Source organism: Lagopus leucura, unplaced genomic scaffold (genome assembly GCF_019238085.1).
Source record: "Lagopus leucura isolate 7727_CA_CO unplaced genomic scaffold, USGS_WTPT01 Super-Scaffold_73, whole genome shotgun sequence".
Lineage (NCBI taxonomy): Eukaryota > Metazoa > Chordata > Aves > Galliformes > Phasianidae > Lagopus > Lagopus leucura.
The window spans coordinates 12,769,092-12,913,270 of record NW_024962252.1 but is presented as its reverse complement, the minus strand read 5'-3'; the positions used below and the strand labels follow the sequence as shown (position 1 = coordinate 12,913,270).

General features: G+C 39.7%; 2 protein-coding genes and 1 long non-coding RNA gene across 9 annotated transcripts; 1 reads left to right on the top strand and 2 right to left on the bottom strand.

Moving 5' to 3' along the window:
• Positions 1-25,898: 25,898 nt before the first annotated feature.
• On the top strand, positions 25,899-53,776 carry LOC122194266 (testis development related protein). The gene is made up of 4 exons (XM_042895211.1): positions 25,899-26,009; positions 37,770-37,829; positions 47,797-47,900; positions 50,546-53,776. The coding sequence occupies exons 1-4, from the start codon at positions 25,899-25,901 to the stop codon at positions 50,889-50,891; spliced, it is 621 nt and encodes a 206-aa protein (XP_042751145.1). The 3' UTR covers positions 50,892-53,776.
• Positions 53,777-61,520: 7,744 nt separating this feature from the next.
• Positions 61,521-89,767, bottom strand: FBXO25 (F-box protein 25). 7 transcript variants are annotated; one of them, XM_042891373.1, is made up of 12 exons: positions 89,685-89,718; positions 85,900-85,959; positions 85,260-85,403; positions 80,037-80,143; positions 78,760-78,809; positions 77,588-77,680; positions 74,566-74,659; positions 73,784-73,968; positions 71,874-72,056; positions 69,941-70,084; positions 65,790-65,816; positions 61,522-62,693 (listed from the first exon to the last, which is right to left on the bottom strand). In XM_042891373.1, exons 3-12 carry the CDS (start codon positions 85,394-85,396, stop codon positions 62,604-62,606), a joined length of 1,110 nt encoding a protein of 369 aa, XP_042747307.1. In that variant the 5' UTR covers positions 85,397-85,403; positions 85,900-85,959; positions 89,685-89,718; the 3' UTR covers positions 61,522-62,603. The 7 variants fall into 7 exon arrangements, with proteins under 7 accessions (XP_042747330.1, XP_042747307.1, XP_042747299.1 ...); XM_042891365.1 differs by lacking the exon at positions 85,900-85,959 and having other exon boundaries at positions 89,685-89,767; XM_042891396.1 differs by lacking the exons at positions 80,037-80,143; positions 85,900-85,959 and having other exon boundaries at positions 61,521-62,693; positions 89,685-89,767.
• A 16,826-nt stretch (positions 89,768-106,593) lies between these two features.
• LOC122193579 lies at positions 106,594-113,819 on the bottom strand. The gene is made up of 4 exons (XR_006182937.1): positions 113,779-113,819; positions 110,216-110,326; positions 109,486-109,516; positions 106,594-107,436 (listed from the first exon to the last, which is right to left on the bottom strand). It is a non-coding gene; the product is annotated as an uncharacterized LOC122193579 (long non-coding RNA).
• Positions 113,820-144,179: the final 30,360 nt, after the last annotated feature.

Below are 144,179 nucleotides of genomic sequence, written 5' to 3'. Positions count from 1 at the left end.
CATCAATATCAGTGACACAGTGGGATCAAGCACACCCTCAGCAAGTTTTCTGATGACAACAAGATGAGTGGTGCAGTTGATACAACAGAAGGAAGAAATGCCATCCAAAGGGACCTGGACAGGGTTGAACAGTGGGCATACATGAACCTAATGAGACTCAACAAGGCCAAGTGCAAGGTGTTGCACTTGAATCAGGACAATCCCAGGTTGTTGTACAGACTGAGAGAAGAACTCATTAAGTGTGGCCCTGCAGAGCAGGAGTCCTGATGGATGAAAGGCTGCATGTGAGCCAGCAGTGTGCTCTTGCAGCCTGGGAGGCCATCTGTACCCTGGGCTGCATCAGAGGAAGGGTGGCCAGCAGGGAGAGGAAGATAATTGCCTCCTTGCTTTGCCCTTGTGAGGCTCTATCTGGAGTGCTGTGTCCAGGTCAGGAGACCCTAACACAAGAAGAACGCAAAGCCGTTGAAGTGGGTCCATAGGAGGGCCACAGAAGTGATCAGAGGGCTGTAGCAACAATATTATGAAAATAAGTTGAAGGAGCTGGGCTTGTTTAGCTTGGAGAATGGAAGATGCTGGTACACTGCTTGAAGGGAGCTTGTAAACAAGAGGATGACTGACTTTTTACACAGCCTAAAAGTGATAGGATGATGAGGAGTGGCTTTAAGTTAAAGAGGGAAGATTTAGATTAGATTCGAGGAAGAAATTCTTTCCTCAGAGAGCAGTGAGGCACTGGCACAAGCTGCCTGCAGAAGCTGTAGATGCCCCATCCCTTGAGGTGCTCAAGGCCAGGTTAGATGGGGCCCTGGGCAGCCTGATCAGGAGGGTGGCAATTCTGCCAATGGCTGAGGGTTGGAATGGGATGATCTTAAAGTCACTTCCAACGTAAGTCATCCTATGATTCTATGACTTGACTTGTTCATTCTTGTCAATAGGAGAAAACAATGAAAGTCTGCTATTCCTTGGATGCAGTCATGTTTATTGGTGAATAATGCCCCCATGAGCACAAAGATCACAGTTACATTTGACTTTTGATACTTCCAAACCTGTCCTTCAACTAGCATTCTGTTCAAAAGGTGGTCTCCTGTTTTTCTTTCTGACTTAACAAATGCAACTTTTCCTGTCTGTGCAGTTTTCTGCTGAAATTCTGCCTGCTCTTGCAGACACACACATACACAACCCCCGAACTAATTAATTCCCAGTGTTAATGTTTACATTCAGTCTAGCCTTTGGCAGCCACCATCATTGTTTTAGGTCAGACTGAACAGCAGGATATTTAATTGTTTGCTCATTTAATCTGAATAAAAAGCAGCCAAAACAGCCATAAAACGCAGGGATGATTGTATGTGACCAGCTCGAAAAACAAAGATAGATGTGCTGGATTGCACCCTCCTGCAAAGCAGTGCTTCAGCAGAGTATTGGGAACAGGGCCGCTGTTTTCCAGTACCACAGGAAGACTCAAGGAGTCTCCCATGCAGAGACCAAAGGTCCTCTGCACCACAGAGCCTACAGCAGCTGGAGGGAACAAGATGCTCCTAATTGTGTAATAACAAAAAAGTAAGATATTTTTTAAGCTGAGCATGGGAACGCATGAATGCATGCATTCTACCACCAGCAAAACTGGCACATGAAACTTCAGAAAAGGGAGGCCTGGAACCTCATATTTGCATCACCAGTTCTTTGCCTCATATTGTGCATCTATATACGTAGGTTGCTTTGAAAGTAATGTCTCCTATTTACTTTCATGGAAGTTACAACAGGTATAAAGAGCACAATGATACCGTTTGATAGAGCAAATTCTTGGTTATACAATACTGTTTTTCAACAGTTACAACCATTAACTACAAACATTTGCCAGCAATGAAAAAGAGCCTGCATGCTGTACTTGTAAAATTCTGCATGGTTGTCTGGATCATTACTTGTCTTTTACAACATCACCACTGCTGAAATGCACTACCCACCACCTCAGTGTGCTCACATCCACTGTTTGGTCTCCATAAATGTTCAGCAAGCCTCGATGAATGTCAACAGATTGTGATGTGCTAGAACAGGTTCCCCAAGGAGGTTGAGGATGCCCCATCCCTGGAGGCATTCGAGGCCAGGCTGGATGTGGCTCTGGGCAGCCTGGTTTAGTGGTTGGTGACTCTGCCCATGGCAAGGGGGCTGAAAGCAGATGGTGTTTGAGGTCCTTTTCAACCCAGGCCATTCTATGATTCTACGATTCTATACTTTTGGAGCTGCCTTCATACATGGATGGAGGTGTCCTCCAGATATTCCTTCCAACTTCAGCCATTCTGTGGCTATGACATTCCTATGGGGCCACCTTAAGAAGTTATTTAACAGTAGGAAAAGCTCTGAGGTTCCTGCAAGAAGGCTGGGTCATTTATAACAGAAGTTTGTTTACTTCTAGTGCTTGCAGGTTGTACATCAATAGGACAGTTCCTGCACCGTGTCCGTCTGCAAAGGTACTGTGTATGTGTTTCCACAGAATGAATGATCAGATGAAAGAATATAATTTGCATAATTATTTAATATCTATAATTTATTCATTTTCAACACCCGTTCACTTATAATTCATAACAGTAATTTATGCGCTGGTACTCATCCCGTATTTATCTCCTTGCTACAAATAGCGGAGGCTTATTTTTAGCCAGCACTACTAAGGGAGTTAACAGAAGGCCTCAGTGTTTGTCTGCTATGCGTTGGTCTTGTAGCAGTGACTGCTGGACACAATAGCCTGGCATCAGCCTACTGACAGGCACAACTGCTTCCCTTTCAGTCCTGAATACAAAGGTCTTCCCAGCTTTGCTGTATACTGTTCTTTATCACAGCCAGGGAAGTCCTGGTTAGCTTGAAGAAGGCTCTGGGGAGACCTTCAGGTGTTGAAGGGAGCTTATAAGCAGGAGGGTGACAGACTTTGTACACGGTCTGATATTGATAGGACAATGAGAAATGGCTTTGAACTAGAAGAGGGGAAATTTAGGTTGGATGTTAGGATTCAGTACTCAGAGGGTGGTGAGGCAGTAGCACAGGCTGCCCAGAGAGGTTGTGGGTGCCCCATCCTTGGAGGCTCTCAAAGCCAGGTTGGATGGGGCCCTGGGTAGACTGTGGGTGAGAACTCTGCTCGTGGCAGGGATGTTGAAACTAGATGATCTTTAAAGTCCCTTCTAGCCCAAGCCATGCCACGTTTCAATGACTCTGTGAAGTCAGGAGAGCCTTTAGCACCACAGAATGTGAGCCCACCTGAGAACAAGGCAATCTTCCCTGTTCCTGAAGGATTCTGGATGCAGAAGAAGCATTATCGCTGCTCAAAGCAGAAATCGCATTACCCTTGTGATTTCTGACACCCATCATTACATTTTATTACTAGAAGTAGTACTCAATTGACAGTGCTCCTTACTGTTATATAACTACAGCTCACTGGCTCCTTCAGCCCAGAGCCATTTCTGCTCCAGCTGGCACCTCCCTAGGCTGCACTCACTCATGCATATCCCCTGGGCAGCATCCTCCAGTCCTGAGGGCACAGGGCTGACTCTGCCCACCCTGCCCACCACTTGTAGTTGCTCAGTGAGCTCTGCTTCAGGATGAGTGGTGTGCTTTAAATTGCTTGTGCCCGTCCTGTTTGCTGGGGAGCCCAGGTTTGAGCCAGGCCCTGCCTGCTGCCTGTAGAGCAAATCAATACTTGTAAAGCCCAGCCTGAAATACAATGCCAAATAAATAAACAACTCTATTACTTCAGAATCCTAAGTGGCATTTCTATTCCTTGCAATTAAATGCCCATGAATCATCTTTATTCAAGCTTAAAGCAATGAGTAACTCAGTGACGCAACAGGAGCTACAGCTTCTGAATTCATGTCTTCAGGCACCAAAAATAAAGTGTGATACCTTTGACTGATTTGTTGTCAAAACAACTGCAGTCAAGAGCAGCTTTTTATTTTTCAGTGGTTTTCAGTTTATTTCCCAAGACTTTGGCTAAGGGATTTTTCCTCACTTGACTGAGGAAAACACAGATGGCAGAATGCTCAGGGCTCGTCTCCACATGGAAATACAATGGAAGAGGTATTCCTGGATGTTGGATGCAGAAATGAGCGTTCTAATTATTATTCCAGAGCAATTATTTTTGAACTGCTATTTTGATTTAAGCCTCTGTGCAGCCACGCTGTTACAGAATTACCTCTGAATATGTATTACAGCCCTCCTGTTCTGAAACAGCAGCATCCAGAGTGGACGCCTGCATAAAAAGCACTCTGCAATAGCTATTTCAGAGGCTCTCCAAGTGCTGAGCAGCCCCGAGGGCAGGCAGTCCGAGGTCTTCCAGCAGCACTGGGGTGGCCAAGTTTGCATCGTGGTGCTGACAGCCCAGAGAGGAGAAGAAGAACCCTGAAGGCACTCCTAGCTGTGTTATCTCATGGAGGTGGCAGCAGGAAGGGTGGGGAAGGTGCTTGTATCACTGCTATCCATTCAAGAGTCTTCTCATGTTTTAGATGTTTCTTCTGAAATTTCAGTAATGGGGATGTCCCACGCAGATCTGTAAATAGAAGTCACATCTCGGAGGAAATGTGGTTATCTTTTCCTGCTTTCTTTCCTCACCTGCCACTGAGATCTGAAGAAGAATTGAAATAAAACTTCATGAAACAATTTGCTAAGACTGAACAGTGAAACATTTGAACAGCATAATTAATTTATACATAAAGATACAAAACATTTGCATATTCATTTTCCTGGCTTCTTCTATAGAAATACACTTTTTTCCTCTATTGAAATGCTATCTATTTACATATGCAATCATGACTTTTGCCAGTGAATCAACAATAGCCATGCATTATTTTTATTGCTTCCATTATTTCCTACTGCAGACATATGTTAACAAGTACAGAATGTATGTAACTTCACATGCCTCATAGCTACAAATGCAGTTCAAGGTGTATTTGTCATAGTCCAAAATAAAAATATACATATTTCCTAAGGATGTGTAGAAACCTTTTTGACTCGCTAACACAATTATTCAATATATGATGTATCTATCATTCTTGAAAAAATTAAGTGTTGTTTTGGAAAGCTTGTAGCTACTTCAATTATTTTCCAACACTCAATAACTCTTACAGCACAAACAGGTACCTGTCATAAACCAGGCTAGAGGAATACTTTGGAAAACAGGCCATTAATGCAGGTGGTTGTGGTGTTGTCCTTTACCTGTTTCAGTTCCTTGTTCCACTTAGCACAGATGTGTGCAGAGCCATGTCAATGGAGTTAAAAGGAAGTAATGGGGCTGCAAGTCAATGTGGACAACAGTAATGGTACTGGTCAGAAATGCAAAACTGGGGGTTGCTGGAAAACAGCCGGAGAACAAATCAGAAAACATTATGTGTTACAGAAATTCATGATGCAGTTGCATCTTGAATACCAAATGCTATTTTCGGTTCCCACCTTAAAGGAACAGAGTCTGGTACAGGAGATGATGTGTCTCTGATGACAATATCTGACCGTGGTCATGATGATGTCATAACAAGCCAGCATTGAAAGCAAATTGTATGAAAAGACAATACCTGGTCACCTTCAAACAGGCACATCAGGTTTGACAGAAGTCTTTAAAACTGCAGGTAGCACAGACACAGGAATTAGGGAGCAGTCAACGCATTCAGTATTCAAAGTTTTGAAGCAAAAAAAAAGAGAAAAACTTTGTACACTGAAAAACTGAAATGTTAGCATGCACTGCTGCAAGGTGTGACAGTTAGGTGAACAACTACATTCAAGAAGCTATTGGACAAATTTGCAGGAGGATATTTTTTCAAGGATTATTAATTTCCCTGTGTTGGAGATTGCTGAAAGCTAAAGGAAAGTGTATTTAGAGAAACACCTCTCTCTCCTGTAATCCTTTTCCCCTGAGGAGCAGCTAACGTCTGCTCTTAGCACAAGGTCAGACCTCTTGTCTGAATCACTGCAGATACCACTATAGACAAAAAAAACCCTGCTTTTCAATGGCATCCATGTAAATCTCCCAGAGAAACATTTTTAAGATTTTTTGTCATATTCTGTAATCCAGAATCACTAAAGAGAAATATATTCAGAATAATTGTAAATAGAAACTTGAGGAATGCATAGAATGCTCCAACAGTAGAGTAGAGTAGAGTCTAATCAAATCACAGAATAGCATAGAATGGAATGGAATAGCTCAGTTGGAAGGGACCAACAGATCATCTGGTCCAACTGCCTGAGCTCTTCAGGGCTAACCAAAAGTTAAAGCATAAGTACAGTGGGGAAAAAATGTATTATTTTTCCTTTAGCCAGAGTGGCCCCAGGTGATTGATTCTATGGAGTACCATTTGCCCTGCTGCTGATATTATACAAATTATAATATCCTAAAAAGAGAACCTCGGAGCGTATGGTAAATCATCCAAATTTTGTTACAAGTTTCATACATTTCAAGTTTAATAAAAAAGTGTTTAATACACAAAGTTTTAGAATTCTTCAAAGTTTATGCTTACGTGCCCAAGTTGTCCAGGTCTCCACCTGATCTTGAGGGCTGCAGACAGTAAATACAGAAGGAAGGAAGGATGCACTGGCTAACAAAAAGATGTAAGCCCTCAAGCAGCCAACAATCTCACATCAGCAATCCGTGGCTCTCCTCCCCTCTCTGTTTTCTCCTCCACATTCTGCTGCTCTTGCAAACAGTTATCTTTTCACAGGGATTTTGCACTATATTTCACGTGAGGCATAACTAAGTGCTAATTTTGAAAACACAGGATGATAGCACAGTCATAGAGGTGGGGATTCCCTTGCATTAAATGTACCCACCAAAGCAATAGAGATAGCATAGAGATAAAATTGTGCAGAAACAATAAGAACTTTGATAAAGTGCTTTTCAGTGTGTATTTACGTGATGAAATATGACTCAATTACTGCTTGAAATTATGATGAGAGCCAACATGGTTCTTTATGCAGTCTGCCTTGGAAATGATGGATATGAAAGACTGCATGCATGTTTGCTTTATTAATCTTTTTTTTTTTTTTTTTTTTTCCCAGAAGAATAGAAGGTGTCTACCTGGTCACAAAAGCATGTTTTTTTTTATAAGGTGGGGGAGCGAGAGAGGAAAGAGTCCTGTAAGTGCCTGGGATGACTGCTACTTCCCTTCAGTGCAGGGCAAGGACTAAATCACTGGGTCATGGGTCCAACTCAGTGACCTTGGTTAGTCAAACCACATGCATCTGCTCCGTGAGCAGACAGCCACCCCTTCCTGGTCAGCGGTGCCCTTGGACATGGGACTGTTGTGCCTTTGGTTCTTGGTCTTGTCTGCTCAGAGCTGTGACCTCAGAGCCTTGCGTTTGCATTAGCACGGTGGGTGCTCTGTGCTGTATGCCCCTCTCCATGGGCCGAGGTGTCTGTTCCTTTGGGACATGTTCTGGTGATGGAGGGAAGCTGAGTGAGCTCTTCTACAACAACACGAACACAGATTGCATTTTATACCGCATAAATAAATCTGCTTCTGCTCTCTCCTGTTGAGCTCTAATGACCAGCATGCTCTAAATGTTTCCTTTTATCTTCCTGTTGTAAAACCACACGCACGCTCTGCACGCTCTGTTTTTTATTTTCTCTGGAGAATATCAGGTAGACCTTTACCAAAAAAAAAAAAAAAAACAAAAAAACCCACCAAAACTAAAAAAATAACAGCAGCAACAACAAAACGCAAGAAAAACACTTTAACTTCTAAAAAAAGTATTTTCTTTATTCCTGGATGTAACCAAACCCTTCATGCCGAAGCAGGGTGATCTTTCAAGCTTTAATGAAATTCAAGTAGAAATTACTTACATTCCTCTCCTGGAATTTTCAGTTGGTTCTTTTCCTGCAGCAGTGGCTGTACACAATTGGTCCATGTCACCAAGCATGTTCAGTTTGGAATTTGTATCCCCTGTCTGTACATCTTGAAATTCACTAGAACTGTTCTGGTGGTGGGTCCTGTGATGGGAAAGATATCCTTTTCCTGTAGGAATACCTCAGGTGGAGCAGTTGAAATGCCAGCATGCTTAAAGCCATTGTCATTTCTCAATTTAGCATTACAGAATGCTAAACCTGGGCCTGGAAAATGCAATACTATAGTAATGCTGGCCAAGAGTGCCATTTTTAAGATCTGCACAATTATACCACCAAATTATACTGACACAAAACATGGCACTTTTTTCTGTTTTCACCATTTCACAGCTGTGGAAAATGGCATGAGCTCTATCAACAAAACCGACAAGACCAGGGCCAGGCTAAAACCAGGGGGACCTGATGTCACACGAGTACATTTTAGTGGTGTTTGAGTGAATTTGGTGATCCGTTTGGCTTGGCTTACTTCTTGCTGTGGTATTTTAATCTACAGCAAATGCATACCATTTCCTCATCGAGCAGACAGGGAATGAATGCCTGTGATGTATTATCACTGCTGTTAATTCAGCGGTCTGCGAGCAGAGATACAACACACTCATTTGGGTGGTAATATCTACTTCAGACACCAGCCAGCAGGCACTGCAGAGGAAACATTTCACTGGCTCCCTAGTTTTCCACAAAATATTAAGCTTTGAAAGGAAGGCCCTAAGCTCAGACACTCACGCAAGGCGGGAGGATATTTTATGCTCACTGATGTATAAATCTCAAGGAGAGTCTGTTTTGCTCTCTGCACCTGCACAAAAGATTTGCTGCCAAGTAGCTCGAGTGCCTCTGCCTGCCCCAGCAGGGATGCATCCCTGAGCCTTTACTGTCCCTGGGCTGCAGGATTTCTTCAGAGTGGAAAAATCCCCACCTCCCATCAGTTAGTGAGCTTCATGCTCAACCCTGAGCAGCACGAGCAGGGATCTCACCGGGCTCCACTCCACACACCGCAGCTGAAGGAAAGCACCTTTGAAGCTCTTGGCAGCACAGCAAAAGACAGCACCTGCCCAGCTCCCCTTCCAACACTCCTTCAGAGCCTCCAGCAGCTTTCTGCTTCAAGTTCGAGAGCTCACAACTGTGCAAAAGGGCATAAAGCGGCTGGAAGTATGCAGAAGGGAGGAAAAGGTTACTCCCACGCTGCACTCCTTTCCACGAGCTTCAATATTTACAGTGTGCTATGGCTGCTGAATCAGCCCCAGCATTTTTACGCTGGCAGCGAGCAGTAACTCTGAGAAAGCATTGCCAACTGTTGGTCCAAAGGAATAAGATTTAGGGAGTTATTTCATCAGAAAGAAGAGACTGGTTTCCTCGTGTTTTTGCTAGTATTTATGGAAAGCTGTCCCATAGATCTTCCAGTGTTTGGAAAAGGCTAACTGCTGTTAACAGAGGATCTGGAATTTTTTTTTTTTTTTTTGGTTTTTCAAATATTCAGTTTTCAGACAGCATCTTCCGAGCTGAATGTCTGAGGTTACTTGAATGCATAGCTGAATATCAGACCAGTTCTCTGTTGGGGCTGAGGGGGCTGCAGTATTCCCAGTGCCTTTTGAAGGTGGTTACATCTGGAATTGCTCACCAGCTTTGAATTCCATCTATAAGTGCCCAAACATAGATTTAAAAGAAATATTTAAGTATTTAGATTTTAAGATACTTTTAATGCTTTCTTTCCCTCCTTAAATGTGCTAACACATTCCTCCCTTATGCTTACATTTATGGCAGAGCCCTGCAAGATTTCACTCAAGACTCTTCCCACATAAGAAAAACTGAATGTGATAGGAGCGGGTCACTGACATTATTTCCATTACATAAGGTCCTTAATACATGACCTCACTAAAGCTCAGAGTAATAACAACATTTTATAGATCTCCTATGCCTTTTACTCAGGAATCTCAGAAAACCCTTCTGAAACATTGAGCCAAGCAGAATCAGTGGTGAATCTTACCCACCTACAGTCAGAGAATGGGAAACCAGCGTGTCAAGTGGATGAACCAAGCGGCACAGAACAGAAACAAAATTTAAACTGGAGATAAACTGACTGCAGTGACAACAAACAAGTGAATGTTTTCCATCCTGTCTTTGTCATCTGAACTCTTCATTCTCTCATGTGTGTTTATTTGATCTGCTTTCTTCTGTCTGAAAGGCAAGGATTCTTGCAGACTGAGAAAACTGGTTGTACAAGCTTTGTCAGGTAGATCTGTGGAGACCAGAAGGAGGTGCTACGTAATACCCAGTTTTTTTGCCATGCTGCTTTTCCCTGTCTTTGACATTGATTACCTGGTCTTTTCAGCTCTTTCTCCTCTCCCCCCCCCCCCCCACTTGTCTTGCTTTTCTATTCTCCTAGTATTTATTAGAGGAAGGCAACAATCAGGCGAATGCAGCAGTTTCTACCACTGGAAAATGTATTTTTACTAATAGAGTAATCCTATTAAAAAACACATAGAAGAATGGCTCATCTAGGTGTTTTACAAAAAAAAAAACAACAACAACCATTTCTTTCTGTCCCTATAACTGCATCTAGTCCATACCCAGATCCACATTCCACTAAATATTGGGCCATACAAATCTGTCATTTCTGCTTTGCTTTGTTGCATTAAATTGGAATATGGCAAATACTGAGTTATGTTAAGCAACTTTGGATGTCACACTGTACATCACACACAGCAGTTTTGGACTGAATATAATATGTACCTTTCCACTTTTTTTTCCTTGCTTTCTGCAGCTTATGCCGTAACCTTAATAACACTTGCACAAATTTTTTGTGTTAATATACCCCAGGTTAAGTTATGATCAGCCAACACCTTTTCAGCAATGCCAGTTCAACCAGAACACACAAAGCTTCGCTGCAGTTTTGTTTCACAGCTTAATAGCTTCAAGACACAACTTGTCCCTAAAGGACTCGAATGTTATGTTTGCAGCAGCCTCATAACATCCCCACAGGCACTGGCAGTGCTAAGTTGCATGCTTCAGATTTCTGTACAATAGCTTAAAATGAAATAGCTACTGACCACTGTAACAAGCAAAAGAAATACATTTTACTATAGGGTCTTGGTTCATGGAACACCTCCAACCACACAAGATATTCATTAGCTGAAGAGCAAATGGCTTGTTTTCTGCTTGGGCTAAATTATAAGAGATTCTGTTGCTTCTGATGGCACAGCATATGCACTGAACTCTTCGTCTCTTTGTTGAGAGATAAGTGCAGTGTTACATTAAAGTTCTCTGTTTTAAATTTGAACTAATACAGAGGCATTACCAACCACATAAAAGTCAAAGCATGTGCAATAATGTTTTGAATGTCAGTGCTTGTCTCTGGTGAAGAGCATCTTCATTCTGTAAGGATCTGCATTATTTGTGCTGCAGTTCATTCTTCCAGGCCAAAATTAAAACAATCACTTCTATTTTATAGGAAACAAATATTACAGTAAGTTACAATACAAATAATCCATATTTTCTTGGAATATTTCTACACGTTATAACATTACCTTGTCAGAGACGTCTAATCACTCACAGATGGGAATTATAAGAGAGCAGATAAAACAGAAAGGATAATAGATACTACGAAACATGACAGATTTTGTACAGATTAATCAAATTTAGACAATCTACAAATTTACTGTACAATAGCACACAGTCACACCCTCCCCCCATGGCAGAGGGGCTAGAGTTCTTTAAGGTCCTAACCTAAGCCATTCCATGATTTTGACATATGAATAGAAAGGAAACAAATATATTCCATTAAACATAAAATGTACATTCTTTTTACTGTGTACAGTAGTTTTGTTCATTCTGATACTGGAATTATAGATGGTTGCCACAATGGCACTCCTTCGCTATCCTGCAGTTGCAGAAACGCACTAGCAAACAAAATTGGAGCGTCTCATCTTTGCACAAAACAAAGCTGCCATGTGCTGCTTTATCAATGTAAGCACATTTAGTGACAAAGCTACTGCTTTTCTTTTCCTATTGCACTTATCCTACAATAAAGATCTTCTCATTGCTGATTGAACTAGCGTTGCTTCAAGAGCAATGACTTCAAGTTATGAAACTTGTTGTGCTTGGTGTGATATAATTCCACTGGAAGAACAAGAAACAGCTCCATACAGACATCACACAGGCCCTGGGACCATGAGGAGCTAGTATTCATTTAGACCATACTGGCTTTCCAGAATGTACTTCAGCACATAATTTACCTCCCTAGTAGGCATGTCCAGCAATAACCCATTAGAAATGTCACTGCCCTGCCAACATGGGTGGGTAAGGAGTGGTACTGAGTCACCCTCCAGCTGCATTAGCACAATTTAGACACGATGCTAAGGCTGCAGAACATTATGAACTTATCCTGCCTTCAGAAAGAAAAATAAATAAATAAATAAATGAAAATTAAATTGGAATTAAAAATATAAATAAAAAATATATTAAAAATATGAATAAAAAATCAACCAAAACCAATAACTTTTAAGCATGAGGCCTCTGTCTATTCCCTGTCTCATGCCATCATGCATCATAACCCCTGCCTGGGCAGTACTGAAAAACAAAACCTAGGTTTTACTAATGCTATGTTAATTTTTCCACAGACCCGCAGGAGAAACACCAGTGACTTTTTTCATAGAGGGGGGTCAGCACTGGGATGGCTATTTTTATTGACTAGGTCTATTGATTTATATGCTAGCATAGTTCAGTTGTTTACTCAGGCATTTCCCCATGGGCTTGCTTAATGGAGAAAATGTCTGCATATACATATGACTAGCTGAGTTTCTTTGCACTTCTTTGTAATTAGGGTAAAAACTTCAGTTTTCTTTGCCTAGTTACTGTTCTACTCATTGTCATGCTCAATGTGATAGTGAAGTTTTCAAAAAATTCACAGTAAAGTGATGCATCTCTCTGCAGAACATAAGACTCAAGTAATTAAAGACAAATATGCAGCAATAAATGTTCAGGTACATGCCCTTTAAAACTTTTTTTTCTTTCCTGCAGCCGTGGCTAAGACAGAGGCTGCATTACCTCTGCTGAGCATCAGACAGAGCTTTATAGAAGAGTCATGGAAGGAATTCCCCACTTCGGTGGGCTCAGACCATGCTGCTGGGGGGCTTTCATCAGTAGCATAAGGAATACTGGCAGTGGGTTAACCGGTTGTTGAGCAAAGTGGGATCTGTGTAGCCCCATTGGGTATCTGCACTGAGCCACTCATCCACTCATCCCATGTCTGCACATGCTGCAGGAGACTTCTTGGAGGAGTGTTTTGGTAAACAATTTGAGCAAAGCATTTTTTTTTTACTGGCAAGTGCATGGATAAATAATCTCCCCATTGCTAACTGTGAGAATAGTTCTCCCTATAACAAATTGTATTCTATGGCAATAGTTCAAAAGATGTATACAGAGAAAACAGCATGTTCCTTTTGCACTTCTGCAAGAAAAATGCCTCAGTGATAATGAAGAGAATTAGGGTTCAAGACCCAGCTTTCTGGAACGCAGTTGCTCTTTACATGAATGAACAGCTGCAACAGTCCTGAAGGAGCATCCCTCAGGAATAATTCTTTAGGAAGCCTCCTGCTTCCTAAAGAATTTTTGTCCTTCAGCTATCCTCCTTCCAGCTGGTCTATGCCCTGCTTCAGCAAGAAGCCCATGGCAATCTGCAAACTGCTGCCAGGCCCAGGATCCCAGCCACAGCCCTCTGCTGTGGGCCACTTTGTAAACAGGAGATGCCATCACCCTTGCTGTATCACTGCAGCAACACTGAAAAAACCTACTGTATGCCAGACAACCAAAGCTTTTTTGAGGAAGCTTAGCAGAAATAAGGTGATTTCCTTCTCAGCACCCAGCTGCTGCGCCTCCTCTCATCTGGCAGCTGTCAAATCCAGGCAAGTGGGATGCCTGCAGCACAGGGAGCTTCCAGGTCTTGTGCATAGGGACTTTGGTGCTTAAAGTATATGCTTTAGTGATCTTTAGTTGATCTTCTGGGTAGTACACTAGGTTCCAGCTGTGCAACAGGTATGCAGCTTGCAAACTAGGTCAATGAGATATGCTTGATTCTCGCTGAAATGACCTCACCACTGGGCTTCATCAGCTTACACAAGAAGGATGTGGTGCAGTATTGCATTAAAGTGCCAAGCCCTTCTTTAAGAATAAATTAAAAGAAGAGTGCTATGTATAAATTGATTAATTTGGTGACTAGATAGCTGAGTTATCCTACAGCATCTGAAACAGTTCAATATTTGCCTTTAAAGGCAGTGGCAGAACAGATCAAGAGCAGGCTCCTGTGCTGCTGAACTCATCCTTGCACAGGATGACTAAACCAGATGTTATTTGCTTTGAAATTTAAAGGAAACTTTACTTACCGGATTTTTCGTAAGAGCAAAATGTAGGATGACTGATTGTGTTGCTTACCCTCAAAAGCAACAGACCAATTGCCAAATCTAGCATGAAGATTTAAAAGCATGCTTGCAGAAGCAGGATTATGAGATTATGGCACTATGCAGTAACACCACAGACAATGGGGAATTATTCAAAATGGCATTTGTACATAAAAACATTTGTCCTCAGAAGAAAGGTAAGCTTATCAGCTTTTATATTTATCTACAACACACTGAAGTATTCAAATGTCTCAGTCCCAAGTAACTGACAGGTCTTTTGCTTTTTGTTGCTAACAACAGATGAAAGATGTTGAGCAATTGAAAACTGTGGTAAATTATCATGATTTTAAAAGCAAAAGGTTGTATGCCAAATACACATTGGGACTGATAAAGCCAGGAGAAGAATACAGTGGGATTGCAAAGAATTAAGTGATTTTACATGAAAGTGTAACATGTGAATACATAGATTCATCAACATTCAAAAGAATGGGAAATCCATTAAAGAATTACATTATTTGAAATTTAATGAAAAATATGCGAATTTAAGTTTCAAAATTATTATGAGAAGAAAGTATGTGAATTTCTCCACAGAAGATAAAGTCTTCTAATTGAAGCATTCACTAAAGTCTATGAACTCTCTGAATTGAAATAGGCTTCTTACACATAAGCAAATTCTCAGCTGGTGTAAATCTCTCCAGCTTTAGCCTAAACTGAATTCGTAGATGGAATAAACCCTTGTGTCTGAAGCAAGCTTTATATCCCCTTACCTCTAAACATAAGGGATGCTGTCTGTTTTGCCTGACCTACATTCAGAAGAAGGCAGTCACACAAACCACTGTAATCCTTCACAGTGTAACTACAGCCCACCTGTATGCACCAGCCTTAGAGCAGACCTTTATTTTAACTATGACAGCACTTGGGGAAAAATTTATTTGGAGCTAATATTTTAGGTGACATAAAAAAGTGGAAGACAGAGATTTTGTAGATCTATGTCTCACTGGAGATATACTAAGAAAGGTGTAAGGAATCAGATTTCCAGTTTCCTTGGTGATCTGCACTTGATTTACATGCTGGTGCACTGCCAACAGTGATGGACAGCAACTGCTGAAAAACTGAAAGTTTTGGGAGCACCTTGAATTTGAGTCCAGGCTTCGGAAAAATTAAACTGTAAGAAAACTATTTTCAATGAAGATGAAGTTAGAGGCAGGCAAATCTGCTGGGATTAAACCACATAAACTGCCATCTAGATTTCCTAAGTGTAGATTATCTGCACAGTTGGATAAAGTATGTAGAAAATCCATTGAATTCCTTGTATAAGCTGGTCTGCAAGGACTAACTTTAATGAAAATGTCATGGCTAGAATGCTCCGCTTCAAACTTTGCACCTGACTACTTTTCACATCTACAGCAACAATGGAAAAACCAAATCTGCCAGCAGACTGGACCAGGACTTTTCAGAGGGCTGGAGCTCCAGCTGTGGGACTCAGCTTGAGATCAAGTAAGAGGCGCCTCAGAGCTTGGACAGGCTTTTTTTCAGTACCATTGGAGAGTTTTTTGAATTGTTCAGGTGGACATAAGTTCAAATAATCTGAATTTTAGAGTCATAGAATTTAGGCACCTGGCCTGACACCTGTTGAATTCAATGTCCTTCATTTCATTTATTCATTCAGAACCATTTTAGGTAAGACTCTGTCAGAAGAAATGGGACAAAAGCCATCTCTTCTTTCATATTATGCATCTGATATCACTGCTATGATTGAGAGAGAATGGAGAGGAAAAAAATCACTCATTTTAAGTAGTTTTTGAAGCAGATGAAGTGAATCTTCCCATTGTGAACTCTGAGAAAAAAAAAATAATCCTCATTTTTAATATTGATCTCAAAAGAATAGGGGACTATAAAAATACTTGTATCCATCATCAGTATTTTTATTAACAGGTTAGAAAACTTCAAATTAAACATGACTTGATCTATCCACAGAGAAATTTTTACCAAGAGTTAATCTGCTAAAATATCAGTTTAGATTAAATTGATGTTCCCGGACTGTAAAAATGTAGGGCTTTTTTTAGTCTCCCTTTTGTATCGTGTTATTGTGAATTAAAATACACCTCTGCTAAAGTCAGCGAAAACTTTTATCAGCCACTTCAACAAGGCCAAGATTTCAGTAAGTCGATCTAAGCACAGAAATCAAAATAAACTCCATCTGTGCATGGTAACATACATTCTCATGGAAGTGGAAAAAATTAATAGGAATGGCTCTTGCTCTAGGAAAATTTAGGTAAACGCCACCAGTTCCTGCATACTTTATTAGAAAAATAATTAATAATCAAAATTGAGTAATGACTTCTGTAGAAATATTTATAGCTCTCTTCCTTACTCTATCATTATCTAAAGCTGCACTTTCAGCACTTTCCCACATTTGGGTGTCAGTCCAGCCTTGATTATGTAGAAGCACTCAGGAAAGTGATCTGAATTAACTACAGGTGTGTCTCTGGAGTGCATTAAGAAAACTCCCTTTACTCCTGTGCTCTTACTCTTCAAGTACTCTTTAATTTAATTTTGCATATTTTTCTTTAGAAACAGAGAGAACTAAATAAAGTCAAATTAATAGTAAGCCTACGCATCTGTGAGCAAATATAATTTAATCTACTTTTCAAAGACTTTCAAAGTGTAGTAAGCAAAACTAATTTAAATGCTTGATTCAAAATAGGAGATTCACACGTGGTTTTACTGAGGTTATAATAACTTGCTTTAAAGCAATTTTGAATTTTGAACTGTTCTGAGTGACAAGTCTTATGTTACAGAATGGAGTGAAAATTATATGGGTATAATTTTATAAGCCATATCTGTAACTCCATCTGTCACGCAACTGCCTCAGTGTTGTTGCTTAGCTTGTATTTTGTACCATTTTCCAATGTATTTTTTTCTCTACATTTTTCACTGCATTGTTTTATTTAACAAAAGTTCTATACCTCCATATATGCCTCTGTACTGCGCATAATTCTGTACTGCCATAAATTAGAAACTGAGTGTTTATCTCCAATTCTGGACTTGATATTCCTCTGGCATTCTCATACTCGTAGCCTACTTACAGAGCATTTGAAGGAAAAGGGACTATATACCCCTATTTTACCAGGACAATAAAATGTGAAATGCTTAGTAGAGTTTGGGCTAGACTTTCATCCTCTGCCAGTGATAGGAAGTTAAATCTCCTCCTCTGAAAGCCTTGCTCTGAAGACAGAGCAAAGGCACACCTGAGCGCTGGGCACTCTGGCTACGTGTGCAGCTCAGAGGAATCTGACTGCAGCAACACAGTGGGACTTGTTACAGCAGATGGCATTACACCACCAGCAGGATTGTGACTAGATTTTTGTTAGATATTACTGTCCCATATTATCTTTCCCATCATTTTATTTGTTCTGTTGCTTAAATTTTTGCGTTATTACTTTTTTTTCTTCCCATTAATTAAAAAACAAACAAACAAAAACAAACAAAAAATTTCTTATACATTGCCGTATGAAGTCAAATACAACAATAGAAGAAAAGTCCATCAGATTTTATTAAAACTAAAGATGTTGGTATGGCCACTAGCATAGGAAGTTGATGCTCACAGGATATGCCAGGGGAAGTATCACCTTGAACTTGCTCTGTGCCTTGTTTATTTTCATAAACACAATTGTCAGAGACAGGATGCTGGGGCAAATGGACTTTTGTCCTCCTAATGAAAGTATCCCTTTACTGTTCAAGAAAGATGCTTGTCTTTCAGCAATATTGCTTCTAATTCTCTGGGTCTGCATCTATTCTATTTTGCTCATAATGTGTTTTTTCCTACAGATGCACCATAAACAGCCTTACACATTGCCTACTCTCCAGGGTGAGGAGATTCATGCTCTATCTTTCCTTCCAGACAGAAGCACAGTATTTAAGACTCTTCTCAATTTATGAGAGGCAATGTCCACAATGCCTGCCTGCCTGCAATCTGGGCTAGGACTGGAGAAAGTAAGGATTTCTCAAATATGAAGGTTTTGAATCACACTGATCCAAGGGGACAATTGCTTCAAAGGAACAGGACACTGTGGAACAGGGAGGCTGTTAGGATAAACATAAATGAGAAAACATCATGCTCCTCCTCTGCTGCACGTTGCATAAAAGCTTCTGTGACTGCAGGAGGTTGCACTGTGGGAATAATTTGTGTTCTCAGTCACTGAAATAAATGTATTTCCGGATTGGATATACAACCCATGACTTCTTATTGACAGTTTGGAAACAATACTTGCAAGTGTAGATGCAGTACTGAAAAATAAAGTAGGTTAGTAAATAAACAGCAAGAATGCAAAGTCAGGAAATTTATGTTTGTTTTGTAAATGATTTGACAAAGCTTGCTGGAAAAAAATCTGTGTGTTTTGCCTTCCAGCACATATAGAACTTCGTTATTAATTATGATTTGTTGTTTGATTCCAGTAATAGTAAACTATGCAAAAGAAGCAAAAAAGATAAGATGCAGTTTCCAGTTATGAAGATGCCGTTTGAGAAGTACATTGTCAGGATTAATTCACTAATATATGTGAGTACTTTCAGATCATTGCACTGAAGCTGCTCTATAAAGGAAGCATGCAATTTGTTTTCTCACATCAGAAGCCCATTATTACTACAGCAAATAAGGAACATTTTAAATGTCAGGATAGAATAGAAGTTAAAAGTAAACAAAATTCTGCATTAAATCACATTTGACAGAAAAAAGCAGGCCTTCTTGATGCACAACAGCATTTCAGTCCCTCCTAGATTAAAGAATACATACTCTTCAACCACATTTTCATTAATGATTACCTAAGATGTTTGTAATACAAGGGACAGTAAGCACATCAGTCTCCTCTCCAAAGTGGCCATTCAAGACACCAAGAGAAACAAGCACAGTCAAGGGGACTCTGAGAATTCTATCACTTGCTTCCAGTCCCCCATCTTCTCATGTCAAATGGGAGAGATCTTGTGAGCAGCACCCATAGCTTGCCCAAGCACATTCCAGGAATGATGATGGATGGTGAGAGGTGCCCTGCTCTGCTGCCCTGTCTCTTTTTGAGTCTGTAACCTTTCTTGTCCCTTGGAATAGCTTTTTATTCTCACACTTCTTTTTTTTCCCCTAGCCCTTTCTCTGCTTAGATGGCTTGAAAGTTTGGTTACGGTTGGGCTAGCACCTGGCTCTAAAAGGCAGAATGACAGCTACCAGAATTTAAGCAGGACTTAATTAAAAAAATTTAGCTCCTTCCTGCATGGTCTAGTGAAAACTTATATGCTTGCTGCATCACTGAGAAATATTTGCAGAATAATTGGCCCCAGGAGAGTCATATGCAGGTGCCTTGAGATTCTTCCTCTATAAAGAGTAGCTTCCTTTATTATCCACTGGCACAAGAAATGTTGAACTGCAATGTTTCTGGAGTATTATCCTTTGCCAATCACTTTTGTTCTGTCTGTCTTTTCAGATATTTTTTTAGAACTGTCCTCACAACGTTCCAAATGAAGAGAATAGGGAGGTGAGCTCTACATTCATCAGAAGCCTTATGCCTCTGATTTGGATTAACAGTGTAGCAAAAATTTAGCTCCCCAAAGAAAGCGGTGGTCGCCTCTGCCGTATGGATCATAACAACCCCAAGCAGCTGTATAGGAACATGAGCCAGCAGCATGCCCAGGTGGCTGAGAAGGCCAATGGAATACTGGCCTGCAGTGGAAATGGTGTGGCCAGCAGAATCAGTGAAGGGATCATCCCTTTGTATGTGGCACTCAAGGTGTTGTGCGGGGAGTTGGTGGAATCACCATGCATGGAAATATGTAAGAGACATGTGGATGCTAAGTGACATGGCTTAGTAACGGATTTGGTAGAGTCAGGTCAGTGGTTCAACTCAATGACCTTAAGATAATCATTCCAACCTGAATGATTCTATAGTTCCATGATTCTGGATCTTACCATAGCGTCATAATGTGGAGATGTCAATTGTGGCCAAAGCAGCTGCGTTGGTAAACAGCCGTGTGCAGGAAAATCAGAGCCCCTTTTTACCACAGTATGCCTTGTTTTGTCAGGTAATGGTTGGAAGCTCTATTTGTCAGAGAGCGCCTTGCCTGTTTAGATTGCTGGTATATCTACTCTATGATATTTCAGGTACAACAGGCTTAACTTTGCAACCAAAGTCTTACTGTCAACTAAATAATGTGCTGGGGAAGTTTCTTTAACTCTACTAATTCTATCGCAAACTTATTCGAGTCATTTAGAGGTTGATGATGTCTGACTATTTTTGCTATTCTGGTGTGAGTCTGGATATTATCTTTCATAAGTACTGCACTCTGTGGCTTCAGTATTTGAGAGTCAGTCTTATAACTTTCCATTCTCAACAGCTTTTGATAATTCAAAATTGTAAATGAACTAGATTTTTTGAAGAATTCTTTCTGAATGAAATAATACAAAAATACAAGATCTCAAAAATGATGAAATGCGCCCTTTTAATGTTATGACATTTGTTTCTTGTAGACAATGAAATTTTAGCACTTGCAGTCCTGTGAGTGTACTTTCCATCCGATGCACGTACTGCAGAGAACAGAACTATTTCAGGTTATTATATGCTATCTCTTTTGTGCTTAGGAAAACCTTTTGGAAATAATAACGGTGAGGTCAGGCAGCCATATACTTAATCAGTCTATTCCCTAATAGCTTATTTCCAATAGCCCAATAGAGGTTAATGTCAATTTGATTTACATTACAGCAGGAAATCCTGCAGTAGAAAATAATGGAGTATACTCTCATACGAAAACTCTCTTATTATCACATAGCTTCTTAAAAACAGCATCTTTCCTGAAATACAAAGTTTATGCATCGTGTTAGATATTTTGGTTTCTACTTGTGTTACCTGATGTTCTTGTTACCCTCATAAACTTCCTGTTTCTGGAAGGAATGATGTTCTTTGGAAATGAGTTCACAGTGTGCATTTACACAGTTGAAAAATATGTTTCCTTTTGTCAGTTATAAATGTGTTACCTTTTGATTAAATAAATGTTAGCTTCTGGTTTATTTCTGGTGAGAAAAGGCAATTCTATTTCAGTACCTTTTCAGTATTTTTCTGCATGCATTTATTCAATTTCCTCTTATTTGTTTCCATTTTGAAGTATTGTATTGATATACCTTCATAAGAATGTGTTTCCATGTCTAACAATCTTTGTCATCAATTCTAGTCTTCTGGTTTTGCTATTCCACCCCTGGAGACACAAAATCTCTGTAATAAATTGCAATGAAAGAGCATAAATTAATTTAGTATGCATTTCCATGCACTGAATCTGCTTCCTGTAAAACTTTTGGTGTTTCAACTAGCTGTCAATTTTTTTTTTTAATAAGTGGATTTTTCAGAAGCATTTGCTTTTTTCTCTCACACATTTTCTTTGGACAAAGGGCCAGACTGAATAAGTAATATGCCAAGCCAGAAACAGCTTTCGTTTACATGTCAGTGTTTTAAATTGAATTGGTTTTCTTTCCAAGCCTTATTTCTATCAGTAAGAACTGAGTTTGGCTAGAAACTGAAGACTTCTTCTTGCCCCTTGTAGGGTTGGAGCTCCCTTTCAAAATGAAAAGGCTTAAAATAGTCATCCAAGAGTGTAAAAATAAAGCTAGACCGTTTTAGGTGGTTTTCTGGCATGTATTTTACAATTTGCTTTAATTAGGAATTACACTTCAGTTCCAAAAAATTAAAAATGCAATCATCGGCAATCTGCTTTGGAACAGTTTTTGCATGATTAATGTGTGTACAGGAGAGTGCAACATAAATATTTTATTTCAGTAAGATTGGACACTGCGAAGACTTGCAGAACTCAAGTACTGTATTCATTCAGAAAACTGTATTGTATCACAATATGTATTCTCTCACACATATTACATGTGTTTTAGCTTAAAATATTGCTATGGAGCCACTAGAAAGTGTATGGGGGAAAGCATGAAGTAAGTCTTGCCATCCCTGAGCTGTTCCCACTAGTTGCTGAACTTACCTCCCCTACAGTTCTGAGCACGTAACAGTGGCAGTGCTTCACTTTTATGAGCTTTGCTGTAGTTATAGCTTGATGCCTACAGTAAACAGCTAGGAAAAGTAAGGTGAGAATTGAAAAAAAATGCAGGATTTCTCCACACTGATTAGAAATTGAGAATATCAGTTTACACATCTGGATGTTAAAAATTTCATGAGATGAACTCCAGCCTAGGACTCTGGCACAACCACCTTCCAGCAAAAAACACTTGCTGCTAAAGTGGAACGGGAATCCAGGAAAGGTTATATGGATGCTCTAGAGCCTGTGCTATGCACTGGCAGAGAGCTGTGAAGACAGCTTTCGCCATTAAATGGCCAAGTATGAGCCACTGCTGGAGGAGAAGGATGTTTCTGAGACTTATCATGCATACCTGACATTACTGGGAAATGGTGAAACTTAGCTTGGTGGCAATAATCTCCAACAGTTACCGTGGTATGGTCACCTCCCTGTTTCTTACCTTTCTTATTTTTGCTTTCTGTCTCCTGGGAGTCTGGTTCAGTCGGCAGCTCCACCCAGTCCTCCACTGGGTGAGAGCCTGGACGAAAAGAGCACAGGAGAAATGACATTTCCAGTGGCATAATATTTTGCCAGCTGATGAAATAGCTGCTAAAGCCATGTTGTCTGGCTTTTGCTTTCAAAACAGCTTGGCTTCTATGAGAGTCAGAGACAAAGGTTGCATTTTCTATTACTTCTCTTGTGTTGTTTTTTTTTTCTTTATTTTTTTTTCCTGCTTTATTTGTTTCCCCTAAGGAAGATGGGATCAGAGCTTAGAAGCAAAATAATCAAATCTTCCTTATAATTACATCAATAAAGATGTTTGTAGCATGTTAAATACTATTCAAGAAGATTCTCAAACAAGATTTCATAGCCCTCCTCTCCACACAGCTTAAGAAAACATGGCAAAGCAGCTGGTTAGAGGAAGAAACTTCCCATTTGAGTGGCTTCGTTTGTTGGGTTTTTTTTGTTTGTTTGTTTTTTGTTTGTTTTTCATCCTGGGCAGTTCTGTGGATGTCAACTTTTTACTCTGGAAAATTTGATTAGATGTGTAATTACTTTAAAAGGAAATAATAAATTTGTGAGCATGACGTCTGCAGAACAGATCAGCAGAAAAAAAGATAGAAGAGCATTTTAATGCTCAACTCTGCCTTGATGTCTCAAAAACAAATAGGAAAATCTGGACTAGTGCCCTCTCAAAGTCAACTGGGCCTATTTTTAGCGATCCAATTAAAGCCACAATTTCACACCAATGTCTAAGAGCTTAAAATAATTATAGAATCATAGAACCATAGAATGGCTTGAGTTGGAAGGGACCTCAAGGATCATCAAGCTCCAAGCCCCCTCTCACAGGCAGGGCTACCAACCTCCATATCTAATACTAGACCAGGCTATCCAGGGGAAAAAAGAAGAAAAAAAAAGAAACAAAAAAAAAAAAAGAAACATGAAACATCAGAAATTGAAAACAAGAACAAACACCTTTGCGAAAACTAAGAAAGACACCCGAGAAGGTACATAGTCAGTTTTGTATGCATACTTGTGTTGGGAATGCAGAGTGGATTTCTTCATGAGCCCATAACTGAGCACAGTCGTAAGTATTTGGAGGATTTAAGCTTAATGGTAGAGCTGATGTTTCAGATAAGGATAAGAAAAACAGCACACGGAAGACAATGGATTAAAATATTAGGGTCATGTGGTGACTGATAACTTATGTGATCTTTTTAAGAGTCTAAATGCAGAACTCAAATAAAAGGAATTGCTTTTTTACTACTTAAGCTTGCCCAAATATGAGTCAATGTAAATTAGAATTACTGCACTCTGCCTTCTAGGTATTTTCGTTTATGAATTTGAACAAGGAGTGAGAAGATAAAGAACTGGCCTTCTAGAGGAAACTCATGCTAAATCTGATCTGTCTTTAATCACTGGGAATGTGTTTTGTCTCCTACCCACATGAGATTTGGTTAATAATAACGCAAGATGGGCAATAGAATTCAGGGCTTTGTGTTTAAGAACTTTATGTCTTGCAAAATTAGGGACTGAAAATAAAATGATTTTGTTTAGAAATGCACTGTAAAACTTCCCAGTTTTCCCAGCCCTTCCAACATTTGTGCACTTGCTTTACAAATGCAACTATTGCTTTGCTAATTTCATTTTCAGTAGAGAGGGCTAGAGCAGCACTGGTGTAAGTTCTATGACATCAGGTTCAAGGGAAGCAAGTGTCTTTTGTGTGGTTAAGTAATAAATTAGAGTTAGCATTACAGCATTCCTAAGGCATTACAGGAATCCTTTGTCAGCACCATAAGCTCACTTGGGCATTGATCAAGGATGATGCTTCTGAGGTTACAGGGCTGGTAAGGATGCCTGTGGTGGAAGAAGCAACACTATTTCAATGCTTTATGAACTTTGGCTCTACAGGTGCAGGCACAGCTTTTGGATGAAGCACAGGTGTGCTTCCCTAGCACGCAGAGCATGTGGAGCAACCGGCCCGGTGCAGTCAGTGCTCCCCAGGGCTAGCCCTATTCCAGCCCAGCAGGTATGAGTGCATTGTGGCCCAAAATGCACTGCTGTTGCCCAATTGCTTTCACTTTGCCCCTCTTTGGGGCATGGACTAGAGCGCTCACAGGCACGGGGTGATGGTTGAACTGTATCACGTTAGCGGTCTCTGTGACCTTGATGATCATATGGTACTATGAAAAGCTCAGGCAGCCACAGGCAGACTTGCAGGTCTTTCCGTGATGCATAAGGAGCCCATGAGCATTACAGACTTCTGCTGGAGAAGCAGCAGAAAATAATATATCGTTTTAAAGCACTCTCATGGTTCTTCAGACATCTGACCCTCGCTCATAGTTCAGAACGATGGAAAAATGAATGCTCGGGCAGGGATTTTTACAGACAAGCACGTCTGTGTAAAAATAAAAAGAGGACTGTAGGAAACACCACAGCGTTACACGCACCAAGCAGAGCCGCCGGGGCTGCAGCTGCTCAGCTGGACACACCGGCCTCGCGCTCCGAGGGCAGCGGCATTCCCCGGGCAGCAGAGGCTTTGGCGGCGCGGGGACACGGCCACGGAGCAGCGGTAGGGGCGCTGCGACGGTGGGCCCGGCCGGGGCCCTACGCTCCCCCGGGCCGGGAGCCGCGGGCGCCGTCAGGGCCCGGCCGGCGCCGCGCCGGTTGCCGCGGTGACGGGAAAGCCCGCTCCCCCGCCCCCGCAAACATGGCAGCGGCGGCGCGGCCGGCTCCGGCGGGGAGCGGCGGCAGGTGAGGAGGGGCGGCGGGGAGGTGTCGCCCCGGCCGCAGCAGCCGTGCCGTGCGGGCGGCACGCCGCGCTCCGCACCCGGCTCCGCTCAGGCGGGGCGGCGGAGAGGCCGGGGCGGCGGCTCGGCTCGGGCCCCGCGGGCTGGGGCCGCCGCAGGCCGGCGGGAGAGGCGAGGCGAGGCGGGCGCGGGGGGCGGGCTCCCGGCCCCGGCAGGCAGCGCTCCTCCCTCCCGCCCCGGGAGCCCCCGGCGGGGTGACAGCCCAGCCGAGCCCAACGCAGCCGCCCTGCCCGGCCTCGGCCCGCTCGCCGCCAGCGAGGCGACAGCCGCCTCCCCGCGCCCGCCATGTGGAAGCTCAACAAGAGCAGCAAAGTTCTCCTGGACGACTCCCCCGAGGAGGAGGAGACGCGGCCCCGCGGCCCGCCGCCGCCCGCCGCCGCCTTCGCGGCCCCCCAGGTAAGAGCGGGGCCGGGGGCCGCGGGGCTCGGCCCCCTCCACTCCTGCCGGCGACATGAGTAATCAGTTTTCCACGCCGGGATGCGCGCCGCGATGGGCGAAGGTGCCGGTGTCGGTGCCGTGCGTGCGGCTGTCAGCGGGTTGGGGTCCTCGTTCGCCGTCTCTCTTCTTCCTGCCCGGCTCTCCCTTCCTTCCCGTGCCTCTGCCCCGGCCCTGGGCAGCGCTGCGCCCGGCGCGATGAATTACGCGACCATCCTTGGGCGAGCAGCCTGCGGATGGCCGCGTGTTTGTGTGCGGTGCTAAGTTCTGACAGGGTGGCTTCTGCTGGAGTTTTTGGTCGTAGCGGTTGGTTAGCTGTAGATAGCTGCAGTCTTATTGAAGGCTCTGACTGTTAAATGGTAAGTTGCGCTCCAGCAGCGACCTTCCCAATGAGCTGTCGTCAAACAAACACAATTGGAAAGGAAGGGCATCGGTCGAGCACTGGGCAAAACAACTACAAGAATGTTCGCTGACTGCTTTCAAGAACTCGATAGCGATTCGGCATCAGCCCAGTTCAGCAGCCTGTTCAGCTTTCTTGCAGATCTGATCTTCCGTTGCCACCAAGCTGGGATTAGGCACAGCCCAAGCAGGTGGCTGCCTAGGGCTGTGGGCTGGTGGGATTTGTATTCGAGGTTGGCTACAAACACCCACCCCATTGCCTGCCCGGTGTCTTGGACCTGTCTTACTGGAAGAGCTGGCATGTATCTGGACAGCCTATCTCTGGTTGAGTTTCTGGTTGGTAGCTGTGATGGGTGTCAACACGTGGCTACTGCTGATGAGCAGCCTCCCCTAGTCACAGCAGATATTCGCTCCCTCTCCCAGGAGCTAAAATCACTGCACTTATCTTCAGTGCAGCCTCATCTTGGCTATTCTTGTGCCCTGTGACCACAAGAGCCCTGTCTCCAGATGTGAAAATGCCTGTGGATAAATGGCACCTTCTTGTAAGAGGAGGAACAGATACTTATTTTGAAGAGTCTTTCAAGGGATGAAGAGGATTATGGGGTTGGATATGGGGTATGTCTCCTGCAGCTTCTCATGCCACATGTAGCGTTTACTTCCATGGTTCCTGTCCTCAGATGCTTGGAAACTTGTACTGCTTTCACTATGCTGCTGATTTGCTCTCTATAGCCCTCCTAGGCTTGCTTACCTCCTGAAACTCGCCACAAACATCCAGACTCACCATATGCTTTGCAGGGACCGTTCCCTGCTCTTCTTCTCTACACACAAGAACTCCCAGACCCCTCTGATGCTCCTGACCCTAGCGTTCCCCAGATCAGAAGGTGGTTCTTTGGTCTTTCATCCTTACAATTCTCATATTACTTTTTCCTCAACTTTAGCAACAGAGATCTGGTGTGTTGTTTTTTGTTTGTTTGTTTGTTGTTTTGTGTGTGTGCGTGTTTGTTTTTGTCCCATTCTTTGTCTTCACTACCATAAGCTTACATTTCCTTAGGAGGGGATCTCAAGTTAAAATGGTATTGACAACAATTTCAGGTGCATATAGTTTGCCATTTTCATCAATTTTAATAAACTTCCATTCTTGTTCTCAGAATATCTGTTACCTGTGGCACTAGGATAAAATGTACTTTTTGGTGTAGGAGATGGCAGGGGAAGAATAAATTATTCAAAACCCTAAATGAAATATTCTTGAAGACAAATGGTTTTGGAAAGTTAGCAGGGCTCTAGTATAGGTTAGCCCTGAAACTGCTTTGGAGACAGTTCATGTTGTTTGTTCTGCTTCAAGTCTTGATTTTTAAATTTGGGAAAAACTGTTTTTAAAGGAATAATTTAAGATTTTGTTTAAGCTTTAAGGAATGATAGATACATGGAGAACTATGATCATCTGATTAATGTTTCTTACGATCCATCAAAGGTAGCACCTAGATCAGCCATAGGTACAAGTGTTTCTGAGACGTGATTCAGGCGGGCCTCAAGAAGAAAGTGGGAGGTAATGTAATGCACTTGTTAGATCTGATAGAGCTCAAGGGCCTCACTTTTAGCCTTTGTGATTTCTCACATTTCATCAGAACCTACATTTGCTCCTAATAGTAGGGTCATGAGGGAGTGGAGGGCAGCAATGTACAGGGGGTTCAGCAGTGAGCTGTGCTATGTGGCTGTGTCCTGAGCTGCAGGAGGGCCATGGAATAGAGAAGATGTGGTTCTGGTATGGTAGCTGTGCAGGAGAAGCTCAGTTTGCCTCTGCTGTGTTGGAGTTGTCATGGGCAGAATGTCTGAACTGTGGATGAGGAATGTTCTTATCGAGAAGAAAAGAATCCAGAGCTCCCTCATTTTCTGTCTCGAGGGCTAAGCTCTAAATAATTGATTGGGATGATCTTTAGTAGATTAAAAAAGCCCATCATTGGATTTTGGGCAGAAGTTTGCTGTTAGACTTCATTTCCTCTAGGTTCTTTCCTGATACACCAGTTGCTAAAATGGAAGATTCACTGTCATCGTAGTGTTTGATTTATGCCGCTGTATGTAGTTTCTTCAAAGCTGGGAAAGATTGAAGGAGTTCTCGCTGTAGAACCTAGTAATTAGGACATTCAGGAGCAGACAGCAACGAAGAATTACGCTACTGGAATTAAAAAAGAAAAAAACCTTTGTGGCTCTACAGAAATTTTAATCATCCTATTTAGATATGGAAGGATGATCTGGGCTTACACAAGCAGACATTTGGATTTGCAGAGGTTCATGGTCTCACTCGCTTAAACCCAGAATTGTGATGGTTCTGTTTTTATGGTTTGATTTTTTTTTTTTTTGATTTTTTTTTTATTTTTTTTTTTTTCCCCAGGCAGAAGAAAAACAAATTGCAGAGCATGAGAATGGCAGTGGGAGGAACTGCTAGTCTCTAGCTACTTTTTAGCAAAAGTTTCTGCATACGTTGAAGTATATTGAATTGTTAACACTTATTTAAAATAGTAAGCTGTTTCCTGAGATAAGAAAGACAAGTAAATTCTGAAACGATTTGTGTACGTGTGCACAATTGTTGTATATTATTATTTTTTTTTTAGATCAGACAGTTTTAGGCTGAATCATGAAGGTTAATTTTTGTTTACTCTTCAAAGCATAAATATTTTACATTTATGCAATGAAGGTTCTTTATTGACTAGAGTTACAGTTAATGCATGAAGGCAACTTAATACGTGTGAATAGTGCAAGTGTGTAAAATGAAATTAATGTCTTGTGTTTCTCTCTCAAAATATGCTTGAAACATACAGTTATGCTTGCCAAACCTGCATTCAGTTTGTAATATACTCATTATGTTTCAAACTGGAGTTATATTTTTGGAATGGGAAAAATGTTTGGTTTTGACTTCTGCAAGGCAGTGTTTTGGCAGTCATGCTGTATTCTCCTTGATTAAAGTCTGCTGTAATCTAATCAGGCCTCAGAGATGTCAATGATGTGTCAATATTTCATGCTACTCTTACGTAAAATGGTGCTCAGCTTTGGAATCTGCCTATATATTAGGGCAGCTGATGAGTATCCAGCTAAATTGTATTACATTTTGCAACTTTGTCTTTCATGTTGAATGCTCCGGATCCCTCGTCTTTCTTGACCTGTTCCCTTCTGATAGTATTTTTGGTTATTTTCGCAGGGAATATGTGCAAAAACATGTTTAATGCTGAGTTTTGTTTAGACTTGCACACTGAAAGTGTTTAAAGTTGGGTATACAGATTTTTAGTTATCTATTTTAATTAAGATGTTTAAATCTCTGGTACAATTTTGGGACTAGCTTTCATCTTCAGCTGAGCCGAACTCAGACAGACCCTGAAGGAATGGGTGGGAGCTGCACAGCATTTTGTATGCTCTACTAATACACTGAATAAGATTCTTTTTTAATTAAAAAGAAGTAGTAAATGTTAATCAAGCTAATGTCTTTCCTTCACTTTCTAACCACTTAAATGTGTCTCAGGCTTTGCATGTGGTACTTTTACAATTTCTTTATACATACTCTTCTGTTGTAGCCTATTTTTTCATCAAAGTAATTCTTCTGACATTTTGTGGCATTTTCCTGGCTAACATCCATCACCTGTGTTCTGTTGTCGTTCCTGAACATCAGACTGGGAGGACTGACAACAAAAGCTCTCCTGAAGCTTTCCTTGACTTGCCTTTCCTGTTTTTTTTTTCGTCACATGCATCCTGCAGCAGTGGATCCTTTTTCTTTCTCAGCCTTCATGGAGCCCTGAAGAGAGCTGATGGTGTCTTGAGGTGTCTTTTTGCTGATACTACTGTTGTTGTTTATGACATAAGCTTAAGTTGTCCTTATCTTTCTGGTTCAGTTTCTTCAGCTGACTTCCCTTTGTTTCAGGACATTTACATTCAGATTTCTAGCCTTGCTTTCAAGATTTTTCTCAGTACATCCCCTTCCTCTTGCCCATTTGTCACTTCTAACACTTGTATTTTCTTTGGAGTCAATTCTGCTTCACTAGCTCAGACAGCCTCTGTTTATCCTCAGCCCTGTGTGTCTGCATCCCTGCAAGCACCATATGGAATTATTCCCTTTGGCTGATCCAAAAATCCCATCCTTCTCAAAATCATTTCTGGAGATCCATCATCCCTAATCTGTTTGCTATATCTTTGTAGAGGTAGACTGACTATTTACACAGGCATATAGTGATAAGATAGGAATGGTTTTAAACTAAAAGAGGGGAGATTTAGGTTAAATTTTAAGTGGAACTTCTTACTCAGAGTGTGGTGAGGCACTGGCACAGGCTGCTCAGATAAGCTGTGGGTGCTGCATCCCTGGAGGTGTTCAGGGCTGGGTTAGGAGGAGCCCTGGACAGCCTGGTCTGGTGGGTGGCAGCCCTGCCCACGGTACAGGGGTTGGAACTGAATGGTTCTGACCATTCTACCATTCTGTGATATGCTTTTGTAAAGTTAATAGAAGCATGCTTTCCTAGCAGAGTGGAGATTGCATGCAGTTAGTATATGAACAAACTACTACATAGTACTTCTTGAGAAAGAATTAATGTTTTTCGTGTGCTTAATTCTTTACTATTGAAATAAATATATAAAATGATTTCTTCCCTCACTTTTGTAGAAACTTTTTGTCTGATTGTATAAAAGCATCCATAAGATATGTAGAGTTATTAGCATTTAGATGGATCCCTTGCCAGGTAGAGCAGTTTTCAGTCCTGACATCATCAGGGAATGATTTAGTGGAGGGTTGTTAGAGTTATGGTGGTGTGATTAGGTTGAGGTTGGACTTGATGATCTTTAAGGTCTTTCCCAACCTGAGCAATGCTATGATTCTTCTAGCTCATTGCAAAGGGCCAGGCTAGAGTGTGAATGTAGCACTGCACGTGGAGATGAAAGCAGCATCTCAAAAGGAAGTGGTGTGTTTGCTGTTGAACACCGTAACCAAAAATAAAGTGTTCAACCTGTTTTGCAGAAGCTATTCTACAAGAATGTTACCATTACTCATGCAAGAGGTTTTTTCTGGGGGATGTGTAATTTAACTTCAAATGCCATGCGTGACTCCATAAAAAAAATCGAAAGTCAGATACTGTCTTTTGAACTATCATCATTTTCTGGTGTGGGTAAGTCATTACATCAGAGAAATTTTCAATCAGAAATATCATCAGAATCAAAAACTTCATAGGAATATTTACACTATTGAAGCAATTCAAGTCAAATTGATTATCCGACCATATTTTCAGTGTTGACATTGATAGTATTTCCCTCTTAATATAGTTGTTTCCAGTTCTTGGAGCATCCTTTAAATATTAAAAATTGGGCAAAAGCATATTCTTAATGAGCTCAGTTTTTAAAATTATTTTTAAGGTGTTAAGTAACATTCTTCCTAAAATATTATGTAAAGCAAAATCTGAGTAAGATGTCTTAGAATGACTTCTTATTACAGGCAGGTACAATAATGTGAGCAATTAATAAGATAACCTCCGTTAGTGATGAGAGAACGCAGAGCATCGGAATCTGCTGCTCTGAGATTTCTTTTTGTGATGCCAATAAAACGCAGAACTACGAAAGTATTTTTGTGTAAATACTTACATTTGGAAATTAATCTTTTCCAGTAACTCCTGCCGTTTGTATCGATTGACAGTAAAAATATGGAAATAATTCAGATATTCTATTTTGAAGTGTAAAAGAACGCAAAGCAATAACTGAAGAAGAAATGGTTGAATGAAACAGTTTGTCAAAATGCTAAACAAGTTTTTGACAGCTGTGAATGCTGATGGAAAAAACATCTTTGTTTTGATCTATTCAGCCTTAATAATATTTTAAACGGCGAAAAAATAGGAAAACTGTTTTTCATCATCCAGTCAATCTGGAGGATAATAGTTAATTGCAGAAGATGGGGACCTAGAATATGAAAGCAATTTTGAATACATTGGATGGGCTGTCGGCTGTATCTGAAATAGTCACCTGGATTTCTCAAAGGCAGCAGGGTACAGCAAGCTCTTCTGCACATGGTCTGGTGAATTGTAAGATGAAAGTATAAGGTTCAAAGAGGAAAGCACATTCTTTAACATAATTCATTTTTAAGCTTCCCTTTTCTTTGTGAACAAATTATTTTCCATTTTGCTGCAGAGCGGCAGAGGAGGCTGCCAGGGTAGCAGTCACTGTCACTGTTCAGTCACTGTGGCATCTGAACTGGGTTATAATGGAGATGCTTTTGTAATGCTGGAGAGTGATTTAGAGTACTAGAATGTTCTTTGTGTAGTTTTTGAGAAACCAGTTTAAAATGCCAAACAACTCTTGAGCGTGAAAAGACTTTGGGAGTACCTAGTTTAATATGTTTTATTGGCGATAATAATAAGTTTTCAGTGTACACCAGCTGTTCACATGGTTAGCTTGGTTTGTTCGCTTGTTTTGAACAAACATGGACATGGAAACAGCACTGAGCGACTGAGACCTAGCAGTAGATGAAGTATGGATGAGACTAAAATGGTCTTGGACTTAATCTTCTCTGTTATCAAGGAGAAGGGAAATTCGCAGTTCAACATGGCGTTCCATCTGTTGAACACCTGGCTTTGCATGAAAGCTTGGCTGTTCAGACTGCAGGCCTTGTGTCCTTGAAGGACATGTTCCATTTTGCATCAGCATTAGGTACAGGTCTGTTTTTTTTTTCCAGCCATGTCCATCTACCATCTACGTTTGATCACAGTTGCTTCAAGCTGATGATTTGAAAAGCATATGTATATCCACACATTGATTTTTCCAAGTGTATGTGCGTGTGATCAAGAATGTGAGGCTAAGACCAAAGTTACCTGCTGCTTTCTCCTTATTCCAGTGAGGAGTGTATTTTGTGCTAGTTTTGTTTCAGATCTAAAACCAGATAAGCGGAGTGACTTTTGCTTTATTAATCTGTTGTAGACTTTATTTCTTTCATTTGATGTTATAGCAAAATCCTGCTCAAACCGAAGGAAGCAGGTTCTTTTGTTAGCTATATTGAAGATAGTGATCTGACAGCGGGATCTCGTCTGAGCGTGAGCTGGCTGTCTCCGGTCAGGCTGTGTATCTAGAGTTGTTCTCCTGTTTGGTTTGTAATCAGTGTTTTGGGAATCTTTCCAGCTTTGGAGGTTAACTTTGAGGTCTATAATCTTCTGAGCAATTTTTATTTTTTCTCCTCCAGCTCCTATCTCTGGGTTACTTTGGGGCTTTGTGGAGGACTGGGAGTTGTTTTCAGTTTCTGCACGGCAAATATCTCCTCAGGTGGTGGTGGTTGTTTTTTTGTTCCACTTAAGTTATTCATCTGTGGTTCATAATCTAATTTGCACTTACAGGCATGATGACCTAGATGTTAAATTCCACTTAGTCCTTGATGAAGCATGGCAGTAGGCAGAAGAGATGTAACTCTTCCAGGTCAGTGAAAGGGCAGTAATTTGTACCAAAAAGACTTATTTCTAAAATAGCCAGTTTTTCTTAGGTGTGTTCTACTTTGACAACCAGTGTATGTGTGATAGGAAGGCTCCATAACTGAGTAGAGAAAATCGATAATATGCCATTTAATGTACTGGAGCAGGAAAAAGACACGGAGGGCAACTTGATGATAGCATTTGCCTTAACTCTTTGGTGTCCAGTGTTTCTCATCGTGGACTGAATGATCTAAAGGGACTAATTAATTACTTTACCACAAAGGAAGCTGAGGGAAGTAGATTACAGTTTTGATCTCTGTACAAAAAGGTTTATGTGCTAGTTGAATTAATCCCTTGAGTACCCTATGGTTTGCAGCATGTCCAACAAAAGGGCACTTGTTTCCTTACGAAAACACACTGTGCATACCAACATTCTCGTGCCAGAACTGAAAGGCTATTCATGTTGATCAGCATTTCCCACTTGCCTTAGTATTTAGGTGCCTGTTTCATTACTAAATGCTATAATGTACTCCATGTTTTTCTTTTAAGTTAAAGTAACTGTAAGCCTCTTAGACTAAAGTAAACTGGGATAATGTGTAAATGTTGGTGTTTCTTATGCAGCATGATAAAGCAAGTGTATCTTCACTTTTTACAAATAGCTGTGTTTGTCCCCTTAGAGGAGAATAAAAGAAAAAAATTGAAATTGTAGGTTCCTTGGTCCCTGATCAGTAATGAAAGGAGACTGTATTATAGAAGGGGGAAAAAAATGATTCCCCAGATAACAGATGAAGATGGGCTGTATGTGCCTTCCTGTCTCTTCTCAGACCTTCCTCATAGTGCTCCAGGCCCTGTCACTTTTCTTGTCACCCAGTGCGCAGGTTCCTCCCCGGCCATGTGAGTCAGTGAATGCTGTGGCTGCTGTGGAGCATGCTTTTTTCCTGCCTTGCTTTCCTCTACTTTCCCTAGCCACAAGTTTTCCAATAAATGTGTAGAAATCATGTCTGCCTGAGACTGATAAATTCAAACCTACTGGTGTTGGTTAGTTGAAACCTCCTTGGTGTCAGTCACAAATTACTGAAAGCACCTAGGACGTACGGATGGATGTCAGATATGCATCACAGTTGACCAACTCTTCATCTCTTAGATCTCTTAGAATCATAGAATGGCTTGGATTGGAAGGGGCCTTAAAGACCATGTAGTTCCAATCCTCCTGCCATGGGCTGGGTTGCCACCCACCAGCTCAGGCTGCCCAGGGTCCCATCCAACCTGGCCTTGAGTACCTGCAGGGATGGGGCATCCACAGCTTCTCTGGGCAGCTGTGCCAGTGCCTCACTGCCCTCTGAGTAATAATTTCTACCTAACATCTAAACTAAATGTCCCCTTTGGTAGTTTAAAACTGTTCTCCCTTGTCCTGTCACTAGAGATCTTCAGAGAGCCCTATCCTGCACAGGGGCTTTTGGCCTCTTGATGGGTCTTCCACTCCTGCAAAATGTGTTTTGAGCAATGGATTCTCCCCAGTTGCTTTTCTGAGGGATTAATATCCTTTTGTCTTCGTACTTTGTATCTTTTTACTCTGTGTTGCCTTTGAACTGTCAATCCCCCACTGTGTGAGTGCCCTCCTGAGAGCTACTGCCTGTTGGTTATGAGGATCACATTCTATGTCTGTGAGTAGTAACATGTGGATGCATTAACAACAACACAGCATTGCTTGTCACAGTTAGTAGAAAAGGTTCAGTTTTATTTTTTTAACTGTTCATTGTGAATGACATCTTTTGTCAGAGATGGTGTTCCTGTTTTCCTATGCCTGTTATCTGGCTCCCCAGCCCAGTGAGATGCTCACCGCATCCCTCAGCTTTTCCCTAAAACCTTGCACTGTGAAAGTCATTTTACATTTTTGTTTCTGTATGCTCTGGCTTGGTGGAGGCTGTATGCCTTTGCCCTTTCATCTTTTCTTTATGCATTGTCATATTTTTATAATCCCTCTTAATATATTTGGAAAGCTGAAAGAATGAAAGTGAGAGGTGTTGTTTCTCTGGGAGGTACCAATGGTGCCTTGTTTGTTCTGGAGATAGCATTGTGCTTTTGTACCTGGCGGCTCTGACAGCTCTGGATGGCTGAAATCACTTTTCCTCTTACCGTATTTTTCCTGGAGGCTTTTCTAGTACTTGACTTTTTCTTTGGGGTGAAAAATTTGGACAAATCGGATGAGAGTTCTCTAGCTCTAACTCTGGAATTTTGTGTGGCATTCCTGTTTAAAATACTGCCAGTGATTCCACAGTTCTCTCTTTAAACTGGGGATGAAAAAAGTAAGTAATTTTCATTCTGGAGTATTGTACAAACGTTAACTTTGTAATTTTTAGTGTCCCATCTACAGTGATATTCTTTATTAGGAAAATTGACTAAAATGCAGAAGTTCAGTAACTTATTGAGGTCACAGCGTGCAATAGTCTCATTTTTGGTGATGATAGAAGTTTCTGACTTTGTATTCTGCCCCAGCAGTCTGCAAATCACTGTTTCCAACATACAGTTGTTGTTGAAGTACAGTGGGATGGTCTTCATGCTGGTTCTAGAAATGTTCGTCAGCTCTTGTACAGTATGAAGGATTGCCTGTACTAGGAAACATTACTAGGAAATTACAATAAATATAATCAAAAAAGGATGTGTGGGATGAGAAGGTGACCTCTCCAAGAGGAGGCTGATACTTCTGGGGTCCCCCATGACTCAATACACCTAATACTTGTTTGTAAGCTTTCTCACCTCTTCCTAATGCTGTTAGCAAAGGGACAGGTCTTTGGGCATTTTGTGTAGAGATGTGTGGTTTTATTCATATGGAGTTACCTTAAAAAATAAACAAAAAAGCAAAAAAATAATAAAAAAAAAATCCTGAGCACATAAACTTGTTAATATTTCTTTTTAGTTGAAAAAGATAGGAGTGGACAAATTTGATTTTGAAGTGATAGTTGTCTGTCATAAGAAAAAAAGGGTCCAAAGTAGCTACTGGGAATTCTGTGAAATTGTCACTTCAGAGGGGCTTTCTGTAAATTGTTATCCTGTAATTTCTATGAGGGTTTTTTATTTTTGTTTTGTTTTTTAGAACTGCTCTTAAATTATGTGTTTAGATTTTTGTTCCTATTACAGACTAATGGTATTTGGAATTACGTGTAGAGCAAAAAATGTATACATATACCTTGTTAAAACATAGACAAAGATGAGAAAATCCCACCATTCTTTATATACTTTGATTCACTTCTCATATTGTTCTTTGACTTGTAAGATGAGTACCAGGAATAGTTTACTTGTCCTGTCTTGGGGAGCTTGTTGATAGCTGGCTTGAGTGCACAGAGATACCAACTTGATTCAAAGATGGACAGAAATGCTGCCCTATTAAATTACCTTTGCTGGCATTGTCAGTACTCTGGTTTTCATCAGAGATCTTGAAGATAGAAGAGAAAGGAATGCAGGCAAAAGTCTGTAATGAAGAGGAAATATAGTGCTTTTTGATGTGAAAGTGGAGAGAATCTTTGGACATTGCCTACTCCAGGCTATGGACACTGCATAGAGCAACATCTACAAAAAAACTGCAGCCATAACTATTAATTTAAGATTCAAGTTTAATTTTAAATTTCAGTTGTGTGGAAATCCTTCTGACATAAGGGTTTTGGGGCTCTCTTTTCGGTTGGTGTGGGACTTTTGGTTTTGTAGGGATTTGATTTTGTGTTTTTGCTCCTGGTGCAGCATTAGCTGTGATGTTTGCTTAGTTCTGTGGTACGACCATGTTTTGTCAGTTTTCTGTCATGATGTTTTGAATAGAATAAAAGCATTTATGAGTATTCTAAAATATTGCTGCTGATTGTCAAACTGAACTGACCACGAGCCTTTTTTTATCTTTATTCTTTTCTTTTTGGAGAATAAAGACCAGTTTCTTCATGATGAAGTTCCATCTTCAGTGTCTCAACTTGCAACAAAGGTAAATATCTGTTCTTTGGAAGTGTAGCACGTTGTATATCATGTATATACACTTCACTCTGTGTGTGTTAGGAGCTTTGCTTTTTATTGTGTGCAGTCTGAATTAAGGAGGATATTTATGTACTTTATTGTTGGTTTTATCATTATTTGTGGTCCTTCCTCATAGTGTCATGGATTTCTCATTGAAGTAATATTAGCAGCCTAGTAGTTGCAAGGAAATAAAGCAGTGTTCTAATTATTTTTTGGAAGAAAAGTTCCTGTATTTTTATTCTTTCATGTAGTATGTATTAAAGCATATATACATTGAAAAGAAAATAAGAATCCACAGGAATTAACTGAAGCGCAATCTAAAGTAAAGAAGAACTGAATATTACCTGTGCTGAAAATATGATCACTGGGAGAGATTTTTATATCTATTGCATTAAATGTGTAACTCAGCTGGCTCTGTGACCACAAGGACTTTATCTTGTATCTCTTTACAGAAAGTTGGCATTGAGTAATATATTTTTTTTACCTTGATATGTGTCCAAGAATATTTTTAATGTTCTTCAACTACAGTGCTGGAAAATGAAAGAACTGGAAGTCGCTGTGATATGCTAGAGCTTGTTTTGAAATTCCACAGGTATAGAGAAAAGCATTTAAAAACAGTGTCATTAGCGTAATAGGATACTTCACATTAACATGTATAAACTGAACATCTGCCTCTCTTACTTCTTTTTTGTTCTACTTCAGATGCAGCATGATTTTCACTGAAAATAGCAGTGCAGTTATGCTATATCTTTCTGCTTTTTAGAAAAAAAAATGTATTCCTCCTTCTGGATACCTAAACTGCTGTGTTTTTTATGTCAGATGATAAATGTTTAGGAAAAGAATCTTGACATCACTTTGTTTTATGTTGAAGCTTTTTTTGTGCATTTCTTAGTCATTCAGGAAGACTTACTAACTGTGTGTTTTGGTTTCAGGGGAAAAAAAGGCCCCAGGGCAAACCACTGAGCTGTGGTATTTTTCTGTTGTAAAATAAAATCCCCTTGTCTTAAAAAAGTTATTCACTAAAACCGCTCCTTATCCTTCTCATCTTATTTTTCTTTATTGTTGTTTCTGAAAGCACTTCTGAGTTTTATTTGGTTCTTCTGTCTTAGGAGCTGTCAGTAAAGTGGTATCCCATGAGTTCCAAAATCCTTAATATAGAAGGCTTTTTATATGTGTGGCCTTTTCAGTGGATGTGTTTCATGAATGAGTCTCCATGTAGAAACAGTATAATGAAGAACAATGGAGTTGTTCAAGAAAAGGGATCCTGATTTGGTATGCCTGCCCTTTAGGGAAGGACATAAGGACAGCCCTTAAAGCTGAAGTTTTAGGCCAATCCTCATTCCCAGTCTGACAGAAAAGCCTTTGACCTGGATCTGAAGGTGCACAAGCAGGAGCTCGTCCTAGTGGCTGAAGCTATAGGCTGCAAAATGAGCTTACATTGTGCTCATGCAAGAAGTTGCCCACCCTGCAGTGAGAACAAGCTGGCTTCAATGCTAGAGTTTTCCAGTTCCCTTTTCCTGTTTCACCTAGAAGGCAGGTACAGCTGGTCAGAAAGCCATGTGGCATCTCCATTGGAGGAGCTGTGAAATCCCTAGTGGTACACTGGGAGAGGCAGAAGCTGAAACCCATTGCACATCACTCTTTGGCTTCAGCTAAGCTCATCGCAGTGAACAGAGCTCAGCATTGAACTTGAGCATTAGAAGCACAGCGGAGGCATCACCTGCAATTGTTACCAGGCCACCTTTTGAAGAGACAAATAGTTTGGAGAAACAAGGTACATTATCTTAGCAGTGGTACTAGAGGTGTTGGGAAGTCCGGTAGGGCCAAATTCTGGAGTTTCTCTCCAAAAGTAATTGTTGGTCTGCACACCAAGAAAGTTGAGATCCTTCCCAAAAATGCTTTGATAGCTGGGAAACAAATTTGGAGGGGGCTTGGTTTTTTCATTTTGAATTCTTTGTTGTTTGGATTCTCGCGTGTTATGAATAGGCTTCCTATAATGTGGGAACAGCACTTCTTTAGTTAAAGCCGATTGACGTTTTTTATTATAAAACACTTAGTTGTAACTTTATTGACCTGTAAAGTACTTATATGGAAAATTCCTCCCTGGCTTTTTATTTTGACAGGGTGGCAGAGGAGGGAGGAAAGCTGCAGGACAAACAGTTGTTTCTCCTCAGTCATGTTGGAGGGAAAAATTTGTTTTTGTTTCCATTTAAAAAAGAAAATTGTGCACACTTTTTGTGGAGTGCTTTTATGTTGCTGGAGGATTTTGATTCACCAGTTGTGAATCCTGTGTGAAAATACTTGTGACGGTCTGCTCAAACTTGGCCAAAACATACATTTCTAGAAATCTCATTTCATACATGCTGAGTTGAGGCTTTTTAGGGATTAGCTGCTTAACTACACAACAGCACTGAACATGCTGATTCTCACTGCAGGTATACGGAGCACAAAATTGCTCTTTTTGGTTGCTAAGACTCTTGTTATGTGGTTTCTTGTAGCCCACAGAGAGTGACTTCTGTTCCCCGGAGCCCTGCTGGTTAGCAGTCAAGAAGTAGAAAACTCTAATGAGAATATATTGCAAGTGCTACTACCCATTCATGAAGCAGTAGTTTTAGTCAGAGTGATGTTCAAACGTACTTGAATCATTCACTTTGAAATGTTAACTATTTATCATATACCTCTAATGTATGTCCCAAGTCCTTACTGTTCTTCAACTTGATTGAGACTATGCTTATCTCCTCCCCACCATAATGCAGCATTCATGTACAATTAACTATTTTCAGTTAAGTGTAGTCATCTTCTTTAGTATGTGTTCATCTATATGTGCATATATATGTTTCTGCAACATACTGTTTACTTTTAGGAGTGTTCTACTTCTTTAGTATATAACTGTTAGTATTCCTCATTCGTCACTTTATAGCCTAATTTTTCATGAACCTTCTTAACATAATGTGGAGCTCTAATTATGAACTGCGTACCTGTGACAATAAAATCAACTGAAAAGTCATCTTAGCGATGCTTTACTGTTTCCCAGTAGACTCTGATGGCTCATTTATTACTCATTGCCTGTCTACTTAGTATGGGAAACAGAGGGTCATGTCAATCATCTGAATTTGTTGGTGTAGTGAAAACTGGTATATTTAAAGTAGTTTATTTGCAGTGATACTTCTCAAGTTTATAGGAGACTTCCAAATAAGGGGACCTGAACCTTTCTGGTGTACTTTACATACCAAGTTAACTACTGATAGATGTTTGTTCCCTTTTTTTTTTTTTTGTCTAATAACGGAACAAAATCAACGTATGTAGTTTATATGTAGCTAATTCACTTGGATCAATATGGGCAGCGAAACAGAAAAACCTTCCTAAAGGGTTGAGATTAGGGGGGTGAGTTCAGAGAAGCCACCTACAAGGCTCTGTGGAGGGAAGATGGCTGCAATTTTTACTGCTAGAATTCATATAGTAATTTCTGCTACAAAAAAATGTTCTGTTGCCCCTAACCTCTATGTTGTTTAGTGACTATCTGACTCTGACATCCTTTATTGAGCTGATTCTTATCGTTAACCAAAACAACGCAAAAAAACAAATGACTTAGTGTTCTGTTTACTTAGTAATTTCATCTGATCTTCCACAGTATCACAGGGGTACAAAACCATGGGATAAGGAAGGCGGTATAAATGTCAGTAGGTAATGAACTGGATCTGCCCTTTACAGCAGCAGTGTCTGATCTGCCATCATGTGAAAGTTCTCCCCAGGAATCTGTCTGACAGATGGGCACCAATACTAAAGGTTTGGCAAAGGCAGAGCGGAGGCAACAGCAGTGAGGGGGGAAAAAATTGCAGGCAGTTGGACTAGGGATGGACAGACTGTATCCTTTACATGATGTTCTGGAAGTGGCTGCTTGTACTCCCATGTCAGAAGATACACTAATTAAATGGCTGCTTTTTCAGCGTAGAGGGAGTTCTTCATAAACTGGAATTAACACTACGGAAGGCAGAGGAAGAAGATGATGGTTTTTCAGTAGTCTGCCTGTTGATAGATTAATCTACATTTCACTTCTACTGATCCTTTTAGGTGATTGCACAGAGCATTGTGATGCAGATTTTCAAGACCTAAAATGGATGTTAGGGGGAAAGTATGTAATGGCTGTTATGATGGGAGTACCCCATGCTCTCACAGTCAAGCTAGCATGAGAGCAGCCTGTGATCCTATTTCACACAGCGCTGAAATGACATCTTGAGATGTTTCTACTTTGCTTCTCATGGGCATTTTCGAAAAACAGTAGACTGTGGCATCCGACTTGGTTTACTAAAGGCTTGAAGTTACAAGACTAGCCGTTAGTTGTAATCTGTTTTTCTTAGCGGTCCCCTCTGGGTACTTCACTTATCTTTCGTTTTCAAGTTTTTGTTTTGTTTTAAACCTGGAGTTTTGACTGTATACTCAGTTCTTTTCCAGTGGTATCAGCTTTGATTTTCTGAAATCTTCTCCTATGAGCTTAAGAATAGTCTGTCCTGCCAACCAGGGAAGCAGGCAGAGGTGACGGGAGACCTGTGTGAATGAGCAAGATGTTTCTGGAAAAAAAACAAAAACAAAAACATACAGTAGAAACATATGGAAGGTGAATGCAAGGTCAAGAGATGGAAGGGGAACATTAAGACACTCTCTAAGCATGCAGGCATGAAGTTAGGAAAGCCAGAACCCACTTAGAGTTAAATCTGGTGACGAAAATAAAGAGCAACAATGAAAGGCTTCTGCAGGTACTTCAGAAGCACGGAGAATATTGAGAAGATGGAACCTGACTCTTATCAGTGGTGACCAGTGAATGGGCAGGAGGCAATGGGCTCAAAGTGAGAAGGAAGAAATTCCATTTAATGAGAACAAAATATGTTTTCACCATGAATGTGGTGAAGTCCTGAACAGGCTGTCCAGAAAGGCTGCAGAGTCTCCCCCTGTGGAGATGTTCTGGTTCCAACTGGATGCAGTCCTGGGTAAGCTGCTCTGAGCGTCCCTGCTTCGAGCAGTGTGAGTGGATAGATGCCTCCAAAGGTCTCTTCCAGACGCATGGACTCTGTGGTTCTTTGAACTTTGGATGCTGAATTATTTCTTTTTCCACTGATGCATGGAAAAAGTACTTTAAAAGTTTGTGAATATGAACTAGTCACTTATAAACGTGGACTTATTTGAAAACTTCAGGAGTAGTACTTTTGAGCTTTGTGTAGACTGTTATGTCATAAAAATGAAATACAGAACTTCCACAAGTGGCTTAGTGGCTCAAAGACCGTATCAGTAGTTTATTTTCATATATTGCATAACTTTGCAAAGTAGTTGAAACTGCTGCGTGTCAGACTCAAGGTTTTGGAGAGTGGTGACTTCAAGATCTCTTCACTGAATTGTACCTACTAGCAGATACAGTTGTAATGACTCCAGCTGCACTGGGAGTCATACTTACCTGTAGGTTAAGCAAACACATCTTGCTGTGTTAGGGAATCTTTTAAGTACATGGCAGATACATGACACTCATGATCAAAAAGAAAGATCACAGTCTCAGTAGTTCAGCGGCTAGAAATTAAGTGATGGAAGTATATCTTAAAAGTTAACTGTATAGGCATACTTCATTCTGGTGGCCTTAAAGAATGGAGTGACAGCTTTGGTGGAGGGGGAAGGGTGGTGGATGTCATCTGCCTGAAATTCTGCAAGGCCATTGGCATGGTCTCTCTGAATTGGAGAGGTGTGGATTTGAAGGATGGACTGTTTGATGGATTACGGACTGGCTGGCTGGATGCAGCCAAAGGGTTGTGATCAATGGTTCTGTGTCAGAGTGGAGGCCGGTCACAAGCGGTGTCCCTCAGGGGTTGGTCTTGGGACCGGTGCTCTACAGCATCTTCATCAATGACACAGACGATGGCATCGAGTGCATCCTCAGCAAGTTTGCAAACAACACCAAGCTGAGCCAGACAATACATTGGAGGGAAGCCATGCAGAGGGACCTGGGCAGGCTGTAGAAATGGGCACATGAAAACCTAACGAGGTTCAATAAGGCCAAGTGCAGGATGCAATCCCAGGTATTCATACAAACTAGGGGAAGAGCTCCTGGAGAGCAGCCCTGCGAAGAAGGACTTGGGGGTCCTGGTGGACAAGAAGCTGAACATGAGCCAGCAGTGTGTGCTCACAGCCCAGGAGGCCAACTGTGTTCTGGGCTGCATTAACAAAGGGGTGGCCAGGAGGGAAAGGGAGGTGATTGTCCCCCTCTACTCGGCTCTTGTGAGGCCCCATCTGCAGCACTGCGTCCAGGCCTGGGGCCCCCAGTACAAGAAGGATGTGGAACTCTTGGAACAGGTCCAGAGGAGGGCCACTAAGATGATCAGAGGGCTGGAGCACCTCTCCTATGAGGAAACATTGAGGGAACTGGGCTTGTGTAGCTTGGAGAAGAGAAGGCTCCAGGGAGACCTCATTGTGGCCTTCCAGAACTTGAAGGGAGTGTATAAACAGGAGGGGGAACGGCTGTTTATGAGGGTGGATAGTGATAGGATAAGGGGGAATGGTTTTAAACTGAGACAGGGGAGGTTTAGCTTAGATATTAGGAGGTTTTTCACATAGAGGGTGGTGATGCACTGGAACAGGTTGCCCAAGGAGGTTGTGGATGCCCCATCCCTGGAGGCATTCAAGGCCTGGCTGGATGTGGCTCTGGGCAGCCTGGTCTGGTGATTGGCGACCCTGCACATAGCAGGGGGTTGGAAGTGGATGAGCACTTTCGTCCTTTTCAACCCAGGCCACTCTATGATTCTGTGATACGATTCTATGCTGAAGGAATAGTACAATGTAGCATATGTAGTTACTGATTTACACACAGGTAGAACCAGCAGCCAGCCTTCTGTACATTTTTATCTAGAGACCTGCGTACGGCCTCTGCTGATATTGAATGGGTTTCTTCTAATAACTGTTCTTGAAGTCATCGGCAGATCTGCATCAGGCTTCATGAAATTAGATGTTAAAATATCCAAAGGTAAAAATGTGGAAAATATGTGTCTAGATATTGACAGGATTTTATTACAAAAAGGGTTTGGTCTTTTTTCTTTTTTAATTTTCTTTTAGACGTAGGATTACTTGAGTGTCCAAAATAATGCAGCAAAGGTTGGAGTTGTATCAGTGAGATATGCATAACTTTCTAGATTAAAAGAAGAGGTATGTGTGTAAAGGTATCCCCTTTCTACATTAAACATAGGCGTGCATAGCTGCTTCTCTCCAAATGGCCTTTTGTCAGCGCTGTTCTTTAAAGGCACATACAATTTAAGTTAGGCCAGTTGCCTCTCTGTATTAGATTTCTGTCTGAAAACTGTAATGAGATGGTTCTTTTATTTTCATTGTTTCATCTGCAGGTTATTATGTTTGATGAACCATTATTTTTGAAGATAGACAGGCATATGTCTAAGTTAGACCACTGAGAGCTATGGAGTCATTTATCAAGCCTAAAGGATTAAGGCAGTAAGAGTTGTTAGCAAAGGTTCCTGACCATAGAGGCTTGAAATGGGAGAGCCTGAGTAAGGTAGCAGAAGATAAAGGCTACTTCAAGATCTAACATCTTGGAGAGTCCCATTTTTAGGATATTTATTGTAGATGACCTGCATTGCAGTGACAGGAATCTAAAACACAGTAACAAAATCCTCGTGTTAAACTCGTTAATGCGTTTAACAGAACAACAGAAAAAGCTGACAGGGCTGGGCCTTTAAAGGCTAGGACTGAATATTAGATCTCTGTTTACATTCTACCATGGCATTTCCAAGCATTAAATATTGCTTGAGGCTCCTAGCTTTGGTGCAAGGACTAGGCATGGAGAGGTAAGGTATCTGAAGGCACCATCAGTGGCTTGCCTGGTTTTGTCTGATGCTATTGCCAGTACCAGTTGTTTGCAGCATACGTAAGGCTAGTCTGCCACAGGGATGGAAAGCTGAAGTTAGCTGTCTATGTATTTGTAACATAATTAAAATAGCATTTGTTTGTGTATGAGAGTTTTCTTATAATCTGTACACACTTTGTTCTAATGGTGGAAAAAATACATATATAGAAGCAATTGCTTTTCTTATGGAGCTATGAGGAAGCCTGTGGCTTTTGGTAAGATCAGGTGTTGGTTTGGGAAGAAGTGGGCAGAGCAGTAACAGAGCACTGGATTATGGTGAACACAGTCTTCTTGGTATGTGCCTGGTATGTTCATATCCCACAGGTGAGAGCAAGGAGAGCTATGGAATCCTTAGAGTTGAAAGGGACCTCTGAAGGCCATCTAGTCCAACTGCCCTGCAGTGAGCAGGGACACCACAACAAGATCAGGTTGCCCAGGGCCCGATCCAGCCTCATCTTGCAAGTTTCCAGGGATGGGGCATCCACCACATCTCTGGGCAACCTGTTCCAGTGCCTCACTGCCTTCACTGTAAAAGACTTTTTCCTTATATCTTACCTAAATCTATCATCTTTAAGCTTGAAAACATTTCCCCTTGTTCTTTCACCACAGACCTTGCTAAAGAATCTGTCCCCTTCTTGCTCAGCCTTCTCTCTTCAGAGGTCCCCAGAGCTGTGCTTAAATCTGGATCCCTGTTTGGATCCCAGCAAAATGAAATGGAGTGGACAGAAAGTCTAGGTAAGATCTTCCTGGTAGTTCTCAAGTGGCCTGCTCTGTCTGCTGGCCCTTAGTATCTGGGATTGTTCAGGAGTGAGTATGGAGGTGGGTAAGAAACACAGACAAGAGAGCAAGAGATGGAAATACTCCGTGGCTGACATATAGCGGGAAGAGCACCGACTCTCCTAAACTGTGGAAGTTGTGGGTTTCTGCAAACAGGGATGTTGGCAGTATTTGTGTTTTCCTACCTGATTTGCACTCAATTCATAGGGGATATCATCATGCATCTTTTAACACCTATGGGGGCATACCAGCTATCATCTGTAATTGCTTAAAATGTCAAATTTATACTAATTTGTACCAGTGAGTTCTGCAGAAAGAACAAAGTGTAATAATAGGTGATGAATTAGCCTTCACTTATGTTGACACTACAATTTTCTTTTGATTGTTTATGTATTTCATAATGCATTGTATTTTCAATGTAATCAGGTTATCAATAATAGACTGTGCCATCCTTGCTAGACTGCAAGAAATGACAAGCAACTTCTATGTTCTGTTAGGCATGTGTGTTTGCATTTTATAGTCACTAAACATATTACCAAAAGAAAAACAAGCAGTAACTTTTTCTTTGAGGGAGAGGGAGAGAAACCCTCAATACTGTTGGAAATCTTTTTGCTGGGATGGTTAAACTTATGGCCTAAATGTAGAGAGCAGACTGTAATGCACCCAGTGGTGCCTGTGTCCACATCTTGCTGCTGAACCAACGCACGTACCACCCCCTTCTGTTTGCAAGGCCGTAAGATGTACTCTGGGTGAGTTTAAAAACAGGAACAATTGTGCAAAGCAGGTAAAATCTAAGGAGTTTCATGATTCCACGTCCTGCCTGTTGTGGTCCCTTCTAGCAATGACTGGTCATTTCAGTTCTGTCTACTGAAACCCCTTAAAGTGTTTGCTCAGCTGCCTAGATTTCCCATGTCTCGCTGCCTAGATTCCCTATGTCACCCTTCTTATGTATGATAGATGAACATGCAGCCAGCAGCTCTTGGCTGCAGGAGAGCACCCAGGAGCCCAGCTGCACTCCTCGACATCATTTCTCAGCTCCTGCAGACCAGCAAGGTTTTGTGCTCTTTACTCAGCAGGAAACAGCTCTGTCTGCAGTCACCCAATGTAGTCTTTCTCAAAAGGAGAGAGCGAGCCTCCGTGCTCCCAGCTGCATGGCATGAGATAAGTGGGACTGTGGCTGCCCATCAGCCACCTAAGCAGTCAGAGCTGGCACGCACTCTGCTTAAATTCTGTAATGCACATTTATGAGTATGTTTACTTCTCTGCATAGGTTCAAGGTGCAAGTTTCCGGGGTTGGAAGGAAGTGACATCTATGTTCAATAAAGATGATGAACAGCAATTGCTGGCCGGATGCAAGTCTCCAAAATCCAAAGGGTGAGTTAATCTGATTGTTCTATCTGCTGTAAAAATACACAAACTGGAACAGAAAATAGCTCTGCAAAACATTGAAGGAAGAGGCTGAAAAGCAGTAGTGTTCAGCTCCTGGAAGTTAAATCACAGAGAAAGGTTTATGTGCATTTCAGAACTATTCATTGTAAGTTAAACACTCGTAAAGCATGCTGTGCTAGGAAAGGATGGTACTGTTGATAACCTATTTAGGCATGTCAGGAAGAAGAGGGAATTCAGCTGTGTAAAGGTTTCTGAGTAAGAGTCATCTGTGGCCTCTTTTCTCTTACCGATTTATTTACAGTTGAGCTTAGCTTCTTTAACATGCTTTACTTCCTTTTATGAAGTCTTGTCTGCACCTGTGAATGCCAAGTGATGTAGCTGTGTCAGGTTCTGCAGATCTTCCCTTTTGAAGCTGAAATGCTCACAGGGCAGTTCTGTACTGTGTTGTGGCTACGGCCCTTGTCTGAACGGAGAGACCTCTTCCCAGGGCTGACTGTTTTGCTATTACAGCAATGCGTAGAGTTTACGTCCATACATTGCCTGATTACATTGGTCATGAACAGGAGGAAATGTGCCATGCACCAGCTCCAGCCACGTAAAGGTTTTGCTAAGACCTGCCATCGTATGTTTTGTTTCCAGTTGGCATCAAAAAAGATGCATTTCAGTATGCTTGTGTATTTATGTGCATATAAATGCATATGTGTGTGTATGCATGTGCACATATTTAAAATACATATATTTCCATGTCATTTTGAGCCTCTTCAGTAAGAGTTCCCAGCTCTATGTGTTTCCGTACAGTTTTCTTGGTGTTAAGATGCTAAGGTTGCTTCAAGGATCCTATGCAATTTATGCAGAAAGTAGAAATGAAATAAACCAGTGAAGAGAATGGAGGCAGTATGAAGACTGTTACAGTAAATATGAAAGGAGGTTTGTAGTGCCCTGTGATTATTACTATATGCATGTATTTTATGTCTGGGGGTGTTTTCCTGTAACCACGTGCCACGACTTCTACGTAACTTTTAAGTAAGCACACAACTTTTCAAGTGCTGTAGGCACAAAATATAAGAATAGTGATTGGGGTCTGTGCCTGGCCTTAACAAGTTGACAATTCTACAAATGTTAGGTTCACTGAAGGAAAAGCCCTTTTAAAGGCATTGGTTCCGTTGCTTCCACTAAAATATGATAGCACTGAACTCCTTAAGCTAAGCTTTTGCTCATGGGAAAAAAATCTTTTAATAGAAATATTCATAGTATTTCAGTGGGTGTTTTATTTGTGGCTAATTTGTATGCTAGTAGTAGATAATGCTTTCAGTATTCTTCTTAGCTCACTGAACCATGAAGATTGTGTGTTTCACCACCAGTATTCAGTCTTTTGCGTTCTGTTTTTTGGTTATACCTATAACCTTGTACATAAACTTATTCATGAACATTTGACATTTTGTACGTTTTGTACTTCAAATGCTACTCACTGCATATACAAAATAATTCTTCTTAATATGAGAAATGTATTAGCATAATTAGCCTTTTAAATGTCTCTGAAAGAGAGATTATTTGTATGTATTACACACAAAGGGTTTTTTTTCTCATTTTTGGGAGGGTAATTTTGGAATTTCTTCTCAGAAAAATGAAACAACTGTTTTCAAACTACTGTGCATATCTTTGAGGGGAAAAAAAAAAGTACTGGTCTCTATGAAGTCCTAATACTGTATTTAAAATGTTTTAGGATATAATGTGTAACTGCAAAGGTGGTAACAGGAATATGAAACTGAGGAAAGTACTGAGTGGGTGTTTAAAGCTAATGGTAGACAAAATACCTTCATAATACTTCTGCTGTCCTAGTGCTGGGTTTGGGATTTGTTTTGATGAATGTCCTAAATTGTTGTAATGCAAGCTAAAATGCTCCATACATTTCCAGAGGCACTTCAAGTTCATAGAACCATAGAATCACCAAGGTTGGAAAAGACCTCCAAAACCATCCAGTCCAGCCATCCACCTACCCCCAGTATTTCCCTACTGAACCATGGCCCTCCGTACAACATCCAGGCGTTTCTTGAACACCTCATGGGATGGTGACTCACCCCTGGGCAGCCCATTCCAGCACCTGACCCTCTTTTCCTAATAACCAACCTGAATGCACCCGGCACAACCTGAGGCCATTCCCTCTAGTCCTATCACTAGTTTCAGGGGAGAAGAGGCCGAACCCCACCTCACCACCACCTCCTTGTAGGTGGTTCTGGAGAGTGATGAGGTCGCCACTGAGCCTCCTCATCTCCAGACTGAACAATCCCAGCTCCCTCAGTCGCTCCTCATAAGGCCTGTGCTCACGTGTTAAGAGCGGGGAGTTCTATTATCATAAATTGTGATACTCAGTCCAGATACCTACAGTCCTTATACCTACAGGAAGGTATTTTTCCTGAAGATGACAATGATGGATGTGCTGTCATAGAACAGCAACTGACTTCTTAGTGAAGATGCAGAGCTAGCTTTGGGTAAAATTCAAGGTGCTTTGGTTCTGTTGGATAAAAGCATTCGCTCCTATAAAACATAATTATTTAATTGAATGTTGTTAATAACTGTTAAGTGCCTTGTTAAATGAAGAAATTAATCACCTAATCGTTGTTATTTTCTAGAACAAACCTAAAATTAAAGGAAGAAATGAAGTCAGAAAAGAAGCCAGGTTTTTGGGACAGTTTGGTGATAAAGCAGAATGTCCAGTCTAGGAAACCAGATGAGATTGAGGGCTGGGAACCACCACAGATTACTGCTGCTGATTCTGCCAGTGATGCAGCAACTGCTTTAAGTGACTATTCAGCCTGGTCAGGCTGGGAAGATGAAACCAAAGGCTCCACAAAGTACACGAACCTGGCCAGCTCAGGAAACAGTTCCAGGTGGAGTATCAAATCAGCTGGAAAGCTGGTTAGTATTAGACGTCAGAGCAAAGGTAACCTTACTGACAACTGGGAAGAACTGGAATGATGCTGGTGATGTGAAATACTTTGTAGGTAAGAAGAGAAAGGTTCCATGATTTACTTGTGTGTTTAAACCAAAATCAAATCTGCTCAATATTGCACCTTTATACAGTACTTTGTTTTATTCCAATTGTTACAAATTTTTGCTCACCTGATAGTAAATTTTCTTATTACATTGTTAAATAGCTATGTTTTCCACACTAAAAAAAAAAAAGTAGAGAATCTATTTTGTGCCTATATTTCACATTCAGACTCTGTGGTTTGTTTGATTGTTGGTTTTACCAAAAAAAAAAAAAAGAAAAAAGAGTAATTCCTTAGTGAATGTATACACTGATTGTAAATTTGACTGCCTTACGTAGGAACTTCCACTAGCTTGAGGTCCTGTGTCTTTTTTTTCCTGGTATTTGAGGGTCACTCAAAATTTCAGTTTTGATGCTGTCCCTTTTAAAATAAGAATACTGATGTGTAGCTTGCAGGAAGAATGCTTATACTTAGTAGACTGTTTTCCAAATCTTCAGCCTCAGCATATGCTTCAGCTTGTGCACAGAAGATGCTCAACTGTCACAATGTGCTTTGTGTGAAATGGGAAAATATGACTCCAGTGTAATTTGTTCAGTCACGGGAACTTCACCAGTAGTCAGGTCGAATGGTCTTCCAGAGCTTTTTGTACCGAATGTTGTTTGACAAAGCTGAACTTGTCAGTTTTTAAGATGCATGCCATGCCAAAAATAGAAATGACTGTGAATTTGGAAAGTGGCAGTGGGTAGAGTGAAAGATCTCAGTGTTCAGTATGCAGAGTCCTGAATCTGTGGATAAGTCGCTTCTTATGGAAGGATACATTATTTCCTTTTTACAGTAGCTGGTCCCTGTTCTACAAGCAACTTTGTTTTGTACAATGTGTTGATTGCCCCTCATCCTTCCCTCCATAAGCAGTGATTGAAATGGACTGGCATTTTCAAGACAACTGAGCCATCACAAGGCTGTGCATGCATGCAGTTTCTGAAGCATTTTTGCTACAAAGCTCTGTCTTATTTGCTACTGATACTTTCAGTTTTGGTAAAAGAGGGCGAAGTGTTAATCTGGAGGTTTGAAATGTACATAGAATACTTAAAGTGCCTCTTTCTAGCATATTGTCTCTCATCAGCAGTGCAGCCAATGTCAGATCCAAAGTTGGTCTCCATTTCATTTCTATGACCTATATAAATACTACTTTTAACATCCATGGAAAACAAATCAAACCAAAAGTTTCATGGCAGACATGGACAGAAGCCTTTTCTGTCCTGTTTGTAAAACTGGTATAACTGAACTGAAAAGCGGTGTTGACTGTCTAGCAATGTGGCCAGTACAATAGGAAGGTCAGGTTAGTATTTGAGAGAAAATCAGCATTTTTACAAGGAAATGTATATCTTTATATTTAATAGATATCCTGTAAACATATTTTTGCAAGAAGCTTATGCTTGTGAAAAGGGATGCATGCAGTTTTCTTCTAAGCTTGTACCTTTTTTCTCTTACTGCCACATTATTCCTTTCTCAGTGCTCTCTTTCTCCTCACTCTTCCAATTCATGTAACATTTTCTGGCTTATGGTTCCTGCATAGGTATTCTTTGGAGTTTCCTGTTGAGGTGAGCCTGGAGAGACGTAACAAAATGGATTTTTGTCTTTTTTTTTGGTTGAGTTTAATAGGATGTTAAAAGATATTGTTCTTAATTTTGCATAGAAGAGCATCAGTGTTTTGTGCTACAAAACAGGATCTTGTAACTGGCAAATGTATTATAAATTGGCATTATATATTAAAAAATACAGAGGAGAAAGAGTTAGCATTTATATTGAGTTATTTAGTCTGTGAATAAGCTCTGTTATTTGCCTTTGGCAAGTGCATATGCTGAGGTTAATTATAGGAAAGCATTAGGGTTCTGGGGTAAAGTATGCTGCATTTTATAGTTAATGGAATACCCTCTAAGCCAAAGGCATGAGCTGATGTTGAGTTTGGTTGTTGGTGCTGACCTAAAAGACTAGAAGGAGATCTGCTGGCAGCCCTTGGGATTTTACTCTCCAAGGTGGGCTGAGAGCTTTTAATTTCCCTCCTGAAGAAACTGTTTATACTGTGACCAGTAAAGATTTTGCCTTGCACATTATACTGTCAAGTGCCTGTTTCTCACCTTGATGATGTGTTTGATGCACAGCTTAACTGCAAAATATTTTGATTTGTTTTTAAAGTTATGATAAGGACTATGCTCGTGAAGCTGAAGTCTGCAGAAAACAAAATTTATCTGAGTGGGAAATCGAGATGTGTAAACTTAAGGTATGATTTATTGATGGAAGGTTTGGTGTGCTTTCTAAGTGATATTTCCTCAGAAAAAAACAAAAGCGTTTTAAGGATGAACATTATTAAATTTAATATAATTTATTGTTATGATTTGATGTTATTTGTCTTGAGAACTCACTGGTGTGAGCTTTTCTTTTCTTGTGTTTTTAAACTTGTCTGAATTCTCAGAATGGGGTCCTCTTTTCTTTTACCTTCTTTAGATGCTTAACTACATTTACATTTATGGGCTCAAACTATACACGGCTCCATATGTGGAATAAGTGTAGAATATGTCCCTCAATATTTGCTTTGAAATTGCATTTCAATCTATGTGAAATGGTTTAGAAGAAGATAGCATTGAGATTGTATAATAAGATTGCACAAAATAAAATATAGTTTATATTGCTTTCTCGTAGCCAATCTGCATGATTGTTGGCGTGGTTTTAACGGGAATTAAAAGCTTTGTGTGGCTGTAAGTAGTCACTTAACTCTAAGCAAAGTTTTTGGAGTATTTTTATTTATTAGCATCATTTGCAGAAAGAAAAATAGTATTTTCCATATGAATAAAGATTTAGTTTGAACTGAAATGCCTTACTCTTTGATCTTTTGTTCCATTTTGTTGCCATCTGCGTGGATGTAAGTTACGTTGCTGTAGGATGTGACCAAGGAAGGAACAGCTACCTTTGTGTAAACCAGTGAGTCATAGCATTTTAAAAGCTACAGCATCCTGCATTTAAAGCGTCACCCATTGGTTTCACACTGGGAAGAATTCAGTAGTTCTGACAAAAAGAAAACATTCTGCTTAACTTTATTTATTGGTTTAAAAGACTCTTTTCTTTTTTTTTTTTTTTTTTTAGTTTACTGGTTGTTATGAAAGCCAGGGCAGAGCAGGATTTTTCCTAAATATTTCACTATCCACTTTTAAACCACAGGACCCAGAGTGCTTGTGCGTATGCTGGCTCTGTAATGAGGTGAAACCCAGACATCCTACACTGTGACAAAAGTTAAGTACAGCTGCTGATACCAGTAGATAGGTACAGAAAGCCTGTTGTCAACTTCTTGTTCTACCAGTCCAGTTTGAAAACTTTGGGTCATCTAAACTTAGCAGAGATTGTTGAAGCAAAGTGCTTATAGAGTTATAGAATCATTAAGGCTGGAAGAGTCCACCTAGTCCAACCACCAGCCCAATCCCTGGGCTGGGGCTGACAGTGGTTCCACCATCTCCATGGGCAGCCTGTGCCAATGCATCACCACTCTTTCTGAGAAGAAATCTTTCCTAAGCTCCAACCTGAACCTGCTCTGGTGCAACTTAAGGCTATCACCTCTTGTCCTGTCGCTTCTTACCAACGTGGATGAATTCCCTGAAAGAGATGATATTATTCATGCAGATTGCATTCTTGGGGAATAAAATTCTTCCATAGGGATACCTCAGTATTCAGGCAGGTCAACTGCCTGGGCAGGGAGAGGGAGGAGAAGGATCATAGAATCATAGAATGGCCTGGGTTGAAAAGAACCACAATGCTCATCCAATTCCAACCCCCTGCTATGTGCAGGTCGCCAAGCAGCAGACCAGGCTGCCCAGAGCCACATCCAGCCTGGCCTTGAATGCCTCCAGGGATGGGGCATCCACAGCCTCCTTGGACAACCTGTTCCAGTGTGTCACCACCATTACCCACTAGTACCTGCAGCTGCCTTCTTGTTGGAGCTCAGGAAAGGATGTATGTTTCCTGGCTGTGGTGGGATAAGGAAGCTGCCAAATTCTGTTAGCACAGCCGTGGTGAATTCTGCCTGGCAGCTTTCTCAGCTTCCAAAACATTCTGTAGTGCCTGTTCCTGTACATGAACATCAGCTGACAGTACTCTGTCCTATCTCTGTAAAGAAAGTCTGATGAGAACATGAATGGACTTGAGATTTACTTTTTTTACATCTAAATGATTCTCAATTTTATTTTTGCCCAAATGCCTGCTGGTTGGATTCTGATGTGCGTGCAAGTGCCTGGGAAACAAAACCAGCTCTGTCAAGATGAAAAATAAGTTCTTAAAAGGCTTAGTCATTGGTGGTAGTTTGCAAAGGCTTTTATTGTTTGTCTGTCTCTCTTAAAAAATATATTCTTGCAACGTGAGTGCTATGTGCCATACAAGACATGGAATGGAGCAGAGAGGCTGACCACGCGAAGATGTACAACTCAAAAAACAGAGTTGCATTTATTGTGGCCTCCATCAGCACAGTAACACTGAAAAAGAGGTGCTGCTTCATTGCAAAGCAATAAGAGTTTAAAGAAAAAAATGAAGTAGGGATGAAAACAGTATTAATAGAGAATGATATGAAATATACAACAAGAAATGAAGCATAAGGAAAGTTTTCCATAAGACATTTACAACTTTGTACTGCTGATACTGAGTAAAGGAATACTTGTGCTGTATTTAAGAAGAAAATTCTGTTTCCAGTGTTTACTATGAGCTGCTAGAAAGCTACTGTATGAGCTGCTAGAAAGCTGCTGTATTCTTTTCAAGTGCATTACATCTGGTGAAAGCTTGGTGAGCACTGAAATTCTTGAGCTGTACAGAACTAAATAACACTAATGAAAGCTTAATAATGCATTTTGAAATATGAGCTTTCAATTGGAGGGGAAGAAAAAAAAACAAAAGCATTACTCTTTGCAGAGAGAAATGAGTGTCTGTGTTCTGCAAGACTCGTTTGTCCACTGCTGAAAATAATGGTGGTGTTTTGCTTTCTGGTACCTCTAACACACCGTGTTGAGAAGGCTGACTGAGCAGCTGAGGTTGAATACTTTTCTCCAAGAATTGGCTGTTACAATTATTTGGGGTTGTATAGTAGAAAAGTTCAGATTTGAAACAGAATCGATCCTTTCAGCTTTCAGCTTCTCTTACCTTCCTGTGAAAACCTCCAGTGTATTATTTTGAACATCTTGTTTGCCTCAGGGGCTTCAAGTTCTCACCAGGATTACAATGCTAACTGCTCCTCGTATTGGAAGGACAGAGGAAAATGTCTTTTCTGGAGAAAGGAAGGGAGTCATGTTTATGCGGAGTCCAAATATATGTGCAGGATAATATTAACTATTCCTTGCTTTGTTTTTGTACTTGTTCCTTACTGGCAACTAAGGCAGCTAAGGCTTTCTTTGTCACACATGCCAAGACCCTGTGATTGTGCAAATCGCTGCTGCTTCTCTCCTGACAGACACCCATTTGTAGCAGACTTGCCCTCAAGTTGCATGCCTGTAAACAGTTTATCTTTTGAACATTTGGGCAGAAACTTGGCAGCCAACATTTGACAGGACAAACAAAGGAAAACAAATCAAGCATCACTTCCCATTAGGAAGTAAACTATTGTTTGATAGGATGAAGCACAAGATATCCAAAACTGCCAGAAGTCATACTGCAGTTACGCTTTACGTAGGATTCATTTGAAAATTAGTGATTTTAATTTTTATTCAATTTTTAAATGTACCATTGCTTGACTAAGGTACAACTAATCCTATTGTCTGCCATATTATATATATATATATATATTTATATATATATAAAGTCCTTTGTTAGTCACAGGCATTTACGGAGGTTTAGCAGGAGTTGGGCCCTGTGGTGCCTGTAATCCTTTAGTGTGTCTGTTGGTACAGCTGAAGAAATTCTCATAAATCACTGCTGGGTGGAGGGAAAAGAAAATATCACTGGTGGGTCTTTATAACAAGAAGATAAGCCACAGCTGTCTCATGTTTCCTGAGGTGTTCTGCCATGTCTGTGCAGCATGGCTGTCGTGCTGCTGCCTGCTGGGCCAAGTGCTGTGGCAAAGCAGCTGGCCATGAGGTTATGCCGCAGGAGCTGAGCTCCCAGTTCACACAGCTTTTCCCATTAAAACAGGTTTTCCCATTAAACAATACAATCCTTGGCTGTAGTGACCAGCTGGGAAGGAAGTCCCCTGTGCACAGGTACAAGATGTAGGTCTTGGTGTCTAGGCTATCTTTTCAGGGATGGAGATGCCTTGAAGATTAGTGCTGCATAACCCATGGCAAGACCTTCTCCAGATTCAATCTGCATTACCATTTCTATAGATGAGACTTAATTTGTCCAACAGGGTGCTACCAAGATGATCAGGGAACTGGAGTGCTATAGGGAGAGGCTGGGAGAGCTGGGACTGTTGAGCCTGGAGGAGAGGAGGCTCCAGGCATCCCATCGATGCCCATAGGGGAGAATGCAAAGAGGATGGAACCGAGCTCTTTATTGTTGTGTCCAGTGTCAAGGACAAAAGCAGTGGGCACAAACACAGGAGGAGAGCTTCAGAAACTGCCTGGATGTGGTGCTGGGCACCCTGCTCTGGGTGTCTGCTAGAGCAGGATTTGGGCCAGATGGATCCAGACAGCCCTGCCAACCTCAGCCAGTCTGTGACTCTGCTTTAGCTCTCAGTTATTAAATTCCCTTTGAATATCTCAGTAAGTGTGGGACGTTTTCTGATTCTTGTCTCTTTGTTGTTGTCCAAGTGAACTTTCCCCATAACTAATTTCTCATTAATTTAACTTTTAGTCAGTGTGTGCTTGTAATCTATTGATTAGGCTGGCTTTCAGCATTTGTCTTTTGTTTATGTTTTTTGGTATCTCACATGATTCTGATGATTCCTCGCTAATGTCTGGATATTTTTGTGTTTCTCTTAGTGGAAGAATTACAGGCTGGTGGCCACTTCACTGCTTTGTTTGTGTTTTACTGCCTTTCAACCTGTATACCTGACAATCTGGGAAGTGTTACTTGGGACTTGGCTTGTTTGGAATTGATGGCTCTGTGCCTGGCTTCCCATCCTGCTCCCAGCATGATGCTCTGCACAGTCAGAATCACAGAAATGGTTGAAAGGGTCCTCTGGAGATCATTGAGTCCAATCCCTGCTAAAGTAGGTTTCCTCCAGCAGGTTGTACAGGTGGGCATCCAAGCCAGTCTCGAATACCTCACGAGGAGGAGACTCCACCACCTCTGCGGGCAGTCTGTTCCAGTGCCCCGTCACCCTCACAGTAAAGGAGCTCTTTCTCATGTTCAGATGAAACTTCCTGTGTTCCAATTCATGGCCAGTGCCTTGTCTTCTTGCTTGGCACCATAAAAAAAGAGTCTGGCTTCATGCATTTGGCTCTGACCTTTCAGATATTTCTAAGTATTGATAAGCAGCTACACACAACTTTAGAACTTTGGCATTATATTGAAGCGTACCTTTGCCAAAATATTATTTTGATAAATTAAGAAAGTTTTAAAGGAATACTGTCAAGTTAGAAAACGGAATACAGATTTACAGCTTGAAAAGTATCTGGTTGTAAATGGTCTAAAGAGAACCTTGTCTGAGAGCAAATGGGGTCTGATACTGGAGGGAGGGAAGTACCTCAAGCTTTAGCAAGTGAAATTATTCTTCCTTTATTACTTGGTTATAAACTATAGAAAAACAGCCTTCAGGTGGAAAGCATATCTGAAAATTGAAGTATTTCAGTAAACTTAGAATTAAGTAGAAGCTCTTTGTGTTCACCCTGGAAATTGTAAGAAAGGCTTTGAGCTGAAGGCACAGTGACTACCCATCAAGTAGAGCAAGTAAAAAGCTGAGCGTGTTTTATTCATACTTGCAGAGGAATGGGCACATAAACCTGCAGGAAGTAAGCACTGTCAGCTTAGTGCCTGAAAGGGAGCGGGCCATGAGAATCGAAGGCAGCGCCGGCTTAGTGGTACTGACCTCTGCCACGTTCTGAACCCTTCCTGTCCTCAGGTACAGTGCTAAAAGCTGTGAAGGTCACCTTTCTCCTGCTGAAATTTGAAGAAGGGTAGGATTTACATCTTCTGAGGAGCAGGACCTGGACCTTGCAGCTGAAAGCACAGTGGGCAAAAGCAAATAGCAGAGCTAGCTCATACCTGAATATTCTGAGCTGTAATTTAGCAACTAGTTCCAAGCATTAGGTATTGTTTTCTTTATTTAATGCTGATATCTTTATATTAAATTGCCTACCTTAAGTAGATATAAAGGCCAGCACCCAGAAGGGAAAAGAGTGGTCCCTCAGCCCCCTCCCTTAGTGACACACACTCCCTTAGTGCACGCTTGGTCGCACTGGATCCTTCTGCATGTGTTGGTCATGGTGCTGTGACCCTTCCAATAATTGAGTGTGGGCTGGAAAAAATGAATGATTCTCTGTAAGTGGAGCAGGTTCAGCAGAAAAGGCTGAGGAAGGAGGGTTCCATGAACATTATCCTGAAAAGCAGTGATTTCTCACTGGCTCAGTGTCCCAAACTGGCTGGCTCTGCAGCTGTGTGGGTGCTGCCATGGGACAAGGCCAGGGAGGGTGAGTGACGCAGTTCAGGCCCAGGCGAGGTGGGGAGTGATCCCTGAAGAGCCCACCCTGCCTGGTGTTGAACAGGGCGATGTGGAACATGGCATTAATTTGTTCTGCTGGCACACCTCAAATGCAGCTTCCACGCCAAGGCATCTGGAAAAATAATGTTTCAGCCATGAAGAGTTGGGGTAAAATAGGAACTCTCATGTACTTAGAGAGAAATGAGCTTACCTCTTCAACTTTTTCATGTAAGCACGCAGGAGGCAAGCTCCCAGGTTTATATGCTTGGCCTTGCAGGAGAGAAGTCTCTCTCTGAACAAAATTGGAGTACCTGAGACAGTTTTCAGTTCATCTTGGTGCTGGACTTTGCATCCTGTTTGCTCCCTACCCTTCTGGAGTGCCTTCTTAGGCACTGAGTTTCCCTACCTGTTTAAGAAGCTGTGCAGAACTTGGTTTGTTACATGTGGGTTACAGAACTTCCAGGTACAGGATTGTGAATGATCTATTACCAATTGTGTGAAACTTGAAGGGTTGTGATAAACAAAGCTTTTGTGCCTAAGAAATAGCTCACTAAATATTTAAATAGATTGTAGGTCTACTTCCAAAGCTCAGTTTTGCTGTGTTAAAAGCTTTTAATGCTGCTGACAGCGTGACTCTGCCCTCAATACCTTCTTTGTATAATATTAGAAAATAAGAGTAATAGCCTTGCCCTTAAATGCTTCTTCTGAGATGTCTGCGCATCTCCAGTTTCTGAGGTTAGCAAATACATTAAAAAAAAAAAAGTTCAAAAAGCCATTTTATGGGCTTTTGGAGCTGAGGCACCTCATGGACAGCAGCATGCTTTTGCTTCCAAGGAGGCTAACGTGACCCAGGCTATATCAGGCTAAGTGGCAGGAGCATGGTGACCCTAACTGCTGGGGCTCCTCAGTACAAGAAGAACATGGACATACTGGAAAGAGCCCAACAAGGAGAGACAAAGATTATAGAGAGACTGAAGCATCTTCCTGTACATTGTTGTGTTATTTGTATGCAGAGATGAAGTCAAGCTCTTTCTGCAGTGATGCCCAGAGCAAGAGGTAAGAAGCACAAACTGGAGCACAGGAGTTTCTGTCTAAACACCAGGAGCACTTCTGTGCAGCAACAGAGCTCTGGCACAGGCTGCCCAGCAGCTGTGGAGTTTCATCCTTGGAGATCTCCCAAAGATCCTGGATGTGGTCTGGACAGCCTGCTCTGGGTGTCCCTGCTGGAGCAGGGCTGGGCCAGACGGACCCCTGTCAGCCTCAGCCAGTCAGCAATTCTCACACACTCCCGGCATCTTCAGCATCCCTGGAGGTAACATGCTGTTGGTGGTGGTCTTCAATTACAGATCATGAACAAGCATGCTAGAGGGAAAGCTCAGCACTAATTAGAACCTTTCTTGTGAGCAGGGAGTGGTTATATAGATTCTTACAGGAAAGTCCACAAACAGTAGTAAAACCTTAACCATCTTTAAGAAGTGATTGATGAATAGCAGTCACCAGCCACTGCAAGGGTACACATACTCCCTTAAGCAGGAAAGCAATTTGTAAGAACAAAGAGGAGCTGCAGCTTCCTTGGCAGGTTGAACAGCTGCAAGGCTAAGCATTCTTATGAATGAATGGCACAGCTCCACAATTGAAAGTTACAATAACCACAGCAAACAGCTTAATAGGAAGAAAATTAACTACAAATCCCTCTGTTGAAAATCTTATGATCAGCAAACTCAGTAGATAAGAGTAGTATATGACTGAAATTTTAGTGAATAAAACTATCTTCCAAGGAAATAAATACTCTCTTCTTCTTGCACAGCCTAATAACAATCTATCTGTCCCATTAGACAAACAAATGCTGATACGGTCTTTACTGGAAAGCAACAGTACTTGAACTACTTGCATTTTTCTCATTCCATTACCAATTACTACCAAGAGCAGGCTATAGAAAAGTCTTATTATAAAATTCAAATGGGTTCATTTCTATGCAAGACAGATTTGAAGGAGTAATAAAAAACATGATTTATTACACTGTGCAAAATTAGATTCAGAACAAGGAACTGCAGAATAGAGTAAGTTTTATTTTTCTGTACATTACCTTTTATTGATTAAATTTCATCAAGAAAACCAAAATTCCTGCAATTTTTTTCCTGTACCTCTTTAAGCTTGGCAATTCCTTTTGCACTACAGATTAGAATAAGATGCTTCCTGGGGAATTTATTTCCTGATTAACCTAGCAGAAGGTGCTCCTGCTCAGACCAGCTTCCAAGATTTCCACAGCTTGCAAAGTCAGGTTAGAGCCTCACTTTGTCCCACCGTGTCCTGCCGTAGTCTAGAAGCAGGCAACTCCACTGTCATTAAATTCCAGTAATGCTGTCTTCTTCTTAGAAGATGAATTGATGCAGTTGCATTTGTAGACATACTGAGCAGTATAAAGGAAAGCTGTAGCAACAAGTACAGAAGTCACTTCCAGTAGCCCCATCTCTGTTTTCAGTTATGGAATATGCTGAGATAGGTTACAGATTTAATAAAGTCCTCTTAGGAAAATAAATATTTTTTGCATAACATATATATAAAAATTGGTCAATTTCCTCTATTTGTATGTCCACCCACAGCTACACTTTATTCACTAGCTCACAATGATTAATGCCTTGTTGGTAACTGGTTTGACTCCAAGGGAATTATTAGCCTGCTTTTTATAACAGTGCAAGTTACGTGGAAATGTTTTGGAAACAGTGGCCTGAAGGAAGAACAATCAGCAACAACAAAAGTCATTTGGTCCTGAAAGCATAGTAGAAGTATAGTTTAACTTCATGAAATCTTCATAATTCCCTCACATAATTTTAACCAGTTATTAAGGCATCAAAATGGATTTAAAATTGAGATTAAAATTATCAACAGATTTTTCAAAGAGTTCTTAATGTCCTCTCCTCAGCTTTTCTCTGCTGAAAAACACCACTTCAAGTACACCTGCCTGATAAGCTCCCCATCTCATTTTGAGCCACAACAAAACAAATACACTGCATAAATAGCATGACACGTCCTGCCCAACTCCTCACAAAAAAAAGTGACCACAACACAGGAAAACAGCTACTGAGCATCTCAAAATTGGAAGAGATCAATGAAATGCTGAGGAGATACTGGAGTGAGGCAGGTGTTTGGGTCACTGGCTGTGCAGGGGTGTCCAGAATCCTGCAAAATGAAGGAGAATATGTAAGCTTCTCTTCATATCCACGATCCCTCTATTCTTTTAAATTAAAGAAGGAAAGCAAAAATTCACATACAGCAACATGCAACTGCTTACACTGTAAACAAAGCGATAGAGGCTTGCGTTTTCAGTAACAGGTTCTACACACATGCACAAACCTTTTACACTGAACTCTTATGAAAACAGGCCTTTCCCATTCGCCTGTTTTGTTAGACAGCTTCAGATCTCAGGAAAACCCACTCTCCTCCCTTCAAAAACAGTCTGAGTTGGAGCTCTTGGAGTTAAAAAATACAGTTTATTAAATGCAATTTGAAGAGCTAGTTACTTTTCTGAACTTAATTTGACTCTAACGAAAAACTGAAATCAACCACTACTTCAAGGCAAGTACAAGCTCCTTGATTTCCAAGTGAAGGGCAACAGGCTCCTTCTCCCAGTGAGCAGTATGTTTGATGGTCAGGCCAACAGAAGTTCTGTCATTTTCTTTCCAACATTTTTCTCCTCTTTCATTCCCATCTTTCCCCCAGCTGAAATCACTTTTCTACCTAGGCAGCTATAAGAAGATGGACAGGGTGTGCAAATTAGTGCAAAGTAAGGAACTGTCTCATGAAATTACACCAATGGGTCATGATGTGATAGAGAGCACAGAAATCAAACCCATTCAAAATGGATAAAGGAAAGATGTGGAATCTCATACAACAAAAAGGAACTGAGCTGCCCTATGGAAGGCAGAGTTCACAAGCAGCTGGGTCAGCTTCAACCCATGGTATGACAGTTTAAACCACAGCTTTCTAAAACAGCCTGGGAAAAGTGCAGCCATTACTTTAAGGCTAGAGATTGTGTTCTGTAGCACACTGAAAGGTCAATTTAATCTACTACCTTTTGAACTGGAAATGTCAAATCATAGAATGGCCTGGGTTGAAAAGGACCACAATGATCATCGAGTTCCAACCCCCTGCTATGTGCAGGGTCGCCAACCAGCAGACCAGGCTGCCCAGAGCCACATCCAGCCTGGCCCTCAATGCCTTCAGGGATGGGGCATCCACAACCTCCTGTGCAACCTGTTTCAGTGCGTCACCACCTCTGTGTGAGAGAACTTCCTCCTGACATGTAACCTAAACCTCCCTGTCTCAGTTTAAAACCATTCCCCCTTTTCCTATCACTATCCATCCTTGTGAACACTCTCAGTGAGGTTTTCTCATGACAGATTCACCAAACCTCGTGCTTCCTTTAACACTTTGGAAAGCTGAATCCAACACAATGAATTTTAAATAATCAGACAGTTATGAATTATGGTGAATTTCAATGTTTAATTTTGCACCTTACATGGACCCCTTTACAGGAATGAAATTGAGTTGTAATGAGATGGCTCCAGACAGTTCAAAGTTAGATAGAGATTAAACAAATTTCTTGATTAATCAACACTGTAAGGCTCAGAATTTGTCATTCCAGGTTTTAAGAGGCTTCTCTCCTTTTTCCAGTGTCAACAAATTTACCACATAGGGCAAGAAAGCTAGAGTGAGGAGATCAAAAACCACTTCATTCTTCTTCATTCCTTCTATTTCCATTGGGAAATGAAATTATACACAATTTATCTAATAGAAAAACCTGGAAATTGAACATTTCCTGTTTGGTATTTTCCTCACATAAGTTTGTTAATGATGTCATACTGCCTACCACAGACTTGCAATACTGAAGTGGAATAGGCCAAGTATATGTTTGAAATAACACTGCTTTTCCCAAAGTAAGTTACTCCATACATGCATTTATTATCTGTGTTTTTTCATTAAAAGTATAGATGACTACACAAAAATAACATGCAGTATCTCCTCGACCTTCCACACCTTTTAATACTTGCTTTAGTATCATTTAAGAGCCAGCTGCTCTCTCAATTAATGGGGAAAACAGAATGAAAGAAACAGGCAGTCCTACCTGAAGTCTAATCCATGTAGGGAAGGAACTGATGAGAAAGGAAGTACTACTTCTGCTCACCTTCCATGCAAATGTTATGCCAGAAAAACATTCTCTAAGGTAGTTGCTAATGTCTCCTCTAATAATGATACCTAATATCTTGTCATGGTTATGACTAGAAATTCCTGGTTTCCAGGAACAGAACATCATAAAAATGAGACTTCTGAGAAAGATGTTAGGATTTACCCTTCTTTAGAGCTTATTTATACTTCTATGGTTGGTTTTTTTTAGATCCAATAACAATCTCCATTAAAAAAAAGCAAGGAGCTGATTTAAGTTATTAAAAACGGAAACTAATTCTACAGTAACAAAGTGATGTGGATGGAAAAGAAGAATCACAAGCATCCTGTCTTCACATCCATTTCTTTCCAAAAAACTCTTTCCCTTGAAATTACGCTTACTAACACTAATGAAGAATAATTAAAGTCAGATTGATTTTCAATATATCTGCTTCATTTAGAATTCTGTTTTAGCTTTAACAGAAGAATTCACCAGGAAGAATGTTTACTGACAAGTGTAATTGTTTTCTTCCTCTGATTTTAATCATGACTGCAAATTATGGAGCTCCCATGACAACCTGAGAGCTAGTCCTTTTCTGAGTAATTATTTCCACCATCTCTTCATTGATAAAACATCATTAATTGCCTCCATTACCTTCCTCAGTCTTGTGTACCCTGTCTTGGGAACTGCTTTTCATAAGAGTATGTGTAACTACAGCATTCCACATGGATTTTATTCTATGTTAGTACCTTTGTTTAAATGTATGTTTGAGGATTGCATTACTGTTGTCAGATTTCAATACCAAATTAGATACATAAGTGTTTCACACAAAATAAATGAGACTATTTCTTAGTGTATTTCAGTAACACGTTACACTTTCATTAGATGCTGAATAACAGTCTCCAGTTTTAACAGCAATACAGCAAATACAGCAGTAATGAAAAATAAAGATTATGGAAAAAACAGAATGAAAGTCACCACTACTTTATCGAATAGGGACATGAAAAAAAATCATTCCTGCTAAACAAAAAAAAGAAACAAATAGAAATGAACGTGGTATTCACATTACAGACTAGTGAGCACTGAAAACAGATGAGACGTGAAAGAAATACCTTGAGTAACAAAGCAAGATGGTAGTCCTTTGAAATCGTGAACAAGGAAGCAGGAAGGAGAGCCATAAAGTAAAAGAAGCAGAGTTAAGGTTTACTGAAGCTAAGGTTTATGTGCCACTTCAGAATTGTCTTGTGGCAAATCACAAGCAGTTAAAGAACCAAAAGTCAGCACAAACCCTAAGAAGGACTAAAACCAAGCATGAAACAGCACTTACAGAACACAATTACAGTGTTACATAACGCTGAAGTATTTAAAAAGCAAGAGTTATTTCAACTTCTACAGCTACCCTAGAGATGGCTATAATAAACTGAGCTGGCTAAGAAGATAAATTACAATGGCAGTGTTACCTGGTGGAACCAAATAGCACAGTATGAAATAGTATATATAATAGCATTTATATAAATGCTGTACATAAAAGGCACTCAGAGGTATTACCAGCCATAAGTAGTTTGTTTGTAGTTCTACAGCACTGAAACCACACATTTGTTCACTTAGCTTTGAGAAGTGAGGGTTTGTCCACACTAACATGACACTTCTCAAAGCTTCCTACAGTCATTCCCTCCATTACAACAGATCCTTTTGTATGATGAATGTAGGAGTCGCCTTACAGTTTTAAGCATTACTATGGTCAGAAGTTTTAAAATACAGCAATTCAAATGCCTCAAATCCTGCTTTTTGAGCACTCTTGAAGATGACTGTAACACCCTGAAACATGGAAAAAAGGATTACTTCCCAAATCCAACTGCTTGCCAGTTCAGTTCACTAGTCTCCAGTCCTTTTTTTCCTGCAAAGCTTTCTTTCAAAGGACACAAAAGGAAGGACATCAATTTCTTAAACTGATGAAAATTATTCTCAGTAACAAAGCACAAGCCTACCCGTAGCTATCTCACAACCTTGCTGCTTTGGTTCTTAGAAACTTAACTCTCAAAAATAAGCTCACCCATGGCTAGTTTCTTCAACTTATGTCAATGCTGCCACTTAGCTTAAATTCCCCTATGTAGCAGTATTTATCCACCCCTTCTGTCTCTAGGACTTCATGGAGAACAGTTACATTCCTTCCTTGCTTTAATACATCCAAATTAAAAGAAATTCTAATCTTCATCCTGCAGAATTTTCCTCTGCAACTATTCCAATGTTTTACATTGTTCTTGACAGGGGGAGGGGGAGAAGCAACTGCAATCTAAGAAGCGTTCAGTTCATTGCCTAATGTTCTTCTGAATGCCCCTGAAAGCAAAAACTGTCTGATTTTTCAAGTGAAAGAAAGAAAAAGAAACTAAGTTTCTACATTATAAGCTATCTAAATAGTATTTTCATTTGTTTCAAGATTCAAAAGCTTGCTACTTTTCCCTTTCAAAAGGACTTGTTCTTCTAAGATTTTTTCTTTTGTTTTACATCCAATAGTATTTAAGAATAAAAGCTTCAGCTGAAAATAAGTGTGTACATTACCTCTGTGCATATGAGCAGCTGACAGTCCATTTTATAATCTGCATAATAAAGCAGGATACTGAAGCTTGAATGAATTGGTAAAGCCAGAAACAATTAAGAAATATTGTCACCTAGCACAGAGTTTTGCTACAACTGACAGAAGTCAGTCTATTCATGTCATCATCATGCCCCTGCACTCTGCTTCTCATCCTTGTTCAAAGAGCATGGGAAAAGAGACAGACAAGTGTCTGAAAAAGCAGAACTATTTTTCCTCTCCATGCAATTCAGTGCAACACTAGTGCTGCTTTGCTCACGTTGCCTTGCCACTGTAAACAGAGGATTTTTTTTCAGAGCAGTGATTTAACCTCCTCTCATCTCTGCCAATAAGTGCACCAACTGTGCAGAGATCAGTTCTTCTAACCATCTTTCAGCCTGATCAAGTATTTCTGGGCTGATCTGATCAAGTATTCAAGGCTTAGAATCTCAGACCTGGGGAAGCAAAAACTGAATGCAAGCTCAGAGAATAATTGAGCCTGAAGGTCTTCATTCCAGTCTTCTCAAAGCAGAGCCAGCTCTGCAATCAGTCCAGCTTGCTCAGAGCCTTTATACAGTCACGTCTCCAGAAAATTCCAGGATGGAAACTGCTCAACTTCTTTGGACAAATCATTCCCTTGCTTGGCTGTCCTTGTGGCAGGCTCCCACATTCTCCTGAAGTGGTGTTCTCCACCCTCTCCTGACATGGCACATCTCCCAAACTATTCGTCCCTCCCTTCTTCAATGCCTCCTCTAAGACACAATGAATCAGATCAATGAATCCCACAAAGAAAGCTATTTGCTTTGCTATTCTCAGGGTAATAATTCAGTTCCAAACCACCTGCTCCAGAATCATCTAAAAATCAATCTATAGCCACATGGTACCTAAGACCTACCCAGATCTCCAGCATGAGGCTGTCAGTATTGCAAAGGTAATCAATAATTAGATACTCCTCAAACCAAAATGCCTTTAACAGCTCACTCTCGTTTCATTAAAAATACAAATCCACAGAGAAGATGCTACTGTGCCAGCAATAAACTGAAACAGTCAAGGTGGCCATATCTGTCTGCAGAGATCCACTGCCTCTTACTATCACGTGGCCTCTGATGATAAATGATTTCAAGTACTTAGTCATCCCTAAACGTCCAACTGTATTAAAAACAGAATGAGACAGATGTACTGTAGAAAGCATTATACAGTAAAGGCAGACAACCCAAACAAGTCTGATACCAGAAATGCCCACTATTTGTGTATATACTATATGCTGACCTTGATATACTGGCTGAACACATTCCTATTCAGGGCAAAAATTATGCAGACCTATTTTCCATTGTGATAAAACAGTTTGAATATAGGTTTTGTTATTTTTGCCACTCCATTTTCAATCAACATAAATGTATAATCTGCAAATTTTCAAATGGAATATACACAGTTGTAATCAGATATTTAACTCAAAAAATCTGATTGTGTCTTTCTGATCAACATGTTTCTGTAAGCCCTATCTCAAAGAGACAAATATTCTTCACAGTCATTCATGTCACTGCTTTGTGGTAGTACATACATTTGTAAACAATTGTTTTTAAGGATGAAGCACAGGAAGAATTTCATCAAAAATCTGATTGGGATCTTGAGAACTTAAGAATTGAAACTACTGCCATCAAACCTAACTTTCAGAGTTACCTACATATACACAGCCTAAGACAATTCCTCTTCAATCAGGGCAGCCTAGGCAAACCAAAAGATTGGACACCCATGCCCTACATATTGGACAACATTAAGACTTACTGGGAGGGCTCCTGTGATGTCAAGAACGCTCAGATTTAAAACAACATTCTCTGTACCATGCTATTTCTGTGCTGCTCATCCTGTTCAGCAACCTCATTATTTATACAGAAAATGAAGCTTACCACTGATACGCAACAAAATTACAGAAAGAGGACAAGAGTAACTAATTTCTGTGAACCAGAAGATGAATATTTCAAGATTAAGATTCCTGAACTGTTTCTTACTTTTTTCTTGCACCACACGTATGTGGTTTTTGAGCTGCAAAATTAAAGACACCTGACTGAATAAAAGGCTAAATAATGGTACGTATACAGAAAGTAAAAGCAGAACTATCAGTTCATGCAAGAGCAAAATAGGAAAATGCTCTACAAAACAAAAACCATCCTGCAAGACAGAATGCTTCACAGTTATAATTGTACTTTGAATCAAGTTTCAAACATTCCTCAGGGTTACATGTGGGACAGAAGCAAGACTACAAAGATACTCAGTTTTATACCAATGTGGTAGGAATGCTACAGGAGTAAGTTATTACTTACATTGACTGCCATGCCATCATGAGGAAAGAGATGCCATAAACAGGATGTCACACCATAGAAGTTTTAAGCAGCTTTGCATAATATTAAGAAATACAGTGCAACACAGACTGCAGCTCTTTCCATGTAACAGTTTTCCTTGTAATTTTTAAGCATTAAGGTTATCAGATGTCAGGAGAAAAATGCTAAATAAAGAACAAGTCTGGAATTCAATACTAATTTCATATGAAAGCTTTGTACGTTACTTAAAGTTACATATGAATTGACTGATCACCTTTCACATGAAGTTGATAAGGTGATCTCATTTTCCTTTTCAGGTAATCATCAGTAACTGTTTGAACCAATTCCTGCTTATGTATTTCAAAGATCTTACCTTCCAAAACAGAATACTACAGTGCCGACAGAAATGCAAGGTGTCTCCATACTGTTCCTTTTTTGGGTAGTATTTCTGAAGTGCAAAGTACATCAGCTTCCAGTCAATGTGACCCTTCTCTGACAGAATCAGATGCCTACAAAACTGAACATGAAATTAATACATTCCTTTAAAATAGTGAAAGAACAGTCACATCAGGTAAAGGACTAAGAAAAGAAGCTGAAGTGTTATAATTGGAATTCTTTGAAGTCAATAATCTGACATCATACGTTTCTGAAAAGTAGCAAGATAACTAGCCACAAAAAAGTTGAATCTAAAAATAGGAAGAGATTTGCAAAGAAAAAATAGGTCATACACAGCTGTTCTAACTCAGTAATGATTCTAATTGTCAATAACTGCATAATAAAAACAATATTTAGAGGCATAAATTTCATACATTTAAAAAAAAAAAAAAACACCTCAGGAATGAGAATCAAAGAAGCATTAGGCTTAAAAAGGACTTCTAAGACCACTGAGTTCAACTGTCCACTTACCACCAATACTGCACACCAAACCATGTCCTTAAGGAAAGGGGTACTTAAATGCCCCAGGGACAGCAGCTATACCACATCCCTGGCAGCCTGTTCCAATGCTCCACCACCCTGAGAAGAAATTCTGCCTAGTATCCAATCTGAACCTGCCCTAACCCTAACCCTGGCACACCTTGAGGCCATTCCCTCCTGTTCCATCAGTGATTGTGGATTACTATTCATTTTTATTAAGATACTAAGTATTAATTTCAACAATTCCTTCATCTTTAAAAGGACATAAATGAGTATTTTCACATTCTATGAAATTTCTAGAAGCACAGCAATAGTCAGTGACTGATTAATTACTTGAAGGCATACCTACATGCAAAGAGTAAGTAATGCATAACAGCATTTGTTAAGACTTCACATTCCACTCAGTTTGGATTGTTGCTAATACATTATGTGCTTCCTTCACTCACAAGAACAGTGCCGTATGGCAAACAACAGAACTGCCTTTGTGATTTGTTATGCTTTGTTTCCTAATAGCTTCCCTGTGTGGAATTCTTATTCTTTTTTCCCCAAAAGTGCTCTTTAGATATCAAACAATTTATTGTAGTTGTTTCAAATGGTTCAACATATATACCATTTCTCCTCTCCTATGCAATCTAACACTACTCTGTAGCTATTAAGGTACCACACTCTTCACAGAAAGCAGCATTTGATATAAAGTTTGTTTCATTTTATCAGTAACCTAATTAAAATGTTAATATTTAGGAATGCACTGACAAAGCTGTGCAGAAGTGTTCATTATGCTCATAATGCTGAAATGGTTAAATTATTTTTTCCCAATGTTACCTTAGTGAAACAGGTTCCTCTCCAACTATTGTCACTGTTCAAACCACCTTACTTCATCTAACCTCAAAATACATTCAACTGTTACATACAGCTTGAACTTCCCCCCTCCCTTCTTACTAGGGTCATCCATAAGGGAGTTTGTACCTTTCCAACTATACTTGTAATTAATTTTTTTAAAATGTGTTTTTTTTAAATGGCAAAAAATGCCAGTCACTGACCACATAGTAACAAATCTGTTACACATAAAACAGAATATTTTCATGTCCAAGCAATTAATTCTGTCTGCCTACCTTGATTAAGACAAATTTTACTCTAGATACTGAAAATGGCAGATCATCACTTCTACTACATTTGTTGGGACTGTATAGAAAAAAAAAAAAAAAAAAGCTTAGGATAAAGGGAATAGCTACCCTAAATTCAGACCTGTCAAAAACAATTTTTCAGATGAATCACGTTAAAAAACCAACAGATAAAAAGCACCATTTTCACAAGCTGTCACACTTGTAAGTTCACACTTCATTTGTGTATCACACAGCAAGGGGGCTCACATTTATGCAAATGATTATTACCTGCTTTTCTGCAAAATGGTACTGGCAGAGTTTTTTCCACAACTGTCTGTCTTCACTGAGCATGTACAAAGTTGGGGTCACTTGACCCAATGTAATAATGTCCCAGCCATCAGAAAATCTGTGTAAGATGTTACTCAGCATATGCAGAGGAAGATCACTGAGCGTAAGACCATTGTTGACTTGCTGGAATGAAGAGTTGAAAACTTAGCTAAAAAAAGCTTGACAATAAAAGGTACAATAAAATCCTTAGAGATACCTCAGCTCTTATTTGTACAAAACCATTGAGCAAAAGCATTGAGGTTAGTCGTGTGATAATTTGAATACTAGATTAAAAAAGTTTGAAGTGATTACAGGATAAGTTTCTCAATTCTTATTAGGAAACAGCATGTGAATTTCTCTCACGAGGAGTACAGAATGCAGTACAAAATATAGGACTGAAGAGTAGAAAAAAATAAAGCTTTTTTTTTTTGCATCTGTCTTCATAATGTAAGTTCATCTCTCAAGTCTGGAAATAGCTCCCTTGATAACACACACAAGCAGTTCTGTAAGAAGAGACAGATCAGAGCACTGAGAAAGTCCTCCATAAGAGTCTACGCCTCTGCTGAAAGTTTTCTTCTATGGGGTAAGCGTAACTCACACGTGATTGAATCTAAAGGATGAGCTTGCTGAAAAGATGACAGAAAAGTTTTTCCCTGGAACCTGCAGTGCTACTGGAGAGCACTGGAGGCCCTGCTGCCAGGCAAAGGATGGAGGCTGCCGGCCCCACCTAGTGGAGCTGCCCTGCCAAGGAGTGCTGGTCCCACCGCAGCTGAACTCCGGCAGCCACTACTTCACATCTGTTTACTTCACCACCATTCATCTCTCTTACAGATGAAGTCTTCCACACTGTCATCTGTTACAAACACCCCTGGGACTATTGCTGTGCTCACTACAAACGCTAGATTTCTCATCAGTTATTTCAACCAATGTAGGACAGCAGAGATAGCAGTGGCCTGCTGGAAAGAAGTACCACAACTGTAGCATCTCTTAAACTCTGTTTTGGTTGGCTGGCATATAAGAACTGCTGAGATCAGGCTTCCAATTTTATTTTTTTTTTGTTCTAAAGTTGCTGACATATTCAGATGCCCAGCACATGCAGCAGTTTCAAAGATGAAAGCTGTTACACGCAACATCTTGGAGCATTTCTTTTGGAAGTGCCCCCGACAGGCTAAGCCTGAAAACACAAGTTCCCTGCTTATCTTCAGAAGTTTCCACTTAAAAAAAAAAAAAAAAAAAAAAAACTTGGAAGAGTTTATACCATATACTTTAAATCAAGTTCCATGATCACAGTGCAGATGCTAAAATCATTATCCTTTTTCACAAAAAGCAACTGTGCTAACGAATACAATTGTAGAATTGTTAGTCCTATGTTCTGCTTTTTCTCTTCCTGGTCCAAATAAAAAATTCACCTTAGGTTTGCATTTTTAGTACTAGAATATTTACTTCAGTATCAGAAATTTATGTTTTGTCAGCTCTACCTGAATACTTGGGGAAACATCTTTAAAGTTCTCTGGATGAGAAAAAGAATTACAGCTACACATCTGCCAGAAAACTGTAGTATAGCTATGATACCAGCCCTCATCAGAGAGAATCTATTAAAATATTAGGAACAATTTCCATTTCAGGAATCTCATTACTTCTCCAAAAACCAAGGAAAAAACAACAGTGATCTGAAGTGGGATTCTGTCTCAAGGTGTTAGTAACTCATATTACTTTATCACTTTAAGCTACTTGCTGGAGAAATCTCTGCTTTCTGCTGAGCTCTTCTATTTAGAACGCATTTGAAGTCTTGTTCAGTTAAATTCATAAACCCACATTTAGTGTACTCTCTCGTCTCTCCCCTCCTCCACAAGCATAATTTAACAACATACCTTGTTCATCTGAAGGTTTTTTAGTTGCTGTTGCCACAAGCGGATGGTTTCTAATCGGCACATCCAAATATTAATGTTCCCTACCAGAACGGATTTTCCTACTCCCCTGATCAGTATACAGAGAGTGGAACTCAAATCTTGTAGAAGATCTTTGATTAATCGTGGGTTATGATGGTCTTCCATGACTAGAAAAACAAAACCAGATACAATTTTTTGTTATCTCAGTTACCAAACCAATATAATCAGCTTAAATTAACTCAAGATAACTATTTGTGTGAAAATTGCTGCCCTGCCTCATCCTCTCTCTCACATTCATTAATGCTGTTCCATAAAAGGTAAATAATTTTAAAAAAAATCACAAGCAAGTTTGATTAAAGCATCATACTATGCATTCTGTGAACTCAACACCAACTAACTTATAAATTCAAATTCTTTCTATTCAGAGCTGACAGTACATTACCTCCACTTAGTGTGGTTACCACAAAAGCCTGATCAATATTGTGATAACTTTTTAAAATAAACTATACATAAATCATGCACATTGAAAACCAATCATGTTACTAAGCTTACCACAATTGTTTCATCTAACAGATAACACGTTTAATAACCACTATAATTTAACAGCAGACAATAGTTTGTTTCTGAACAGAATTTAGCTGGCATTTTACTTCACTCATCTGTTTCAACACACGATTCAATAACAGAAAAGCTACTTTTCTCAAACTGGATGGTAAGTATCTCTAGGGCATCTGAACAAGCAGATTATGAAAGCCTCAGTTTACCTTTCCGCACAATTTTGTCTAAAATGTTGAAGTAGTTCTTCTGTGCTGCGCCACTCAGTGATGTCAACTGGGATTTCGCAATTAGCTGCAAAAGCTGTGACAAAGAATTAAAAGTCAGAAGACAGAATAAAAGATCAGACTCATTCAGCTTACATACATTTGCTTACAACAACCTGGAGCACTGCAATTGTATTTCACAAAAATGGAACTACAGAATTGGGAAAACAAAGTAGGACAAATGCAGGAAGCTTTAAGCATTACTACTGGAATCCCATGACCACCTCACTGAGAGATATATTCTCAAAACACTATACAAATCAAGCACATATCTCAATCACAGAGCACATGAGATCTGATCTTCATAAATCGTAATGAAACAGAAAATTTGTGTTTGTGAAATTGCAATACAACACAGTAGTTGAGTCCTGATTCTCCTGACATATTCAGTGGCCAGAAACATCACTCTGAACTGATTCCAGGTACCTGACTTCCAGTTTGAGTGAACTGTCACACTGGCTGAACTCAGGCATGACGACCTAATATGCTACTTCCTTCTCATGAAGGGAAATGTGCCATTTTACATAAAGGGAAGCATGAGACTGCTGTACCCCTCCTACATTTAGTAGAGGAAACCACAGTAATTTAAGAAGGAACAGTATTCATTTCTGGCATTGGTATCTTTCCCATAACATATAGCAACCATCCACATGATTCTCTCTGGAAATGCTACAATCAGAACAGTATCAAGAACAGGAGGAATAGTCTGAGTGAAAGAAACCGAGAGGATGAAGTTCTTGCCATGCATGAATATCAAGCTCTAACTCCTCGAAGCAGGCCCTTCTCTATTCTTAAGATCTGTGCTGATTTGGTTTAAGAGCTGATAAGGATTGCCTCTTCAACAACAAAAAAGTCACTAAGGATCAATTATAAGGAAGGTCTCAATGTCAGGATGGTATTGCAAAGTTTGAAAATATAGCACCAAGTTCTGCAATTGCAATTCATAACATCGCTCAGAATAAAAGTTCCCAATGCATCAAAAATGGAAAGCAGGGAGCAGAAACTGCAATTCCCCACAGAGTACTCTAACCACAAGCTTGCACAGCTATGCTTTGTAGGAGGGCATCAACTACTGGCACAGAGGGTGCACAAAGGCTAAGCCTGCCAAAGAATACTTTGTATCTTCATTTGCAAAACACTGAGTTGACACTACATTCACCATTAATTTTCCTTTGGAAGAGGAGAATACACCTGTTCTCTCCCTGATTTAATAACACTCCTTCTGGCTTCTCTGCATGTTCCCTGACAAAACATTATGTGCTGTGAAAGGAAAAAATATCTCCTGATGTATTTAAAGACAATTAATCTATTTTTATAGCTTTTGAGACTAGATATCAGGACCTTTCTCAGTATTTTTAGGGGTTTTTAATTTGATTAACAGTTTAGAGAACACCTAGAAGTCTCAGGCAGTTTGCCAGTTCAAGTACACACATTTCTTATTTAAAGTCATATTACTTAAACTGCAGATCAAATCCAAGAAAAATTCCACCCAGCTGATTCTAATGAAGATGTTTTCAGTGAAGGTTAATATATAAGGAGTAAGACTGTTTTAGCAGGTGCATGAGTACAAGGATCTAACAAGTTCATCCTTGTGATACATGTATAGCTGCGTCTTATGTTGCCTCAAGATTATAATGTCAAATGGATCACCTGTTTATCCAAATGGAAACACCTTCTGATAAGGCCACCCATACCAATCATTGAAAAGCTAAAAAACTGTTACTACATTACAGCATAACAAGTATAGGAAAACCTCCTCTCTCCACTGAGACCACTAGGGTCTTGAACAGACACTGGTATTAACTTCTGACAATGGTTGAAGGTGATTACTTAGCTGGAGATTCAAAGTGGATCACCTTGGCAATCTGGGATTCAAGCAGAGATACTCAGTATGAGCTGATATATAAGAATAAACTAAAACAAAACTTTATCTTTCTATCCTTGAACGCAAGAAGCAGCCCACCACACAAAACTAGTCATTACTGTGTTCATGCATAACTAGCACGTTAATCCAGCAGTGAGCCCTGGTGGCCAACGTCAATGGGATCCTGGGGTGCAATAAATGGAACATGGCCAGCAGGTCAAGGGAGGTGCTCCTCCCAGTCTACTCTGCTTTGGTCAGGTCTCACCTGGAGTACTGCATCTAGTCCTGGGCTCCCTGGTACAAAAAAAGACAGGGATCTCCTGGAGAGTCCAGCAGAAGGCCACAAAGATGACAAAGGGCCTGGAGCATCATTTCAAGTAGGCAGACATCTTGAAAGTTAAGGGATGATAGGACTACCCTACACTCATGGTTTCAGACCCTTTGTCCTCAAGACTAGATCTGTCCCCACAAAAACCAGTTAAAACAGAGAAAGGGCCTTTGCAAGAAGAAAGAATCACGGTATTTACACAACATACTTTTCCTACAAACTTCAAGCCACTATATTATTGTTAAAAGACAACTTCAATAAAATTGCTGGAATACAATTAGGTTACATGGGATTTTAACGAAGATGAATTGTCTAACAAAAAACAGTAATACAGTTAATCACACTATTAAGAAGCTGTAGAATTGAAGAATATTTACACATCAAATATTGTTCTGACAAGTATTACGTCTAGTCCATGTACTTAAGAGTTACCTTGCTTTCCTATTTTTGTTTGTAGGGGAATTATTTTCCTTTAAAAAGATTTCATTACTGAGATAGAGCAACAACTGGATCTACCACTGTTTCACTGTAAATATATAGCAGAACACTGGCCATCACCATCCTTCCTAAGCTGAAGGCTTCCACAGAAGAATATAACTAGTTCTCACAATAGAAGAATTATTCTGTTTCAAGTAGAAGTCCAGCTGCTTCACACAGTATAAGTTACATATATATACAGGATATTTACACAGACCTATCAGTGCAACTTTTGTATGCGTGGGCATATCAGCAAACACATTTGTAAAGAAAAACATATAAAATAAAGAGCTTACTTTGACCACGTAATTGAACCTTCTGATGTCCTGAATTGCACTTGAAAAATCCAGGCGATTAAAAGCTTCTCCCAAAGTGCAATAGCCATGTCTCTGAGAAAAGGAATAAACACTGGAAGTAGGAAAAAAGCAAACAGGAGAACAACCTCACCCATCAAACAAAATGGTCTACAAAAAACACTGCCATGCAACAGAAGCATACCTATACCACATTCCCTGTAACTGTGATATATCTGACCTGAAGATTTTTTTATTATTATTTCTTGAAGAAGAAATGAAACCAGTTCCAAATAGCCTATCTATCAGGTACCTTGGCAATGTTACTTGGTAGCAAGGCCATAAATTCATAATCATTGTCCACTCTGGTATCAAGTGTTCTGAGAATCTATTCTGTTCCTGCATGGTCACAATGCTGATACTGTCTAGTGCTGTCATGCCAGCATAAGATACAAGAATGACTATAAGTAATCAACCCTGCTAAGAGAACCAAAGGAGAACTGGTAATGAGGATAGTCAATTATCAGAAGACAATAATAACTAAATTCAAACAATAAATTTTATGCAAAAGTAACCAAAAAAGTATTTTATATGCAAAAGTATTAAGGCATTACATGGCAAAAAATTGTATTAGTCTACTCTTACTCACAAAGTTTAAATTTTCAGCTTTGAACCATCTTTTAAGAAGGACTATCAAATACTGCACAAAAAGTTTAATTACACTAATCAGCTCAACTTGATATGTGAGTTTAGAAGACTCAAATAGGAATTTAATTCAAACAATAAAATATTTTGTCCACTTCAGGAACTGGCAAAAAACACAAGCAAATAGTCACGTCATCAGTACAGTAACTTCTGTACAAGTGGTAGGTAAAATCATCCCAACATACAGCTTATGAAGGATAGCAGTGAGTGGTTTTAGGCAGTGTGTTTTGGCATGGGTGACCCTAAACATACACTCAAGTTCCCACATCCTTACCAGAACTATCCACATAAAAGTCACACAAAAGTGACTTTGCTACCTGCCTTTGCCTCCCACAGTCATAATGCTATCAGTGAAGAAAGAATTAAGTACAACTAAGAAGATGCAGAACACATGTTTTTCTCTTATATGAGAGTTGCCATTTAAGCACAAAGACCGTAGAAATTGATGACCCAGAGCATACAGGACTTACTTCTCTGGTGCTTTCCTTATGAACATAAATCCAATTTTCACGATAAAAACCTGAAATAGAAACATAAGAACTTTTAGACTTCCGTTTGAGGTAGTATGTTCCAGGAAGGCTTTGAAGAAAATAGACCATCCTCAATAAAATGCTAAATAAGAGAGGAGATAGAACAATTTTGGTGAAGGAAGTTTTTCAGAGCTGAAAAGAACAGCTACAAATGTCAGAAGTTACACACTTTAAAACATACTAAAGTTAAACAACATAAATCAAACAGGAGTGGGGACCACTGGCAGATGTAGCACTATTATTTTTTTTACTGCATACCAAAAAACAATCTCTTATAAGCACCAATACTTTTCAGTACACAAGGCTCCTTAGCACACAAGGGAATAGAAATGCACAGCCTTTTTTCACTGAAGGCTCTACTTCTCTAACCTGTTTTTTTAAGAACCCTGCAGGAGAGCCAACTATGCAAGACACACAAAGGCAATTTCTACATTCAGCTTTCAGAAGTCTGGATACAGTGGCAAGTGAAAGTTCTCTTACATATTGCCATTCCAGTATATTGAAACACTTTCTAAACCAAGGCAAGCTGGAGAATGCTTTCAGCTTCCTCTATGGCAATCTGTTAATTTCAGAAGGTACAAATAATGAAAATCACTTCAAGATCAATGCACTAGAAGCCTCCACAGTTTGCTATAAACTTTTTTCTTCTACTACTCACTCTATCAAGTTCTCAATTTCAAGTACTTTTCTTGCTGTCATACGCTTGCAATCTAAAACACGGGTCCTCTTTTAAAACCAGCAATCAACAAAAATAGATTTGATATTTCAATGAAGATATTTTTCATGAAACTCAATACAGGCAAAATCTTTAACAAAAGCATTATGACAAAATATATTTACTCCTGAACTAATTCTAGAGGTATTTGTGTAAGCAAATATAGAAATAATTGAAAATAAAAGTGCTGCTTTGATAAGCAATGACTTCCCTAAGCAGCCAGAAGAATTTAATCTAAAACTAGACCACAAAGCAGAACAGCAGTTTGCATTTGATGCTTACTAATTAGAAACTGCTATTCTTAAATGAATTATCTTTGAATCTTTGTAAATCCCACAATAGATGACCAATGCCACAGCTCAATTAAGATGCATAACTTCTGGCACTAAACTTCTGGCCAGTACAAAGACAGACATAATTTAGAAAACTATCCTGTATATGAATATATATGAATGGCTGAATCTACGACAGTTTAAAATAAAGGAAAATAACTCAGCCTTACACTGTGAATCCGTGTTGTTTCTACAGTGATCTTTTTTCCTTTTCTTGGCTGCAAATTCACAGTCCTCAGAAGCATACATTTCATCATCATCACCGCCAGTTAAGATACTAAAATAAAGACATAATTAGAACAGCAGTAATTAAATACCTACGCTGCATACTGCTTATAATTCTCTACATCAAAAAACTTGGTAGAAAAATAAGTTGTTTTTTACCTGTTGGCTGTCTACTTGAAGGTAGGAAGCAACCTCTCTCAAGATATATGCTACTATGTTCTTTTCTTCCCAGAGTGTTGAATTTTGTGTGATTTAATCACTTTGATACAAGTATATTCTTAGTAGCTATTACCTCCTAAGTCATTAGTGATACTAAGAACAGACTACTGAGGAGACAGTAGTAGCTGAACAATTGCCTATCTGCTAAGTTTGAGGATACCAAAGTCACAATTTGAAATGGACTGAGCCATGAAATGGCAGCACACAGGTGAAGATCAGCACAAAATTACTGCACAACCACACAAGGGCAAGATGACAGCAAAAAGGCATCTCTCTTCTAACCACTCTCAATTTTGGTGAAAAATAAGGAAAACTTGTTAAATGTACAAATCACAACGCTGTCCATGATTTAGGAGTTACCATACCGTGCTACCAGATGTCACAGGGCATCAAGAACCATGCAGTGACCCCCAGCTCTTCCAGGGGACAATCAAAGCTAAACCTTTGTCACTTCTGAGAGCAAGTTACATAACTTGACACTGAGGACTGACTATAGCAATTCTATTTCTCACATAAGCTTATATTCTAATGTTCATATACATTAAAAAAATCTACCTGTGCTACATACAGTTAAGGTTTTTGTTTCAATTCTCACAGAAAATTATAAGGAACAGCAACCTAGATAATGAGCATGCATTTTACATAGAGACAGTAACCTTGTGTAGATAACTTGAGTAACTCAGGGTACAGCACATTGAAATTGAACTAAGACTTATTTCTTCATCAGCATTTTTGATAAGAAAGCAGTATACATCACTTTTCCCATACTTACTTCCCTTACTTTTCTTAAGATCTGGATTTACCTGTTGAATCTATTTATCAACATGTTTGAGGTTCAAATTCTAGCAGCAAAATGCAAATGCTAAAACTGAAGGTCACTGGTTTATGCAAAAGTAACCTGTAGTAAGGCATCACATGGTAAAAATTGTATTAGTCTACTACTGCTCACTTACAAAGTTGAAATTTTCAGGTTTGAACAATCTTTTAAGAACTATTAAATACTGCACAAAAAGTTTAATTGCACTAATCAGCTCAACTTAATGATATGTGAGTTTAGAAAACTCAGGAATTTTCATCTGACGTTTAACAACCCCCCCTCAAAAAGAAGCAACACCTCAGCATTCAAGTAGAGCTCAATTCAAGCTGAGGGCTTAGTTCATGTCTGAAGGCATTTAAAGCATAGACTTAGTACTTCCACATTTTCTAGTGCTGACTAGACATCACATCTAGTTAGACAGTGAAAGAGGAGAAAAGAAACTGGCAACCACTGAAAGTAGAATATGACACTGACAACTTATTTGGATTATGTAGTGTTCTAACCTTCCAGTTTTTGTTTGTTTTTAGTGCTCTGTGGTGTCCCCCCCTCCCACCCTCCACCTCCCCCCCCAAAAAAAGCTTTCATAAGAGAAATTCTTTTAGTGAACTTGGTGATTAAGTTTTAACATTGACTGTATCACCACATCACATGAAAAGTTGTTGCAGAATCCAAAAAAGAGCCCAGCACTCCTGGTAAAGCTTCTGGCTTTATCACCCTAACGTCAGCTACAAGCCATTGAGATCCAGGCTGATGTTCTGCTATATAGATCAGGCAGAACAGAAACACGCTCACTGACCCAGTGCACTGGGCCAGGCAGGGCAGGAAGCATTGAGAAAGGCCATCTTTAGAACAGGAAGGTTTATCTGGCACAATTCCTACTTTTGTTCCTGGAGAGAAAGAGCCCCTGGAAAGCAATGTAGAGCAGTAATCTATCTGCAGTTATTTAAAGCCTCTTTCCTTCCCAAACACTTCCTCTAGCATCAGACAAGCAAGCAAGGCAGCCTAATAAGACCAGTCAATTAACAAGAGGAATTGCAAAGAGGGCTATTTCAAATATGTTTGTCTGATATCCAAATTCAGCCATGACATTCCAGGAATTCATGTCATTTTAGAGATGAAACTTTGCCTGAGGATTTTCTCACATGAGACTTCACCTCCTTGTGAAAGAAGAATTCATTGTTCACTTTGTGTGTAGTCCTTTTCTATGTATCAGTAACCAATGTTATTCTTGGAAAAATATAAGAGGTTTGTGCGTTTCCAGACACTGAAAAGAAAGTAAGGGTCCCACAGCTATCAGAAAGAACAGGACAGAACCAAGAGCATGTCTACAGCAAATTTTTGCCTTTTTCTTTGCATTCTTTTAAGAAATTTGAAGAGCTGGCTGTTCAAAGCCACCACTCCAAATACCAACTCCTGCTCCTCCAACCACCGAAGTGCAGCTATACAAAGTTGCAGCTATACAAAGTCAAAGAACTGAATCATGTGCCACATACACTATTATATGTATCATAACTTCATGTTAACAGTTGTTACCATACCACCATTCCTAACATCTGACTGCACCTGACAGGATTTAAATGCATACTTAATACTGCCCATGTATAGCTGTTCTTAAGTTCAAGTCTTGACGATAGATTGATTGATGATACAGATTGCTCTGTAGCTTCTAAAAACAGAACATACTGTGTTCTACATATAGCTTAAACTATAATATTCCACACAAAAAGCATGCCAGAATTTCCACTCTTTCAGAAATGTAGTTTCATGACACTATTTTAACAACCTTCTGGAGTGGAAGACTTTGCAGGGCTATCTTAACAACAGCTATTCTTCTTCATTCCCTTGCTTCTTTTCTCATCAAAGAAATGCCTTCACATCATGCATTTACCTATGGAGACATAGTCCTAGTCTATCCAAATATGGAAAATTCCTAAGTTTAGTGCCTGTACCAAACAAAATTACAATATATTCGTCAAATGCTAAACTTACCTGAGACTGAGGACTCCTATCCGGTGCTCATAGAACTTCTGTGAACACCACAGATCATTTAGATAATCAGATGAGAGATACCACAGACAGAAATGACTACCCTGCCAGCCCAACCCAATGTCACTGTCCCTGCATTGAGTTGTGTCTTTGAACCAGATGGCTTCCAGAAGTCCTTTCCTACCTAAATTATCCTGTATTTTGTATAGACATTAATCAGTGTTGAGCAACAAAAGTTAACTCACAGATCCAGAGTTCTCAAGCTGTAATGAAATTACTCCAAGGTACTGCTATTATGCCAAGTACCACCAACTTGAACACCACAGTTTGGCTTTCCTCAATATACATTTAAAGCTGCATATACTGAAGCGACAAAGAAATAGTATTGGGGAATATGGTGTGGTTTGGCTATGTTAAGTAGGAGACACAGAAGATGGAAAACTGGGGAATTACTATAGATGAGACCATCTGTTGCAGAATAGGGTGATTCTCAAGTTTGGGATTCTGACAAGTTGGCAAGCCAGCCTAAGAAATTCAAATTGTGCAACATCGCCGATATCAAACTTTTATCCAGAGCATTTCATGACCAGTCCCTTCAAATTTATGGTTTTTTTAATCCTTAACTTCAATAATCTTGTATCTTCTCAAGCACTTGATTTAAATCCATTCCTAGCAATACAGTTCCCAGAAAGTTCAACAGTAAGATCCTTCAAAACTAAGAAAAAGCTGAGTATTTCAGCTTGAAGAAATAGTGAAAGCTAATTTAGTTCTTTAGTGAAAAGATTCTGCATATGTATATACACACACTAAATATACAGGCACACATTGACAAAAAAAAAAAAATTAATGTACTATTATGATGAGAAAAGCAGAAGTCTTCATTTACAATGATATTCACAAAAATGATTATTCTTGATGTCATACTTGCCAAATATTCATTAAAGCAAACTACAAAATACAAGACTTCATTGGCTGTGCAAGTAAACATCAAAAGTAGACTCCATCTGCCAATAAAAGATTTATGAAAAAAGAAAAAAATTTGCAAGTATATTGAAGGCAACTTTTTCTTCAGAGATTTACTGAAAGTTCTTCCAATATTTTTTGTATCCACAGCAGCCAGACTGTGGGAAAAAAGCCCAAATGGCATCAGTAACAGATGAACACAAGTAGTAAAGGCATAACGAAAGCCTGAGATGCTTCCCAGAGAGGTTGTGGTCTCATCTCCTGCTCTGGAGATATCCAAAGCCAATGGATGTGATCCTGGGCAATGTGCTCTCAATGACCTTGCCTGAAGCACTCATGGTTGGATTAGATGATCCCAGGTGGTCTCCTCAACCTCATCTCTGTGATTCTGCGAGACAAGCTCAATAGCAATTCTTCACCACTTGATTACACTTGAGGTTCAGTTCACAAATTTAGAAAACACAGGTGTATGAGTAGAGCAAGTTCCAGCTTGCCAGTAAATTCCCACTAGATCAGATTACTTTATCATTTACTGGACTAACAGTAAAACACTGAATGTTCCCTTTTCTCATTATGATGACATTAAGCAGGAATTTATAACCAAGAATGTTATCCCAAAGAAATACTTCGTGGCAAAGACACAAATCAGGAATTTGTTTGGACTAAGCCACTTCTATCACACCAGTGTGTGGGCATTCTGCCACCAATATTACTTTATTTCCTTCTCAGTCTGCCTAATATGGTTACCACTCATTCTGCAGAGGCATATATAGACAAATATAGTACTAGGTAACTGCCATAAAAATAGCACGAGTCACGCTTTTAGAACAAAGGCAATATATGACTACCATAAATGGGTCCAATCCAGTACACAATCAACAGAAGTGCTTCGTTCATTTCAAGGTAACATTTCACCACACTTGCTGCATTTGCAACTTACAGATATCACTTCAGTCTCAAGAGAAAAAAAAAACAATCCAACTACACAACATAGAATAAGATTCATCTGCCTAAAAAAGCAACTCATGAAGTAGCAACAAGAAGATGGACAGTCTACAGAACAGATAAAGCACACAGCTGCATCTGTATGCTTCACACACATGAAGAGATCACAAGTCAATTGCAGCTTTCCCACCTGCTGTTAAATAAAAATAACGTGGTTCTGCATGGGTCGATAACTTACACAGTGTGACTGATGTCATTAAGCTGACTGTTTCCACCCTGAAGCGCAGATCCAAAAGGTTCAAATCGTTTCCATCCATCTTCTGTTTTAACCCACCTCCATCCAGGAGACCTCCAGTCTTGGCCCAAAAATGGCATGGTTTCTCTATGAGGAGCAAGAAAATGTACTATTGCAGTTACCAAAACCTGCAGAGTTTGTTATGTCATTTCTCTAACTTTGAAAGTGTGCGATTACATTGTGAAAATAAAGTTCTGTTGAACAGATTCAATAGTTTAAGTACATTTTTGATTCCTTAACCTCATTTCTCCTGTACTTCAGCTTTTCTTAGATTGAAGTAGACTCCACAGTTTTTAAGAACAAGTAAAATAACTTCTGTAGTCCACGAGAAGAGGTGATAACCAAGCAAAATTAACCACGGTAGAGCAGGACTTGAACTACTAGTTTTTGAGATCTGACTATTAAATGGTTGTTCACATCTAATGAGCTCAAACTAATGATTCTCCACTTACTCTTTTTCTCTGTTAAGCCTTCTAAATATCAAGATGCACTACACTGTATACAATGATGATTCAGTACATAAATACCCACTTTCCAGAATACATATATATTTTTAGGGTCATCTCCCAAGTTAGGCTATTACCTGGATACTCAGGACAAACAGAGACCACAGAATAACATCAGTTGTCAATGACTGAATTTCCTAGAAACAGATACAAGTCAGCACAGGTATACCACAATACAGTGCTCCATCACTCTTTTCCAAATAGGAGAGCCACTTTTAACACGTAAATGCTATGAATTTGAAGAAAACATTTTTCTACACTTTAAAGAACCTGAGCTTACGATCTTTTGCCTCTTCGTCCCATTCATGGCATTCATACTGTTGTTTGTTTTGAGTAGAGATTCTACGTGCAGACTGCACAGGGCAAAAAGCATTGTGTGTTCAAGTTGAAAAAAATATTAGGCCAGATCAGTCAAACATCACTGTGTATTTATGTATCCATTCACACTTCACACACACACACTCATCTATCCAACACATTAATTAGAGTAAGAGAAGAAACAGAAGGATGAAAAACCTCATGAAATAGAAGCTGAGAAAAAGAAAACAAAGAAACATCCCACAACACACCACACAAAATGAGGCGCTGTCTAGCCCCTGACACTGATAAAAGTCCTCTTGCTATTTGTATCTCAGCCTTCCTCTGAACCTGTCAGGAATCATTTCCAAAGCTCACCACATCCTTCCCTCCAACCACCACAAATTTCATTCACGCCTGCATTCTTTTCCCTGACTTGTTGGTGATTTAGTAATCACAATAGGCATCATAAACTGCATTTCTTCCACTTGTTCAGAACACCTCTCTTTTAGGCTGAAATTAAGACCCTTTTGTCTCTACAATAAATGTTTGAATAGCAAGTGTTTATGAGCACATTTCCAAATAAGACAGCTTAAGGTATTTCAACTCCCAGCAACATCAGCAAATGTTTTCTACCTGAAAAATGTAGAAAACTATCAAAGATACTAAGAAAACAGCAGAAGAGCAAACAATTCTAAACTATGTCTAGAGATGCAGTGCTCACAAACTATTTCTAGTCAGCAGTTCTGATACAAATATTAAATGTTATTATAGGTACACCTCATCAGCCCCCAAAAGTTAAAAACTAGAGTGAATTCAGAACTATAGAGATAATAGATTGAAGAGGAAAGAAAAAAAAGATGTACAATTTTTAAGAATAGATAGAAATAACTGTTGGGAAAATGAATAAATGCTTGCAGCATGGTGGAATGCATATTCTTACAAGCTAATGGGGTAAGATACATAAAAAGGAAAAGCTTCCTGAAAACAATACAACACAGAAAACTTTGTTCTAGAGGACAGCAGCAGCAGGAATCCAAAGCCAATCAGAACAGAACAGGCTTGTAGGTAGGTTTTGAGAAGTCATGAATTTTGGAAAAAGGTAGTTTCAAGTTAGCACCCTTATCAATGGCACGATATGTGTAACTCCCTCCTGTGAAGCCATGCAGGCATTTAAAATAACACGCTTCAGCACACACATGCTCTAAACCAGTCTACTTCCCAGACCTTTAGGATGATTTGGAAAACTGATGGCCTTTTCTTGGAAGGTTTCAACACAGAATAGAATTTCTTTTTCATCTGTCTTTCAAATGATGACATTAAGCACTTTAAAGTAGTGGCAGCCACAAGCACACCCACAAAGAGCACTGACACTTGCTCCAGAAGTCTTGGAAAGCTGCACTTAAGATAGATTTCAAGGAGATAAGCATAACTCTTCCACATAAAATCATTAACAGTTGAAAAGACCACTAAGATCACCGAGTCCAACCATCCACCCATCATGATAACACCACTAAACCATGCCATTAAGTGCAACAACTACAACTTCCTCAAAAACCTCTAGCAATGGTGACCCCACCACTTCCATTCCCAGCCTGTTCCAATGCACTACCACTCATTGTAGAATTTTTTCCTCAATACTTAACTCGAACCTCCCCAGCACAAGTTATGGTTGTTATGCTGGAATGGGCTGCCCAGGGAGGTGGTGGAGTCACCGAGCCTGGGGGTGTTCAAGGAAAGGCTGGATGTTGTGTTGAGGGACATGGTTTAGTGGGAGCTATTGGTAACAGGTGAACGGTTGGACTGGATGATCTTTTAGGTCTTTCCCAACCTTGGTGATTCTGTGATTATCTCTTGTCTATCACTAGCATCTAGTATGTTGAGTACGTTACCTTTTTAAGATTCAAAAGTAAAAAAGCTATTAAAAAGATCAGATTACTTTAAACTTAAAAATTTGTGGAAGGTGACAGAAAGCCAGCAACTGTGTAAAGCCAATACACATTGACCTATTTATTTGTCCCTCCAAAACACAGATATTTTTAGCCCAAGACACAGTCTCACTATCACACAAACCAAGAGTGTATCCCTTCAGGAGCAATTTCCAAATGCTACTTGTATGGATATGGGTTTGGGGCTCTTTAACATTCAAAAGGATTTCTGTTCTTGATATTGAGCAATTTGCTCATCTTACCAAAACAACTACTGTGGAGAAAAAAAATCTGAGGCTGCATAAAGAAAAGAGTTAATGGAGCATAACCTGGTCTTAACCTGGGCACAGTTTAGTGATAGGACTCTGTAGGTCAGGCTAACAGTTGGACTTCATGATTCTGAAGATCTTTTCCAACCTAGATGATTCTATTGTCATTATCCAACAACAGGGGCTTAATGGAAGACATTACTTGCATTTTAACTTGCTCCTAAAAGCCAAACAGGAGCAAGAATTCTTCACAACATACAACTTTTCCTCATGAGGATGGCAAAAAGGACAGTGGAGACAAGAGCCACACTAAAGAAGCATGGAAGGAATAGCACAGAAGCCTGTGTAGGTCAGGCTTAATATAGCCTGAGATTAACTGCCCTAGACACCCATCCACTTACGAGGGAGCTCTGTTTAATACAAAGTTGGCAACTTACTACAAAAGTAAATGCTACTACAAAGACATTCACGACTGTGGCAAGATCCTATTACTCTCCAATCTACTAAAGAAAGTCTCTTCTGTCTATATATTCCTATACTTCGGAACATATAATTATGACTCAAACCATTCTTATTATTCCACAGCAAGACCATACGATATTAAGATCCCTTTTAACCGAAGTAATTCTCGGATGGGACAAGTCAATGCTCTCATGTTTCCCAGCAATCCAGCAGCACACCCTCCCTTGCAACCCTAACATTACCTTTTCAGGAGCTCAACCTTCAGAAGGAACTGGACCTTTACACTCATGCTACAGGCAGGTGATGTTTTTCCAGAAACCAGCCTTATCAGCCCCTATGACTCAGAAGTCAGAGTCTGATTTGACTTCATCCCCAGCCCATGTTTCTTCATATCAAATAGCTGCCTCAAATCAAACCTTGAGGTGCTGCAAAGACTCAGCTGCTCAGCTTCTCCTCTTGCCCACCCCAGTTGCACCTCTTATTTCCCCACACATTTAAGTACACCCAGGCTGTACAGGACCCATTTTTCAAGAAGCATGGATAAATGCCCCTCATTTTCATGAGAATTCCTACCTGAAGCTTCTCCCCTCTTCCCTGCTGCCACCCTTTGCTCACCCCAACTCTCTCACTGCCCTGCAGCCCCCGGTACAGCCTCACTCCACTCCCACAGACAGGCTCCCAACCCCAGCCTCCAGCACGCCGTCCCTCACGCCCAGCACCGGCCCGTTCCCATCCTTCCCCATCCCACGCCACCGCAGCTCCGCTCCCAAACCCCTCACGCCACGTCTGCCCACACCCAGCACCAAGCAACCCCCGAGCTCGCGACACTCTCACAAACAGCCCCAGCGACCTCACACCGCCTACTTCGCATACCACCTCCCCACTCCTGGCCGGCCCGTCCCGTACCTGCCGGCGGTAGCGCGGCTCCCCGCAGCGCGATGGACGCAGGCCGCGGGACTATTGACGGAAGTAACATGGGGCGGCTCTGACCCCGCCCCCGCGACGCGCTGATTGGCCGCCGGCCGCGGCGCTTGTTGCTACCCGGCAGCGCCCTCGTCTATTGGTGCCGTGGGGGCGCTGGCGTCAGCGGCGGGCGGGGGCCGGGCGCGAGCGGGAAGCGGGGCGCACGTGCGTCAATGTTTTGCCGGCGAGAGGGACTGAGGGGGGCGGGGCCGCGGTTGCGGCCGCATCGTGGCGTCTTGCCTGAGCCTCGGTGTTGTACGCGGAAGCCCCTCAGGAAGCCACATCCGTGCGGCTTGTAGCTTGTCGTAGAATCACAGGACGACCGGAGTTGGAAGGGACCCTAAAAGGCCATCCGGTCTGAGCCCATGCTGTGAACAGGGGCGCCTACAGCTTGAGCAAACGCCGTGCATCCTGACCTTGGGTGTCTGCAGGGATGGGGCGTCCAACACCTCTGTGGTGGTGACTGTATGTCACAAATACCTCTTCATGACAACACTTTGCTTCTAATCGGCTCTGGTAGTACATAGCCAAAGAAACAAAGCACTCAGCAGAGAGAGCAGGGAAAGGCTTTTATCTCCCTGAGTTGAACACTAAGGCACAGCTAAACAGTGTGGCAGACCACTCAAAACCATAAGGCAGCCACGCTTCCAGATCCAAACGCAAATACAGCCACGGCAAAGGCAGCAGCTCCTCATGGAAGGAGGCTGTAGGCCACATGTCAGTCTGCTTGCCGCAATGCAGTTGAAAAGAGTTACCCAGCCTCTCACTGGATGAGAACGTGAGATGGTATTGGCAGTTTTATGCCAGTAAACTCTTTTTGGGGCCACACATTTTCCCATAATTGTCAGTCTTGCTAACCCCCATCTCTTATTTGCTTATTTATTTCTTCTAGCCTGAGTTCTTCCTGATGTTGCTGGCTGCTGGTGGCAGCCTTTGGCCTAACACAGCTAGCAAGATAGATGAGTCCACCCACAGTCATCCTTTCCTTGTCTTGTAAATATATCTTAACTGCCAATAACTTGTGGTATATTCAAGACCTGCCTGGATGCCTACCTGTGCGACCTGGTGTAGGGAACCTGCTTTGGCAGGAGGGTTGGACTCGGCGATCTCTGGAGGTCCCTTCCAACCCCTACGATTCTGTGATTCTGTGATTCTGTATTCCATTAAAGACCCTTTCTTGCTCCTTTGGATATTGGTTGAGAAAACTCCTTCGTATTAGAGAAAAAATCATTTTGCCTGCAGGTTTCTCCCTACTTTCTCTGTGTCTATTCAAGAGTTATACGGAATGTGAACGTAAAACACAAACACAGTTACCTTACAGCCCTGATCTTTTAGGGCAGATGGGTTTTGACTAGTGGAACATCATGAGCTGGCTGTCTGATTGCAGAGTAACACAGTTTAAAAAACATGGTGCAGTACTCTTGCATTTAGCTGAGGATGAGGCAGTGTTAAAGCACTGAAAGAGAGTAAGCTTTCAGGGCAGAAGGCGCAACAAGCACGCAAATACAATCATCCACATTCTTAAAGTATGCAAGATGGTAAGGAACACCTTCTGGTATTTGTCCTGCCCTCATCTCAGAGCTAGTAGATTGGTGCCACAGTGGTCACTATAGGAACAGGGAAAAGAAGCAAACTTTGCTGTGTAGAAGCCTGTCTTCTGCCAATACCATTGCATGACACTTCAACATGGAGAAGGATTTACTTAAGTGTAGCCCAAGCGGCAAACTGTGTTACTGTACAGAGCCTTTGAGGGCTGAAGAATCTTAGGGACAGGTGGGCATGCAAGCCATTTGTAAGCCATGTCTTTCATGCGGCACACAGAGCTGGTACTCACAGCCTTTAATCGTCCAGCCCGCTCAATGTCTTATGCTTTAGGAAGCATACAGTATGAAAGGAGGAAGCAGAGGCTGCAGTGACATGTTTCTGGTACCTTTATTTTTCTCTTTCATAGGTACTAGAAGAGTAAGGACAAATATGTCCTCCCAGGTTGGGCAGCCACACATTTTGATCTGCACTGCTAATTTATTGAAGTCATTAATAGCTGAGACATATAAGTAATTGGGTTTTCCATGACAATTCCTCTATTTCCTGAATATTCTCCAGTTGTTGTATTTTCCCTAATGGTTTCAGTGTATTTATGTAAACTGTACATTAAAGAGAGCCACAACAATCTGATTTTTTTTAATTGATTTACTGCAGTCACTTGTAATGACGTCGATTTTATTTGTATGTGGATATATTCCAACTATAGCAAAATCTTGTGCTAATTTGACAAGAAGATGTGGTGTTCATTGCCTGTAGCATTGAATCATCATCTCTATTGGAAGTGTGCTTTGCTCTACATACTCCCCAACAAAAGGGAGTTATTTACTATTTATGCTATTAGTTTGCCTTTTTTTTTTTTTTTTTTCCCTAACTAAAGCTGATATCTTTTCAAACAAGCAAATTTATAAATATTTTCTATTGTAAAGAATAATTGTTAAATTGTTAATCAGATTCTATCTTGAGAGTCCAAGCTCCTATCTATAAAAAATGTTCAATATATTCAGGATTGAAGACTGATAAATGTATTTTTCAAAAACCACATGTAGTGTGTGTCTATGTTAAAATATATATAAAAGAAAATATATTGTTAATTTTGGGGGCATTTCAAACATTAAAATAACAATGAAACTCGGAGACATTAAAGACAAATCCAATCAACAATGAGCAATTGATTCTTGAGTAACTTAGTAATATTTGACACTGTTGTGCATCAGACATTCTTCACAGAATGAGTATGTGAACTTTTCCTTTCTAGTGTCACAGTCCTCATCTGGGCCTTCTGTACTATGATTTATCAATAGTAAGGCAATTTGAAACTTTTGTATTGGAAACTGAACAAACTGGTCTCCAGTTTGATTGTAATTTTGATTATTTCAGAAGGGTGAAAGTGAAGATTGCATTAAATCCAGATGGCCTCTGATTTTACAATTCAGTAGTTACCACGGTTGTTGGTAGCAGGTCCATATAAACAGTATAGATGATGCCCTCTGGATCATCTTCACATTAACGTGAATTTAGGAGAACTAAATAAAATGGCAAATTCCATCTCTCTAATTTATTTCCTGTTAAGCTACTTAAATTATGATTCCTATCTAATAAGACACAGTGAAGGTGAATTCTCTAAATAAGCTAATTCTCTAATAGCTCGTTCTATACTAAGTTGTTTTGCTTGTAAGAACTGAGATACGATTAAAAGTAAAAGAAACTGTGTTATGTAGAGTGGCTTAGAATAACCTCCTGGAGAAGGTGAAGCAGTTTTTCATCTGCATTTTTGTTACTTGGAACATATGGTTTGCAAATATGCATCATGTCTAATGGATTCTGATATTTCTGAGGAATCATCTGAATATGAGGGTTGTCGTGGATGCAAATAGCTTTCCTGCCTTCAGGAGAATCATTTTCAATTTGCTGAGTAATCACTATACATATTTCAAAAAACAGAATATGCGTGGCAAATAATACCAGAGCCCAATTCAGTTACTTAGGAACATTTAATGCTAGAAAGAAAAGAAAGGGGAAAGTGTTGTGAATACATAGCATCATTAGACAGCAGAAGGGAGCTTAAAATGGTAAGGAAGTCATAGCATTTTATAGGTAAGCCCAAACTGGAAAAGAACACATAATCCAAGCAGTTACAGTTTTTCCAAGGAGTCAGTTGCTTATAATTTCACTTTTCAGGAAAGCTTCCAACTGGTGAAAAAAAATAGCAAAGCTTGGACAAAAGCCTCTTTGTCCTGACTGTTATTTAATGTGTGATTTCCAATGTATTACAAAGTTCTCCTGAGCTTCTTTTGTGGCTGGCATCAATTTTTTTCCCAAATATTTGTCACCAGTACTGCCAAAAGAAGAGGTAATTGTCTTCATTATTCTCCCTAGACTACAAGAAAATGAATATATGAGGATGAGTCTACATGTGTAAGAAAGCACCCCCTTCTGTATGTTTGGCTGCAGGGTCTCAGGACCAGCTCAGGGTGTTGTAGGCATTCCCCTTTTCCTCTGGGAACAGGGGTCAGTGCTGTGGGAAGCAGCCTGGCCTGTCGACATACCTTGCGGAGGCCAGGACCCAACATCAGCCTGCAGGCTGCCTGGCCTGACCATGGACCTGATGGTCTGGTTGGACTTGGCCACACTGCCTGTGAGCCTGCCCTTTTGTCTCTGGCCTCCCCCTCAGTTCCAGCCTGCTCAGGCTGCAGGAAATGGAAGTAAGAAATGTCTCATGCAAGCTTGGTGAGCAAGTGAATTCACATATGTGGATTTTTTCTGTAGGTTACTAATAGTTACATTCAAATGTTGATTTTTTTTTTCTTTGTTTTTTAGCAGAGATTCACCAATCAGTGTTGAATATCAAACAGTAGCATAAAGGATGTTTTATTACATAGTAATTCACAGCTAATCGTAAAAATATTTTGATTGGAAGGAGCAGTATATGATGTAGGGCAAAGTATTTTGAAAACTAATAATCATTCCAAAGAAAAAAATGGTAGCAGTTTACTAGGAAATAACACTAAGGGAGAAATAAAAGTTTCAGCGTCACAATGAAGAACACGATTTTAGTTAAACTGCAGAGAAACAATCTAAAAAACAGCATGTACCATATCTCGAGACAAATCTTTAATTGAAAGCACTGGGACACCAACAGAAATTACAACATTTGATCGATGATAGGTTGGGTACTGCGGCTAAGTCATTCGCAGTGGGCAAAATCTGAGATCAAAACTGAGATTCAGAGAGGAAATTTTCATTTTCAGATATGAGCTTTGTTTATATAAGTGAGATAAGTAAGAGAGGAAATAAACCAGTTTAGGAAATTGCAGTATGGGATAGATTTTTATAGTTGTTCAAACTATGGGGATTGGTAAGAAATGACTTTAAATTGAAGATCATTTCTTTTGTGCTAAAGAAGAATGGTGAGGGATTTTCTAACCTTCTACCTTTATTTAGAAATCCAAGTGAAACAAAGCTAAATGAAGTTTTAGGAGGAGAATTACTGTACTGGTATGTTACCAGCTGTTTTTTCTGTATTTGTATGCATCCAAAGAACCAGTGGTTTCTTTTAGATTAGTGGTTTCGAATGTCCATAAGTGAAAGTGACTACTACTGCAAAAATTAGGGGTATACAGCTGACAGAGGACGCAAATCGAAACTAAAGCCAACGCTAGAATAATTAAAATAGACATAAAATTAATCTAGAAATGTGAAGATATCTAACCTGTGTAGATGTTCTCCCTTCTTTTCCTCTCTCTTTCAGGTTTTCCCATAGGAGGAATTGAAACTATCTAATATCTAATTAATTTTAAAGAGAAGCTTAATCAGGGTATGGAGGAGGCTTTGTGATGTAGTTGAACCTGACTGCAGGGAAGTGAGTTAGAACTAGTAGAGATAAGAGAAAGGCTAAGAAAAATAGTGCTTTATGGTTCTACAAAGTGATACGTACTGGTGTTTCAGTGTTCAATTAAAGGAGATGACTAACAGAACTGCTAGCTGATAAGGGTACATTTCCAGAGGAAGAGAGAAAAAAAGATAAAGGGAAAAGGATAGCTAGAGAGTTTGTAGAGAAATTAGTTGCTTATCAGTTTGACTGAATCTGATAAATAGGTTTACGCAGACGGCATGCAGTCTCAAACACAGAATCGTAACATCACTTATACTAGCAATTAAGCAGAAAACATGGAGGATGGGGGAGATATAGTACAAGGGGAAATGCTCCGACCAACTGTCCTAGTTTTATCAGTACTCCGTATGATGACATCATGCAACAGGCTGTTCGGGTGCAGAGGCACAGTGCACTGTGGACATGTGTTTCCTTGTTTCTCTTGCCACCTCACATGGGTTCTGTTCCTCAATAGGAAGATACACTGGGATGTACTGCATTTCCCAAGAGACTCCATATGATTTCAGATTCTGGGTGATGAAGAAAGAGCACTCTTGTCTTTTCTGGGAGGTGAGTCATGGAGGGCCAGCCAAGAAAGTCTCACACTGACTCTCTCTTCTGGTTTTATTTCTGATTTGTTTTGATTTATTACTCTTAATTATTCTGTATTATCTCACATTCCTTTTAATGAATTAGTTTCTCCTATCTCAATCGAGTTTTTTCCCTCTTCCTTCCCCCACATCCTTCTCCCAAGGGGAGGGAGAGGTGTTGCATGATGAACTCTTCAAACTGCAACACTAATTAAAAAGGAAAGATAGAAAAAATTAAAGCTTATAAACATAACTTCTGATGGAAAAATCTGGAGCTAACATGTTCTGTTTAGTGAGCTGGAGTGTATGTTTAGTAGATACTAAATCTACTGGTAGACAATAGGAAACTGGTAGACAATCAGAATCTGGGAGGATCTCTACGAATGGGAAAGACATACTAAGAATCAAAAACAACCTTGGAAATGTATTCTGAAAAACAGAATGGAATTCACTACAGATCTTGTTTTAGTCAGAACTAAAATACTGCCCACATCACACTTCTATGTAGAAATTTGTCTGTGAAATGACCATGATTTAATGGAGTTGCATTAAAAAACAATAAAAAAAGACAAGCGTGCAGACTAAATTAGTAATGAAGTGAGATGTCATATCTCAGTAGCAGGAGATGTATCCAGTAGAACAATAACATTATTTGGAAGAACAGGACCACTCAGGGAATAAAAAAGAAAGCATTTTATAGAAGGAAAATTAAGGAGATTTACCCTACTTGTGCTTACACCCCTAAATAATAATTGTGGTAGTCAATTTACATTGCCTCAATAGTGGTAGTGTGAGAACAGAATCAAGCTGTCTGGTTTATCAAAAAATGTAATGAAAGCCAACAAAGTATTTCATCTACATGAGATGAGGAATTCAAACTTAGAGTAATTGAAGGTAAAACTAAATGTGTTCTTCATTTACACATACACTCACTTATTGTGTTTTAGTATACAGGTGTCAATGACATGAGATTCTAGTTTCAGAAATGTCCTGCTTCAAGTTTACTTTCTGAAATGAACTGCATGTGCATGGTTAAAGAAAGAGAAAATGTATTGTACAATAAAAATTTTGTTTGAAAACCTGTACAATTGTGTCTTTCCGTGGACACAAACAGACTCCAGATTTATTTCTAAAGTGAGGTAAATAATTTCTTACTACAACTACTTTGATTCTATAGTTATGTTATTTTTCAGAACTGGACATTCTCCATCCTTACTGGAGATTTTCTCTGGGAAAATTGGCATGTTGAACTGAATGGCTTCATTTCTTCACTTTTTAGTAGTTTTCCATTTCCATCATAGAATCATAGAATTGTTTAGGTTGGAAAAGACCTTTGAGAGGAGATCATCGAGTCCAACCACAACCTAACCATTCTACCCTAACTCTGACAACCCTCTGCTAAATCATGTCCCTGAGCACCACATCCAAACAGTTTCTAAACACATTCAGAGATGGTGACTCAACCACCTCCCTGGGGAGCCTATTCCAGTGCTTAACAACCCTTTCTGTAAATAAGTGTTTCCTAATATCCAACCTAAACCTCCTCTGGTGCACCTTAAGGCCATTTCCCCTCATCCTGTCACCTGTCACCAGTGAGAAGAGACCAACCCTGCTCTCACTGCAGTCACCCTTCAGGTATTTGAAGACAGCAATAAGGTCTCCCCTCAGCCTCCTCTTCCCCTGACTAAACAGCCCCAGTTCCTTCAGTCTCTCCTTATAGGGCATATTCTCCAAGCCCTTCCTGTATTTTCTTCTTGTAATTTTGATACGGTAAATGAGGAGAGACAAAAGGGGACAAAAGGAAAAACAGAGTTCTGAGATAAAAACAGTTATTTCTATATAGGAAGACAAGAGAATTAGGGTTTGGGGTAATCAGATGTTGAACACTGGAGCACTGTAAATTCTGCTGGCAAGTATGTCTGCTTCTGTGGGATGCATGCTTTGTCCTGATGCTCATTTTTTATTACAAAGGTAGTTAGTGCCCTGGGTTATGTTTATTACCTCATTCTAGGATTTAAAACAAGAACAAAATTATGTGGCTTTTTGACAAGAAATGATGTTTTGGTGGCTTTGGGGCACTGAGTCATCAGAGACTCTTTGTGTATCAAATTGGTTTTTAATGGCTTCTTTCTTTCAGATGTGTTATTGCTGCCATTAACAGTGACAGATAGATGGATACAGTTTATGCTTTCATTCCTTTCAGGTGTCCTGTTATGCCTCTGAAACCTCCCATCCTCCCATTATTCATTCTCTCCTTTCTGAGTTATGATGGCTTTATCTTCAAAAACACTGTTCATTCTTGAGCTCAAGGCCATTTCTGGATGTAGCTAGAGGGAGTCACTGTCGTATTTAAAGTTCATCACCTCCACAGCAGCTGTCAATTAGTTGGTTTTGTGGTTCTTTTTTTCTAGTCCTTGTGCGCTTGTAAGCCCTCCTATTAGACTTTTATGAGAAATAAATGGTGGTTATAATTTACATATTGTCACTTGTTTCTGTTTGAGTGATTTGCAGTTTTTCTCAAAGAGAGTGGCACCAATAGATTACCAGCCTGACCCAGAGATGAAGCAGCAAACAAGCTGACAAAATCCGTAGCTGGTAGCATATTATAGTGATGGATTTCAGAGTAATTTTAGCCCTTCCTAGAAAGATCTGAAGATGAACGATTCTAGCTAATAAAAGTAAAACCTGACGGTTGATTGCTATAGTTTGCTGCAAATGCAGGTAATTTAGCTATTCTTAAATCTAGCAGAGATTAAGCGTATGACCAGTAATTCTAAACCTCATCACTAGCAGTCCTCGTGACAAGTAGTCCTAATAACCTGTGGCTGTAAAGAGATTCCTTTGGTAGCACTAAACAAAGAACGCCTTATAAAGTAATATATCTTGTGAAATTGGAGCACGATATACATTTATGGTCCTTATTCACAGTCTTGCTCACCAGTTAATTATAGTCCCCAGATTCAAATTGTCCACTGAAGAATCTGAAGTGCTAGCTTTTTAGTGTTATTGTGAGTTTGCTTGGTAAGGCTTTATGGGTTTAACTGGCTGCATTTGGTTATTTGTTCTTTGTTTACTATATTAATGTGAACACCACTTTGTATGACTGACTTTCTTAAGTGCCATCCAAACCTCAGGGGACTCAAGGAGGATTTCAACCTTTATTTCACAGGAAATTAATCAGGCTGGTTTATACAGGAGAAAAGGAATTAGATATATGCCAGTGCAACTGTAAATTTATAGCTGGATTCAGAGCCAGTCTAGTATTAGAAACAGTCATGAATTTTATAGGCAAATCTTATGTTAGTTTATTTTTTCTTCTTTCTCCTTGCAAGAATGAAGAAGCAAAATCAACATTTTATTTGGAATCACAAGTAGATTTCTGCATAGCCCTTGGATCTATTCTACTATGCAGTGCAGGATTCCTTGGCTGTCACTTTATCCAGTTGTCAGCAAGGTTTAGAGCTATTGATTCTGAGTACACGTTTCTTAATTTGCTTGTTGGAGATTTTGATTATGATATTATGGCATATTCGATGTAAAGTCTATGGAAAGATATAAGAATGTCAAAGATCCTGTGCATAGCAAAAGTCCTTTTAGAGAACAGAGGGCTGGAAGACACGTAGATATCATTTGTTATTTGAAACACAAGCAATATTGAAATAATTAAATCATTTCACAAAGCTATTAAGATACAATGACTCATTAACATTCATTCTAGACTAGAGAAGCAGCAGGAAGTGAGCAATGTACCTTTCAAGTTGGAAATTTATGCTAGCAAATACCAATAAACAAAGTGAATAGTCCTGCTGATAACATCAGGCATGCTATTTAGACTAACTTTGCATAGTTAGGTGTATAGTTATCCTATCATCTAGAGCCAAGAATCACTTACTTATTCCTCTCATGCAAGCACCCAAGTTATATGAACATAACATTTACTGATCAACTGTTTATACACAAAGGAGGAATAAATGATTTTAAAGTTCCGAGAAAGGAACAGAAGCCACGGCTCCTTGATTCTCATTTTTTTTTCTTTGCTTCTTCTGCTTCTTTCTTCCTATCCTGAGTTTCTCCCACACTGCTTCTTAATAAAAAACAAAGGACTTTCATACACACACACGGTAGACAACTGTGGGCTGGTAGCCTAACTTCTTTCAGTTAGCTTCTGGATTCTGTGGAGACTTTTACTCTTCCCACTTTTGACCTGAGAGAAATGCTTTCCCGGACCAATATTGTGCCCCTGGAATGTGGGCATTCTCCAGTTATTTTTGTTGCTTTTCTGTTTGAAAATAAGGTAGTTAGCATCTGAATCATCCTGTGGATCCTTTGAAAATACTAATAGAATCATAGAATCATTAAAGATGGAAAAGACTAAGATCACCTAGTCCAAATGTCAACCCATCACCACCATGCTCACTAAACCCTGTTCCTCAGTTTCACACTTACCCTTTCCTTGAAAACCTCTACCTACAATGACTCCACCATCTCCCTTATAATAATAATAATAATTATTATTATTAACAACTATAATAATACTGTACAGATTGGCTTCATTCACATGTTTATCTGAGGTATCCTGGAAAATTAATTTCAGGACAATGTGGCATAATTTTAAATCAGAGTAATATAACAAGCACCTCAGGTCTTCTCTAGTGCATGTCAGTAGTATCTGCTTAATATCTGCTCAGTAGTACCAGATGCTTTGGGCACATACAGTGCTTAAAGCATCCTGTGGAGCCCATCACCCGTTGTGTGGATCTTACACTACACACAAAAGGATGGCACATTTTAGGATTCTGTTTCAGGTGGTCTTCATCACGTTTACATATATATGTTTGTGCTGTGCATTGTGATTGCACTGGTAATTGATTACTGCTGTTAACCTCTACTCTTACATTGTTTCTTCAGCTTTGGGATAATGCAGAGGTTACTTACTGATCATTAGAATTATCACATCATTCTGATTTACATGTCTGCAAGGTATTAAAATTTGTTGTTTCTAAATTTAAAAAGTAAATCACTTTCCTATATTCATCTATGTTAAAGAGATTGTTTCCTGATTAAACTTACTAACAGTTTTAAAATGCAAATGCATGTTATATACTATTTTATGTGTCTATTTTTTAGCACCAATTTATGTTTTATATATTTAATTGAATAAAAAAGAAATGTGAAGGAACAAGTCCTTTACACTACCTGTGTCAGAGAGTGTTAAGGCCTAACTGTAAAAAAGTGATATTGCTGAGATGAACTGGCCTCAGTAACTTTGATCAGAATTTGGCAGGGTGAAGACTGGCTCCAAGGCACTTTTATTCTGCAAGATAATAAGTAGGATCTGTGTCATCTCTTGGATACAGGCTATGTTATTCCATAACACTGTGGCTCTATCACACTGGAAAAGATATTTGCCAAAATATCTGCACCCAGTATCAGTCAAAATCCCAAGTTATTAATCCTAATATTTATAGATGTGGGGACACTAAGATTTAGCCAACATTTTTAAACAGCTCCCATTGGTTTGTCAACTCATCATCAATCACATCCCATGCCTCCTATAGCAGCTGCATGTCAGAGTTCCGCAGTCACAGACTGGCTAAGGTTGGGAAGGACCTCTGGGTCCGCCTGACCCAATCCCTGCTAAAGCAGGGACACCCAGAGCAATGTCTCCAGGGTCACACTCAGGTGGCTTTTGAAGATCTCTGGGGAAGGAGACTACAACTTTTCTGGACAATCTATGGCAGTGCACTGTCACTCGCACCTCTAGAACAGCCATTGCTAAGTGCTGTTTATAGGATCATAGAAGGAAAGGTGGCGCTGACAAAACTGCCTGAAGTCCACTGTCTTTCCTATGAGGATATTTCCACCCATGGTTTTGCCCTCTGTAGTCAACATGACTAGCAATATGGCATGATTGTCGTGAGATCTGGTGCAAAACCAGGTACCTGGCATGTTCTGGTCTAGCAGCTTTCTTGAATGGTCAGAGAGTTGAACTACCTGCACGTTTGCTTATGGCACAGATTTAGAGATTAGTGGAAGGAAAGGATAGACTGATGAATTCTGGTGGCAGCAGTACTTCAGTGACTAAAGCACGGAGTTCAGAGGATGGCAACACATTAGGCAAGTGCTATATACTTTCACAGCATAATCTATCATGCATCTTCTTTTCCTTGGATGAAATCGCCTTTTAGCAACATCAGCACAAATATTTGGAAGAAGACAGAGAAACATATGGCTTGCAGTATTTCAAAAACAAATTGCTTCAGAAGAAAGCATGCCTCTCCATTTACCTTCTCAGCCAATCCTTATAGTTAATCACAGCAACTAAGTGCCATGCTGTTCCATATGGAAGCACAGTAGCTGTGGTACAGAAATTTACACATGTACAACTGTCACAAGAATCCTGAGACCTGGGACTGGAGAGTTAATAGCCAGACAGGAACACTTCATGAAAAGAGGAAAAAGTTGCACATTCCTTGAAGCTTACTCTTTCCAAGGCACTTTCTTGGCCAAAAGGCTTAAGCTTTCACCTCATGTGCTCCTTCATGTATCACTGTGCTCCATAAGTTTTGGCTACTTGATAGAGTAAGCAGCAGTAACACGGGTAATGCAGTTCTGAACTCACTGAAATCAATGGCAAGATGCCAGTGGAATACAGCATGCCAAAAATTTTCTTTTTATGTGTATTCAGTTATATGAAAATGCTGGCTTAAAAAAAAAAAAAAAAAAAAAAAAAAACCGTCTGCTCCTTTTCTGAATATTACAGGAAAATACCACAACAGCATTGCTTTTCTCTAGCTATTTGCTGTTATAATTAATTGTTGGATTAGATTGTGCTCCAGGGTTCCAGACATAATGCGATTGTCTTGGCAGCTTTGCTGCATCTTCACTTTAATCAATTATGTAATCGGATTGTCCTTGCTCCTCCAGTATTTTGTAGATCTCTCTTGGAGTGATTAGAAAAGATTTAGAAGATACTACGTGCCCTCAGTGAGCACATAACTCCAAATCTCATTACCATTTATGAGGAATATTCAGAACAGGACTATTTAAACAAGAGGCCCAAGTCCCAGTTTAGCCTGTTAGTAAATTTTTTCCAGACCTCATGAGAGTGAGTTACGGTAGGATTTATCTCATTTCATTTAGCCATTTCCATTGCAAATATCTTCACCCAATCCTAGGCACTAGAATGGGCCCCAAGCTGCTGGAGTTCAACAAACCATTGGACAATGCACTCAGACTTAGGATTTGAATTTTGGGTGGTCCTGTGTGGAGCTAGGAGTTGGACTCAGACATGCTTGTTGGTGATGTTTGTGCTTGTATGAGATTACTGCCTATTGCTGTTTATATACTCAGTGAGGGAAATAGGCAATTTAAAGGCATATCAATATTTGATCTGTTTTACATCTTCAAGATGAGATCAATTGAAAGCACTCAGCATCTTTCCCATGACTAGCAAAAGAGAACCTAAGAGGGAACTGTCTGTGCAGTAAATATGCGTAGTTAGGTGGTGTTTAATCCTTCTGTGATCGTCTGCAGGAGGTGCTTTATTCACCCCAGTTCCTGTTCCCACTGTAGCTCCCAAATGGTGTACCATGATTAAGTGTCCAATTCGAAATCACAAGTATTGTTTCCTAGCTGATCTTGAAGAAATCAATATTAGTAGAGGCATTTAAAGATATATGCCCTAACCTCATGTAAAAGGAGCATGGAACTTTAAATACACTGCTGTTTTTTGACGCTAGGTGGCAACAGTACACACTAGAAATAAATATTTCTCAAACTGCAAACATAAACATAACTTAAGGAACAATCAAAGTAAGTACAGTAAAGAGAATAATAGAGAATATTTTCTTACACAAAATTGCAAAAAAATCAAACTATTTAGAAAAACGTATGTTTCCTCTAGCAAGGCATAGAACCTAAAGAAACTCTTACCAGAATCTGGTAGTCCTATTCTAAAGAGCTTATTCTTACTTTGAGTTAGAATGTGCCCTCCCATGAAGAAACATTTTTCAGAAATTCACCAGTCTACTCAAAGGTTACGGGTAACTTTTACTGACTGGGTAATAAGGAGGGTCTGAATGCTAAAGTCTCAACTCCTTTTACACCTGAACAATTAAGTGCATGCATAAAGCTTGAGAGGAGTTTTGTTTTATAATCAAACACATTTGTAGAATTTACAAATGAATTTTCATTTCCAGCTCTGCAACAGAGAGTAATATTTAGTGCCTTCTGTCTTTTAAGTATCATACATTTAAAAAAAAAAGAAAAGAAGTCTGAAAGACTGTAGAGAGCTGTAATTGTGGCATTAGTTTGGGAGGAGAGATTGCAGCTGCAATCCTTTCAGGATGATCTAAGCTTTTTTGTGTGGTTGGTATCATTAGCTAGTGCAAAGGTAGAGAACACTGTGATTTTTTGATACAGCAGCACCTTTTTCTGTCCTGATGTACTTGAGGGTAGGTAGCATGGCTGTGTCGATATGGGAATTCACAGCTGCTCAGGGAAACTTCCCTGTTCCTCCCTGCTCATTGGTTTAAGGATAATTTCTCTTTCTCATTGCGATGACTTCTATGGTAAAGCTCTCCATCACAGCTACACTGCCGTTTGAGTCTCCCAGTTGTGTTGTTTATGGAGTATCCCATAACTGCCAATATCCCGTGAGTGCTGATAAGTTTTGTGATACTGCAGTCCCACCCTTACAGTAAGTAGGAATTTAGCAATACTATGGATTAGAATAAGCAACTCTTTTAACAATTACCAAAGTGTGGATGGAGTACATTTTCTAGTCTATATACAAATATACCCTTTTAATACCGCTACTATTTTGAAAGGAAAAAAAACCCTATTTCTTTTGTAAAATGTCTTTCTGAGCTATAGATGATTTTCCTGTTAAACAAAGTGGGCACTGACTACACTAACATGCTGCAGAGTTTTCTGCAGTACTAAAACCAGAACAATGACTTCACAGTAAAAGAACATAAAAAAGATCCTTAAATGTACGTACTTATTATATACATCTATCCTTGTTCTTATGTGTGTGTGAACTACTTACATTTTTTGTTATAAAATCACACAGCAGAGTACAGATCTAGAATTCAGGCAGTGAGGGTGTCTTTGAAACTGCAAGAGCCACATCTGTATTGCCTTTTAAGTATACTCCTACACCTACTTTCAAGCAAGAGTGCACTAAGAGTCCACTTTATCTCTGTTCAGCTCTATGCTATGGTCAGACAGTATGTGTACCCAGGATTCAGATTTTGAGCTTGTCAGTGGGTAATTTTGGGGAGAGAAACTCTTTATCACCAAGAACAGGCAAACTTCTAAGCCAATCTCAGAAGTTTAAAGTCCGCAGAACAAATTCCAATTCTTGTGTGACTGTGAGGTGAGCTTTGTCCTAAGGGAAATATTTTTGGAGGAGAGAAACAATGACCTTTCCTTACTGTTAGGTGAATATGGTAACTTCATAATTCATGGATATGGAATACAAGGCAGAAAGATTAAGTGAACAGCTCAAGGCTATAAAGAAAATTTTGTATCAGAGCCTAGATCAGAAGAGAGGAATTGCTGACTCCCAGAGCTATGCTAAGATACCTCTCTCTGTTACAATAGTCCTATAAATCATCCTAAAAGCCAACAGTAATGCTTTATGACTCTCAGCACTGCAGATGCTATTAGTATTGTTGAGAAAGAGGGGAGGTTTTTTTTTTTTTATGAACATGCAGTAATAATCATCCTTAACTCTTATAAGCATTTATTCATGTTCAAAGCACTTAAAATCTAAATCCAGTAAAACTGTGTTGTGCTGACCCTGCCTTCCCAGGAGTGTCCTTGAATATGCTTTTATCTAAAGAAAAAAAATCCTATTATTATTGTTATTTTGTAAAATGTACTTTCCAAAGCCTATGAAAATGATCTTGCAGACATATCAGGTTCCTTAGACTGACTTTTTTTTTTCTATCCTTAAGAAGTATTTATAAGACATGGTAAGTTTCTTGATAGCAACAGCGCACTGAAAGAGAAAAAATATCCTAATTTGAACCCTTATATTTCAGGATATGTCTCCATTTCATTCCGAATGATAGTATCTGCTTATTTTCTGTCTTCTTTCAGCAGCTTTCTTGTAGAATAATTTGCCTGTATGTGAGACAGATTCTGCCCAATCACCTTTCCTGAAACAGCCGGTTAGACCTGAAGGCTTGTAGTAAAGCTCAAATGATCCCTTCACTGGAAAAGGTAGAAAATCTAGGATGTTTGGGAAGAGTAGAAAGACTCCTAAATATGGTAAAGTTATTTTCCAGGAACTCTTTCCGTGTCACTACAGAAGGGATTTTCAGGTTGAGCAAGGGCAGACATGTTGAATACATGTCTACATGAGCTACTCTCTTCTTCGGTGTAGGCGGCACATTTACTCTTAGGCTAGTATATCTCAAAGGTCAGTGACTCAACAGAACACATGCAAAACATAAAACACATGCAAATCCCTCAGACGCCAGTGGGCTTTTAGCAAATGCTAACTTATATAGCTGCTATATTTGAAGCCTTTAGTTTTTAAGTAGTAGTATGATTGTTTTAAAGCTGCTCTGCAACTTGCAGAGAATGTTCCAGGTCTCCGAACTTGCAGGACATAACTGGCTTCCCAAGGCTATGTACTGGGACCTGAGGACTTAGACTATAGTATTTATGGTGAAACAAGAGGAAAATATTTTGGCAGTATAACAAGTATTTTTTAACACATCTGACTAAAGCTTAAAGTAGGATGATTTAGAAGTAAAATAGACGTAGAAGCAAACACATCATACTTTAACTAATAAACTATGTTAAGAAACAAGAAGATGAAGACATCATCTTAATGTCAAATTATCTAATTAAATGTATAATGGCACCAAATATATCACAGTACACCAAGAAACCAACAATGGGAGTTAAATTCCAAACTGAAGAGGTCTGAGATAAAGAGCTCTGTTATGAAAGTTCTACTGATGCCCTTGGAAGACTGTTTCTGTTCACAGATTCAACTGTCTCAGAGTAGAGGATTTGCTGTTGAGAGGACCAGCCTGTGCAGGGGAAACAAAAAAGCAACATCTCCTCTCAAGCTTGGCAATTGAATTCACCTGGCTGAGCTGATGATTTCAATTGAGTTTCAGCAAATACTCTTTTATTCTGTTAAATATCTAGGGCCTCCCACTCCCTTTGAACACCATAAGCTTCTTGACAATTTGAAATTAAAGCACAAGTTTCCAATGTTTACAAATGTGATGGGAGCCCTTTGCATTCTGGTAACTCTCAAGTCAAAAATAGTCCCCAGAAGTCAAAATCAGATAGCATGAAATGGCTCAGACACATATCAAACTCTGATCTGAAACTGTAAAGGTTGCAAGGCAGTGATGTCATCTACTGCTTTCCGTCAGGCATGATGTGGATTGTTGCTATGAAGTTTCAGGTCTTGAAAAATCAGGTCTGAAGTTTTATTGATTATGGAGGACATCTGCTTATTTGAACGGGAAATAAACTAAAGTAACTTTAAGAAAGAAACAATATAAAAAGTTGCACAGATCCTCATTCACAAATAATCACCAAACATGAAAGAAATCTAATAAAATATCATCCAGATTCAGTAAGCTCTGAAATGATGCCATTATTTGATGTGGTGACTGATGTCTCAGACAAAAATCCCACAGTGTTCTCTCATCTGGAAAATAAAAATATATTTCGGTGTTGCTAGTAGGTTTTCATTTGACATTCAGACATGAGCTCATGCAGGCATTTAACAAAAAAATCTGAGAGATTTTTTTGTGTACAAATGCCACAGCTCTTTAGCTTAGCGTCCTCAGAAAACCACTTTTAATGAAATGCAGTTTAAAAAAAAATAATAATTCATAGACCTTTCATTAAAATTGCATTCCACATCCCAGGTCCACTTTCACTAATTTACCAATTTTCCTTAATCAAGTGCTTGTCCTTAGTTAACCGCTTAACTAACTTCCTTGAAACTATCACTGTTCAAATTCATCACATATACAATGCATAGAATGCCATATATTTTATATTTTTTTTTTCATTTAGCCATTGTTTCTCTGATTTTCCTTGGTTAAATTAGTTGAGATTCTGCAGACAGCCATCACGTGGGTTGGTCTAGCACTTGCATTCAGCTTTAAAGCTACCTTTTCTCTGGAATAACTTACATATCTGCATTCTTAGTAGTGTCACTTCATGCACGCATTATAAAATCTGCCCATAAACACATTAACATAATGGAATCTGTCCAGTATTTTACACTCTTTAGGAGTTATCATTAAGAGGCTTAAATTTTAATTCAAAAATAAAGTAATGTAAGCTATAATTATTGGTAACTTTGTTGCTTCTACAAGTCACTCCATTCTGTGCTCTTAACATATCCCAACAAGCAAGTGGTTTGTTTACATCGATCCAAAACATCAAGAAGAAATCAGTCTTGTACATCGTGCTGATGATTGTGCAAGTCTGATCCTGCTGTCCTTCCCATGAAATAGGCCACAGTACAACTCCACCAGCCATTTACACAGATACTAGTTTTGAGTATTCTCCAACCCAGGAGTGATAATATAGCCCAGGAATTAGCAAGGGATGAGAACTCCAAACTGAGAGGAAGGCTGTTGTGCCAGTGAAAGCATATAGCAGATAAAAAGTGTGATCCTAAGTAATTTCACATGTGAAATAGTCCATAGCTTTTTTCTGAAAAAGCTGAAGTAGTCTTGGCATGGAATGGCTTTGGGTCTTGATTCCATTGACTTTACTCTGAATATGTTCCCTGTTTTGAGCTGTATGATACTCCTTATTTCTTGACTCAGACTGACTCGAGCTGTTGCCATTGAGTAAATGCCGGAGGCAATTCCAGAAAGCCTTTTTGTCTGTAGTGAAGAATGATGGATAGTTTGCAAAATGTTCAGGCATCCTCCACAGAGAAATGCGCTGTTTAGGTCTGTGGTATTTTCGTTGTAATAGGTCAGCACAGTTCATGTATTAAGAACAGCAACACGGGAATTACAATGCTTAAACACTGTTAGATCTGCTATCCTGTTATTACCACGTCTAAACACCAGATGTTTCAGAAAGAGATTTAATCAAGTTCTTAATACAAATACATATAGCTTTACTGTCATTTCATGGGTTAAATCCTTCTAATAATACTGGTATTGAACTGTATATTTGGAATGAATGTGAATCATCCACAGCACTTCAGATGAAACGGCTGTAAGAAGGCAGACTTCAAACTATTTTACTTACACAAATTCATATGTTTTACTTCTTAAATATGTGAATGAAATAGAAATGAGTGACCTGATCCCAGAATGCTTTGATCAAAAAGATACAAAACTCTTATCAAAATGTCATCTGAAAAAGAAAGTTAGATCAGGAAAATCAGCACTTGCTTCAGCTTTTCATTTCCAGAGTTGGTCATAGCCTAAGTGTAAGGTGTTGGCTTCCCGCTGTTTTTTGTTTGTTTGGAAATTTTCAGTGGAAACAGAGACTTTTTTACAAAGAATGAGACAAAAGAGAAATACAGTCCTCTACCCAAGGTAAATGACACTGACGACCTTTTTTTCTTTGTCTGAAAAAGTTTTCACATCTTTGAGGCAGATCTTCCGAGTTGCTTGGCAGGGACATCAGAAAGGAGCACTTAGCACTTCTGTCAGGCCTCCAGCTCTTAAGAAAAATAGTCAGAAAACAAGAACATAGTGATCATCTGAAGAATACTTACCTGAAAGGGAGTCTGGCATCACACAGGGGCTCTGCGGAAAAAAAAACAGGAAGAGAAAACAATTGAGGGGAGGCTGGAAGCAAAAAGAGAAAACAAAAGATTAGCTTTTCTGTTCCAGTGCCCTGCCTCATTCATCCGAGCCCTTGATCCCTCAGGAAATGAGGCTTCTCCAGGCTGATTTGGTCCCCAGCACAGCTTGGAAAGAACTGCACGTGGTGTGTAATCAAACATTGTGCTGACATGAAATGGAGCTTATCCACCTTATCCACCTGATATGGAAGTAGATATCTCACTCTGCTAGTACTGGTTTTGTTACCCCAGGTAAAATTTGCTGTGACCAGTACTGTATTCCGTGAAATCAAGTCCTAGTACTGAAATAGTTGGGTTACTGCAAGATTTTTAATTCTGGTGAACAGAATTACTCTGATGTTCAGAGCAGTTTCATCTTGGTGCGCACAAGCTGTTCCATTGTGGAAAAATCCTACAACTTCAAAAGAGGCCTTACTCCCTTCCTTGCTCTTAGACAACCAGATGCATCACAAAAACATTGGGCTGGGGTCAACTTGTTTTCTTTGGGTTTTTTGCACTGCTGAGCTTTTTCTTGCTGTAACTGTCAACATGCAGTGCAATGCTTTCTGTGCATTTTTCTAAATCTCCTTGTGCTTTGATTCTATCAGGGAAGCAAAAAGAGATTAGGCTGATTGCCTTTAAAGCAGGATGAAGGACCTACCTGTTTGCTGAGGGCTTCCTGCCATTACTAATAAAATGGGGAAAGCAAAAACCAAGTGGTACTTCTTAGAGAATGAGGTGATCCAGGAGCCAGTTTCTGGTGAGTTCGTTCCTAGAAGTCACAGTGAAAATCTGTCAGCTTTTAATTTAGACATTCAGTAAAATAACACTGACTACGTAATGTATCAATTACCAATCTTAAATTTTACAGTGTCACAGTCACAGTCTTTATTCCATTTCCTTGTATAAATTCCTTTTTCTTTTCTCTTACCGTTTCCATGAAATTTATTGACAAGGATTTTTTCTTCAAGACATTCTGTTAGCATATCTGTGAGAGGATTGAAACCTGCACTATTTTTCCCACTTCTGGGACATCTGAACACAAGATAGTATAAGCCCTGCATTATTAATGGCATTTTACATATTTTATTGTTGTTTTTTTTTTCCATGACAGCGGTAGATGAAAATGAGCAGTTAATTCTCACCATGAAAAGAATTCATGTAGAAGCAGGTTGTCCACAACACTTCTCACCATTACCTATTCAATGACTGAACATCACTCATTTCAGTTCTGAAATCAAAATCCAAAATTCCTGAATGTGGCCCTGTAAGATTTGGGAACTGCAAAACACCCCTTCTGGTCAATACTCTCTACCTTTCTCAAATGTGAAAAAGGAAAAAAAAAGGCAAAAAAGGAATTATATTAAATGTAGAATGTTCCACAAATTCTGGAAGTCAGATTAGACCAGATGGAGGGGGAGAAGGCATTTCCAGAATAAAAATTAAAAAAAAGGAGGATTCTCATGATATGCACAGCTGCATGGAATCTTGTCTACTGAATGTTGCAAAATAAGGAAATTATCAGTTTCAGTGTCTCCTGGATGCTGTGGCAGATGTTAAGAACTGCAGTAATTACTGAATAGCTCAGACCTAGCTAAGGATGAGGACATCTTTGTGAGATACTTCATCTTTACCTTCGCTTTTCTGTACTTGGTCTTCTGAAGTGTGTCACTGAGTTCCAGCTCAGGAGTATCCCTGCACTAATACCTGTTCTTTTATGGCCTTCAACAAGTACAACTGGTTACACTCAGTGCACATACATCAGGACAGGGAGTGTAGGTAGCAAAACATACCTTAACTGCTGCCATTTGTCAGCATAACTCAGGCAAACAAATAGCATGTAAGATTTGCACTTTCTACAAATACAGTGTTTATAAAAAGACAGTGTTTTCCTCAGAAGCAGGAAAGGACTTCACTAGAAAACTTCTCATTTTTTCTTTGTACCAGTCATGTTTTCTTGGCTAAGAAACCATAGAGTATTAAGTATGCAAAAGCAGAGATAGAGTATGGATTTTAAGCTTTTTCTCTCATCTGGTTCCTAGGTCATTATCTTATGTTCTGATAAATATTCAGTTGCTGACAACTGAACTATGAAGCATCACTTGAAAAGAAGAAAATGAATGCAAATTCTCTTTTAATTACCTCAAGAATTTTCCATATCACTCTGTAATATAATAGCCTTATTCACCAGCATGCATTCCTCACTAATACTCCCATGAAGTAAGGAAACTTCATTATCTGTCTTTTACCAATGAAATGTAACCAGAAAAGATTAAATGACTTGCTGAAAGTTACACCACGGCAATAGCAAAGCCAAGTTCAAAATATTAATTTCTTGAGTCTCTATACAGTTCCTTAGCACTAAATTTACCATCCTGTACCCATTTTTCTTCCTCTGTAATATAATATTTTCTCACAATTTCAGCATTTTAGCCAATTATTTAAGCTGTAACTGGTATTTCTGGTGATTGCATATTAGTTTATAATCTATTTTTCTACCATAAAAAAGACTGTAATCTTTATAAAAGGAGATCACAATTAAAATCAGAAGTAATGTTGTAATAGATATGTTTGTTATTTTTACCTGAGATTACTTTCTTTTCTTGAAAATATATGGGGACAGGCATACGTTTACCATAACTCATTTTGCATTCCAGTTATGAATATAATCTTTTAGTTTCTTATTCTAAAAAAACTATAACCTTTATTGACATTTTTGCACTTAGAAGACAGATCCAATATCATCAAATGATTATCATGCTTCAATATCCCAGGAAAAAAATCTTTACCTTATCACTGAAAGTTCTCTGTAAAGGGCATCTCTCAGGGTCACTTTTGACTTTGTACACCGAGAAAAACACCAGTTCCCTTTTCCTGCACAGGATAACTTAGGACTACTTCCAGTACTCAGATTTAAGTCTAAATCAAAGTTCCATGAATTCTGTTTTAGGTTTGGCATTTAAAATCCTCTAGTGAATAACTTGAAAGATGGAGCAGCATTTATGGATGACAATTAGCTGAAAATTTTACAGAGCAGCAGAAAGATATCATGTAGCTGCTTATGTCATGGTAAATCTCCTTTGATTCCAGCACAAAAACTACATGTCCTTCACCTTTGATGAAAAGTCAAAGTGACATGGAAATCTCTTAGATTAATTGTTGGACCAGTTTGTGTTCTGACAAACAGGGCCTGAGCTACATTACATTAATGTTTCTCGGTTGACATGCAATACATATTTTTAAATTATTTTCTGTGGAGAATGTCTTGCACCCCAGAACTGGGAATAGCTTTCTCAGACTAAAGAAAGATATTTGCTTCAATCAGTGATTAAAGGCACTTGGAATAAGAGAGTATGAGTCCTTGCTGCTGACATTGGTGTGTGTAGAACTACCACTGGGTGAGCTCTACTTGCTCTCCTGAGAGTTGAACTCTGAGAAGATTTTTTTATATCTAAGTGCTTTAACCACTATTCTATACGCCTGGATAGGAATACTCCATTATGTATCATATGCAATGAATACTTTCCTGCTTATATTTCTGCCTATTTATATATATATATATCTATATATATGCATAAATTGTGATCCTGTTTTCTTATTCTGTGATTTCATCAGTGTCCTCTCCACTGAAGAATGGCACAGTTTCAACGGGGAATGGTAAACAGTGCAACCTCCTTCCTGTAGAATTCCATCAGGATGGAGCTGCTTCCAGATGTCCTGCTTTTTGGAGTACTCATCCTTTGTTTTTTATTTGAAAAAATACTGCCTGGTAAATATTGCCCCAGTAGTTGAAAAACAAGGATACTTATGCTTAGTAGATGGTACTGAGCCGTGGGTCACTGTCACTACAGCCCTGTGATTCTCAGTCAATGATCCAACTGCAGAAAAGGGGAGAGTTTTGTAAAAAATCTGTCTAGCTATAGGCAGTGACATTTGATTTTAAATCCTCTTCGTAAACATTTAGCCCTTTTCATAAAGAACTTAAATTTAGAATGTGAGTTCCCATTTCTAGGACTTGCCATCAGATGTTTAGGTTGGAGTATCCATTGTCAAGTTTTGCCCATGGGCCTTAGTTCAACGTGTGTATAACCAAGATGTTATAATTGCAATATAATCAAAAGAGTAAGGCAAAGTGTATAACCAAGATGTTATAATTGCAATATAATCAAAAGAGTAAGGCAAAGCAAACAGGGATCACAAAAGAGAATAAGTAGAAGAGCTTACCCTTGGGTTGAGCTCACTAGAAGATATCAAAGAGGAGGATCTCCAGAAGAGATCCTTCCCCTCTGGTAGCCAGCTCTTAAATAGGTCCAGGAGGGGTGGAGCCAGGCTCCACCCCTTCCGGTAGCACAGGTGAATTGCCTTCACCTGTGCTCCTCTGGCTGACTCATGGCTCACCTCAGGTGATCAATCAGAGGTTCAGGCCGTGACTCAGCAGTTGCCATACAAACGTGTGAAAGTCTGTGAACCTTTTTAGATAACGGGTTTCTTTTCCTTCACACTGAATCCAATGAGTCAGTAAAATTAGGAAGTGCATTTACATGAAGTATGACTCATATTTTTAATTAAAAAGCTGGCAAAAGTAGTAGAGGACATGTCTTTCTGTAACATTAATTTTGCAAATTGCATTCAACTACTGCCAAAATTCTTGTCATTACTGTTGGTTATTTAGTCCCATTAGTAATATTTCTTCTGGTCCTAAGTGCTTATTTTTCTACTCACATGAGAGTGATGTGCTCAGGTAACTCTTCTTCTTATGAACTGCAATGAAGGGCCTAGGCCAAGTGCAGAGTTCACTAAAGTTCTTTTGGAGCCACAGTGATTTAGTACCTTCCCAACAGAACTGCATGCTTGCAGTTCTCAGTTTGAAGAGAAGAGGCACCAAAGAAAACAGGCACCCTTAAAACTCGAATTTCATACATTTTTAAACAAAAAAAAAAAAATTGTAGTTATGGATTTGTCTTTGACATCTTCATATCTCCTTTACTTTGGCTATAGAATAATTGCTGACATCTATATTAACACCGGGTGCTACAGTTTGTCTTATATTTATTGGAATTTGTCCAAGACATCACTGTTTTTCTTTTATAATTCAAATGCTGGAAAAACCTGTAGCTAAGAAAGAACTAATTGAAGATCAGTGGAGTGTCTTGATATTTTATTATTTGCTTGCACACACAGATAACACCTAAATATTTGATACATATTATTCAGATGAAGAACTTATTCTTTACTCAGTGAAGTTCTAGAAAGAGCAGAGGTTTTCAGCTTGTGGAAGAGAAAAAGGAGAAATTTAGGAGATTGACAAAAAAGAGCCATAAATCTGGAAAACATGACCTGTAAGGCTAGACTGGCCAAGGGTTATTTAGACAAAAGAAAAGAAGACTATCAGGAAAAAAAAAAGGGAAAAGAAGGTTAGCCTTCAAATAAGAAAAGGGCTTTAGTAAGGGTCAAGGAAATATTTTGTTCCCTATGATATGTACATGTATGCAACAAGATACAAGCTTAAGTTACATCTGAAAATTCAGGTCAGACACCATGGAAGTATTCTAACAGTAAGAATAGTAAAAAGAGATGGAAAAGCTTCCTGGGGAAGGTCATGGGCAGTACCCTCACTATACAGAAAGCCAACCATATTCTGGGTTGCATCTATAGGAAGGTGGCCAACAGATTGAGGGAGGTGATCCTGCTCTCCACTCTGGGCTGGTGAGGCCTCACCTGGAACAGTACATCCACATGTGGAGTCCTCAGTACAGGGGAGACACAGACCTGCTGGAACACATCCAGAGAAGGGCCACAAAAATGGTCCAAGGATTGGAACATCCCCCCTTATGTAGACAGACTGAGAGAACTGGGGCAGTTCAGTCTGAAGAAGAGAAGGCTGTGAGGTGACCTGAAAGTGGCCTTTCACTAAATAGAGGCTATAAGACAGAGGGGGACAGACTCTTTAACAGGGTCTGTGATGATAAGACAGAGGAAAATGGTTTCAGATTTGAAGTGGGGAGATTTAGGTTGGATATAAAGAATAAGTCTTTTACAGTGAGAGTGGTGAGGTACTGGAACAGGTTGCCCGGAGATGTAGTGGAAGCCTCATCCCTGGATGGGGGCTCTGAGCACCCAGATCTGGTTGTAGGTATCCTTGTTATTGCAGGGGGGCTGGATTAGATGACTTTTAAAGGTCCCTTTCAACTCTAAGGATTCTATGATTCTATGATCTCTGATATCTTTGCCTGGGAAAAACTGTAAGAACAGGTTGAAGAGTTGCCTATCAGGAATAATCCAGGTACAAGTTCTATAGTTTGAGATGGTGGAAGAAAGGAACTTAGGGTCTTTTATAGTTGTTATGAAACTATGAGGATAGTAAAAATAATAATGCTTTAGTTTGATTTTTGTGGATTTTAACTGTGCGTTCCAGGCAGTTTCTGATGTTGTTATCATCAGAAAATTCTCCAAAGGATATGCCAAAATTTTTAAGGTAATGGTAAAAATACTTAAATTTTTAAGAAACCAGGACAGAAACTCAGAAGACTGTAACTCTGAGATAATTGTGTATTTTGTAAGGAATTAAATCAAATAATAGCTCCCATCTTTGCATGTGGGGTAAAAGGTCTGGACATAGGAATATAGCACCTCCATAGAGGAACAAATCTCCCTTTGAAAAGAGCTGTCTTGTTTAAACCAGGTTAGAGGGGGCAGTGATTCATTCACTGGTCATTTATCTTTGGATTCTGATCTTAGGAAAATGCAAGTGTTCTTGCAAGAACAAGAATCGAGGATACCAGTACCTTAAAATAGCAAAATGTATATTTTCCAGTATATGTCCTGAAGGAAGCAGCATGAGTGATAAAAGATGCTGATTTCAGTTCACAAGAAATGTAAAAAAATAAAGGCCAACTTGACTTGTGCAGCACTGCTGCCAGCTGTCTGTGTTTTACTGAGTGAATATCTCACTGATGTACTGGGAGCCCAGAAGGAAAAGCAGCAGCGGCACCAGCACACAGTGCTCTGTATTGAGGCAGAGCTTCTGCCACAGCTTCAGCCAGGTGCTGAGATCCATGGGGCTGGAAGCTCTGCCTTGCAATCTCCTGCCTGGCATGGAGGTGCAGCTCTTCAGACAGCTGATGAACGAAGTTGTGACACACAGACTCTGGAATCAGTGCACTCTGCGGTACCTGAAGAATCCAAGCAGAAGCACCAGCTCCCACTGTGAATGAAGGCTTCTCCTCGCCCTAGAGCAGTACTGTATCCGCCTTCGAGATGGAAAACACTGGTGTGTCATGCAGCTCTGCAGGGTGCTAATAACAACAGTAACAGCAGTCAGCGGAGGGAGCTCTGAGGAGGTTGGAAGCGACAAACTGGTTTTCCTATTTGCTGAGATCATGGAAGACTTGGTTCAGCTTGTGAGCTTTGCTAAAAGAAAATGATATAAAAGCTGTTTCTAAGATGTAAGCAGAGACTTCAAGTAGCTCTGAGCTTGCTACCCATATGTTCATATGTATTGGCAATAACTTGATCTTATGATGGGGAGCATTGCTTTATTTTCATGGCAAGAGTTCTGCATAGTCCCAGAATAATACATTGTCATTTTTTCAGGACATCATGCGTGGATGCTATCACTGATTTTGTAATATCAAGAAACCATCCATAAAGATATGGGTTTAAGCCTGCTTCATGGAAATTATAGCATGCACAAATTTCAGGGATGTCAATGAAATGTGAGAAGTGTCTCGCACATTGGAAGATCTGGTTCAAGTTCCTGATTGTTATGAAAATATATGCACTGTATGGAGGGGCAGGAGAAACTTAGTACAACTAAGAATAATGCCTTTAACATAGGTGACATTTCTCTTGACATGTGCAGGGAATACTGTAAAAGTCACATTTCCAAACTGTTCCAAAGCTGGTGCTTAGCATTTAAATCTATTGGTATTAAGTATAAAAATCGGCTTCCAATTTCTGAGGGAGCTTATTTAACGTTATTGATATTATTCTAAAATAAGTTGAAAATTCTGTGACAGCTGGTCAGATTTATCCTACTTATACTTCTCTGAAGCCAGTCTTGCTCAGACATCTTTACAATTTCTCTTGAGAGATGACTGCAGTGCACAAACTGGAATGGAAAAAAATGAAGTCAGGATGTCAAAGAGTTTCTAATATTATAGTGAGAATGTTTGATTTGCGAGATATCTCTACTAATGCAGAAGACACGATACTAACAGATTGGAACATACTGCCTTGGAAAGTGGTGGAGTCACTGTCCCTAGAGGTGTTGAAGGAAAGGGTGGAGGTAGTACTTAGTGACATGGTTTAGTGGGCAGTATTGGTGGTAGGTAAACGGTTGGACTAGATGAACTCAGAGGTCTTTTCCAAACTTACTGATTCTATTTTTCTATGATTCTATAATTCTGAGGAATTTAGGGATCTTGGCAAACCTAGATGTGAGAGTTTGATGTAGGATGTTTGGTGTAGCAGTAAGAAAATTTGTTTAATTGAATCACATTTAGTCATTCTCCTTTTGAGAATGGAAAATGGTCTTCAAAGTCAGAAAGCGTTTTTTTTCTTACCATGATTGGATAACTTCAGGCATGTGCCATTTAGGTTTGGGCAAAATGTATCTTTACTGAATGAATTTATCAGGGATCTGAGTGCACTAATTGGCTTTGGTGGCCCTGATCACTCTGAGCTCCTGGGTGAATCTTGACTTCTGCTACAGTCTTACTGTCAGTACCATTCTTCTCTTATCTCTCCAGTGATGCTCTGGGTCTGTGAGCTGGTCAGTGAGAGCACTGCTTAATGTGTGGTTACTTTTGGCTCCTGGCTTTCTGGCCTTGCTTTCCTTGGAGACCAGCCCCACCCACATCTCTCTGCTCCCCAACAGAATTTCTCTGCCTTTAATATCTGAGTATCCCACAAAGCTTTTTTTTTTTTTTTTTTTTTTTTTATCTGTCCTGTCCTCTATAACTGTAAGGATTTCTGCTGTTACTGCAGATATTTTGCATAGTAACTCAGCAATATTAGATTATGGTTATGACTGACTCACAGAGTTCTAGTATCTATCAAGGTCTGACACAGACAGTACTGGTTTCTGAGCCACATGAGGGATCTCACCCCTGAAGATTCTGTCTCTATGCATCAATATTCATGCTCTGCCATAGTGGTTGCTTTGAAAGTGCATGGGTAAATGTGCCAATGTGTGCCTGTTTACATGGGAAATTGTTAGAATCAGAGACTCATGGGAGACTGGCAGGTTACCTGGTTCAGACTCCTGCACAAAGCAGAGCTGTGTTGGAGGGTAGATTAGATTTCTTCAGGACTGAGCTCTGAGAACCTTCACGGATGGAGATTTCACACTTTCCCTGGTAAGCCTGCTCCAGTTACACTCTACACATTCTTCGTTCCATATCTAATATGAATTTCCCTTACTTCACTTTATACCTCTTCTTGTCCTTCCACTCTGCATCTCTGAGAAGAGTCTAGTTCTGTCTTCTCTGTAAACTCCCTTCTTGACATAGAAGAAACGGAGGACTGTTACTGCCTTTTACCCTGCAGCCTCCTCTCCATGCAAAACAAGTGCTGTTCCTTCAGCATCCCTCTGTATGTCACGTGCTCCAGATCTTTAATCTTTCAGTAGACTGCCGGTGGACTTCAAGTTGTCCTTATTTCTGTTTTGGGGACAAAACAAAAAACACAGTACTCTAGAGGCAGCTGCACAAGTGCTGAGTGCGAGAGAATAATTGCTTCCCTTGACCTGCTGACCGTACTCCTGCTAATATAGTTCAGTATGTGGCTGAATTTGATTTATGTATGCAGTAGTGAAAATATTTCAAGGCTGACTGTGGACACAATTAAGCTCAGGCATTCTGATGGGCTTTCTAGTATTTCCCCTGTGTAACTGAGCATGGAGATTCACTGAGCGGACAATAAGGTATCTAATTTGTGTGTGGGCAAGGCTGCAACTTTTCCTCATATCCATTCATCTGCCAATAAACATATATAGATACATTTAGGAATAGGTAGGGTATGAGCCTCTCTGTTTACTACTTTGAAATTGTTCTCTTCACATTTATCATTCCGAAGAAAGAACAAATGATGGCCATCATGTACTTGCAAGGTTAATGGATTATTATCTTTCTGTTAAATACCCTACACTTTGCTAGGGGTTTAAAATAACTAGTGTTTAGTAACTGATTCCTCTAAGGTGGGAACAGTTTACATAAGAAAATGGTGAGGGCCTGTCCAACAATGGGAACATTCAGGTCATTGCACTACTGGATACATCAGGATCTTGTGGACAGAAAAGCTTCTTAGTCCAAAGTATTCAAGAGTTTTAGCCTCTACAGCATAGTGCCAAGTCCATCTTTTTAAAAAGATATCTAGGAACAGTGGCTTTGGAGAATTTTAAGGCAGAATTTGTTGTTGTCATTTTTTTTTTAATTCATTTTCCTGTAAAAACATATGGAGATAAAAGAATTACTATTCTGAGTCTGTAACCACTAAGGTATTAACAGAATTAATAGTGTGCAGGGAGAACCTGTCCTTTTAGCATGCCAACTGAAATACTGAGAAAGCAGAAAAGGAAAAATGAGTATATATGGCATCGTACTTCATTCAGAGAGTTGATTGATTCCACTGCTGTAATGTTCAACCAGAAAGCACAGAAGCTATGTGCATGATGCTGAAATGTACTTTTACACTTCATGATGTTACTGAACAAAAAACTGAAAAGTGCTGAGCATCCATAAACTCCCAACAAAGAGACGGCAGCTGAGGTAAATCATCTTCCTCTTCACCTGAAGAGAGCTTGATACTTCTCTGCATTTTCAGTATAAGTGTTTCATTTTCAGTAGCTAAGTTGGCCTTTATTGAACTAGTTGGCTGCCACTGAATGAAATTTATGACATTACGGAAGATCTGAAACCAGCAATATGTGTACTCATGTAACAACGTGGTATGGTTCTCTTCTTTGTTCAAATCTGTACACTGCAGCATGGAGAAGTGAATGGGCTTGTTCGAGACAGTGCAGTGAAGAGAGATGATCAGTGCTCTGACTCTTACTTTTCTTTGTCATCGGCTCTCTCTGCAAGCTGCCAAGGTCCACACAATAAAAGGTAATAACGAGGAGCCTCTTATCCCTGTCCCAGGTATCGAAGATGCTTCAGAGTCCAGAACAAAGAAAAGCCATCGGAAGTCTGCTCATTCAGGAAGCAGAATGATAAAGCTGCTTCATGTCAGAAATAGAATTCAACGGAACTGCATTATTTCTTGCTATTTTTAATATGGCTACCAGTGAAACATAAAAAATTAAGGTGGACACTCAGTTCAGCTGAGGAGAAGAATGTGCAATGTAAAATCAGTTAATATTGATTGTTCTAATGCATATCTCTTGAGAATTTGAAATTTTTGTGCTAAAGAAAACAATTTTGCAGTCTGCTTCACTCTAATCTCTAGTCTTAGCCTGTTGAAGGCAGTACACTGGCTGGACAATTCAAGACTAGGTTCTTAGCAAACAAGCTTCACGTAGAATCATAGAATGGCTTGAGTTGAAAAGAACCTCAAAACTCATGCAGTTCCAACACAGTCTCCATCCAAGCTGACCTCTAATGCCCCTAGGGATGGGGCATGTTTGCACTGCTTCTTGCACTAACAAAAGGAAGTGCTCTCGCTGGTGACCAGTGATAGAATCTCAGAGAGTGACATGAAACTGTGACAGGGCAGGTTTAGATTGCGTATCAGGAAAAGGTTCTTCACCAGCGTGTGGTCAGTCACTGGAACAGGTTCCCCAGGGCAATGGTCGTGGCCCCAAGCTGCCAGAGTTAAAGAAGTATTTGGACAACACTCAGATGTATGGTCTGATTTTTAGGTAGTCCTGTGTGGAGCCAGGAGTTGGACTCGATTATCCATATAGGTCTCTTCCAGCTTGGGATATTCTATGATTTTATGGTTCTGTAATACTAAACAATTGCAAGTAGAATGGTAGGAATTCAAAGAAAGTTTTGAAACCTTTAAACTTCTACCTTAGATGCTTCCTCTTCCAGACAGGTATAGTTTGATGTCACAATTGCATAATTACACAATTTAGGGAGAGTTAAATGCAGTACACAGATAGCCATCCAGTAATTTGTTGTGACTCACTATTATCTACACTCAAAACAGAAATTTAGAAGAAGAGATAAAGATCATCATTTTTGTAAAAAATACCCTGGATTATATTTGTGATGCCCAGATGGGCATTTTGAAAGCAAATAGAATATACCAGCTTGTTCCTGTTACCAAAGGTTTATAGCTGAATTTGAAATGATCATTTCATTGGCCATAGTCAGTGATCACAATGATTTCAGATGTGGGAAATGAAATTATCTCTTTTAGCAGGAGCAAAATTGTAATAATTTCAGGCTAGTGCAATGTACTCTGTAGCACTGAGGCTGTTACGTGGTTAATAGAGATGTGCTCTGATATGAAGGCAATGGCAAGGAGCAGCTGTAATATTACCAATTTTCTGAGCTGTTTGTAACATTTTTTTGATGGTAGGAAAAAGAGAATCATTCTGATAACATGGTAACTGATTAGGAAAAAATAGCAGTGTTACTTTTCTTTCTGAGCAGCGGGGAACCAAGTGGGGAGTTTGGCAAAGAGCAAAGAACATACATTTTCTACAAGCTCTCTATTTTATATCAATGGGAATTTTCCATTGTTTTGTTTAACGTGAGACCAGCTGGTTTATTTACTTTTACTTTCAGAATGTTTTTGGTGCATTGCAGTCATAGTGCTCCCCACTGAGATAACCTAGAAGGGCATTATGTTTTGTTGCACGAGGAACAAATCATACTCTTGCAGACTATGGCTTCTTTAATTTCAATTAAGAAAAGAAACATGAAAGAAAATAAAAGCTCTACTGGAGCCTGAGCAAGAATATCTCTTTTATTACATGCAGCAGAAAACAAAGTTTGGTACAAAACAAGAAACAGCACTTTAGAGGTGAAAAAGATGTGTCAAGCTTTTCTTATATTTAAGCTATACATAAAAACTTCGAAAAAAGGAAGGGTTGAGAGTCCTCAGAACACTCCAAATTTTTCATGGCACCACTGAACAGTACTAATTTTAGGTAGACATCCACTTAGCGAGAAGATCTGGAGCAGGGAGAAGGTTTTTCACAGAGGATCTGCTAGAAGCTTTCAAAAACAAAACAAAAAATCAACCAGAAAAAAAAAAAAAAAGAAACAAACAAATAAAAAACTCCCAAACCTCACTATTTCTGTTTTAATGTTTGCCCTTTAATGCAGCTCAAAACTTGTATTTACGTGATTACATGGCATTGAAGGGAGCATGTTTCTAGGTTCTGCAGGGAAAATGTTTCAAATACTTGAATTACTTGTCTCAAGTTTCAAAACCCAGATACCAAATGCAACAAAATGAGAAACAAAATACTATTTTGAAAAAGTCACAATTTTAAAGCTCCTCACCCAAGTACTTCATCATAGTTCTTATGACTTTAAGCATCTGGGGATAAACATCCAAACACCAGGATTTTTTGCCTGTTGGAATTGAAAGGATTTCAACATCTTTTTTTTTTTCTGTTATAAAGTTGTTTCCAATGTGAAGAGAGTACATGTGAGAAATGTTACATGGCAAAGGCCATTCCCATTTGACAGTCTCTATTGAGAATACAATCTCTGTGACCTGTCAGGTGCCATACAGATAATGCTTTGAAATATAAGTAAGAGCAAAATGAACTGATTGTCATGCTAAAATATAAAATTTCACAAAGTGCCTTGTATGTTTGAAGTAAGTGTACAGAAGACCACCTGGTATGTTTCCAGCTACTGATGCATTGATTAGTAACTTGAAGGTGTTCTCTAGTCCATTATTCTCTAGTCCATGAGCCAAAAAGCAATTGGTCACACAGCTCTGCCCTCAGAGACACAGACATTTTTCATTATCTACCATTGTGATCACATTTGCTGGATCACAATGTCTTCTGAGATCAATCCTTTTTGTTTTCACCCTTTTCTCTGGGGAATCCATTCAAAATTGAGTGTATTCCCCTGGTTGTCTTCTAACAAACAGATCAACAGTTTTAAGCCACCTTCCAAAAAACTGTAAATTTCAGGGCAAGTTAGAAATGTTGATGTCCCAAGGGCATATCAGCCAGAGCAAACATTTGGCCAGACAAAGCATTCGTTAGAGACAACGTCTAATCAGTAGCTTGATAACTGACAATAAACACATCATCTACCTGTTGAGAATTAAACGTTCTTTGCAGACTGTCAAGGAGTGGTATAAACCTCAGTATTTTACATAATGTACATCAGAAATATTGTTTTATATAAACATGGAAAGGAGAATTACAAAATCTCCTTATTACTAGCTATTGACAGACTCTGGAAGTGATGACAACCAAGCAGGTTAGGACTGATAGTATGTTCGGGATGAGATCCCTCTCCCAGATTTGCTTTCAGGGAGTAGAAGCACCATGACAAACTTACACATGTGTGATGAGATTCAGACACATCATTTTTCCCCCTTGTCAGAGTGAATTAATTAAATGCTGCCCCAGGTAGCTTCCTAAATTGGTCTATCTTCATCATTGTCAACACCAAACATATGTGTGCAAGGTTTGTTTTGTTAACTTTCTTATTAATCATTGCAGATGTGAAGATGATGATATTCTAGATGGAATGGAAAAAGGGGATCAACAAATTCTAGAAATAAAACTTAACTGAAAAACTCAACTTTGTGCTTAAAAGTGTTGATTAAAAAACACCATGCCAATTATCTTTTTCTCTGGAGCAGCAGCCTACATGCTATCTTTCCTCATCAATCCTTTTTCATACCTGACTCCTGTTGACATTCAGTTGTCAGGGATTTGTCTGGAGTTCTAAGATTTATTGAAAAATAGTATCAGAAAGACTAAGGCTTTTTTAGACAAATTTTCCAATTTTTTAGATAGGGCTGATGAAGTCTGCTGATTTTAGTGTTTGTCCCTCATAGGCACTCCTGATAATTAAAAGGGGAGAAAGTACTTTGGTTCCTTACAGGTACACCATTCTGCTTCTTTCCAACTGCATCCATTCAGACTGCTTTTGAAATAAGATTTTAAGACATTTTTTTAAATCAATATATTTTTTTTTATGGGTCATAATTTCATAAATCATAATTTCATAAATTGTTTCATACAGCAAAGCAATAAATTACAGTACTTGATGAAATGTTCCCCAAAGTGCTGAATTCTAACCTCTTTTCATTTGTCATTTGCTAAAGACATTTTCATAGTGACTTGATGTTGCATCATATCTCCTTGAGGATGGGAAATTGCCATTTATAATTTTAGGAACTGCAGTTACATTTGCTGATTGTCCCTGTAAAGTCTCCTGCCCATATCTGTTAGGCTTGCACACTTTTGAAGGCTTTGCCATAGCCTTTATTTTGTCTAAACCTCAGTGTGATATTTTCTTGGATTTCTTGTTGGTACTCTAAAGGCTTTGCTTAATTGTGTCTTCTCCACATGTTCAACAAGTGCTGCCCTGCTGCTCCTGTATCACATAAGAAAATGGCAGCAGCAATGCCATGGCTGTAGGCAAGGAGCTGGAGCCTCTGCCTGGCAGTATTTTCTGCTTCACACCTTGGATTCTGTGATTGAAACATAAGATCTGCTTACAAATCAGTCCAATTTATGGAACGCAGAGGTGGTAACAACTTTGTTTCTTTTTTGCTTAGATACTTGGCTGTTTAAATCTGTCCTTCAAATGAAGGAGGGGAAACAGCAGTACAAAAAGTGCTTGCCGTGAAATGAGAGCACGCCTACACCAGCCATCAACACTTACACAATCATATTTCCACTTGTTAGGCCTCCATCTTCTAAAATGTGAGCTGATCCTTTGACATCTTGTAAACCTACCAGAAAACCTTGTGTGCCATGCAGGTCATTTTCCAACACTTGTATTTCATAAACCTCGTGGCAACGCAAATATACATGATTCCAATGATGCATTAAGCAGGGAAAGTAGGAGCCTTTTATAATATTTAGTAGTTATTTAACAACTCTTATTTTTTTTTTTTTTTCTATAGATCAGCAGGATAGAATTATGGAATTTGGAATGGTAATAGATTAATAGCTGTAAAAGGTCAGAAGGGACCGGGAATATAAATTACACACAGCTAGACAGCAAATGTGTTTGTGGCTTTGGTTCTATTTACAGTGGAACAAATCTTATATGAATCTTGGTTCCTTCGATCAACTTGTGTATGGAAAGGAGATGCAAATTCCCAGAATAGAATAATCCTCTTATGGGATGCTTTTTGCTAGTTGGATCAGATCTGAATGTCTGGGCTCTGTTTCCCTAGGCATATATGTGCAGTAGGCAAGGATTGGCTTCACTGGTGTCCCCCTCTAAACTTCACACGTAAACACAAACAGCACCAGGGCTAAAAGCTAGCTCTCTTGGCTGATTTGCTCCCTAACAGACAGCAGCTGCAGTTCCTGCTCAAATAGAGTGAAGCTTTTTATTTTGAGTTTCACAGACAAGCTGGGGCTTGGTCTTTAATTGGGTTTGTCAGTAAAGATGTAAGGCAGAGTATGCAAGGTGCAGTCTGACTTGTCATCACCATCTCAGGCAGCATTTGGAAAGGAAAGATGGGAGGTTGCAGTCCCTCTGTTTCAGGGAATGAGCTCAGTGTACGTGGGCAAATTCTTACAGCTGAGACATGGAAGATAGAAAGCCTGTCCATCTTCTAATAACTGCTCTTGAACAAAAAACATACCATGGTTTATTATCTTTATGTGGATGCCTTAGAATGATGGGGTGAATCCTTCACTGTTGGCATGGGTCTTCATTTCTTTTCTTAGGTTTGTATCTTTTCTCCCCAGCAATAAGAGCAAGATGTGTTCTGCATTTCTTTATGCACTTTCAGAACTTCTCAAAATACTTTCAAAAATAGAGTAATTTAAGGTAAGTTCTACTTCTGTCAGTGGCCTCAGTGGCATAAATTACTTAATTACTTTGCCTCAAGACTTTATACCTAAGTACTCACTGGGATTTGGTTCAGATTTTAAGACATCTGCATATAGGAATCTATCTATAGATACGCACAAAGTCACAAAGTCTCTATAGTTTATAGTATAGTCAGCAGAGGTCTAGTTAATGCAGTCAGCAGAGCCCAAAGGACAGCTTGTCTGACCTCAAGACAGTTCATGAAGAATTCTGTACAAATTCTGTGACAGTGCAATTAGTTATTGTTATTTTAAACATCACGTTGTATCCTGGCTGAGCGCTTGTTACTGCCCCAGCGATGCACAGATCTTATGTGAAACCCATGTCATGTCTACCAATCCTATGCAAGGATCTGGGATGTTTGTAGGGTATTAAAAGAACAGTCCCAGGGGCTACCCAGTTTAGACTGCTTGCTGGAGTCTACTGGCCTTAGTGACTGTCCTGGAAGCCTTGCTGCAGACTGAACACCCATGTGTCTGTGTTTTATGACTTCTGCACAAAGCTGTCAAAGAAAAATACGTGTTAGGCTCATTCCCCTCTGTTGTTAAGGCAGGCTTTTCTTTTTTTTTTTTTTTTATTTTTACTACTTGTTCTCATTCTTAAGCAATTGTCTGTTTCTGCACAACTTTGGCAGAATCAAGCAAGTTTATATGTGAATAGACATAGATACTTTTTGTCCTAGCACAGTGACTACTGAAATCCCCCACAACATGAAAATACCCATGTAATTAGTTCTGTGCTTTTTGTGCAGCTAAAAGTACTAAAATAATTTCTTGGCATAGCCACATGATAGCCTGAGCATTTTTTGTACTCTTCAGGATAATTAAAGTCAGGGAAGATAAAATTGATTCTTGTTTTTTTCTTTTTTTTTTTTTTCTCTGTGCATTAGTAGCTAAATTCTGATGTTAAATATACAGAAATCAAAGGGACCTGACTTCTTTGCACTGGGCATGACACCAAAAATAAAACAGAAACTCGTGAATTGCCTTGTTAGAGAGAGAGGTCTACAAATTTCTTTACTTTACATTTACTTTGGTTTGCAGGTCTATGCTACAAACATCGTTGATTACAAATGAGGTTAAAAAAATTCCCCAAAATATATGTCAAGAAACAATTTCAGAGTGTAGATCTCATGCTGTAGGTATATTTATATTTATCTTGCTTAGTTGTAAAGACATGATGAAACTGAAAGCTTTAGTATCGATACCCTGAGCTGAAGATTTCATAGAATCACAGAATCATAGAATCATAGAGTGGCCTGGGTTGAAAAGGACCACAATGATCATCTAGTTTCAACCCCCTGCTATGTGCAGGGTTGCCAACCACCAGACCAGGCTGCCCAGAGCCACATCCAGCCTGGCCTTGAATGCCTCCAGGGATGGGGCATCCACAACCTCCTTGGGCAACCTGTTCCAGTGCATCACTGCCCTCTATGTGAAAAACTTCCTCCTATAATCTAACCTAAACCTCCCCTGTCTCAGTTTAAAACCATTCCCCCTTATCCTATCACTATCCACCCTCATAAACAGCCGTTCCCCCTCCTGTTTATACACTCCCTTCAAGTTCTGGAAGGCCACAATGAGGTCTCCCTGGAGCCTTCTCTTCTCCAAGCTACACAAGCCCAGTTCCCTCAATGTTTCCTCATAGGAGAGGCACTCCAGCCCTCTGATCATCTTAGTGGCCCTCCTCTGGACCTGTTCCAAGAGTTCCACATCCTTCCTGTGGTGGGGCCCCAGGCCTGGACACAGTGCTGCAGATGGGGCCTCACAAGAGCCGAGTAGAGGGGGACAATCACCTCCCTTTCCCTCCTGGCCACCCCTTTGTTAATGCAGCCCAGAACACAGTTGGCCTCCTGCGCTGTGAGCACACACTGCTGGCTCATGTTCAGCTTCTTGTCCACCAGGACCCCCAAGTCCTTCTTTGCAGGGCTGCTCTCCAGGAGCTCTTCCCCTAGTTTTTATGAATACCTGGGATTGCCCTGACCCAAGTGCCTTCTTAAACCTCATTAGGTTTTCATGTGCCCATTTCTACAGCCTGCCCAGGTCCCTCTGCATGGCTTCCCTCCAATGTATTGACAGCACAGCTCAGTTTGGTGTCACCTGCAAACTTGCTGAGGATGCACTCGATGCCATCGTCTGTGTCATTGATGAAGATGCTGTAGAGCACCGGTCCCAAGACCGACCCCTGAGGGACACCGCTTGTGACCGGCCTCCACTCTGACACAGAACCATTGATCACAATGGAAGTCGTGGATGTGATACTTTAATATGAATAGTATCTATCAAATACTCAAAATATATTGTTAGTGAATGGCCAATAGATTAGAAGTTCTTGTAATAAGTTTTTTAGAGGTAAATTCTTATGAAAAATATATATTTTTTAATTAGTCAAAAATTGTGATCAGATTTTTATGGCACGTGGTTAATATATCCATTCCAATAGAAAACTTAAGACAACTTTAACAGTCATAAATTTCTTGCACAATGTAGTATTGGCTGAATCAAGTTAAATGAAGTGGTGACATGACAGCTGAGATGGGAAGCAAGAGGTCATGAAACTTATTGGCTTTGATTAGGCAGAAGATGTGTTTGTTTAATTTTATTATAGGGAATTTGAAAAGTGGACAAAAGTAACAACTGGAAAGGAACAAAATGTGGGATTAAAGATCAAAGATTTGGAATGATTTATCTGAAAGCTCTTACACATAAGTAATGTCAGCTCTTGAAATTCTGGGTTTGTATCAGTCTGTTGCTTATGCTGGACCTGCTGGGATTTTTTCAGTTTCAGGGCAGTATTTGTTGAGAAATCTGCAGTTCAGTACGGAGTTCAGATTCACTCTGTGAACCAGAAAACTCACTTCTATTCCTCATGAAATACCTCTATGTATGAACAGTAGTTTAAACAATGTTCCAGCAAACAGGTTTAGCTCAAGTACGTGAAATCGTTTGGAAGGATTTTTCACAAAAAAATGAGGCTAAAGAATTGCATGTTTGGTAGTCCACAGATTGCTCAGAACCTCAGAGTTGGATTTTAGTGGATGCCCTTTTTTTAATTTTGGAGATGAGAAGACAAAATAATTCCCCTTACATCTGCTTGACCTATAGTATATGCTAACTTGCCCCCACTAGGAGATGGCTGAACATAGAGCATATTGACCTTTTACAGACATTTTGAAAAACAGATTTGAAAAGAAATCTTGCCTTGCTGGCAGGAAGGTAAAACTGTTAGTGACACAGAAAGCTGTGTTATTCATTTTCTGAACCAGTGATCCTTTTAAATCCTTTGTGAACCAGTGGTGCTTGATTTTCTTCTATTTTGACGTTCAGTATTATTGATGTCAATAGTTTCTCCAGGTTAGTACTACAGAAAATGGGTAAAAAATTGTTCTGTTGTCACTCTAAAAATGAGAGTTTTCTTTGTCTTCAATAAAAGTGCAAGTCTGTAAAGGGAATTGGAGAGTGGTGGTTTTGACAAAGTGGTAAGAAAATCATTTGGGGGTCAGATTTGACCTCTACAATGCACAGTGAATAGCACCTCTTAAAGTTGCAGACTTTGTAGCAAGAGCAATTATGGTGGAAACTGACATTCAAGGAGGAGAATACACACTTAACTACTCGTTTACAGCTTTATTTTGTGCAGGATTGATTACCAGAGTGGAAAACTCATGAAGCAGAAGGTCTCTTATTGTACTTAGTCCTTGTGGAGATTGCTAATCTTGTGTTTCTGAAGGATTCTGGTGGCAGCCAGTACAGGCAAAATGAAGATACAACTGGATGTCCTTACAGGGCATCGTTCTGCACCTATTCCTTGTACTCCTTTCCACGTGTTCATCTTCATCATCCCTCAGGCTTCAGAAAACACGCAAGTACTTAAAGCAGACATTCTGGGTTGTGCTTTTAAACACTGGGACATTGTACCAAAATTTTGCAGTGTTTTCTTTCTTTCCAGCTGAACTTTTTCATTTGTGTCCCAGAACAGAACACTGTGTAGCTTTCACAGTTCTGATGTGATCTTTCACAGTGTTTTCCACCACATTTCTAGATTTTTTTATTCCAAAACATGAGAAGCAGATTACTCATAAAATATTCCCTTCCTCTCCCTTTCAGTTTGGAATAATAAAAAGCCTGCCACGGCTCGTGTGCTTGAGTCCTCATTATTTCTGCTCTGTTTTCAACAGCGACTTTTATCAGGGAGTATAAAACCTTCAGATCCAGGTTGCGTGCCAAAGAAAACAACTGAAGTTCAAAAAAGTCCCTTAATAATTTCAACCAACCACTTGTGGAGGAATTTTATAATTAAACTTTTCATATTTTCTTACATGATGTTTCACTTTCAGCTGGGAGGATTCTTGTAGTGATTCCATGACAGGAAAATATGGTTGCACAACTGGCAGGTTTTTATTGGAATAACTTTGTCATATCGTTATCTCTCTGATTAATGGAATAAATATTTTTATGCATCCTTTTTCTGGGCAACCTTCAAATTCACATTTTCTTCTTTAAATTATAGCAGCATTTAGACTAAATGCTTTGGCAGAAGTAATTCTGTTCCAAGTTTGCAGGTTAGTGTTTGGCAAAACTTAGCACATAACAAATCAATGTGATTTTGTCAGGATTCTGTGCCATGCATCCAGTGAGCTTATGCTGAGGGTGGAGAATGGAAAGAAGAGAATTTTTTTTCTCTGTGATACTTTTAGAATGAATGCTCTTGCACCACTTTTGGTGTCCACAGCTGTCCTTTCCACTAAACCCATGGGACTCAGAAAGGAGGAAATTCCTGATGTCTGTGCTCCCATCCCTATGACTGAAGGACACAATTGTGTTTTCTCTAGCAAAAGTTAAAATGGGGCTGAAATTTATCCAGTATAAGTTCAGCAAAGGATCTTTTGAAATCGTGTTCATAGAATCTCTCTCCAGTTCTAGCAGGATATTTCAGCTCTTCGTGGCTCTTCATGTGGAGATTCGACAACATGCAGCTAGCTTCCAGGGAAGCACACTCAGGTGTCTTCCATACAACTGCTCCTTGTCTTCTAGGCCATTATTCTTCCTCTTCCACTACCTCACGATGGAACTGTATTTAAAAATTTGAGTGAGAGCACCTGCATACTCCTTTGTGAGTGTTACATGGTAGGTCTGTCTTATGCCCTAGACTAATGAGTTCTGCCTGCAAAAGTTGGTCTGACTTTAAGAGATAACTCCATCCCCCCTTTTTCTGAGCTTTTTCGATTGGAAGGCTTACTACTAGAGGAGGCAAAAATTGTCTTGGAAATACTGTGGGCTCTGCAAGCCCACTCAAAGTGAAAAAAAGAGAAAATGCCTACTTCTCTGTTCATTTGTATGTATACTCATAATGACAGAAATGATCAATGCCATGGAGAAAGTACACAAAATAAAAACAGGAAAGATCTGATATATTATTACAGCAGATAGTGAATAACTGAGCAGAAGTTCAAATGGTGAATTTAAATGTAGCTTCTAAATATTGTTGCTTTGTCCTCTGATCTCTATCCATTTTATTAGGAGCTTGGTTTATTAGCCTACTTCTAAAACTCTTATTAAAATGCTGTTGTGAATTGATATATTCTTCTGAATTTTAGGTTTTGTAGCCTAGCCATGCAGAAATTGCTGCTGAATCAGCATAAGTGCAAGTGCAGTGCAGAGGGTCTGCAGAGAAATGCACCCCTCTTCCAACTCACTCTGCCATGGAATTGGAGTTCAGGTTCAGCCCTGACCCAGGCTAAGAGAAATCTTGGAGGCAGAGCTAAATGGGATAGGAGAAAAAGGAGAAAGCATAAGATGAGGAGGCTAAAGCTCACTTTAATTTTCTTGATTATTAGTAGAGAGACGTAAAAATTTATGTGACTATTAAGTTTGGAGTGCAAATTCAGAAAGCTATCTGGCTGTGGTTATAAATACTGATCATTTAAAAAAAATAAAAAGCACAATGATGACATCAAATGATGACAGAAAAATGTGATGTAAAAATATAGAGTGTTTAGTAAGAATTTGTAAATGTACAGTCATGCAGTTTGCACCCATATGGACTGCAAGAACAAATTATAGCAAAAGAGGTACCTAAGGTCTAGAAAGTTCAAAAGGAACACAGCAAAACTGTTTCTTTTGAGTGTACTCAAGTCTAAAATAACTGATGGCACTATTACTCTGGGAGGAGCCATTATTGATAACTTCTATCAACATTTTTTTCTTCTTTCTTTTTTCAACTGTAACCAGCTGCTGTTTCAGAGGGCTTTGTGAAATTGACTATTCACTGCAGCTCAGGCACTGCAAAGCTAATGAGGCCGCTGACCTTGAAGATAGGAAGGTTACCGGCCTCCCAGGGTGAATATAGCACACTGAAAGATGTTTACTTTTTACATTTTTAAAGCTTAATTACTGGTACAAGTAGCAAAAGGAAAATATACATTCCTTGGCTATTGATATACTGATGAACCTTTCAGTGTGCGTCTGTATTGCTGCCCTGGTCACTGAAGATGCTGGTGTTGAGAATTCTTTCACTTTTCATGGTATGTAACTCTGGTCCTTCTTCCACCTGTCCTTTATCCTGGGATCAGCCATCAGATGGCTCAAAAATCCTGCCTTGGAAAAGAAATGGAAAAATCCTTTCTGTGCCTGCCATACTCTGAATCAAACACTATTCAAACTTGAATGTGTTTATATGTAATCCTTTTAGGCACTGGACGCCTAAACAGGATTAGAATGCTTCTGAGTTCTGCATCACAGCGTTTGCTGAAGTGTTTATTTGTCTTGGTAATGATGGATGTTGTGCTCAGAGACATGATTTAGCAGTGGGCTGTTAGAGTCAGGGTAGTATAATTAGGTTGAGGTTGGACTTGATGATCTTGAAGGTCTTTTCCAACCTGAGTAATTCTATGATACTGCAATTCTATGATTCTAATGAAAATTTGTTATTTTTCCCTGTCTGTTTCTCTTTTGCAGCATTAAGTAGAAAAGGCATTATTTCTTTTCCTCTCTTTTTCATTCCCTTTGATATATACTCCAGCCCTTTCATTCCTGATTATTATACTTTGAATAGAAATGACAAAAACCTCCATTAATACTCACTTGGCCTAGTATTTCATTTTTCAGAGTTCTTTCAAATCTTGCCCTTCTGGCTGAGATTACCAATTAGACTGGTAAGGAGTGCATCTGTTCAGGCTATAAATACATAGATAGCAAGAATTATGCAGTTTTTCAATTCATAAAGAGGACAAAGTATTCTCAACATGATAGTGACCAATTGTTACCTGTAATTTATCTAAAGGTGTTGAACTAAAACCTCACCTTTATGTTTGAATGCAATAAGCGCTTTCTGAACACTGTTTTGAAGAACATGCAGGATGGTGCAGAGTTCCCACTCATTACTGGCATCCTATGAAGCTTTTCTCACACATTAACTCAGCTCTTCAGTCTTAATAGATGTCTCTCACCCTACTGCTCCCTTTTAATTCTACAATCTTTTTGGAATAAAGCCAGCAAGGATTTGGTGGTAAAAAGACCCAAAGCCTAGAGCTGTCATCCACAGCAGCTGTGCAGAAAGTGTAGAATGAAAGTGTGTTTACTAACAATATGTAAGTGACTTTCTTACAAAACCTACAGTCTTTCATTCCTCTTTTGATATTGAGAAAGGAGAAAGACTCTCCCATAATTATTCTACTTTTAACTGTGTGTGTCCCTCTACCTTGTGCCTCATGCCCATTTGGGTGCAGCTCCTTCTGCATGACTGCTTTAGGACCCCATGGGTCATCTCAACTGCCATTGCAGTCTGTTTTGTGTGCTGCCCACTGCACACTGTCAGATGCAATAGATATGCTTAAACAAGGCTGAGAGGAACCGTTCTGCTGACAGTCCTCACAGTAAGCTGAGAGACAGAAGACCTTGGAGGTAATCTCAAAAGATTGCCTATTACGATTGCCTGCCCCAAGACATCATTAGCCTTAGCAATAGCTTTCTTGTTTTTCAGAGGTTCCCAGGCATGGATAGTCGATGTCCCTGGACAATCCAACCAGCGCTTCAATACACCTGTCATTAATGAGTTTTCTCTAATGCCTAAATTGATTTTTCCTCTCTGACATTTCAGTTCATCACAATGGGATTAACCTTGCTTGACAGAAATCCCAACAAAAACTGTAACTCTTTCCCCCTCGGAAAAGTTACATATGAACATGCAATGCATTTTGCAAGCCTGCCTGTGCATTCTACATTTCTAGAGTACTTTAAAGTATGTGCAAAAACTGAAGAGAAGTTATGTTTCCCATCTATTGTTTAAAGTGCTTTGTATCTTTCAAGGATAACAGGTAGCCCCCAGACACAAGGGCCTCATCCACCCAGTACCAATATCATCCCTCAAGTCAATCAGATGGATGGATCACAGTCTCCAAAGTCTTGTGGTGCATTCCAGGAGTCACATACAACATTTGCCAGTGAGGGAACTGGGAAAGCTGCCTACACACCATACACTCTCCCTAGGAAGAAAATTGTCTGGGGGTCAAGATAAAAACATAAGAAGTATTTTTTAGAACTGGGACATGAAAATCACCTGTAAAGATGTGATCAAACTGTTAAAATTTCCCAGTAAATTATCTGCTAGAAAAGGAACCAGAGAAGCAGAGAATACACAACCATGGAGTGATGTTAACCTCTGTGCAGATGTGGTAACTTCCATTAGACAATAACTTCTGTCAGCTTTTAGTAAGCATGTCTGTTAACATAGTTATTTATCTTATGGGCTTGTAACTAGGATTACAAGGATACAGGAATAATATATAGGAGAAGTAGAAGATATTTCATCCTCTAAAAATTGCATTTCGTTTTGCTTATTATCTCCTATCTGTACAGCATTCTGAACACAAGTAAGAATAAAAATCTTTGGAGGTAAAACAGATTGTCATTGTTTATGTATGGTTTACATTTGTTTCCACAGCGAGTGATACATATTGCTAATCTAAAACAGCGTTTCATGGTGAGCAGAATTTTGCCCATACTTAACAGAAGAATATTGTTGCCTAGATTGCAAAAACAGAGCAAAACTCTACAGGTATGCACCATGCTGAGAGCTTTTATTGTCTGACTGTGTCTAATGGCTGAACTGCCAAACTAACAGTGGGACTAAAATAAATTATGAACAGATGAAGAACTCTCTCCTTCCTGTGCAATAATCCAGAGTCCTCTTATTTATAAAAAATGATCCCAGGATTTGCTGGCGAGAAGCAAAATGTTATGTGATCAAATGGTAGGGAGCTTTTACAACTTTGTTGAAATGATCTTTCAAAAATCAAACACCAGATACCTGACCTAAACAGGATGGGCACTCTGTAGGATAAACGCCCTTATGCAGTACAGGTTGGAGGTAGATGATGATCCAGCTCAAACCATTCTATGATTCTAACGCGACTTACATACTGAAACTTGATACGTACTGCTATATCTGCTTGTGTGTAACATTGCAGGGTTTTGTATTCATTAAGTCAAAACATCTTACATCCCAAATAAGCAGAAGATAAACCAGAAATTTTTTTGTGAAATTTGCTAGTCTCCTCTTTGGCTTGTTTTACACACAATGGCACTGTCCATCATACGGCTACTGTGACTTTTTTGTTTTAATCTACCACTTGAAATACCTCTGGAAATACAAATATTTCTTACAACAATGGAAGTCCAGTTAAATTTGATCCCCACCTCCATAAATATTTTTACTCACTATAGTCACACAGTTTCTAACTGAGTTGTGCTGACTTCTGGGAACACAAGAACATATAGCTGTTGTGTAGGCTATTCCTGTATTAATTTAGAACTAGAAGTGGTAAGAGCGCAACAGAGAATCAGGTGTTTGTCCAGTTGTGAAAAAGGAGCACTGGCAGATTTTCTTTGAAGCACTATATTACTTTTAAGGACACTTCAATGAGACCTTAAGAATTAGAACAGCTTGAGAATATGATTACTGTTACTCACAGCCATCTATTTTTATGCAAAAGGAAGGTATTAAATTTCGAATAACAGACAGCTTAACTTTTCACATTTAGCAGGTTATTCACGCAAGTGACACCATTGAAGTAAATAGGTTTCCTCACCTTAGTTTTGTACCACTGCAGTAATTTTGTCCAAATAAGGACTGGCTTTCTCATTTAAAACTGCTTATACCAATGTAGCTAATGCTAATTCTTCTTTAGGTGGATTTATACCAGCATAGCTCTTTCCACAAGGGATTCACACTTCTAATTCAGGCAGGTGTCTTCATACAAATTGGGACTAAAAAAGTGCACACGTTTGCTCATTTTCTGTATTTGATGAGCAGAAATTAACTGGGAACCTAAAACTTCAAGCTGAATATGATGTGGAAAGAGAAGAATGGCAGTGAAAAGAAAGGAATAACAGACAAGAGAGTGGGAAAGACAGGAGGACCTTTAAGAAGTCCAGCTTCTCTGCAAGTTTTGAAGTGTTCCGACTGCTTCACAACATTATTTGGAATAATCTATCAACTGAGACTTATTTTGATCTCCACATCCTTATGAAAAAAGCAAAAAATACCTCAGGTACCTGCCTTGCCCAAGTTACCGTGGTGTCTTTTTTAGGCTCTTTAATTCTTCCTTACTTTCTTCCAGTTCTTGCTTAATCTTTTAAATGTAATCTATCCCAGTTTGTTATCCAGTCTGACCTACAGGAAGACCTGCTGTTGTGGTGCCCCAGTGTGGAGTATAGTAATGTCAGCATGTTCTTTTAATGGACAAAATGCCTCCTACCATATCTGAATGCTGATATGTTGTTCAAAACAGAATAGTCCAGGTATGCTACAGTGTGCGTTACTCCTTATCTATTTACATGCAAGTGCTGCCTTCATCCATCTGCTGTAAAGTCTGAAAAAGGCCAGCCCTTGCGAACCTTTTAACTTCTATGCATATGATTAGGAATAAACTGAATGCAGATCAGGATCTGAAATAAAGAAATGACATTCACGCTAATGCATATATCCAATGATAAAAAAAGTCATCAAGAAATTTCACAAATAAGAAGATTGATAGATTTCCTAGTACACTCAGATATTGAATTTTGCAGATTCTCTTTTACTTACTGCATTGATATAACTTTACCACACCACTATAAATAATTTCCACAATATTTCAGATGTACTAAGCATAGAACTGCTCATACTCACAAAAGAATTCAAATTCAGTTTAGGTATGAAGTGCTCTAGAGATGATAAATGCATGGAATTTAAACACTAGCTGAAATATAATTTTTTTTGTCTTTGTCTGGTTCTGAGGATACACCCAGAAATTGCAATATCCTGGATTTTCCTAATATGGAACCTAGTTGAGCTGACTTGCTTTAATAGTTTGGTAAGGTTTACCTTTCTGCTGATAATTCTTGATTTTTTTTCTCTCTCTCTTTTTTTTTTTTTTTTTTCCATAAATGAAAAGATGCTTAGAAAATCTCTATGAAATATCTGTTTGATATGTACAAAATGAAAGCCCTAGAAGCTCATATAACTTTGAGACTTTTGCTTATGCTATGGTTCTATTTACCTAATAGTTGAAGTGAAGAGATGACCTGGTAAGATGTAATGAATCATAGAATTATACCATCAAATATGACATCTTGGTTTGGATGGGACCTCAGGGAACATCAAGTTCTAACTTCTCTGCCACAGGCAGGGCCTGCAACCACTAGATTAAGTACTAGATCAGATTTGCCCAGGGCCAAACCAACCTGGCCTTAAACACCTCCGGGAATGGGCCATGCACAATCTCTCTGGGCAGCCTGTTCCAGCACCTCACCACTCTCTCAGTAAAAAGCTTCCCCTGACATCCAATCTAAATCTCTCTTCCTTTAGTTAAAAACCATCCCCTCTTGCCCTATCACTATCTACCTGTATAAAAACTTGATTTCCCTTATATTTATAAACTCCCTTTAAATACTGAAAAGCCAAAATGTTTTCTCCCCACAGCCTTCTCTTCTGCAGGCCAAACAAAAAGGAGGCTTTGAGAGAGATCTGAAGTACGGATCCTGCATGAGCTGCCAGATTTCCATTGGCTACAAGACCTCAGAATCTGTAAAATTGGTATCTCTATTTCAAAGTTTATACTCATGAGAGGTTTCAGTTCCAGCCTAGTAAAAGAAAAAAGACAACTGCCATGATCTCTGCTTTGATGTCTGCAAAAAAGCAGAGTGGTCAAGGATTTCTGAAAGGGGATTAGTAAAATCACATACACTCAAGTGAAGTCTTGCCAGGATGTATTTACTATGCAGGATAAATTTGAGTTGCAAAAATGTGGAATATAGATTACTAGATTAATGAATTACAAGAACAGAGCTTGCTGTCTGACTTTTGCTCATTTTCCATCTCATGGGAAGAGTAAATTACATTCCATCTACTCACTGGAATAAACAAAATTTTGAAGAACATGCAAGTACAGTAATGAACAGTTACCCATCAGTTTGTTATTTTTTTGAGCTTTTCTTATCACAAAACAAACAAGTCTCTGCAACTTGTTATTAAGAAGAAATAAATGTCCAACTAAAGCCATAATTTTTGTTACCTTCCTCTCTGGTTTAGAGAGTTGGCCCAAAGAGTAAGATATGAACAATTTCCCTATTCTTCCTAATTTCATGGGAGGATACCATCTCACAAAAATGAACAGTCTGGGTCAAGGTCACATTGAAGCCTATGAGAACCTTTTTAATGATTTCTGTGGGCACAATTGGAGACTGAACAGGCACCACTCATTTCAGACAGCAAATAATTCTGCTCTGAGGGCAGGGGAAAGTGGAAGCAATCAGTCTCCAAAAAAAAAAAAGAAAAAAAAAGGGCACATGTTGGGGCATACTTGCATGAGACAAAAACAGGAGATCCAGAAAAAAAGAGAAATGACAAGAAATAGGCATATGCTGCATCATGTTAAGAAAAAAAGGGGTGTAGGACTTCCTGGAGGGCAGGAAAAGGGGTTGGTGCTGAGAAACTTTGCTATCCTCACACATGGGGCTCCAAGGTTGATGAAAACCTCGGGGAGGGAGGTCATGTTTTACTGTAAGGGGCTGCTGGAAACAGAACTGCAAGTCTGTTATTTCCCCTTCTAGTTCCAGTGTTGTGAAGGCTGCCTGCATTTTTGTTGTTGTTGTTAAGAACGAATGGGACCACATACAAATGTCTGACATCTTTGTCAATCTGTCTGGTCAGTAGAAACAATCCAGAGGACTCCAGACCCTGGCTCATAGTCCAATTACATTTCTCTATATAATTTCAGAGTATATTCATATAAAATGTTTCTCTTCTGAAGTGGTCCTTCTGCAAAACTCCTTTTCTTGTAAGGCTAGGTTATCTTTTTAAACTTCAGAGCCATCAGCTAACAAGCTTTACAGCACAGCCTTGTAAATCATATCTTGCAAAGGCACTTCCTTAGATGAGCTGAGCAACCCTGAAAAGCAGGCCGCTTCATTTTACTGGCTATATATGTTTGCATCAAATTAAATCAGGCATACAGGAATATTAGCGGTGGGATTTTCTGAAGATTGATTGCTGCTTTGCTACTAGAGCATGCTCCAAATACTTGTGTTGTGCCAGAAAGGTAATACTTCACAAGCCAAATGGACGTAACTGCCTTTGTGGTGAAGCACTGGAGCAGGCTGCCCAGAGAGGTGGAGGAGTCACCGTTTCTGGAGGTTTTCAAGCAAAGAGGAGATGTGGCACTTAGTGGCATGGTAGTGACGGGTCAATGGTTGGACTAGGTGATCTTAGAGACTTTTCCAATCTCAATGATTTTATGAGTCTATGATTATGAAATGGCTCAGCTGCAGGACAGGGTTGACACAGCAATAGCTTACAGGTGGATACAGAATGGATAAGAAAATCAGAGGTTCAAGCAGTTGCAGTGGGAGATTTTCAGCTGGGAAAGTGAACTCCAGATTTGAATAGTACATGTGGCCACTCCATAGCCCTGAAGGTCAAGCTTGGGGAGCAGTCTTGGGCAGCTGGCTGATGATGAGTGTGTATGGCTGACAGCAGGGCAGGCAACACTGTGTGCATTGCTGGCAGCCTTTGAATGACAGAGCAGTGAAGTTTCATGCTGAAGGTTGATGTGCTCCAAGATGTTGTTTGTGTGGCAAACAATGACTCTCTGTGGGTCCTCAATGCTCTGCTGCTGGGGATGGAGTATCTGAGCCCTGTTCCTAACATCTGCATGATTGCTGCCCTCAGACTCTGTTCTCTGTTTAGCAGAATGAGGCAGCCTGCAGGATTAAAAAACATTAGACCTGAAAACATCAGAATTATCCTTTTTGTCAGCGAATGGGACAAAATCTTCCAAGCAGGGTATGGCTGAATCCATTCAGGCCTGCAACAAACTAGTTCTACAGTTCTACATCTAATTTGGTCCTCAGATGGCAGTACTGCAAAATGCTAAGAACCCTGGGGTACCAGTAGCATCAGTCCTGGCCTTCCTGATCTCTGAACAAATTGTGATGACATGCTGCTGTGAGGAGGAGAGTGGTGTGATCCCCTCATTTAAGTAATTGCAGTCTAAAGTGATTAAACCTCAGTCAGTGAGCTGTTCTAACTTGCTCTGACTCGTGTTGTTGGGTGTTCAAACAGGAACAACTGAGCCGTGGTTTTATTTGGACAATAAAGAGATTTCTTATTCACAAAAGAGTATTCAGGTGTCAGTAGCTAAGGACTTGTTTGAGAGGTGCTATTCTGATTTCAAAGAAAGGTTTTTTTCCACTGAAAGATCAGATTTGGAAAAGTGACAATTCAGTGGTACAACAGTTGTCTTGTGTTTGCATTGCCCTGGCAGCTACCAGCCCCAGCGAGTCCCGCAGCATTGAATCCTTCACTGTTACTCCTCTGCCTAAATGCCTACAGAAATTAAACCTCTGATGGGGAAGGAGCTTTGCAATTGCTTCCAGAAAGTTATGGCTGGCCCTTTTTAAAGAGCAAACTTGGAAGCAGGCAGTTAAGCTTGGCCCTTCCGTGGCTGTGTTACAGCCAAGGACACAGAGGCCTCCTTCTGCATTTGGAGATCATGCCCTCTCTTCCCTGGCATTTATTTGAGATCTGTTATTAGTTTTGTTTAGTCACAGAACTGGTATGGTACCCTGTGACCTCTGTCTTCCATCTGTTAAAGAGTTCATCCCATTCAGAGGGGGGAAGTACATTCACAGTTACAGAGATGGCAGTGAGAAACAGAGACTAAGGTTTTAATGGTAAATGAAACAGGGCCAAGGCATAGGTTCCAGCAGTGGCACAAGGCTGCCCAAACTTGCTGTTTGCATAATTCATGGCATGGCTTTGGCATGCAACAACTAGCACTCCCCCAGGGAATGCTCAGGCACAGTCTGAAGGACAGCATCTGCCAGGGACTGCTCCTAAAAACAGTATAAATGAAGGATGCAGGGTGAGCCCTGCCAGTTAGCCTCTGGGCCCATCTAGCTCTCTGATGCTGAATAAGCTGAACATGTGATCCCTTTTCCTCATACAGCCTGAGAAGTAAGAGCATTGGTAGGATTCCTTAGCCTTGATACTCTAACAACGTAGCTGCCCGAGAGCTTTTGTAGCTTCAGATTTTAGAGGTTTCTCTTGTAACGAATGCTTAGGCTATGTGCTGTTTTACTCTGGAACTGGGTGATGCCTTCTTTTCCAAAGCTCTGTGGAAAGCCAACACCCTTTCTGAGGAACACTTACCACTTGAGCCTGCAAGTACAGCACTTCCTGGGTAAAGCAATAATGGCTATAACAGGGTACCTCAACAGGACTTACCTTGCAGCCAGAGTCAGTCTGTAGCTTTGCCATAAATTACACAGCAACAAAAGCTGTGTGGCACTGTTTTTCTCCTTCGGAAAGAAAATACCTCTCGGGCTGGATGGATTATCTTTAACGCCTTTGAAATTTAGCAGAATGGTTTTCTTTGTGCCTTGGGAATTCACAGTGAGGGATGAGCACAGCTAATGAGCTGCTTTCAAGGAGTTCAAACTGAGCTAAAGCCTCTTCATGAATCAATCCCTTCAGTAACAACCGACATCAGCAGAACAAGGTCAAAAAAAAAAAAAAAAAAAGCCCACAGCCTGACTTTGCTCTGTGTACAAATTAGAGAAGGGATTCTTGTGTTTGATCTTTTAAGCAAAAGGGTAAACTGTGGTTTTAGACTTTCTTTTTCCCCTTGTCCTTTTACATGTAGATTTGAATGGTGCTGATTTGTCATGCCACTGCTTAATAAATCAGCCTGGCTAGCTTTCAGCTACATCTCCACATGCCGCATTTCGTGCTGCCATTGCTACGTCCTGTCTGTGCACTGAAATGTTTGCAATCTGTCCTGCTGTGGTTTCTTTCCCCGACTGTGAATGCACAACCCAGCAGATATTCTTCTGTTCTTCCTGGTTACTGGAGAATGAAATATGTTCTGGCTCTTCTCCACAGCAGACCGAGTGCCTGTGTGTGTTGCAGTTAAGGGGAAATTTAAGCTGCACTACTTCATAAGCCCCATACAGGTTTCATTGAAATCTGAGGATGCTCAGCGCTCCACAAATCTGAGCCCATAGCTGGCAATGCCTACCTGCAATGAAGAAAAGGCTATATATATCTACATAAAGAAAAGCTAAACTTCTGGGTAGATTGTCTTTAATGTGAGTTCTTCATGAAAACAGTTACAACTGCTTTGTTGTTTTTTGTTGTCTTTCTTTTTTTGAAGACCTACTCCACTGTAATTGCACTAATTACATTTGCCCATTTGTTAAGCGACCTAAATTGCCTTCATTTCCAGCTGCTGCACAATTTAACTGTAGCAATACAGATTGTTTTACATTGATGGCTTGATTTTTGTGGTTGGCTATATGGTAATTAATTGTTTGTCAAAGACATTTAACTGTAAATTCAGCGATACATGCACAGATTGAAATCATGAAATTTGTGATTGCAATAATATTTTATGATACAGTCAATCTGTCCTTCTCTTACAGATAAAAAGCCAAGTTTGATGAAAATTAAACAAAAGAACAGCTGTTGCATGCTTTAAGTTGAACATATAGAATGAAACGTGTCCAAATGATCTAACGAGAGACCTCTGGAAAGAGTGTATTGAGAAAATACTTCGGACCTGGAAATGCAAAAGAAAAAATACAAAGCTGGTTGTCTTTAAGCTTAAGCATTTAAACACAATCAAATATTTGACTGTAAACTGTTTGATGACCTCCCTGAAATTTTTCACAAACTCTCACTCTCCTTGAACGATTCCGGCAAGAGTAGGACTGTTGCTCTATAGTGGCTGCAAGCTTGTATGTGGTACAGATGAGACAGTTACAGGAAAATTTTCCCTAGGTCTAGATATCGCAACAGAAATAATATCTGGGAATCATGACTGAAAATTACAGCAGAAAGAACAATTTGGGAAAATACTGGTAAAAATTTCTACGGTATTGTAACACTTCTCAGGAAATGGATTGGGCAATAGACGAAGAATATCATCATTCTCAGATAGCTCTTGCTGGTTAGTCATGTAGCTCTGATATGCAGCACAGAAGTCAGAATTTGTATGAAAAGATGAAACTTCACACCGTGCAACCATCTCCACCTCAGCTGGCTGGCTATACTCCTTCTATAGTAGTTGGAGAGAAATATGTGCTCTGGAAAAGCAAG

Bases quoted from the DNA above. Each gene is read 5' to 3' on its own strand.
- LOC122194266 (XM_042895211.1), top strand. From the start codon at position 25,899: ATGTGGAAGCTCAACAAGAGCAGCAAAGTTCTCCTGGACGACTCCCCC. The intron at 26,010-37,769 runs GTAAGAGCGGGG...TTCTTTTTGGAG, and splicing joins CCGCCTTCGCGGCCCCCCAG to AATAAAGACCAGTTTCTTCA. The intron at 37,830-47,796 runs GTAAATATCTGT...TTCTCTGCATAG, and splicing joins TGTCTCAACTTGCAACAAAG to GTTCAAGGTGCAAGTTTCCG.
- FBXO25 (XM_042891365.1), bottom strand. From the start codon at position 85,396: ATGCCATTTTTGGGCCAAGACTGGAGGTCTCCTGGATGGAGGTGGGTT. The intron at 77,681-78,759 runs GTAAGTCCTGTA...TCCTTTTCTCAG, and splicing joins ATAAGGAAAGCACCAGAGAA to AGACATGGCTATTGCACTTT. The intron at 70,085-71,873 runs GTAATAATCATT...TTTCATGTTCAG, and splicing joins ACCATTTTGCAGAAAAGCAG to TTTTGTAGGCATCTGATTCT.